This window comes from Callithrix jacchus, chromosome 2 (assembly GCF_049354715.1).
Source record: "Callithrix jacchus isolate 240 chromosome 2, calJac240_pri, whole genome shotgun sequence".
NCBI lineage: Eukaryota > Metazoa > Chordata > Mammalia > Primates > Cebidae > Callithrix > Callithrix jacchus.
In genome coordinates, this window is record NC_133503.1 from 162320823 (window position 1) to 162432777 (window position 111955).

The following is a 111955-nucleotide window of genomic DNA, read 5'->3' on the forward strand; positions in this document are numbered from 1 at the left end:
TCATGCCTGCACTTTTGAGGTCGAGGCAGGTGGATCATGAGGTCAGGAGTTCAAGGCCAGCCTGGCAAACATGGTGAAACCCCATCTCTACCAAGAATACAAAAAAATTAGCCGGGTATGGTGGCATGCACCTGTAGTTCCAGTTACTCAGGAGACTTGAGACAGAAGAATCGCCTGAACCCAGGAGGTTGCAGTGAGCCGAGATTGCACCATTGCACTCCAGCCTGGGCAACAGATACTCTGTCTCAAAATATAATAATAATAATAGTAATAATCCTTGTTTCATACCTTGGCTGAAGGGCCCAGTATGTGCTATTTTCAACATTCAAATTTCACTGGATACTAACTAGCAATTTACCTATTTGAGACCACTATCTGTTAGGGTTTTTTTTCTTAAACAACTCAAGAACATTGGAATCCTACGGCAAACTGAAAATTCACTGGGATATAATTTAATTCTATTATTGGTATTTCCCAACTTCAAATAAAAAATATACTGTAAGTTTTGCAGTAGACATAGATACCCAACTACCAAACAGTACAGACTTGGAAGTGTTCATACCCTTATTTTGATCTAAAAATACAGCCTCCTTAATACAATGATTGGTTTTATCTCCAGATTTGTATCTAAATCTGACTTCTCCAACGGTGGGAAGCCATTCTCTTCAGTATATTTTTGTAAATGTGATACCATCGAACATCTGAACTACCAAGGTAGGCTAATCGAATTGCTCTTTTATATGTGACACACTATTAAGTGGAGAATTCCTGCTATTGTGCCTACCATGTAAGAACTATTAATACAAAGAACATTAACTTCTTCCTTGCTTTTGAGCTGATTTTTGGGGGTTGGAGGTGTGATTGAAAATTTATGACAATTCATGAATCAGTCTAATGTTAATATATAGGTAAAGACACACAAGGAACTATCTCTGGCCAGATACAAACTTTCACACGGCAATTTTTTTAAAAAAGAGTCACGAACACATAATTTTAAAGTTTACTTAAAAAATGTAAAGAACTCCCAATATTTAACAGGTAAAGAAAATAGCATATTGGTTTATGTGTTTATTTTATTTTCCAAGTAATACTGATTAAAAATATTTACACACCTACTTTTTAAGTCCACAGTTTAGCACTCTTATTTGTATGGCTTTAAAAGTTATAGCACAAGATCTTTACATTAAGGATCGGGGGAAAAGATTCCATTCAAAACAAAGCCTGATAATTATATACATGTCTTTCTCTGTACTTTAAATACATTAATTTTTAAATGATGCACATCTTTTTTTCATCTGGTGGTAAAATACTAGTGCAACTTTTCATCAAAATAAAGTTTACCACAGATGTAAATAAATTTTCCCAATTGAAAATGGGCCTTCAGTGGCCATTAAATAAAATTTCTCAACTTAAATGAAAAAGAACTGGTGGTTGTTCTTATAAGCAAAAACATAAAGTATTACAGCATCATCTACATTGCTCCTTGCAACACAAACTTTGAAAGAACCAGAGATGCTTTGTAGAAGTTTAGTTGGTTTTGAGAAGGCACATGGGTGTGTGTGTGTTTTTTTTTTTTAACATTCTAGAAATTTTGCCACCACCACCACTCTTTCTGCTGCAGTGATGGCATCTGTGACTACTAGGGTAGACAAGAACGTTTGTTCAAACTAAAGAAAGCCAGAAGCCAAAATTTAACTGCACAGTAACAATGCACTTTTCATCATGCAGCCTTGTGTCTCCTATATATTCAATTTTCTAACATGCATTAGAATACATAAACTTGTATTCTAATGATTAAGTTTGATTTTACAATATGGAAAAAATTTGAGAAGAACATGACCTGGGAAAGAGAAAAGGAAGAACTTTTACCACAATGAAAATAGATACATTCGTACCCAACTATATGGTAAGAATATAATCCATTTAAGCTTCCAGAAATACACTTCTCAAAACTCCCCTTCAGTTACAGAAAAGATCCCTCCTCTGTGGCATTAAGTGGGGTGAGAGGAATCAAATTTGTTTCAACAGAAACAGTTCAGCACAACAGGAAAACAGCTTAACTTTGGTCCACTTGTCTGTTAGCTTAAGGACAGTCATACTGCCCATAATCAGTTCAAAACCCCAACAAGTAAATTTAAAAATATATTCATGTGTAGTTTCATTCTAAAACTGGCATAGCTGTTCTGTCCTCATTCTCTTCCTTTTCAGGTTCAGAATCCACTGTTGGCTTGGTCTCTAAATCCTCAGCATCTTCATGATCTTCCCTGGCAGCCTCAGCACCATCTGCTTGGCTAGGCTCTCTCTCCTCTTGGTTCATGATTTCTGGGGTCACATGGTCCAAGTCTGCTTCTAGAAGTTCAGTTTGTACTTCCACTGGCATCTGATTTACTCGTTCAACATGCAGCTCCTCTACATGTACTTCAGTACCTTCTTCAGTCTGAATTCGACCCACTTCTAGATAACTCACTTGGACCTGCTCTGGAAGCTCACTTATGTGTGAATCGTGCACTTGGTTGTCCTGGAGCAGATCTGGATGGACTTGTTCCACAGTTACTTGTGCTGAATCCACCTGGACCTGAAGCAATGGTAGCACATGCACCTTCCCAACTTGTTCTATAATAGTCATTGATGTTACAGGTTCAGTTTGCACACGTGTTTCTACTGAAAGAAATTCTTCTGTTACTAGACGCTCTGAAATATTGTGAGCATCACTGAGATGCCTCCTTAATTCATTTCCTTGCATAAACCACAAATCACATAAAGTACAATGGTTGGGTTTATCTCCAGTGTGTATTACCAAGTGATCTTTGAACTGGTCCCAGCTGTTAAACACACTGTTGCAGACCTGAAATAACCAAACATATGAAACAATACTTATATCCAAACTGAAGGAAATATGAATGCTTTTATTCTCTGTGAAGAAAAAGTTGAAGATTTATTCTGTAAATGTTATAAATATGTTACCTGCAACAGAATCTAGTCCAAGCTAGTTCATAATTCTTTGGTTCATCTGGTCTTTTAACTGACACAGCTAGTAACTTAAATACATTTTGAGAAACATTTCAATACTGCTTTTATTGTTTAAGTGTCATATAAATTCTAGAAACATAAAGTAACAATATTTTAATTTCTCCCGTAAGATTAACATTTAGAATTGTATTATTTGATATAAAAATACACTAACCATGGGAAAGAATCTACAGCTGGAATGCTTCCTCCAATCTCCCTCCCAAATTCCAATAATTGCTCCATGGTTAACTATAGTTTTAGACTACTTGTAATTTAGGATGTCATTTTTAAATTTTTTGTGAGATCAAGTCTCACTCTCATCCAGGCGGGAGTGCAGTGGCGCAATCTCGGCTCACTGCAACCTCTGCCTCCCAAGTTCAAGCAATTCTCTGCCTCGTCCCCCTGAGGAGCTTGGATTACAGGCACCCGCCAACATGCCCCGCTAATTTTTTGTATTTTTAGTAGAGATAGGGTTTCACCATTTTGGCCAGACTGCTCTTGTACTCCTGACTACCTGCCTCAGCCTCCCACAGTGCTGGGATGACAGGCATGAGCCATGGCACCTGGCTATAGGACATAATTTTATTGACATTGGTGTCATCTAGGGTTGGGTTAAAAAAAACTAATTTAGTCCCCAAGACAATAACATTCTTTACCCTCACTTCTTTCCAGATCGTCAGCCCCTGTACCTTTGCTTAGACTCTGTTACTCTTTGCTTTTAATGACTGCAAACACAAGACTCCTTCGTTAAGAACTGAATGTATCTGCACACACCTGGCATTCGTAGAGCTTCTTCCTTCCTTTTTTTGCCCCTACTCCAGTTTGGCATGCAGTGAGGTGACATTTGAGGGTGCTATTTCTAGCAAATCGTTCATGACAATTTGGACATTCAAAAGGTTTCTCACCTATTAGAGGAGAAAAAAGATACGTTGGCAAATTAAGAAAATCATAAGAGCAAGTCATTTTAAACATTTGCTTTTTTTTTTGGTTAATTTTTTTTCTTTTTTCTTTTTTTTTTTTTTGAGACAGAGTCTCACTCTATCACCCAAAATGGAGTGCAGTGGCATGATCCTGGCTCACTGTAACCTCTGCCTCCTGGGTTCAAGTGATTCTCCTGCTTCAGCCTCCCAAGTTAACTGGGATCACAGGTGCCTGGACCATGCCCAGCTAATTTTTTTGTGTTTTCAGCAGAGGTAGGGTTTGAACATATTGGCCAGGCTGGTCTTGAAATCCTGACCTCAAGTGATCCAGCCACCTTGGTCTCCCAAAGTGCTGGGATTAAAGGCATGAGCCACTGCACCCAGCCCTTCTGGTTAATTTTAATAGCAAATTCCTAAAAGGAGAAATCACAATTGAAATATTTTCACCATATTCCAAAGACTTTTCTAGAGATAGCAAAAATAATAAAATTTACTATTTATTATAATCATATCTCTGCTTTGACAAAGATAAACACAATTTGGATCTAAATTCTGTTCCGTGTTTCTGCATTTTAAAAAATTATTTATTTCCACTTAGATAAAAATCATGATCAATTTCTATCTTGGGACAATGCATCATTATCCTTTCTGCATTTTTTGCCCACTTACCATGTGCTAGACCATGTGCTAGGTGATGAAGAAGATAAATTGTGCTTCTTTGCAAAAAAACTTATTAAAGGCCAAAGTACAAAGAGGAAATACATGAAAACAAACAAACACAATGCACTGTAAAAGATCCGTTACAGAAAAGAGCAGTGGAATATGTACTGAAGCAGCACAGAGGAAGAGGCAATTTGGCCTAGAATGAAGAGAAGAAAGGAAAGAAGGAAGTTCATTCTGGGCAGACACACAGAGATTTTAATAAAACAGATTTTAATAAAACAGGGTGAGGAGTAAGGAGGGAGGAATCCATGATGACTCCCAGATCCCAGGTTTAGAATACAAATGAGAATAAAGAAACAGGACACAGGCAGGAGTCCAGGCAGGTTTGGAGGGGGGTATACTGGGAAAGATTATGAATTCAGTTTTTTGTCTGTTGAGTTCAAGGTACTCAGAACAGTGGAGATGTCCAGTAGATAGCTATGAAGATAATTCTGGGACCAAATAGTGGGTGGACTCATATATAAATTGGGGTTTTTCTTTTTCTTTTGAGACAGAGCCTTACTCTGTTGCCCATGCTGGAGTGCAGTGGTGCAACCTCGGCTCACTGCAACCTCCACTTCCTGGAGGTTCAAGCGATTCTCATGTCTCAGCCTCCCAAGTAGCTGGGACTACAGGTGCCCACCACCACACCTGGCTAATTTTTTTTGTATGTTTAGTAGGCACAGGGTTTCACCATGTTGGCCAGGCTGGTCTCAACCTCCTGACCTCAGGTGATCTTGCCTGCTTCGGCCTCCCAAAGTGCTGGGATTACAGGCGTAAGTCACCCTGCCGGCCAAATTAGGGGTTAAGTGATAAAAACCTTCAGGCTGGAAAACATTTCTGGGTATGCTGTATGATAACAAGAATCAAGGACAAGAACCCAGTGAAATACCAAGTTAAAACATCAGGTAGATGAGCTAGCAAAGTAAATGAAACAGTCAGAAGTAGAAGGAAAGAAAACAAGGAAATGACAGTAACCAGTGGTGTAATGGATCAGAAGGCCAACTGCTGTGGGGCAAGGAAGACTGAGAGAGAAGCACGTCAATGAACATCAATGAAAACTGTACCGAAATTCTTTTAAAAAGGCCCAGAAGGCCAAACATGGTGGCTTATGCCTATAATTCCAGCAGCACTTTGGGAGGTCAAGGCAGAAGGACTGCTTGATGAGAACAGCCTGGGCAACAGATTGAGACACCATTTCTATTTAAAAATAAGAAGGCCTACGAGAAGACAGATGACCTAGCTAGAGGGGAGCATGCCAATAATAGGATTTTTTTTTTTTTTTTTTTTTTTGAGACAAAGTCTTGCACTGTCACCCAGGCTGTAGTGCAGTGGCACGAACTCAGCTCACTGCAATCTCTGCCTCCTGGGTTCAAGCAATTCTCCTGCCTCAGCCTCCCAAGTAGCTGGGACTACAGGTGTGCACCACCACGCCCAGATAAGTTTTTGTATTTTTAGTAGAGATGGGTTTCACCATGTTGACCAGGATGGTCTCGATCTCCTGACCTCGTGATCCACCCACCTTGGCCTCCCAAAGTCCTGGCATTACAGGGGTGAGCCACCATGCCCGGCCTAATAGGACTCTTTAAGTCAGGAGAGACATCCATTATTTATTTGCTGATGGGCAAGAAGGCAATGGAGAAAGGAGTTGGAATGATAGATGGTACATAGTTTTAGAGGGATATCAAGGCTTAATAAAATCCAGAATTGGCTTTGAAGAAAAGGGAAATCTCTTTCTCTAGAATAAGAGGGGACAGGCCAGCATGGTGGCTCATGCCTGTAATCCCACCACTGGTGGATCATGTGAGGTCAGGAGTTCACAACCAGCCTGACCAATATGGTGAAACCTCATTTCTACTAAAAATACAGAAAAAAAAAAAAATTAGCTGGGCCCATGTGGTGGTGGGTGCTTGTAATCCCAGCTACTTGGGAGGCTGAGGCACAAGAATCGCTTGAAGCTGGAAGGCAGGGGTTGCAGTGACAAGAACCCACCATCGGACTCCAGCCTGGGCGACAGAGTGAAACTCTGTCTTTAAAAAAAAAAAAAGGCTGGGCACAGTGGCTCACACCTGTAATCCTAGCACTTTGGAAGGCCAAGGCAGGCAGATCACAAAGTCAAGAGATTGAGACTATCTTGGCCAACATGGTGAAACCCCATCTCTATTAAAAATACAAAAATCGGCTGGGTGTGGTGGTGCACACACCTGTAGTCCCAGCTACTCCGGAGGCTGAGGCAGGAAAATAGCTTGAACCCAGGAGGTGGAGGCAAAGGCTGCAGTGAGCCAGGATCACACCACCGCACTCCAGGTCCTGACAACAGAGAGAGACTTTGTCTTAAAAAAAAAAAAAAAGAAAAAAAAAAAGGAGGGGACAAAGATGAATGCTGCTACAAGTAAGCTGGGGGTTGGAAAACAAGAATGCTATCTGCTGTAAGTGGGGTGTGGGCAAAGGTCTTGAATATACAAGGAAGCTCTGAAACAGCAATTAGGAAAAGAGATAAATCAGACACGAAAGTACCTAATTTAAAGTTTGAGATAAGAATTTTTTCTAGCAGTTCTCAGCAACCAGCAGGTAGGAGTAATAGCTGAATACAGCAGGCAGGAGTAATGACTAAATAATTCCAGGATGGAAGATGGAGCCCCAGTGATGGGGAGGTCCTAGATGTAACCCTCACACTTAAATACAATGACAGTTAAGTAACTGAGCTATACATATTCTTTCTCTAACAAAACAATTATAGCTTTTATATGTATTCTTTCTGACAAAACAATTATAGCTTTCATCACAATTTTTATGTGATGAAAAGTTAATTTGAGAGAAAAGACCTAATTACCTGGAATTAGTGTAATACAGAAACTCTTCTCAACTCCCAAAATGATGGGCAATATCGCTAAATGAAATGGTTAAGTTTAGTGGTTTTATCAATGAATCATTTTTCATTATCAGTGAGACCTAGAAACAAATTAGCATAGCCTCTTCTTAAATGGCAATTTGATCATCTCTGAAAAGATATAAAATGTGCATATTCTTGGGAAGCCAAGGTGGTTGAATCACGAGGTCAGGAGTTCGAGATTAGCTTGGCCAACATAGTGAAACCCTGTCTCTATTAAAAACACAAAAAATTAGCTGTGCATGGTGATGGGCGCCTACAATCCCAGCTACTCGTGAGACTGAGGCAGGAGAATTGCTTGAACCCAGGAGGCAGAAGTTGCAGTGAGCCAATATTGTGTCACTGCACTCCAGCCCAGGTGATAGTGTGAGACTCCATCTCAAATAAATAAATAAATAAGTGGATATTCTTTGGCCTGGTAATTCTGCTCTTAAAAATTAAATCACCTAACATGTGAAAAGGCATCTGTACAAGTATGCGTACTGCAGCATAGTCTGTAATAGCAAAAGCCTAGCAACAACCTAAATGTTTATCAATAGTAGTTGATGATATACCCATAGACTGAAATACTGTGCTGTCACAGGAAGAAAATTTAAATATTAATGTTCCATACATTTTAAAAATGACTCAAAGATAAATTAAATGGCATAATGCTGTACTACCATATGCTCGTTTGTTTTCCTGAAAGCATGTGTGCCTGTTAAATGTCTATGGCTCCCTGAAAATGCAAAGAATGTATCTGGAAGAATAAATCACAAAGGATAGCAGTAGTTACTTCAAGAGATCTACTTGAGTAGAAATGAGAGTCAACCTTCATTGTGTGCCACCTGAGCTTTTTCTATTTAAAAAATTTAGTAAGCTCAGTAAAATATCAAAATAGCAAGATATTAATTCTTGTAGATGTGTGGACAGTACAGTTTTCAAAGTGCTTTCACCATTTTCTTATTTGTCACAACCTTGTAAAGTAGGTATCTTTATCCTTATTTACACAGACAAGAAAAGCCCAAGATACAGTGACCAGTCAACTTCATAATGGTGGCAAATGCTGAACTGGAGCTGGAAGTGATATTCTGATTGCTGGATACACATTCACTCTATGATTCCACGCTACCTTTCTTGGAAACTAGGGAGTAACTATTTGAAAACATAGCTAACCTAGAGAAACTAGAGGCTTTGACACTCTGTCCCACAGGTTTATCTGTCAACAAGTCTGGTATTTCCCTGCTCCCCCATCTGCTTACTCTTCTACATGTTTTTTTCTAAGTTAATTAGCCTTCAATCAAATAACCATTCAAATCAGAAAGCTGGGAGTCACCAGCTTTCTTTTACTCCTACACCTCACTGACCTAAAAATCCTACCGATCCAGATTACCTGATGTTACTCAAATCTCTTTTCCACTAACACTGCCTTTACCCAACCTCCCATTCTAGTTTAGATGACTCCAACAGATTCTTCACTGAGCTAGCAGGTTTCAACCCACTCCAATCTATCTTGCCAGTCATCTCTCTAGAATAGGAATCTGATGAGATCTCTTCCTGGCTTAAACTCCTTTAAAGTGACCCAGTTTTCCAAAATAATATTCAAACTCACTTATGGAACTTATGAAAATAACGTGATCTCAAACTCATCTCTCATTACTCTCCCTCTTTCTTACCCTTACACCACTGTAGATCCCCCCATATGATGCCCAAGTGCATGCCACATGGTCAACCCTTCCAATCCCTTTGGCCACATCTCCTGGTATTCCTCTACATGGACCCAACCCTCTGTCCATAATGCCCTACTAGCAATAATCCACACAATTTGTTTCCTCTCATTCCTCTATGACTGTATATGTTTCATTTCCTTTGCCTGGAATGCCTGTTTCCAGGCTAACTCCTTTTCCTTTCTGAGTCATCAAAGGGTAGCAACCCCAGGAATCCACCTGCTATAGCCTGTATGTCCCCTTCAAAACTCAGGTTGAAACTTAAACACCAATGTGGTAGTATTGAGAGGTTGGACCTTTAAAAGGTGACAGGATCATGAGGACTCTCCCCTAATGAAGAGATTAATCCATTCATGGATCAATGAATTAATGAGTTATCATGAGAATGGGATGGGTGGCTTTAAAAGAAGAGCAAGAGAAATCTGACCTAGCACACTCAGCTCCCTCACCAGGTGATACCCTGCGTGGCCTCAAGACTCTGCAGAGTCACCACTGGCAGGGCTCTCACCAGATGTGGCCTCTTAACAGTGAGCTTCTTAGCCTCCGGAACTGTAAGAAATAAATTATTTTTCTCTAAAATTGCCCTGTTTTGGGTATTGTTATAAGCAAGAGAACTAAGATATCACCTTTGTCTCTTCCATCACAAGCAACCAAAGTAGGCATTCCCACAGGATTCTGCTTACCTGTGGCAGCACTTAGCATGTTACACAGATTATACATGCTAAGCTACAGCACTTAGCATGTTACACAGATTATACATGCCACCCCCCAACATATACTGAGCTCCTTGAAGGCAGGGATTCTGTTTTATATTCATGACCTAGTGGTATGGCATTATCATCACTACTTTCCAAACAAAAAGAAATTTGGAGGAAAAATAAAAGCTAAAATTGGCCTGGCACGATGGCTCACACCTGTAATCCCAGCACTTTGGGAGGCCGAAGTGGGTGGATCATGAGATCAGGAGTTTGAGACCAGCCTGCCAACAAAGTAAAACCCCGTCTCTACAAAAAATACAAAAATTAGCTGGGCATAGTGGTGGGCACTGGTATTCTTAGCTACTCAGGAAGCTGAGGCAGGAGAATTGCTTGACCTGGGATGCAGAGGTTTCAGTGAGTCAAGCTTGTGTCACTGCATTCCAGCCTGGGCAACACAGTGAGACTCCATACAAAACAAACAAACAAGCCACAGATTACAGTGCATACTTCAGAGCATACAAGAAACCAAATAAAAATATGCAAAATGACACTAATGGGATATATGTTTTGATGACAGTAAACAGGAAGAGGATTATCTCCTGCCTTCACTGTTTGTTATAAGGGAAAAATCCATTTTTTATTAACTTAAACATAATTTAAAACTGCTTTCAAATACACCTCATTTTATTGTGCTTCACTTTACTGGACTCTTTGAAAAATTGAAGATGTGTGACAACTCCATGTCAAGCAAGTTTATTGGTGCCATTTTTCCCAATAGCATGTACTTGGCTTCATGTCTCTGTGTGACTATAATTCTTACAGTGTTTCAAATTAAAAACTATCTGTTATACTGATCTGATCTGTGATCAGTGATCTTTGATGTTACTACTGCAATTATTTTAGGGTGCCCTGAACCACACCCATAATAGACAGAGAACTTAAATTGATAAATATTGTATGCATTCTGACTATTCCACCAACCAGCTTTTACCTCATCTCTCCCTATTCCTTGAGAGGCAACAATATTGAAATTAGACCAATTAATAACCTCACAACAGCCTCTAAGTATTTAAGTGAAAGAGTCATGTCTCCCACTTCAAACCAAAAGGTAGAAGTGATAAAGTCTATGAAGGCAAGGCATATCAAAAGTTGAGACAAGCTGTAAAGCTAGGTCTCCTATGCCAGGTAGTTATGACTGAAAAGGAAAAGTTCTCTAAGGAAATTAAAAGTGCTATACTAATGAACATATGAATGGTAAGAAAGCAAAACCACCTTCTGCAGATACAGAGAAAGAATGAGTAAGTAATCTGGATAAAAGATTAAACCAAACAAAAATTCCCTTTAGCCAAAGCCTAACCCAGAACAAGGCCCTTTCTTCAATTCTATGAAGGCTGACAGAAATAAGAAGTTGCCCAAGAAAAGTTGGAAGCTAGAAGAGATTGGTTAATGATATTTAAGAAAAGAAGCCATCTCTAAAACATAAAAGTGCAATGTGAATGAAGCACCACATGCTGATGCAGAAACTGTAGCAAGTTATCCAGAATACCTAGTTAAGATCACTGGTGAAGGTGGCCACACTAAACAGATATTCAATGTAGACAAAACAGCTTTGTATTGGAAGATGCCATCTAGGGCTTTCATAGCTAGAAAGAAGTCAGTAACTAGCTTCAAAGCTTTAAAGGACAGGATGACTTTCTTGATGGGAGCTAATGCAGCTAGTGACTTTAAGTTAAAGCCAATCACTCATTTACCACTCAAATAATCGTAGGGTCCTTAACAATCTTATTACATGTACTCCAGCTGGGCTACAAAAATGGAAGAACAAAGTTTGGTTGACAGAATATCTGTTTACATCATGGTTAGTGACTATTTTAAGCCCAATGTTGAAACCTACTGCTCAGAAGACTCCTTTCAAAATATTACTACTCACTGACAATGCAGCTGGTCATCCAAGAATTCTGAGGGAGAAGTTCACAGAGATTAACATTGTTTTCAGTCTGCTAACACAACAGCCATTCTGCAGCCCACAGATCAAAGAATAATTCTGACTTTCTAGTCTTACTAAGAATTATTAAGAAATACAGGGCCACACCAGAGATGCATGCATATAGAGAATAAACCATAAAAGGACACAGAGAGAAGATATAGACACCTGCAAGCCAAAGAGAGAAGTCTAAAAAGAAACCAACAGAATGATCTTGAACTTCTAATCTCTAGAATGGTGAGAAAAGGAATTCCTGTAGAAATACAGGGGGCCGAGCATGGTGGTTCATGCCTATGTTCCAAGCCCAGGCAATGTGGTGAAACCTCATCACTAAAAAAAAACTAGAAAAAATTGGGCATGGTGGCACACATCTGTAGTCCAGCTACTCAGGAAGCCGAGGCAGAAGGATCACTTGAGCCCAGGAGGTCAAGACTGTGATTGTGCCACTGTACTCCAGCCTGGGCAACACAGAGTGAGACACTGTTTCAGGAAAAAGAAAAAAAAGAAAAGAAATACATTGTGTAAGGCTATAGGTGCCATATGTAGTGATTCCTCTAACAGATTTGAGCCAAGTAAATTAAATGCCTTCTGGAAAGTATTCACCTTTCTAGATCCTATTAAGAATGGCTGTGATTCACAGAAGACAGTCAAAATGTCAACATTAACAGGAGTTGGGAAGAAGTTGATTGCAACCCTCACGGATAAATTTGAGGGGTTCAAGACTTCTGTGTGGAAAATAACTGTAGATGTGGTAAAAAGAGCAAGATAACTAGAATTGTAAGTGGAGCCTCAAGATGTGACTGAACTGCTGCAATTTCATGATAAAACTTGAGCAGGTAAGGAGTGTTTCTTACAGATAAACGGAAGGTGGTTTCTTGAGATAGAATCCCATGAAGATGCTGTGAACATTGTTGAAATGACAACAAACAATTTATAATATTCCATAAACTTAGCATAAAGCAGGGGCAGAATCTGAGGGGGGCTGACTCAAATTTTCAAAGAGGTTCTATTGTGGGTAAAATGTAATCAAACAGCATGGCATGCTTCAGAAAAATCTTTCATCAAAGAGTCAGCAGGGTAAACTTCATTGTCTTATTTTAAGAAATTCCCCAGCTACCCCAACATTCAGCAACTACCACCCTGGTCAGTTAATAGCAATCAACACTAGAGCAACACTCTCCAACAGCAAAAAAAATTATGACTCACTGAAGGCTCAAAATTATTGTTTGCATTTTTTAGCAATAGAATATTTTAAAATTAGGTATATACCACGAGACTATAGAACAGTATAAATGTAACTTATGCACAAGGGAAAAAAATTGTGTGACTTGCTTTATTGTGATATTAACTTTATTACTTACTAAGATCTGGAAAAGAACCTGCAATATCACCAACGTATGCCTATACTTACACTCTTTCTAAATTCACTAAGTCATCAATCATATCTACAACTATCTTGGAACTAATTACCACTATAGAAATTAAAGTTAAAAAAGAGCACTTTGGGAGGCCAAGGCGGGTGGATCACGAGGTCAAGAGATCGAGACCATCCTGGTCAACATGGTGAAACCCCGTCTCTACTAAAAAATACAAAAAAGTAGCTGGTATGGTGGCACGTGCCTGTAATTCCAGCTACTCAGGAGGCTGAGACAGGAGAATTGCCTGAACCCAGGAGGCGGAAGTTACGGTGAGCCGAGATCGCGCCACTGTACTCCAGCCTGGGTAACGAAATAAGAGCAAAACTCCGTCTCAAAAAAAAAAAAAAAAAAAGTTAAAAAAGAATGAAAGTTCAGTTTGTCTTATGTGCTTAACTGTTCCTCCAATGGGTATATGGTTCTGTATTTTTTTTTCTTTTTTAGACAGAGTCTTGTTCTGTTGCCCAGGCTGGAGTGCTGTGGCACGGTCTCGGCTCACTACAACCTCCGTCTCTGAGGTTCAAGTGATTCTCCTGCCTCAGCCTCCCGAGTAGCTGGGGTTACAGGCGCCTGCCACCACGACTGGCTAATCTTTCATATTTTTAGTAGAGACAGGTTTTCACCATGTTGCCAGACTGGTCTCGAACTCCCTGACCTCATGATGTGCCCGCCTCAGCCTCTCAAAGCACTGGGATTACAGGCGTGAGCCACTGCGCCCGTTCAGTTCTGTAATTTGTAACAACTACTTAAATTACTTATCTGACATCATTTCTAAGGGAAAGACAAAGACGTACAACATAATACACTTTAACCCTATATTCTACTGTCGAACCCAAAATAAAAAATGTAAGACCTGAGAGGCACATTTAAAGATTTCCAAAGTGGTCCGTGTTGTCCTATTTTCTAACAGGTAAAAGTCAGTAGGTAATGTAGTGAGTAAAACAGGTAACTGTGGCTGGCTACTTTCACATTCATAGGCTATAAAAGTTACTGATTATCAGCTGGAGCATTGGAAACCACTAGCAAAGTTTGCAAGTTACTTACCAACATCTGCTTATTGTGCTTCTGGTATAACAATCGTTTTGCATAATTAATCCAATTACTACAAAAATGTTCACCAACAGACTATTAAATATTCATTTTCTAAGGACTAAAAAGTATAACTATGGGCAGTTTCCAAATATTATCTAAAACAGGTAGGTATCCCTTGGTATATGTGAGGGATTGGGTCCTATAGCAAAATTCACATTTACTGAAGTCCTGCAGCTGGCCCTGTGAAACCACACATACTAAAAGTTTATCTTCTACATACACGGGTTTTGCATCCTGGGAATACTGTAATTTTGAGCCATATGTAGCTGGAAAAAATCTGCATGTAAGTGGACCCAAGCAGTTCAAACCCGTGTTATTCAAGAGTCGACTCTATATACTATGTTTGAAATCAGAAAGCATTTTCCCAAAAGATGTCATAAATGCCTATTAGTTACCCAAACTAGTAACCTGAAGACTTCTAAATCCATTCTGAGCCTTAAAGTACAAAATCTCTTTGCTATTCCTGTATTTCTTCAGTCCTCAAATACTGACAGTAAGAGTTTGGACAGTGAGGGAAATAACATCTGAATCTATGTGGTTCCTCAATTTCAAGTGATGTATACCCAGTGACAATAAGAAACCCATTTTTAAAAATTTCTACCAGAAGCTCTCCAAACTCTAGCATCAAAGAGAAAGATTATGAATACTGTAGGATATCTATGTTGTATTTACTGTATTAACAGTCTAAACACCCTTAACCACCACATATAACAAAGACTTGGGAACGAATGTCCAGAAGCATGACACTTAGGATGGTGTATTAACTGCTCTCTCCACACTCCTGTAATAGTAGCTTTAGGGACTACTTAAGATTCAATTCGTTGGTGGTAGCTACTGTGGCTGGTGCAGAAGACCTAGCAAAGATTACTTGGGTAGTGGGAGCAAGCAAGGCACCTGAGCAAGGTCAGGGACTCCTGACAGGGAGAACACTGAAATAGCAGATGAAGAACTATGTGGGCCAGTTCACTGCAACCTGCTCTGCCTGGGTTCGATTCTCTTGCCTCCGCTTCCTGAGTAGCTGGGATTACTGCGCCCAGTAGTGAGCCACAGCGCCCAGCCTGAGGCACTACTTTTTAAAAAAGATAATTTAGATATTTAAACTTGAAGTGTATGTGGGGAGAAAAAAAAAACACAACAAACTATTAGTATTTGCTAATTACCTGTATGTTTTCGAAGATGTTCTTTAAAATGTCCAAAATGGTCAAACTGCTTCTCACAGTACTGACATACGTGAATTTTTTTCCCAGTTCTTTGCTTCTTACTGACTCCACCTTCCTCAAGGTGGTAACAATTTAGGTGCTGTTTCCATGCGCTCTCTCGAAGATACCTTTTATTGCATATTTCACACTTGAAACTCTCAGTGGAGTGTGATTTCATGTGTTCCTTAAAATGGTAAAACAATTTAAATGAACGGTTACATTTCTCACAATGGAACAAGTCCTTCACATGTGACAGCTGAAGTTCCACAATTTCAATACCTTCTACCTGTTTGCTTGTGGGGTCAGATGCACAGTCATCTTCTTTAATCTGCCCTTTTCTGTCACCTTGACGGTACTTGCTGGTAATATCTGCCAACAGTGCTAGAGCAGAATCATCAGAGGAACCTGTGCTCTGGATGTACTTTATGGACTGCTTGGCAGAAGCCACTTCCTCTAATGTTTCAACGCCTTCATCTTCCACTTCAATTGTGCCTTCAGCAATCTCTACCTCAATTTCAACAGGTTCTGATTCTGCAGATGGCAATGACTCAGTGATAACATTTGAAGTTTCTGCAATCTTCCTTTTTTTGGCCTCACTTTTTCCCGTGGTATTTTCCTCTAATGGAGCTGAGTTTTCTTTGTTCCTGAAATATATAATGTAGGGGTTTAAAAAAATCTGTAAGAAAATTCTAGCAGGCTTTTTAAAAAAACTGATAAAGTAGCAATAAAATTTATATATAATAGCTAGAAAACAAGACTGCAGAGCTTATCCTTCCTGATTTCAAGACTTACTATAAAGCTACAGTAACTAAGACAATAGTAGTGGTAAAAGCATAGATATGAAGATTAATGGAATAAAATCCACAGAAATAGACCCACACTTAGTCAACTGATTTTTGGGGGGAAAAAAGGTTCCGACTGGGTGCAGTGGCTCACACCTGTAATCCCAACACTTTGGGAGGCTAAGGTGGGTGGATCACTTGAGGTCGAGAGTTCAAGACCAGGCTCATCAACCTAGAGAAACCGCATCTCTACTAAACACACAAAATTAGTCGGGTGTGGTGGTGCATGCCTGTAATCCCAGCTGCTAGGGAGGCTGAGGCAGGAGAATCACTTGAACCCAGGAAGCAGAGGTTGCAGTGAGCCAAGATCACACCATTGCACTCCAGCCTGAGCAACAAGAATGAAACTCCATCTCAAAAAAAAACAACCCCAAAACAAAAGAACAAAAAACAAATTTATACTGCTTGCTATATAGAGAGTAAAAAAGTCCTTTATTTCTGACTCAGAAGTCTTGTATCTTCTTCCAGCATTCATGACACTGTGGCAGGAAAACATGCAGGCTTGCAAGTAGAGTAAAATCTCAGATCCCTCACAGCTCTTGCCAGCTGTTTGGGATTGAGGATAAGATGCTGAAAAAAAAAATGGCTTTCTGGAAAAGGAAGGATAAGACATCCCAGAGCAACTGATCGGATTTGAGGAAAAGTCTACCGGAACCAGCAGCAAACATGTTGACTACACTGTAGTCAAAAGAGCAATAAATAATCCTCTACTTTATTGCCTATTATTATGGGTTGAATTGTGTCCCTGCAAAAGATATACTGAAGTCTTGGCCCCTAATATCTGTGAATGGGACTGTATTTGGAAATAAGTCTGCAGATATAACTGAATTAAGCTGAGGTCTGTCCAGGTGCAGTGGCTCACGCCAGTAATCCCAGAACTTTTGGAGGTCGAGGCAGGAGGATCACCTGAGGTCGGGAGTTTGAGACTAGCCTGACCATCATGGAGAAACCCCATCTCTACTAAAAATACAAAAATTAGCTGGGTATGATAGGACATACATGTAATCCCAGCTACTTGGGAGACTGAGGCAGGAGAAAGGAAGAAGGGACAAGGAAGAAGAAACCCGGACACAGAAGCCATTATGAAGACAGAGAAGAAGGCAATGTGAAGATGAAGGCAGGCACTGGAGTTCTGCTACCATTAACCAAGAAATGCCTTTTAGCCAGAAGCTAGAAGCAAGAAGGATGCTCCACTTAGGGTCTCGGGAGGGATCATGGCACTAAGAATACCTTGATTTCTGAAATTTAGCCTTCAGAACTCAGGCTAAATTTCAGAGAAACAACACACTTCTGTTTAAAGCCACTCGGTTTATGGTACTTTGTTACAGTAGTAGCTTTAGGAAACAAAAGTACTTATTAATGATGAACAACTTGGAAGGTGGTTGCAGGAAAAGTATTAGGCAGCAAGTTCAAGAATAGCTCTTGAAATGCTGCCCTGGTTACTGCAAACTCTTCTGTGGGGGAAATGGAGACTCTTTCAACAATCTGGTACCATGTCTGCCCCATGGTGACAACCATACTAAGATCCATTAGAAATGGGTGGGTGGGCCAGGCGCAGTGGCTCACGCCTGTAATCCTAGCACTTTGGTAGGCTGAGGTGGGTGGATCGCCTGAGGTCAGGAGTTCAGGACCAGCCTGGCCATCAGGGTGAATCCCCATCTTATTTAAAAAAAAAAAAAAAAGAAATGGTGGGTTGGACAGAAGGTTCTGCTTCTTTTCAGAGAAGTTACAATAATATGCACCTACACTGAATATAAAAGAAGAAATGGCTATTGGCAGAAGCCAGGTGAATCACAACTTTGGATGGTTCACATGGGAGATGAGGGAAGAATATAATGCTTATTAAGGAAGAATAATAACACCTGGGACAGCTTTGGGTTCAGTCATTCCTACAGTTTATCATGCCCAGCTTTGATTCATTTGGTTTTTTTGCAGTCAGTCTTGGCTTCTATAAAGGCCCTCTTTGAAAGATGTCTTTTAGACAAACTCCTATGGGAAACCATAGATAAGATACTGACTAGACAGAGCCTTCCAGTCCAATTGGGTTTATAATGCTGATGAAGATTCTCACTGAGGAATGAGAAAAGGATGCAAAGTAGTATGAATTCTTATGGTCAGCACTGCTGAAAAGCTCCCTAACCTTTATGTTAAAATCAAGCAAAAGAATAACAGGGCAGCAATGTCCAGAATTAAGGTGTATTTTTTAGTTTTTTGGTGGGGAGGAGAGAGATGAGGTCTCACTATATTGCCCAGACTGGTCTCAAACTCCTGCCTGGGCCTCCCTATGTTCTAGAATCACAGGTGTGAGCCACCATGCCCAAACAAGGTGCACTCTTTAGTCACTACTGTCCAAGTCAAACCCGAGTCAAGTCAAAAGACATAAACCTCATAACCCCAAACAGAAAGTAATATGGAGGGGACTGATGAATCAAGGAATCCGCGAAGCTGAAATAGATGGGTGTCAGTAGGGATGACATTGCACTGACTGAGGTGGGCTAAAAACACCGGAAGTTTGTTTAGTCAAGCCACATGCCAGTTTCTGTGCTGCTTGAAATCGAAAGTAAATGTGCCTTACTGGCACAGAGTCACTTTTCTCCCTCCACATCTCCCTCCTCCTCTACCCTCTCCTTTCCCGTCTTCTTTTACTTCAGTGTCTTTAAGAGAAATATAATTAGGAGTGGAGCCAAATTCTCCCTAGTCCCAAGGGGGACTGAAAAGACTATACTCATCCAAGTATCCTGGGGAACACTCAGGAATGGGAGGACCCACACTTCCATGGCTATGTCAGGTTAAGGTGCCAAACTCACCTTACCACTTTTCCATGGGGAGAGGATGAACTTGCTTTTAACTGATGGGGATTGGGCATGGTTCACAGCAGGAAAGGGAAGCTATCCTGGCCTTGTGATAGGGCTGTTTCTATGTATACTGTTGTTGCTTCAACATATGAATGTAGCACAAAAGTGCATTTATACTTACCAGAGGGAATCACCCCAACTGGGAAGAAAAGCTAACAGAACAGTGGAGCAAATCTTCCTGACATTTGTCATTAGTGGTGAGGTCAAGATTTAGTGCAGTGTCTCTATTTTCTGATGTCTAGTTTAGGTTATAATGACAATATCCTATTGATTGGTAAGTCAGAAGTCTTAGTCTCAAAGGCCCTGACTGCAGGTGTTATCACGCCTCCATCAGCAGGGGTTGCTGATAAACCCTACCAAATTTCAGAGGCCTACTCATCAGGTAATGTTTATAAAGATAGATTCACAACACTAAATCACCAAGCAGTCAAAGAAAAATGGTTTCTTCTCCTACCCTCTCTCCTCCCAACAAAAATGAAGCCCAGCATCCTATTGGAATCTTTGGGTGCTAGACAGTATGTGCCTTACTTAGGCATTCTACTGTCTCCTTTGTATCAGCTAACCTGCAAGCAAATCAGCAACCTCTAAGTGGGGCTCCAATCAACAGGCTGCTCTGGAAGTTAACCATTGAACTGCAGTGTATTCTCTCTACCTTTAGGGCCCCACAACTCTAACAAACCCTTTGAGATACTAGTCTGAGCCTGATGCTTCTGCAGATTAGAGCTTCTGGCCAAGGGAGGCAGCCTCTACCCAAAGATTATTCTTTGGGTTTTGGACTTGCTGACCCCCTGACACAGTTCCCAAGGTACACCAAATCTGAGAAAAAAATACTAGCTTGCTTGGGCTCTTGTTGAAACTGATCGCTAACTACCCATGCAGGCCCTGAGGTTCTCCAGCCTGATATTCCCATTTGGGGGTGAGTCAACTCAGAATTCATGACTAACAAGGTCAGAAATGCCCACCGAGTGTACTTGTCAAATAGAAATGGTATACTTAAGAAAGCAGTCGGCCCCTTGGTCATCATGAAAAAGTAGCAGCTCCCCAACTGTTGCCCAAAGCCAAGTCACTAGATTAATGGAGCCCTTAATTCACTGATGGCTTGGCTAAGCTGAAATTTGATGGTGTTTACTGGGCTGCTGCAAGTGCTCAGACTCAGTACCAACAATAAAAACCCAAAGCATGGTCATTCTGCTCAGTGGGCAGAACTCAAGGCTGTCCTCATGACTCTGGTCAACATTCCCCCAAATTACTCTTGCTATATTTTTACTGGCATTTACGTTGTTGCCAGTGGTCTAGCTGTTTAGTCTACTACTTGGAAGACTTGGCAGATTAAAGACATTCATGCCTCTGGAGCCACAACTGTGGAAAAAACAGCAGATGCTGCTGGAACTGTCTGTGTCACTCATTTAGATGTGCATGATAACGGACTATTCCCTAATGAGACCAATTGGAATCAAGCTGCTAACCAAGCCTGCACTGCCCAGATTGCCACTAATGAAGCCTAGAGCCAACATTACTCTGGATATGGTAATACATCCACCACCATTAGAGACTGGGCACAAATTAGAGGACCCTATGATTCTTATGCAGAAGTTTGTTACAACAGACGTGTGACACCTGCTACAACTTGGTCTGCTTGTCTCATAGTGAAGGACCAGATAACACAGGGCATTGTTTCTGACTGTTCCCTGCAGACTGACTACACTGGAGCTGTGACCCCACTGCAGGGCTATCAGTGGTACTTCACCACTGCTGAGACTTCCTTAGGTTACACTGTTGCTGTTCCAGTCTCATCAGCTAGTTCTGGCCACACCACTTCATCTATGTCATATGTTCACCTTTCTAGACCATGTGCAGTCTGATAATGGCTTACCTTTGTCTCTCACACACACACATAACCACAAAAGCTAATCAGTAACTGGCTAACAGTCAAGATACTGATGGACCTTTCATGCTACCATCCATAGATACTGAGTATCTTGTTGAGTATGGCAACACCTTTCTCAATGACTCAAAATGATTTCTAACTCTACTTCCCTCACCTTCTTTGTCCAAAAATCTGAGTAAAGCAGTTTGATCACTGAATTTAGTTGTCCCTAGAAAGGGATCATCTCTTCTTGGCTGCTTCCTGGATGATGAAGACAAAAGGCGGAGGGGGTGGGGGGAGTTCTAACCTAATTTGAAAAAGTATGATTCTGCCCTGAACATTATATATATTTTTTGAGATGGAGTTTCACTCTTGCTGCCTAGGCTAAAGTGCGATGGCATGATCTCAGCTCACTGCAACTTCCGCCTTTCAGGTTCAACTGAGTCTCCTGCCTCAGCCTCCCAAGTAGCTGGGATTACAGGCATGTGCTACCATGCTCAGCTAATTTTTTTTTTTTTTTTTTTTTTTTTTTTTAGTAGAGACAGGGTTTCACCATGTTGGTCAGACTGGCCTCAAACTCCTGACCTCAGGTGATCTGCCCACCCTGGCCTCCCAAACTGCTGGCGTGAGCCACCGCACCTGGCCTGCCCTGAACATTCTTATACATTTTCTTTCCCCCAAAAATAATCCTGGGACAACTTGGTACCTCTTCCAGGTGACAGCCTGATCAAAATCAGGCTTAGGAAATTCACACTTCATTCTAGTTCAGCCATCTGGATTCTCTTAATGGAGTAACATCATCTTATGACCACGTGACTGAATTCACTGCTTGCCAAGTATACTTACTCACTTATTATGGCCCATGTGAGCCAAAGTGGGAAACATAATGGGTCTCAGTTTTAAATGTCCTTGTCCTTCTTGCACCTGACCATACCAGATGAAAGGTCAGGATAAGAGGAGGGGATGATTGGAAAAGAGGTGAAGAAGGAATGACAACCTTGCCATCTAGGGAGAGAAACATCTTAGACTCCAGAAGATATGGGACAGGGAGGGATAATAATCTTTGTCAAACTGGGCACGGTGGCTCACACCTGTAATTCCAGCACTTTGGGACAGTGAGGAAGGAGGATCACTTGAATCCAGGAGTTTAAGACCAGCATGGAACACAGAGTAAGATCCCATCTCTACAAAAAACTTTAAAAGATTAGCTGGGCATGGTGGTACATATGTCAGCCTATATACATATACAGCCTACTTTGGGAGGCTGAGGTGGGAAGATCATTTGAACCTGGGAGGTTGTAGCTGCAGTGAGCCATGACTGCACCACTGCATTCTAGGCCGGGTGACACAGTGAGATCCTGTCTCCAAAAACAAAACAGCTCTTTCAGAATTACCCCTAGAATCTTTCAAATCAAGAAAAATGCTCAGTTGCAGGTCACTCCAACTGCTACAAGCGTCTTTAAACTGACTGCTGTGTTTGCCATTCCCTGCCATGTGGTTTCCCTTATCTTTACCAACACATCTTTGAAAAACAGCTGGGGATGACTCCTGTGTGTCATGGCAAAACACCATGCTCCACTACCATTCTCATAGCTGAGATCAGTCCATGAGGTGAACAACTACTACTCTACTCGACTGGCATTCAGGAGCTTGTAATAAACAGGACTGACTTGGCTGGGCATGGTGGCTCACGCCTGTAATCCCAGCACTCTGGGAGGCTGAGGTGGTCAAATCACCTGAGGTCAGGAGTTCGAGACCAGTCTGGCCAACATGGTGAAACCCCATCTCTACTAAAAATAACAAAAACTAGCTGGGCCTGGTGGCACGTGCCTGTAGTGTAAGCTACTGGGGAGGGTGAGGCAGGAGAATTGCTTGAACCTGGGAGGCAGATGCAGTGAGCCAAGATCAGACCACTGCACTCCAGCCTGGGCAACCAAGATTCCATCTCGTATATATGATATATATATATATGTATATGTCAGATATATGTAACAGATATGTATCTGACATATATATCCTATTTATATATACATATATATCATATATATACACACATATATACATGATATACATACATACATATATATATCATATATGATATATATGTATATATAAATAGGACAGACTCAACTAGCTGTCCTCACAGTCCCTCTGAAAACCAGAACTAGACTCAGTCATTCTAACTGAACTGGGAAAGCAGACCACATTGTAGGCCATGTCAACCTGTGACTCTACACTAATGTAGGTCCTATTTTGGAGGCACAAACCATAGCAAATAGTACTTTCCTTCCAGGGTTTCTATGTGACCCCAGGACTACTACTTATATGGAAGCCAAGTACTAATTTCCTTGCCTCACAAAAATATAATGTGACTTGTCAAGCACAGTAGCTCACGCCTGTAATCCCAGCACTTTGGGACGCTGAGGCAGGTGTGTCACCTGGGGTCAGGAGTTCGAGTCCCATCTTGCCAACATGGCAAAACCCTGTTTCTACTAAAAATACAAAAACTAGCCAGGCATTGTGGTGGGCGCCTGTAATCCCAGCTACTTAGGGGGCTGAGACAGGAGTATCGCTTGAGCCCAGGAGGTGGAGATTGCAGTGATCCAAGATTATGCCATTGCACTCCAGCCTGGGTGACAGAGCAAGATTCTGAAGAGTCTGTCTCAAAAAAAAAAAAAAAAAAGGATGACTTACACCTAAGAGGTGGTTATAAGAGACCACTGAGTGTTTAAGGAATATCAAGCAGCCCTTGGATTACTGTTAGAGGTCTATAAAATAAGGCTACTCTTGGTTAGAAATTCTCAAAGGAAGCTTCCTAGAGTAATAACTGACTTACTTATGCACATCCTGTGGGCAGTTTTTTCTAAAAATAGGATTAATCTAACTTTAAAAAGTGATACAGAGCAGGGCACGATGGCTCACGCCTGTAATCCTAACACTTTGGGAGGACAAGGTGGGCGGATCACGAGGTCAGGAGTTCGAGACCAGCCTGACCAACATGGTGAAACCCCATCTCTGCTAAAAAATACCAAAATTAGCTGTGTGTGGTGGTGCATGCCTGTAATCCCAGTTACTTGGGAGGCAGAGGCAGGAGAATAGCTTCAACCTGGGAGGTGGAAGACGCGGTGAGCTGAGATCGTGCCACTGTACTCCAGCCAGGGCAACAAGAGTGAAACTCTGTCTCAAAAAAAAAAAAAAAAAGGGTGGTACAGGTTGGGCACGGTGGCTCAGGCCTGTAATCCCAGCACTTTGGGAGGCTGAGGAGGGCAGATCACCTGAGGTCTGGAGTTCAAGACCAGCCTGATCAACATGAATAAACCCCATCTCTACTAAAAATACAAAGTTAGCCAGGCATGGTGGAGCATGCCTATAATCCCAGCTACTCGCAGGGCTGAGGCAGGAGAATCGTTTGAACCTGGGAGGCAGAGGTTGCAGTGAGCTGAGATGGTGCCATTACACTCTAGCCTGGGCAACAAGAGGGAAACTCCATCTCAAGAAAAAAAAAGTGTTAACAACATTTATGCATGACTTACGCTGATGTGATCACTGATACTACTTGGGCTCTGGAAGACATCTATGTCAGCTTTAAGCCACTGGCCAGGTTTATTATGAATGACAAACTTGTCCTAGTAGACATCCTCCCTATGGGACAATGCGGAGCCTGTATACTTGCTAAAACATCTTGCTTACTTAGATTAAAGTCCAGGGCTAAGTGGAAAAGTCAATACAGCAACTGAAAGACACCTGTGTTTAGTCCAGGATGAACCTTATGGGGTGGGTATATGATTAAGGTCAACATGGCAGGGTGGCCAAATCCTGCTGCTTGAAGTTCTGCTGACTTCAATAAATACTTAAATAAACCCAGTATGAGAAAAACTGAATAGATTAGGTCCTGTTCCCTATTTTTGGGGGGATTTTCAGATGCAGTTTCACTCTTGTTGCCCAAGCCAGAATGCAATGATGTTATCTTGGCTCACTGCAATCTCCGAATTCTCCTGCCTCAACCTCCTGAGTAGCTGGGATTACAGGAGCGTGCCACCACACCAGTCTAATTTTTTTTTTGTATTTTTAGTAGAAACGGGTTTTCACCATGGTAGCCAGGCTGGTCTCAAACTCCTAACCTCAGATGATCCACCCGCTTTGGCCTCCCATCCCAAAGTGATGGGATTATAGGTGTGAGCCATCTCCCCAGGCCAGGCCCTGATCCCTATGGTCAGATCAATCAGAGTGGCTGAAGGAGTGCTGTACTTATGGGGAAAATTCACCACCAGCCAGAATACAGAAACCAGGATATGGAACAAGACAACTCTCCATGGATCCTCTTGTCTCTGCATGTCTTATAAACAAAGACATCGACAGCATTTTATTTTGGACTATCTTTTCAAAGTTGTCTGTACAGCAAAGAGCTTTGGAAGACAAGAGCCTGTCCTCTTCCAGAATGGAGGGTAGGTTTATTTCTTGTCCAGTGTAATGTTTCTTCTTGGGCAAAGGTTGAGAAGGTTTGCTTGTGGCTCATTATAAAAGATCTGAAAGCTCACAATTTCCGAAAGCTCACAATTTCCGAAAGCTCACAATTCCTCAACTGTGATGCAAACAACTGCGAGCACAGTACACACCTAGGCCCTGTGTCACCCCTGTGGGACTGGGGAATGGGGGCAAGATAAACTGATAGAAACATGGAACTCATGCTGCTTTCTTTGCTCTAAGTAATCAAGTCCTTTTCTCTCTGACTCAAGAGTCTCATGTCTTTTGCCAGCATCCATGAAACTGGTTGGCTAAGTTACTAGCTTGCAAATAGGATAAAATCTCAGACCCCCACAATGCTGCCCTGCTCAGTTCTTGACAATGACCCCATTTAAAAAAATAGGCAAAAGATTTGTTCAGGCACCGTGCCAAGGAAGACAAACAGATGGCAAAAGAGCACATTAAAAAATATTCAACACCATTAGTCATTAGAAAAACGCAAATTTAAACCACTATATAACCACCAGCCTGACTGAAATAAAAAAGCATGACCATATGAAGTACTAACAAGGCTATGAAGAAACTGGAGCATTGATAGACTGCAGAATGAAATGTAAAATGGCACAACTATTTTGAAAAAGAGTCTGGCAGTATCTTAAAATATTAAACATGTATTTACCATAAAAGCCGGCTATTCTACTAAGAGTTATCTACCAAGAAAAATGAAAGCATATTCCAAAAACTCATTACACAGATGTTCATAACCACTTTATTTGTAATAGCCCAAAATTTAAAACAACCTAAATGTCCATCAACAGGTGAATCCACAAATTGTGATATATCCATACAATGGAATAATACTTAGCAGGAAAAGGAATTACCTACTAATACGCAATAATATATATGACATGAATTTCTTTTCTCTTTTTGAGACAGTCTCACTCTGTTTCCCAGGCTGGAGTGCAGCGGTGCAACCTCGGCTCATTACAACCTCCACCCCCACTGGTTCAAGTGATTCTCCTGCCTCAGCCTCCTGAGTAGCTAGGATCACAGGTGCCTGCTGCTGCAATAGGCTACTTTTTATATTTTTAGTAGAGACGGGGTTTCACCATCTTGGCCAGGCTGGTCTTGAACTCGTGACCTCGTGATCCGCCTACCTCAGCCTCCCAAAGAGCTGGGATTTACAGGCATGAGCCATCACACCCTGCTTTTTTTTGAGATGGAGTCTCGCTCTGTCTCCCAGGCTGGAGTGCAATGGCACAATCTCAGGTCACTGCAGCTTCTGCCTCCTGGGTTCAAGTGATTCTCCCGGTTCAGCCTCCCAAGTAGCTGGGGAATCCACCATGATGCCTGGCTAATTTTTTGCAGAGACGGGGTTTCACCATGTTGGCCAGGCTGGTCTTCAACTCCTGACCTCAGGTGATTTGCCTGCCTCAGCCTCCCAAACTGGTGGGATTACAGGCGTGAGTGACCATGCCCAGCATAAATTTCAAAATAATTATGGTAAGTGAAAGAAATTAGACAAGCACTACCATACCATTACATGTACATGTACATAAAATTGTTGGGATTAAGACAGGAATAGGGAGAGAGAAGTAGATTACAAAATTACACAAGGAAACTGGAGAGTGATGGATGTGATTATCACTGTTTGTGCTAACGGCTTCACAGTAACGTACATGTATGCTAAAAGTCATCAAATTGTATACTTTAATATGTGCAGCTTATTGTATATTATACCTTATTAAAGATTTTAAAAATATTAAAACTACAATAATATGCCACTATATACCCAATTAGAATGCCTAAAGCAGGAGTCAGCGAACTCTGGCCTAATGGTAGCCGGTCTTATTAAAACATAGCCAAACCCAATCATTTACACGCTGTCTATAGCTGCCTTGCTACAACAGCAGATCAGAGTAACTGCAACAGAAACTATATGGCATCTAAGTCTGAATACTTATCTCCCTTTAATAAAATGTTTACCAACTTCTGACCTCAAGTTTAAAAAAAAACCTTGACAGTATCAAGGGTTGGTGAAGATAGGGCATAAGTGGTTGTGTTTCAGCAAAAATGTAATAATAAAACTACCATTTTTTTTTTTTTTGAGATGGAGTCTCGCTCTGTTGCACAGGCTGGAGTGCAGCGGCACATTCACTGAGGCCTCAACCTCCTGAGCTCAAGCAGTTCTCCTACCTCAGCTCCCCAAGTAGCTGGGACTATAGGCATGTGCCACCACACCCAGCTAGTTAAACATTTTATTTTTTTTTTGTAGAGATAGGGTCTCACCATGTTGCCCGGGCTGATCTTGAACTCCTGGGATCAAGGGATGCTCCTGCCTTAGCCTCCCAAAGTGCTAGGATTACAGCCATGAGCCACCATTGCCCAGCACATAAAACCACTTAAAAAAAAAAAAAAAAAAACTGACAAAACTGTTTTCCAAAGTTAAATGTACACCAAATAACTAAGTTCTATTCCACTTCTAGATGTTTACTCAGAGAAATGAAAACATATATCCACTCAAAGATCTGTATACAGCAGCATTATTCTAATAGACAAAAACTAAAAAAAATCCAAAGTCATCAGAAAAACAAACTGTAGTATACCCACACTTTGGAATACTACTCAGCAAAGAAAAGGAACAAAGTAACACCCACAACCACAGGGACAAATCTCAACAATACAATGCTAAGGTAAATAAAGTAAAACATGAACTTTGTACTGTACACTACAGGCAAACTACAGTGATAAAAATCAGATCAATGATTGCCTGGGGCTAGAGATCAGGATCAACTGCAAAAAATCACAAGACAAGCTTCTAGAATGATAAAAGTATTCTCCTGATCTTGACTGTGGTGGTGTCTATATCACTGTATAAAATTACCAAAATTCAAACTCTACATTTTATTACATGTAAATTACATCTCAACAGCCTGGGGAGGAAGAATCTACAAGGTTAACTGCAGCTTCCTAACAACAGAAACCTCATATACAGTTGTTGTTTTTTGGTTTTTTTGAGACAGAGTCTCGCTCTGTCATCCAGGCTGAAGTGCAATGGTGAGATCTCAGCTCACTGCAACCTTCACCGCTTGGGTTCAAGCAATTCTCCTGTCTCAGCCTCCTGAGTAGCTGGGACTAAAGGCACACACCACCAAGCCCAGCTAATTTTTGTATTTTTAGTAGAGATGGGGTTTCACCATATTGGTCAGGCTGGTCTCGAACTCCTGACCTCAGGTGATCTGCCTGCTTCAGACTCCCAAAGCGCTAGGATTACAGGCATGAGCCACCATTCCCAGGCTACACACAGTTTTAAGTAAACAATAGTGTAATTTCAGCAAAGCAAAATGAGGTCCTAATTTTTTTCAGTGTCATTCAAAATGTTTACACTATATTCCAAAAATAATTCCATAATGCATATGTGAGAAGATATGCACCTTTTGTATCTGCAAAAGAGTTATATGGTTGCCTTAAGCAGTCCAACTACATTAATTCTTATTCCTAAATTGTTTGGCCTGTTAAATCATATGTCTTCATTACTAAGGTCCCATAAAGTTCTTATTACTGTCACTCCTTTGATGACAAATATTTGCTCTTAATACCCCACTTTGGAATGCTCCAATACCAATTCTACCACAACTTTCTCCTTAAGGATCAACATACAGTATAATCAGTTGGAACACATTTTAAATAACAAACTCAACTTGTCTGGTATCAACCTCCACCTCCCAGGTTCAAGCAATTCTCCTGCCTCAGCTTCCCAAGTAGCTGGGACTACAGACATACACCATCATGCCTGGCTAATTTTTGTATTTTTAGTAGAGACAGGGTTTCACTATGTGAAATGTGGGAGCGCTAATATGATTACTGTTGTAATGGAAAATATAAAAGATAAAAATACAGAATAATAGAAGTAAGTACCTAAGTCAACCTGCTTCACTCAGTGAGGAAAACCTTGAGGTTGTTGGCTCTCACCTGAGCCCAGAAAGATGAGTAAGATTTCACTAAGATTTTGCCAATGAACAAGCAGACAGATGGCAATCCAAGAAATGAATAGAACATATGCACAATCATGTTATTATGTGGCAGGTACTGTTTTAAGAGCTTTATACATACTACTTCCTTAAAAGATAGATCTAAAACAGGATAAAATATTTAGAGATTTCATCTGACTCAGAGCTCACTTTTCAATAGCCCTAACCACAAGGCATTTGTAAAAAACAATCAGCCGGATGCGGTGGGGCTCACACCTGTAATCCCAGCACTTTGGGAGGCCATAGCAGGCTACCTGAGCTCGAGTTCCAGACCAGCCTGAATGACACGGTGAAACCCTGTCTCTACTAAAAATACAAAAATTAGCCTGGCATACAGCGGCGGGGGCCTGTAATCCCAGCTACTTAGGAGGCTGAGGCAAAAGAATCACTTGAACCCTGGAGGCGGAGGTTGCAGTGAGCTGAGATCGCACCACTGCACTCCTGTCTGGGCAACAGAGTGAGAATCTGTCTCAAAAAAACAAACCAAGAAAACAACAATCAAACGCAACTGTTTATCATTGGAGCTACTGTGGTGGCATTACAAGTTTGGGCTATCAAGAAGCTGAACAAAAACTGAAAGGGAAAACTGGAGAATGAGATGTTCATAGGGGGCTTTAAAAAGCTCTGACAGGCCGGGCACGGTGGCTCATGCCTGTCATCCCAGCACTTTGGGAGGCTAAGAAGGATGGATCACCTGAGGTCAGGAGTTAGAGACCAGCCTGGCCAACATACATGGTGAAATCCTGTCTCTACCAAAAATTAAAAAAAAATTAGCTGGGCATGGTGACGTCTGTAATCCCAGCTACCTGGGAGGCTGAGGAAGGAGAAATCGCTTGAACCCAGGAGGCAGAGGGTACAGCGAGCTGAGATGGTGCCATTGCACTCCAGCCTGGACAACTCAAAACCTTCTCAAAAAAAAGCTCTGACATGCCAGAGAACCTAGAAGGCCATGCACATGCACAGAGCTGTATAGATGTCCAGGAAAGACCTTAGTAAACTCTCATCTCTATCTGACCTTGAGGTTATGTTAACATAGGAAGTAAAAGCAAAAGCAGTTGTAACCTGCTTGATGGGACACTGATGTTGTGCCCTATAAAGAGAGCTCCCCAACATAAATGTGAAGACTTACTGATTTAGGACATTTAAGAATATTTCCATCCAATGATCACTTTGTTCAGTAAACTATCTAAGCAGAGACTTCAATGGCCACACACACAAAATATAGACTGTACAAAATTATAGGAAAGGACTTACAGAAGTCCAGGAAAGTCACTAAACCAGTAACAGTAAGAAACTATGTCTGGCTCATCTAAACTAGTTCCAGTAGGACAGGGAATTATACTTCAAATACAGCATGTAGTTGAAGATAAAGTTGGAACAGATATGCTGGAGAAGCAGATCACTGCTTTTGAGGACTATGTGCAGTCCACGGATGTGGCTCCTTTTAAGATTTAAAATCCATCCTGGATCACTGCACTTAAAGTTTCAAAGATCAAAAAAAAGAAACCATGTTTGGCCAGGTATGGTGGTCTATGCCTGTAATCCCAGCACTTTGGGAAGCCAAGGTGGGCACAGCTCTTGACCCTAGGAGCTCGAGACTAGCCTGGGCAACATGATGAAACTCCGTCTTTACAAAAAATACAGAAATTAGCCGGGCATGGTGGCATGCGTCTGTGGCCTGAGCTACTTGGGAGGCTAAGGTGGGAAAATCTCGAGCATGGAAGGTTGAGGCTACAGTGAGCCAAGATTGTGCCACTGCATTCCAGCCTGGGTGACAGAGTGAAACCCTGTCTCAAAAAACAAAACTGAACCAAACCCAAACGAACCATGTCTGAAAGAGAGAAAGGGGGTGGGAAGGTAAGGGGTGGGATTTAAATACAACTTATTAAAAAATATCCAATTTTTGGCCAGGCCCAGTGGCTCATGCCGGTAATCCCAGCACTTTGGGAGGCCAAGACGGATGGATCATAAGGTCAGGAGTTCAAGACTAGCCTGGCCAAGATGGTGAAACCGCCATCTCTACTAAAAATACAGAAAAATTAGCCAGGTATGGTGGTGGGCACCAGTAATCTCAGCTACTCGGGAGCTTGATGCAGAGAATTGCTTGAACCTGGGAGGCAGAGGTTGCAGTGAGCTGACATCACACCACTGCACTTCCAGCCTGGGTGACAGAGAGAAACTCCATCTCAAAAAAAAAAAAAAAAAAAAAATTACAATTTTCAAAAAAACACAAAAACCAAAAATCTACTTTTTTTTTGAGACGGAGTCTCGCTTCATCTCCCAATGACATAAACTCAATTGTTTCCCAAATCCAATTTAGGCCACTGTTACAGAATGTTTCACTGTTCTGCTCCCAAGAACCTCTCCAAATTGACGTACTGCTCACTACCACGAGCAGCAAAAGGGTCACACAGAACATTCTTTCATTCAAGATTTAACCATATTTCACTCAAGGCTTTCATTCAAGATTTAACCACATTTCACTCAAGCCTTTCATTCAAGATTTAACCACATTTCACTCAAGCCTTTCATTCAAGATTTAACCACAAATCTGACATCACCCCATCTATATATATTTCCTTTCATCTTTTTGAGAAGAGATGGCCTGATCAGGTATATATCCTCAGAACACACCTCTATTTTGACATCCATGCTCAGGTCTCTCTGCAATAGAGTACTGATCTGGTTTTAATTGGCATGCATGCATCTATCTGTCTGTCTATTCATAAGTGTTTCCTGTACACCTATTATGTGCCAGGTGATAAGAATCAAAGAATATATATAAGTATCAAGCTCTTGTCAGAAAAGTTTAATCTTGAACTGTCAAACTAAGAGATGATATTACAGATGAATGCAATTCAGTAAGTTATCTCTTAAAAAATGTTTTCTCCAGCCAGGTACGGTGGCTCACACCTGTAATCTGAGCACTTTGGAAGGCTGAGGTGGGCAGATCACTTACGATTGGGAGTTCGAGACCAGCCTGGGCAACATGGTGAAACCCATGTCTCTACTAAAAATACAAAAATTTGCTAGGGATGATGGCAGGCACCTGTAATCCCAGCTACTCAGGAGGCTGAGGCAGGAGAATTGCTTGAACCTGGGAGTCGGAGGTTGCAAGTGAGCCAAAGAGCGCACCATTGCACTCCAGTCTGGACGACAGGGCAAGACTCCATGTCAAAACAACCACAACAAAAAACAGGGTCTCACTCTGTTGCCCAGGCTGGTATGCAGTCAGTGGTGTGATCACAACTCACCGCAGCCACAACCTTGCCAGGTTCAGGTGATCCTCCCACCTCAGCCTCCTGAGTAGTGAGGATCACAGGCGTGCACCACCACACCCAGCTAATGTTTTTATTTTTTGTAGAGATGGGGTTTCACCATGTTGCCCAGGCTGGCTGCAAACTCCTGGGATCAAGCCATCCATGAACTTGAGCCTCCCAAAGCGCTGGGATTACAGGAGTGAGCCACTGGGCCTGGCCTAATGTTTTCTTAATACTAGGAATGGCTCCTCAGCAATTGATTTGTTCTCGTCTTCTAACAATGAATAATGTAACTGAAAACTTCTTTTAACTAAGTGCGCTTAGAGCTAGATTTAGCCCATCTACTATGTAGACTTACGGTATGCATTTTTGGCTATCATACTTCTAACGTGAAATGATTATCTCCTTATTCCCACTTGATCTATTTATTTCCACCAATTTCCCTATGTTTAAACAGTGTTATGTTAATCTTTGTAAGCCAAATCCTTTGTAAAATAAGCCTTGGTACAAACAACAACTTGAATCCAACAAAACATTTTATAGGGATCCAGATCCTTAAAAAGCTGTCTAAACTTATTTTATTAGATACTGAAGATGCTACTTTATTTAATCTTAGCAGTTTTAACACATGAATAGGATATCAAAGTCAAGTGAAAGAACAATCAGTATCCAGAAGATTTTTTATAGATCCTTAAATATTCTTAGTTCTTTACTAAAAGAATGAACATGACTGAATATGACTATCTGAACCCCATTAAAGAAATAAGTACCTGACTTCAAGGGCTTTGATAGCTTCTAGCATTTGTAGAAACTCTGCTGCTTTCCATACGTCATTGGCTTCTTCTTCTCCTTGTATCATTAATTTTGCTGTATATGTGAACTCAATTAAATGGCGAAAGGCCATTTTACTAACACCTGTAAAGAAGATGTACATTAGAGCATGTATTCATATTGACTCAAAATCTTGTAACTTTTAGTAAAGAAAGAAAAGCTAAGGGCTTGGAGCTTGATTTGTATTTTTTATTTTTGGAAACTGTTTTCTGGCAGAAATCTCATTAGCAATACAGTAATATCACAGTCAAATTCCAGCACTACCTAGCTGGAAAATCTTAAACTACTTTAAGATTTTTCCCAAAGATTTCTTGAGACTCTTGAAGAACAGTAAGATTCTATCACTCAAATATATGAATTGGCTATTATATGTCAGACATGCTACACTTCTTGCCAGGGAGATTACAGCTGTGCCAAGTCAGCTCCAAAATCTTCAATAGTTTTTTACAACTTAGCAAACAAAATTTAGTATCTCTCTGACTTTATTTCAAGGCCTTTCACATTATTTCCTATTTACCTTTCCAAATTTTCAACTGTTTCACATACACACTGTATACTATTTCTTAAACCCTGCACTTTCTAATAGCTGACTTGGCTTTATTAACACCCTCCTAGTTGAATGCTTAATCATTTTATCTCTGATTATACTCATCCTACCACCCCTTAAAGATCCAACTCTAATGGTACATGTTCAATAAAACCTTTTAACATTCAAGAACGTGAGATCTACCCTCTTAACACATTTTTAAGTGTACATTATTGTTGACTATAGGTACATTGTACAGATCGCTAGTTTACTCATCTTGCTCAGTTCAAACTTTATGCCCACACTGATTAGTAAATGTCCATTTCCTCCTCCCTCCCAGCCCCTAATAACCCCCTATTCCACTCTGACTTCCAATCTATTTTAGACAGCTCATATGAGTGGAAGTAATAATTTTAGATTCCTCATATAAATGGAAATATGCAGTGTATGTCTTTCTGTGACTGGCTTATTTCACATAACATAATGTCCTCAATGTTCATTCATGTTGCTGCATAGGCAACATATCCTTATTTTTAAAAGCTGAATCCCATTAGATACATATACTACATTTTATCCATTAATCTTTTGATGAATATTTAAGTTATTTCCTCTTGTGGCTACTGTAAATAGTGCTGCAATGAACATAGGAGTCCTAAAACTTCAAGATCCCGATTTCAGTTCTTTTGGATAAATGCCAGTAAGTAGGATTGCTGAATTGTATGGTGTTTTCTTTCAATTTTGTAGGGAACATTCATACTGTTTTTCATAATGGCTGCACCCATTCCCACCAACAATGTGCAAGGATTCCAATTTATTCATATCCTCACCAACACTAGTTGCCTTTTTTTTTTTTTCTTTTTTTGAGAGGAAGTCTCACTCTTGCCCAGGCTGGAGTGCAGTGCTGCAGTCTTGGCTTACTGCAACCTCAGTAGTAGCTGGGATTACAGGCGTGTGCCACAATACCCAGCTAATTTTTTTTTGATATTTTTAGTAGAGACAGGGTTTCACCATGTTGGTCAGGTTGGTCTTGAACTCATAACCTCATGATCCACCCACCTCAGCCTCCCAAAGCGCAAGGATTACAGGCGTGAGCGACTTTTTTTTTTTGACAGTCATCCTGAAAGGTGTGAAGTGATACCTCATAGGGTTCTGATTTGCATTTCGCTGATGACTAGTGACACTGAACATTTTTTTCAAAAATCTGTTGGCCATCTGTATGTTTTCTTTGGAGAAATGTCTATTCAAGTTCTTAGAACATTTTTAAAACATTTTTAATTTTTTCTACATCATTCGAACTGTAGAGTTGCCACTTTTTTTTTTTTTTTGACTTACCACATTTTTTAATTGGGTAGATTTTTTTTTTACTATCAGTTGTGGGAGTTTCTTACATATTTAGGGATTCATTCCTTATCAGTTATTTGGTTTTGCAAACATTTTCGCCTTAGATTTCCTTTCACTCAGTTTTTCCTTTGCTGTGTCTATGTTTTGTTGTTGGCTATGCTTTTGATGTCACATCCATGAAATCATTACTAAGAATGATGTCATGAAGCTTCCCCCTCATGTTTTCTTCCAGGAGATTTACATTTTTGGTCTTATGTCTAAGTCTCTAATTCATTTTGAGTTTCTTTGAATGGTAAAAGGGATCCAATTTCATCTTTTTGCATGTGCATATCTCATTCTTTCAACATCATTTGTTGCAGAGAATATTCCTTCCCTATTGTGCATTCTTGGCACCCTTGAAGATCAGTTGACCATATTATTTGCATGGCTTATTTGCAGGCTCTCCATTCTGCTCCATTGTTCTGGATGCCTGTCTTTATGCTAGTCCCATACTGTTTTGACTATTGTAGCTCTGTAAAATATTTTGGTATCAAGAAGTATGATGTTGCTGGATGCAGTGGCTCATGCCTATAATCCCAGCACCTTGGGAGGCCAAGACTGGTGGATCACCTGAGGTCAGGAATTCATGACCAGCCTGGTCGATATGGTGAAACTCAGTCTCTACTAAAAAGAAAAAAGAAAAAAAATTAGCTGGGGGTGGTGGTGTGCACCTGTAATCCCAGCTACTTGGGAGGCTGAAGCAAGAGAATCACATGAACCCAGGAAGCAGAGGCTACAGCAGACTACAATCACACCATTGCACTCCAGCCTGGGCAACAGAGCATGACTCCCTAAAAAGAAAAAAAAAGTATGGTGCCTCTAAACTTTGCTCTTTCTCAAGACTGATTTGTCTATTCCAGGACTATCTGTAGTTCCCTATGAATTTCTGAATTCCTTTTTCTGTTTTCATAAAAAATAAATAAATAAATAAAAATTCCATCAGGATTTTGAGGGACTGTATTGAATCTGTAGTCCACTTTCTGTAATACAGGTTGGATATCCCTCAGATGAAAAGCTTGAAATCACAACTGTTTTGGAGTTTAGAACATCTGCATTATACTTAACACTGTTTGAGCATTCCAAAGCTGAAAATCTTAAATCCAAAATGCTCTAACAAGCATTTCCTTTGAGTCAGGTTGATGCTCAGAAAGTTTCAAATTTTATAGCAGTTCAGGTTTTTTTCTTTTGAGATGAAGTCTCACTCTGTTGCCCAAGATGGAGAGTAGTGGTGCAATCTCAGCTCACTGCAACCTCCACCTCCCAGGTTCAAGCAATTCTCCTGCCTCAGCTTCCCAAGTAGCTGGGACTACAGGCACATGCCATCATCCCTGGCTTATTTTTTTGTATTTTTAGCAGAGAGAGGGTTTCACTACGTTGGCCGGGCTCGTCTTCAACTCCTAACCTTGTCATCTGCCCACCCTGGCCTCCCAAAGTGCTGGGATTACAGGCATGAGCCACCGTGCTTGGCCGGCAGTTCAGATTTTCAAATCCGAGATGCTCAATCTGTATAGACAATTTAACAATATTAAGTGTTCCAAATCCATGAAGATCTTTTGTGTCTTTAATTTTTTTTGAAATGGAGTCTTGCTGTTACCCAGGCTAGAGTGCAGTGGTGCATCTCTTCACTGCCACCTCACCCTCCTGGGTTCAAGCAATTCTCCTGCCTCAGCTTCCCAAGTAGTGGGGACTACAGGCACAGGCCACCATACCTGGCTAATTTTTAAATTTTGTTTAGTAAAGACAGGGTTTCACCATGTTGATCAGGCTGGTCTTGAACTCCTGACCTCAAGCAATCCCAAAGTATCCAGGCCCAATTTCTTTAATGTTTTATGATTATCATTACTGCATGTCTCTCACCTACGGTGAAAGGTTAAGCTTATTCCTAAGCATTTTATTCTTTTTGGTGTGGATATAAATGGGATTATTCTCCTAATTTCCTTTTCAGATAATTCATTATTAGTGTATAAAAATGCAACTGATGGCCAGGTGCTGTGGCTCACGCCTGCAACCACAACACTTTGGGAGGACGAGGTGAGTGGATCACCTGAGGTCAGAAGTTTGAGATCAGCCTGGCCAACATTTAGTAGAGACAGTGAAATCCTGTCTCTACTAAAAATACAAAAATTACCAAGGCATTGCGGTGGGTGCCTGTAATTCCAACTACTCTGGAGGCTGAGGCAGGAGACTCGCTTGAACCCAGGAGGCTGAGGTTGCACCACAGCTCTTAAAAAAAAAAAAGAGCAACTGACTTTTGTGTGCTGATTTTGAATACTCCATCTTTACTAAATTTATTCTAGTAATTTTTTTGTGGTGTCTTTAAAGTTTTCTATATATATGATGGTCATCTGCAAAAAAGAGACTGACTTCTTCCTTTCTGATTTGGATGACGTTTACTTTTCTTGTCTAATTGCTCTGTCAAGGATTTCCATCCAGTACTCTACTAAAGTGATGAGAGTAGGCATCCTTGTCTTGTTCCTTGATCTTAAGAGAAAGAAGTGTCACTTTTTCACTGCTGAGTATGTTAGCTATGGGCCTTTATTATGTTGAAATAATTTCCTTCTATTCCTAGTTTGTTCAGAGTTCTTACTGGGAAAGGGTATTAAATTTTGCCCAAGGCTTTTTCTTCATCTATTGAGATGCTCATAGCATTTTTCTCCGTTATTCGGTTAGTATGGTATATCACATGTATTAATTTTCATATGTTGAACTGTCCTTGCATCCTAAGGATGAATCTCCCTTAGTCACGGAATGTTATCCTTTTACCTTGCTGTTAGAATCAGTCTGCTAGTATTTCACTGAGGCTTTTTCATCTATATTCATCAAGGATTTTTTTTTTTTTTTTTTTGTGGCATCTGTCTTGCTTTGGTACTGGGGTAATGCTGGCCTACAAATGAATTTGGAAGTATTCCTTCCTCTGCAGTTTTTTGGAAGGCTATGATGATCGGCATTAATTTTTCTTTTAATATTTCATTGAATTAATCAATGAAGCCATTTAGTCCTACGCTTTGTTGGGAGGTTTCTGAAAACTGATACAAGTTCAATAGCAGTTGTAGGTCTGTCAACACCTTCTATTCCTTCATGAATTAACCCATCTATGCTTAGTGCTCCATTATTGGAGCCACATGCTAAGCATGTGGGAGTTATTTATACCCTACTGCTCAAAATCATCACCAAGGTCTGATTTTTCAAATTAAAAATATTACAACCTCAGGCACAAATGGGTTAACAATGAAACATTCTTTATACTTCTCCAAGCCTCAACTCTGTACCGGTTCTGATAATGATAGTTTATAGACATCTCCTGACTGTAAGCTACTTGAGGAAAACGATTTTTGATCTGTACACTCACATCACAGTACCTAACAGTGCTTCCTAAAATGCAGGAACACAAAGTAGTAATAAATGAACAAACACTAAAGTCACATTCTTTTTCGTTGTTGTTGTTAAGACGGAGTTTCGCTGTTACCCGGACTGGAGTGCAATGGCACGATCTCAGCTCACCGCAACCTCCGCCTCCTGGGTTCAAGCAATTCTCTTGCCTCAGCCTACTGAGTAGCTGGGACTACAGGCGCACGCCCCCCTAATTTTTGTATTTTTAGTAGAGACAGGGTTTCACCATGTTGACCAGGATGGTCTTGATCTCTTGACCTCATGATCCACCCGCCTTGGCCTCTCAAAGTGCTGGGATTATACGCTTGAGCCACCGCTCCTGGCCTTTTTTTTAAGACAGAGTCTCGCACTGTCACCAAGGCTCTGACCTTGGCTCACCACAACCTCTGCCTCCTGGGTTCAAGTGATTCTCTTATTCTCTTGTCTCAACCTCCCAAGTAGCTGGTATTACAGGTTCCCACCACCATGTCCAGTTAATTTTTTTCTATTTTTAGTAAAGATGGGGTTTCACTATGTTGGCCAGGCTGGTCTCAAACTCCTGACCTCATGATCCGTCTACCTCAGCTTCCCAAAGTGTTGGGATTACAGGCATGAGCTGTAGTGCCTGGCCTAAAGTCGCTTTCAAAATTATGCATTTATCATTGATACTTTTCTTTGCCAGTTTTGTGTTTAAAATTTAGTCCTAAAGTGATACGCTGTTTCAGAAAACAGTGAGAATACTGGTGGAATTTCATTTAAGTGTTCAAAAGCAGCATCCTCTATTTGTGTAAACAAAGGTTACTGGCCAGGCATAGTGGCTCATGCCTGTAATCCCAGCACTTTGAGTAGCAGGGGTGAGCAGATCACTTGAGGTCAGTTCAACACCAGCCTGGCCAATGCGGTAAAACATTGTCTCTATAAAAAAATATACAAAAAATTAGCCAGGTATGGTTGCATGTGCCTGTAATCCCAGCTACTAGAGAGGCTGAGGCAGGAGTCAGTTGAACCTGCGAGGTGGAGGTTGCAGTGAGCCAAGATCACGCCACTGCACTACAGCCTGGGCAACAAAAAGAGAGTCCATCACAAAAAAAAAAAAAAAAAAGGAAGGATGCCATTCAGGAAGTTAGAACTTTCATGTTTTACTCACAGCTCTTCCATGAACTCAGTGATTTGAAGCAATTCAGAACCTCTGAGCTTCAGCAAATTCATTTTCAAAACGTCTAAAAGTAATCTGAATATTGATAAACACCGTAAAATATAGTAAGACCAAGTTACACTCTATCAAATAAGCAAACAAAAGTAAATGGACTCGGCTGGGCATGGTGGCTCACACCTGTAATCCTGGCACTTTGGGGAGGTGGGCGGATCATGAGGCGGATCTCAGGAGATTGAGACTATCCTGGCCAACCTCATGAAACCCCGTCTCTACTAAAAATAGAAAAAAAATTTATCTGGGCGTGGTGGTGCAGACCTGTAGTCCCAGCTACTCAGGAGGCTGAGGCAGGAGAATTGCTTGGACCCAGGAGGCAGAGGTTGCAGCGAGCCAAGATCACGCCACTGTGCTATAGCCTGGGCGACAGTGTGAGACTCCATCACAAAAAGAAAAGTAACTGGATTCACTGAGGGCTAGTTTTGTTTGGTTCCCTTAGTAATTTTTTCCCCTTGTTGCTCTCATTTATCCTTTAGTATATGAGTAGCCCAAGGAAAACATAATTAGCTTTTGCTGCCTTTCCGAAGTTTTGGCTGCAAGTTTAAAAGCACAAGAAAAATTCTTTTTTTTTTTTGAGACAGCCTCACTTCATCTCCAGGCGCCAGGCTGGAGTACAGTGGTTCGATCTCGGCTCACTGCAACCTCCGCCTCCCAGGTTCAAGCAATTCTCTTGCCTCAGCCTCCCGAGTAGCTGGGACTACTGGTATATGCCACCATGCCCAGCTAATTTTTGTATTTTTAGTAGAGAAAGGGTTTCACCATGTCGGCCAAGATGGTCTCCATCTCTTGACCTCGTGATCCACCCGCCTCGGCCTCCCAAAGTTCTGGGATTACAGTCGTGAGCCACCACACCTGGCCAAGAAAAATCCTTTTTAAAACAATATGTAGGCCGGGAACGGTGGCTCACACCTGTAATCCCAGCACTTCAGGGGGCCGAGGTAGGCGGATCACAAGGTCAAGAGACTGAGATCATCCTGGTCAACATGGTGAAACCCTATCTCTACTAAAAATACAAAAATTAGCTGGGCATGGTGGCATACACCAGTAGTCCCAGCTACTCCGGAGGCTGAGGCAAGAGAATTGCTTGAACCTGGGAGGCGGAGGTTGCAGTGAGCCGAGATCGAACCACTGTACTCCAGCCTGGCGCCTGGAGATGAAGTGAGGCTGTCTCAAAAAAAAAAAAAAAAAAAAAAAGTAAATGTTTCCCAAAGTAGAATGAGATTTTGATTTTTAATCAAACACACATACATACCACTTACTACATATATAAAAGGCACAGCTCTAAATACTTTACAAGCATTAACTCACTTAATCCTCGTAACAACTCTATAAAGTGATAAAACCCAGATGGTTTGACTCCTAAGTCTATGACAAAGATTTTAAATAGCATACTAAAAGGATAAAAATTTTAAACTTTTCCTTTCATGCTCTCATTCACTATAGGTTCACGATCTCTTACTCATAATTCAAGTCCGTCCCAATTTTTTTTTTTTGAGATGGAGTCTTGCTCTGTTGCCCAGGCTTGAGTGAAATGGTGCAACGTCAGCTCACTGAAACCTCTGCCTCCCAGGTTCAAGCGATTCTCCTGCCTCACCCTCCTAAGTACCTAGGATTATAGGTGTATACCACCACACCCAACTAATTTTTGAATTTTTAGTAGAGATGTGATTTCACCATGTTGGTCAGCCTGGTTTCGAACTGCTGATCTCATCATAAGCCTGTCTCGGCCTCCTAAAGTGCTGGGATTACAGGCATGAGCCACTGTGCCCAGCCAATTTTTTTTTTTTTAACAGACACACATACACCTACCCCTCCATGTTATTCTCTGGTGGTAGGATGGGTGAATTACTGCTTATTCTTCCCATTTATATCTTGAGTTTTATTAATATTTTTACCAGAAAGGCTTTGCTGAACTCTGAGGGAACCATATGCTAAGAACGTAAACTAATTTATAGCTAGAAAAATCCTAACACCACCAAGATTTTCAAATATATTAGAACTGCATTATCATTCCTCTGATTTCCTACTCAAGTCCAAATACCTATTGACAATCTCGAGGGGAACCTTCCACTTGGAGAAAACTCCATATGCCATGTACTGTCAACACAGCATCACTGCATCCCAGCCTGGGCGATGGAGCGAGACTCCATCTCAAAAATAAAAGTAATAATAAAAAATAAAAATACAAAAACTAGCTGGGCTTTGTGGCATGTGCCTGTAGTCAGAAGGCTGAGGTCAGAGGACTACTTGAACTCAGGAGGACAAGATTGCAATGAGCCATGATGGTACCACTGCACTCCAGCCTGGGTGACAGAGCAAGACCCTGTCTCCAAAAAAAAAAAGTACTGATATCTGATCTTTGGAATCAAAACCAAGATAAATATCTAGGTTTTTCTTTTAATTATTATAAGCACCCTAGGTGTTTCTTATATGACCAGCCCAACACTGTCCTAGGAACAAAACAGTGACCTAATCAGCTAACATGAACCAAACTGGTAACACTTGCTCCAGGAAGTGAAGTGATGGTAGATTTAATTATAATCTATCAATACTAGTTCGGTAACAGAAATTTCATCAATCCCTTATTCCTTTCATAACAGAAGTGTGTAGAATACAATTTTTCTAAATTTATCTAAGGAAAATGTTAAAGTAAACAACTTAATCTGAGTCTTCTCCCTGACGGCAAAGAAGTAAAAGGGGGCAGCTTTCTGGCATTCCTCTATACTTAGGGAATCTCTGCAACTAGTCGAAAACTCATACTCAAAAAGATGTACAAACATGTACAAGGATGTTTTGTCCTTGATAGTAGGGACTAAAATTTCTAGACACCATGGTAGAATTGCTGTTACAGAGAAACTAAGTGCTATGGATCTGTGGTTTCAGGTGAAATAGAAAAAGAATGAATTTAGAAAACTGGAGGTTCAGGTTAGAAGGCTATGTGTTCTGAACAAGGGAATGAACATCTTTTGATGATTTTATGTTGTATGAATCCAAGCCACAAAGCTGAGCTGGGATGCATTAGCTTCAATAGCAATAAATCTGATTTGAAGTCAAAGTTGGTTCTAATCAAAGGTAACTTACTCTAACCAAGAACACAGAAAACAAGGAAGGTGAGCTCATCTTGCACCTAATGAGTTTATACTCATTGAGAATATTACAATCTAAATTTCTTTTATATACCTGTCACCTGCTTTTACACAATCCTCTAAGACAGTGGTCCTCAACACTGCACATAAGAATCATGCTAGGGCAGGGCTGCTCAAATTTTACTGTACATAGGCATCATCTGGGGATCTTGTTCCAATTCAGCAAGTCTGGAGTGGAACCTGAGTCTACATTTCTAACAAGTTTAAAAATGAACCCCATGTATAACTAGTCCTCATATAACAACCTGCACAACAAGAACCTATAGAACTTTCAGGAGTTGCCTGAATCCCACTCCTGAAAGACATAATTATCTGGAGATAAAACCTGGGCATTTATATTTATAAAAAGCTTCCCTGGTGTTTCTAATGCCCATTTAATGTGCCATGCTACAAGTCATTATTTATATTTTACAAGTGGGGGAGGGGGTCCCAGTTTTAGCTAAGATGGAAAAAGCACACTCCACCCTATCTTGTCTATTGATTACAACTAAAAATACATAAAGCAAATATTCAAGGACTTTGAAAAGCAAGTTGAAGCAAGCAGACAGGAGAGAGAAAGCAAAACTCAAACAGTAGTGAGTTTCTTGGTTTTTTTCTCCTACATGTGTCAGCTTAGACTTGAGGACAGCCTAAATCTCATTAACTGTGCAGTGAGTGGAGACAGAGAAAAGTTCCAAGAGAAACTCATTCTGGCTAAAGAACCAGAAAAGACAATGAATATGGGAGGGATAGTGGAGAGGGGTGAATATCTGGTAATTTTTCTTCTCTCTCAATTCTGCCAGAAGGCAAGCCCCAATTCTGAGGCTGCACACCTGTGGCTGTCTCCTAAACTCTAAAAGAAAGCTCTTTCAGCTGAGCATCGTGGCTCATGCCTGTATTCCCAGCACTTTGGGAGGCTAAGGCAGGCGGATCATGAGGTCAGGAGTTTTGAGACCACCTTGATCAACATGGTGAAACCCCATCTCTACTAAAAATACAAAATTTAGCCAGGTGCGGTGGGCATGGTGGTGCATGCCTATAATCCTAGCTACTTGGGAGGCTGAGGCAGAAGAATTGCTTGAACTCAGAACTCAGGAGGCAGAGGTTGCAGTGAGCTGATATCTCACCACTGCACTCCAGCCTCAGCAACAGAGCAAGGTTCCGCCAAAAAAAAAAAAAAAAGTCTTCTGACAACAGAACTAGGAAAAAGATAATTATCTGAAGAGTATGGAGGAGGAATTCATTTTATTTTTTTCCTTTCACTTTTCTCTCTCTCCACATTTTGTTTGGGAAACAAACCCCTCTGCAGAAAATGTATGAAAGCACAGAGAAGCTAAAATCCCAGTTTTCTCGCCAAAGAACCATGAAAAGAAACTCTGGGGACCATCTATACAAAGGAAATCATGGAGAGGAGAAAAGTCCTCTAAATTTGTGTATACAATCTCAAGTTCACCACCAAGATGCCCATGTGAGGAACTGACCCAAGGCAGCAGAGCAAATGCTTTGAGAACTGCACAACAACATGGATGGCACATCTAGAATATTAACAGCAATAGGAAGGTTTTGAAAACCAAGTTCAAATTGGACCCACAGCTCACAGAGGCAGTCTGAACCTAACCAGGTTGACTCCCCACTAAAACGAAACCAAAAAGATTTTGCAGGATTTTAACAGCACCCAGTCTTGTAACAAAATATTCAAATGTCCATGATATATTCCAAACTTACAAAGGTAATATGTAATTCCAAATTACATATTTTTACAAATGAAAAACAAAGAAGCTAAGACGTCTAACGTCACACAAGGGCTAAAACTGTTTCCTGCCGGGGGCGGTGGCTCAAGCCTGTAATCCCAGCACTTTGGGAGGCCAAGGCGGGTGGATCATGAGGTCAAGAGATCGAGACCATCCTGGTCAACATGGTGAAACCCCGTCTCTACTAAAAATACAAAAAGTCAGCTGGGCATGGTGGCGCGTGCCTGTAATCCCAGCTACTCAGGAGGCCGAGGCAGGAGAATTGCCTGAACCCAGGAGGCGGAGGTTGCCGTGAGCCGAGATCACGCCATTGCACTCCAGCCTGGGTAACAAGAGCGAAACTCCGTCTCACAAAAAACCAAAACAACAACAACAAAAAACTGTTTCCTAACTATATACCCAGGGCTTTCTCCACAGCCAGGTGATCTTGCTAGACAGCACAGTAATCCCAAAGTTAAGGGCTTAAGATACTGAGCCAAATTAATTATTTAAACCTGAATCTGACCAAATGACAGAAATAAAAAGAGTGTTTATCTGTTTTGCTTTCTGATCTATCTAGAGTTCAAATATGAAGACGTGTGTGTGCCACAGAACATAACAGGTCAGAGGTACAAGAGAAAATCTCAAGGTGATTAGTCTTCGGAAGATGAGACTGCTTCTCCAGGCAGTGTGCTCACTTTACCAGCAAAAAATATTCCAGCTTAGGGCACTTATTTTTTAAGACTTAAAGATTCTGCTCAAACTCAAACTCCTTTTTGAAATCTTTCCTCTCTAAGGAAGACCATGTTCCCTCCACAGTGATAGCATTTCATAGTAATAGTCTTTGTAATACTTTCTGCACTGCTTCTTTGCCTGTTGCTCACCTGCTATGAAATTTTCGAGTTGTTTAAGGGACATCTTATTCATTAATTCATCTCCTGGGTCTAGCATAGTACATAATAGGTACTCAGTATGATAAACTGTCCTTTTTTTTGAGACAGGGCCTTGCTCTGTCACCCAGGCTGGAGCGCAGTGGCACAATCATGGCTCACTGCAGCTTCGACCTCCTGGGCCAAAGCAATCCTCCCACTTCAGCCTCCCGAATAGCTGGGACCACAGGCATGTGCCACTACATTCAGCTAAATTTTTTACATTTTTGTAGAGAAGGGAACTCCCTAATGTTTCCTAGGCCGGGCCCCTGTTTATTAAGCTTTGACAATGCACCAAATACTATGTCAGGCATTCTGCATGTTATTGGAATTAGTCTTTATAAGCCTATGAATCTTCCTTTCAGATGAGAAAAGTATGCAATTGAGGTAAAGTAACCGGCCTGGGGTCACATATTAATAAGCCTCAGGCTTATTAAATGAATTCATGGAGGTTTGCTTTGCAGTAGAAACCAGTATCATCTGGGGAGTTTGATTCTCACTTTTGTAAGTTTTGTGGATTTCCATTATTCCACCTCTGTCCTAATCATAGATATCAAAAGATAATCTAGCTGTGGATATATCAGCTAAAATGCTAAACCAAAATTAAAGAATATTCTTAATTCTTTTGTTTTATTTACTCCCCTAGGCATCAAAGGGAAAAAAAACGTTTCTAGGCAACCCATTCAGGACAAAGAATATGTTCACAATGAAACAGATACAGGTTAATGCCCTTTTTGGCCTTAGCCCACCTGCATCCAGGTAAAAAAAAAAAAAAAAAAAAGAACAGATATAAAACCAAAACTGAAGAACCCTGAAAGAAGCTAAAATTCTGTAATTACGTAGGCAAATGGATTTATTTCCTACTGTTTCGGATTTTGATGGTGGTAGGGAAGGAGTTACTGCAGTAGCAGAAGACAAAAGCATGGTAATTAATAGCACAAACTTAATTCCTTGCTAGCTGGGCAACTCTGGGCAAGTAACCTTTTAGAGCCTGTTTTCCTGATGGGTAAATTATTAGAAATAATACCACTTCTTTTTTTGGTTTTTTTCTTTTCTTTTCTTTTTTTAAAGAAGAAGAAGAAACACAGTCTGTGTTGCCCCAGGCTGGCCTTGAACTCCTGGGCTCAAGCAATCCTCCTGCCTCAGCCTCCCAAGTAGCTGGGACAACAAGCACAAGCCATTGTGCCCAGCATCAAAGGATTGCTGTGAGCCTTAGATAAGACACAAACTACATATCACAATGCCAAGCAGTTGGCAGGTTGTTATTAGAAAAATGTCTAGCAAGTACAAAAATCACTTTGTTTCAAGGTAACAGGTATTGATCCATCCCATTCAATAACCAGTAGAATTTCCTCTGAACACTACTTCAGTTCATCTTTCCTAGCTTTCTCCCTATTTATTACAGCAGCCCACTTCACACTGTGCATGTCACCTGTACCTCTGCTAGTACAACACTACTGCTGTAAGAGCAGAGTAAAGCGTTCTACTAGTAACCTGCAGCATCTCCACCAGTCTAAAATATAAGCCCACTGAACAAAGATGGTAATTCACTTTTAATACGTGTTTTTAAAAGACAATGACCACCAGCTTCCACAATGGAAAAGACCAACGTCTACCATCTTAAGTTTTTCCTAGAAGATCATTCAACCAAGCACTTTACTGAAACAAAGAATTCTCAGGTATCCAAAGAACAATTTATCTACTTACCTATAGGAACTATTGATGCTTATTTCCTATGGTGTCTTGATAAACGGACTAAAACTGCTTCACCAACTGTTTGCTATACACAAGTATTTAAATTCCAGTATTGTATTTAAAACAAATATGTAAATAAAATGACTTGAGTTATTAAATAAATAAAAAATAAAAAAATAAAACAAGCATTTACCTTCTATCTCCACCAAAGGTTCTTGGGTAAACTCCTGAAAGAATTTGTAGAAAAACTTACTGCAAGCAGCCAAAACAGCCTTGTGAGCTTTAAAATGGTGTCCTAGATAAAAATTAAAAAAAAAAGAAAATCATACACAAGCACAAAAATTAAATGTATAACTATAAAAGAGATTTTAAAATCATAAAAAGCAAAATAGGCCTTTCTTGATAATTACATAACTATAAAATTATTGAACTAAATGCAGAATATTCTTGGCAGCTATCTTGGCAAATTTTAATCTCAAATATTAAGCTAAATCTTCACTTCAAACACCTTAAGTTAGTTTTATAAAGGCTAATTTACAACACTAAATAAGGAGCCTCTTACCACTTTGTTATTTCGAATTAGTGAGAAGCATATTCAATTCAGTTGAAACAGCTAAATAAAAGGACAACCCAAAAGGTCACATATCATTTGGAAAGAGAGAAAAAGCCATAAGCACAAAGCTGGATATGTCTGCTATGAAAAACATTTTAATATGCCTAATATTTGAAAGCTCAATCTATGGTAGACCGATAATTTTAAAAGCAGCTTATCTTAAGAAACCTATTTTCACTAAACAGAAAAGATATCCAAGCTAGATTTGCTTCTATTACAGTGGCAACTCCTAAGACTGTAAAGACCCATTTTATTTTGGAGATTCTCCAAGGGGGTATGAGTGCTGCAAAGGAATCTCTCACATTCTCCCTCCAAGACCATTTGGGAAACCAGAAAAGAATCAACTTCCCAAATGCCTCCTGTGAGGGACTTCTCAAAGCAGCTTACCAACAAGAGGCTATCAACCAAACATTTTGAGACGTCCTATCCCCAACGCCATCATATTGCACTCAAGTGCAAAGAGAAAACTTCAACAGGATGCAAGAAGTTAAAATGAGAGGAACACCAGACTACGTGGAAAGCGTGACTGGCCAACCAGCCTTCTGCAGCACGCTCTGTGTGAGTGGACACTGACAAGTGCAATCTGGTCCCAGTGTACACACTCTGAAGACTTTGGTAGGGAGACCATACAGGATGGGTTTAAAGAAAAAAAGGCGGGTGTCCGCAGGACAGAGAAAAACTAAAGCCAAAAATTCGTTCTTCTGCCCACTTCCCTACCCACCGTCGACAATCAGGGTGATGTCAGTAAACCGGTCCTGCTCTCGCTGTTCATTCAATCGGTCGAGGATCATTTTATGATGTTCAGGGAACTCCTGAAGGCATTCCATCGTCTCTTCAGCCTCCATGGCCGTCGGGTTGCTCTACAAAAGAAGAGCATGATAATGTACACCCATGAGCTCGGGTTGAGGAACAAAACCCCTAAAGCATAAAACAACAACAACAAAAAAACCCAGCAACGTGAAAAGAAGGGGGGAGGGTGAGGCAAGAGGAGAGGAAGGCGAGGGAAGAAAGAAAGGCGAGCCGAGAGGCGCCCAGCGTTGGGGGCCGGAGCCGCGGCCGCGGGACTCCGAGCCTGACCTAATTGGAGTCGGGAGACGCGAGCTGGAGCGGGGTGGGCACAGCGCCGGAGGCTCAGAGCGCCGGGGCGCGCAAGTCCGACAAGGGAGGGGACTCGACAGCCGCGAAGGCCCTCTAACGGCCCGCCCAGCGCTTCTGCCCAGCCCGGGCTCCCGCCGCCCCGGGACCCGGTCCGGCCCGCGGCCCACAACGACTCTCGGGTCGCCTCTCCCTCCCCCGCCCTCCCTCTTCTCCCCCGCCCCGACCGGGCCGGCACTCACTGAGAGAAGGAGGGGCGGCCCAGGCTTGCGCATCACTTACGTCGACGTACGGCGTCACCGCGTCGGGCTCCGGCTGACGCCAACGGCTTCCGGGCGCCGACCAGCGGGGGAACGGGCCACGCCCCTACCCACACCCCTCAGTGGATGGGCGGGCCCGAGCGCGGGGATTTGGCGCTCACTAAGGGCGAGGACTTGCGTTCAGAAAGGAAACCGGGCTGCGGGGTACTTGGGCTCGTTTGGGGACTGGCTGTGCCAGAAGCTGGGAACCTAAGTCGCCGCCATTCCACCTCTCACCGCCCCGCAGCTTGACTCCCGGTGCCGACACTTTCCGACTTGAACCTAGAATGAACTCGCCAAACGTCCTCCCAGCCCAGCTGCTGCGCGGCCCCTCCCGCCCCGTCGTTCCCCGCCCCCTTCCTTCCGAGACCTAGGTCCGTCCGCCTTACCTAGCTCGTGATCCGCCCTTTTTCCTCTCTGTGCCTCCGAGCTTCTGGTTCAGTGCTTTTCCCTCCCTGGGCATAATGCGCCCCACACTTTTCCCGACCCCTGACCCATGGCTCGCCCTCCATTTTCCCCGCAAGAGCCGCGACTCTCCCTCTGCTCGGGCCCAGCTGGCGCACGTGTACTAGGTTGGACAGCGGCACCGACAACGGTAGCGACGGGCGCGAGCACGTTCGGGTCGCCGGTGATCTTCCTCCGCGAAGCGCGCCCTCCCGGCTCCTGGCCGCAGCACGTGTTCGCTGGGCTTAGCACCTGGAGCTGCTCAGAATTATTTACACCGGGTGCCCCGACTGCAGGTCCCGACTCCTTTAAAGAGTCTAGTCAGGCCGCGGTGTCTCACGCCTGTAATCTCAGCACTTTGGGAGCCCGAGGCGGGCGGATCACTTGAGGTCAGCAGTTCGAAACCAGCCTGGCCATCATGGCGAAACACCGTCTCTACTAAAAATACAAAAATCCGCCGGGCGCGGTGGTGGGTACCTGTAATCCCAGCTACTAGGGAGGCTGAGGCAGGAGAATCGCTTGAATCCGGGAGGCGAACGTTGTAGTGAGCCGAGATCGCGCCCTTGCGCTCCAGCCTGGGCGACAGAGCCAGCCTCTGTCCCCCACCTTAAAAAAAAAAAAAAAAAAAAAGAGTCCAGAGTCCAGCACAGTCGGCTGCATGTAACTGTTTCCTTCATTCCTCCAAAGAAATATATGTATTAGTATTGATACATTTTGAGGATAATCCTATACTTGAGATTTACTTATTCTTTTCCCTCAAAGAATTTGAGAATTGGGATTAGGGAGGGACTCAAATAGCTATATGCAAGGGTGAATGTAATCATCATTTCAACAGACATGTATTGAGAGTCCTAGCACTGAGAAATCCAGCTACGAACAAGGTATATGTGGCTTCTGCCTTTCTGAATCTTAAGTCTAGTAGAGTCCATAGATATTTTGAACAGTAATTGCCTAAATGCTTACTGGTGAGTTTTGCAACACGTGAAGAACGAAGTAACTGGGTGTCAAGGAAAGCCAATGACCTATAAAAAGAGATGTGGGCCAGCGCGGTGGCTCACGCTTGTAATCCCAGCGCTTTGGGAGGCCGAGTTGGGGAGGAGGGGTTGAGCCCAGGAGTTGGATTTTTTTTTTTAAGTGATGTGACGTCTTAGTGGTCCCAGTCAAAAAGGTAGAGCACATGCGAAGGCGCCAAGATTATAGCATTCAGGAAACTGAAAGAATGTTGCTTGATAGACGCACAAGGGTGCCTTTTAAACTGTTCAAAATGTTAGATTTTCTTTTTGCAAGGGGAAGCCTTAACGCATGGTGATAGCCTAATATTTACTTTTTAAAGACATAATTTTAGCCCCAATATGGAGCACAGACAAGCTGCTAGGAGTAGGGACCAATTCAGAGACTGTTAGTAATGTAGATGAAACCATGGCGGAAAATGGAATTAGAGGTGAGGACAGAATCTAGACATAGGCCAAGTGCAGCGGCTCAGGCCTGTAATTCCAGCACTTTTGGGAGGCCCAGTGGGGGAGGATTGCTCCAGCCCAGGCGTTCAAGACCAGCTTGGGTGACATGGTGAAACCTCATCTCTACAAAATACAAAAAAATTAGTGATGTTGTGCACCTGTAGTCCCAGCTACTTGGAAGACTGGGATGGGAGGATAGCTTGAGCTCAGGAAGACTGAGGCTGCAGTGAGCTGAGATGGTGCCACAGCACTCCAGTCTGGACAACAGAGTGAGACCCTGTCTCAAAAAAAAAACCTAGAGATAGAACCAACATTGGCTGTAAAGCATGCCATAGATGCAAATATTGTTGGATATATTGGTAAAAAGGGAGAAGGAATAGTCAAAGATGGCTCCTGAATTTCTGGCTTGGGCCAGTAGATTATTGGCACCATCTACAAAAATAGGAAATAGAACTGGAGGAGCTGGATGGGGAGAGAGGATGGAATGAGAGGGATTATTATAAGGAGATGATGTCAGAGGCACTTGGATATATGGGCCTGTATATAGTTTAGGGAAGAAGATTAACTGTAGAGATAGAGATTTGCAAGTTTACAGCATAAAATGAATATTGAAGTGATGAGAATAGATGGGATTGTTTGAAGAGAATCTGCAGGGGTGATAGGCTGACAGCTTGTAGATTTAATTAGTGTTTTAAAATATTATCATCAACCAGGTGTGTGGTGGCTCACACTTGTAATCCCAACAATTTTGGAGGCTGAGGTAAGCGGATCACGTGGTCAGGAGTTCAAGACCAGCTTGACAGACATGGTGAAACCCTGTCTCTACTAAAAATACAAAAATTATCTGGGCATGGTGATGCGTGCCTGTAATCGCAGCTACTTGGGAGGCTGAGGCAGGAGAATTGCTTGAACCCACAAGGCGGAGGTTGCAGTGAGCCAAGATCACGCCACTGCACTCCAGCCTAGGTGACAGAGTGAGACTCTGTCTCAAAAAATAAAAAATAAAAAATATATATATAATCATTGTTATTCACACAGCTTTTTTTTTTTTTTTTTTTTTTTTTGAGACAGAGTCTTGCTTTGTTGCCCAGGCTGGAGTGCAGTGCCACAATTTTGGCTCACTACTGCAACTTCCACCTCCTAAGTTCAAGCAATTCTCCTGCCTCAGCCTCCTGAGTAGCTGGGATTACAGGTGCCCACCTCCACACCTAGCTAATTTTTTCTATTTTTAGTAGAGACAGGATTCCCCCATGTTGGCTAGGCTGGTTTTGAACTCCTAGCCTCAAATGATCCACCCGCCTCAGCCTCCTAAAGTGCTGGGATTACAGGCATGAGCCACCGAGCCCAGCCACAGTATTTTTTAATATGAAGAAATTGTACATAAAAATAGACTTTTTGGAAATTCCAGTATCAGGGCCATTTTTCTTGTACAGCAATTGAATTTGACCAAATGGAGAATGCATTTCTTTTTAATTTAATTTAATTTTTTCCTTTTCTTTTCCCCTGTGGTATTTCAGGATGGAGAACCCTTTTCTACATAAGATTTGAGCTGTCTGGTTTACTACAGTCGCCACCAGTTTCTAATGTTTTAGACTCAGCTATCATTCATTTTTGCTATTTGCTTAGTCGTAAGGCATTTCAGTTTGGTACTCCTAGTCTATAGGGTCAGAATGGAAGAGAGTGTATGTCTTTTTACTTAAAAAGTATCAACATTTGTGGATTGAGTAAGAAAGGAAGGACCTGAAAGGATTGAGTATTGCAACTGAAGAAAGATGGAAAACTGGAAGAGTATGACATCAGTAAGGCCTCAAGAGGAGAGTGTTTGAAAAGAGAGTGTGTGGGCTGGGCACAGCGGCTCATACGTGTAATGCCAGCACTTTGGGAGGCTGAGGCTGCAGATCACCTTAGGTCAGGAGTTCGAGACCAGCCTGACCAACATGGAGAAACCCCCATCTCTATTAAAAATACAAAATTAGCTGGGCGTGGTGGCAGGTGCCTGTAATCCCAGTTATTCTGGAGGCTGAGGCAGGGGAATCTCTTCAACCCGAGAGGTGGAGGTTGCAGTGAGCTGAGATGGCTCCATTGCACTTCAGCCTGGGACAAGAGCAGAACTCTGTCTCAAACAAAAAAAAGAGAGGGTGTGATTAGCAGTGCCAAATGCTGCCAAGCGGTCAAGCTAAAAAAAGATTGGAAATGGTCTGGTATATTTAGCATCATGTATGTCTTTGGCAGAAGACCTTAGCAAGAAAAGGTTTAATGGAGTTCTGAGGGGAAGAAAAGGGAGGTAAGAAGTCTATATTCAGGTAGGTTAAGGAATAGCTAGGAAAAGAAATTGGGACAACAATTTTAGAACTCTCATTTAAAAATGAGAGAAGAGATGAAGGGAGTACCTGTAGAGTCTAGCCAGTTTTACTATTTTTGTGTTTGGATGGGAGAGACTTAGGCTATTTAAATGATGAGGGGGAAGGATTCAGTGGAGGAAGAAGATAAAAGTACAAGAGGAAAAGGAGCTAATTGTACAAAACAGGGATTAATGGATTGATAGTTCTTGGGAGTGTAGATTTGCTTTCAAGAAGTTAAGGAAATTTCTCTCAAACTGAAGACCTCTGTTTTCTTCCTGAAAGAGGTGACAAGGTCAGCTACTAATAAGTCAAGAATAGGAGAGAAAAAGTGTATGTTTTGGGGATGGAGAAGTTTGAGATTGGAAGATGTATTCATTATTGAAGGCAGTATAACCATCAGAAATCCTACTGGCTTAAAACAGTATTATTATTTAATAGTTTTTGTGGGTCAGAAATCTAAGTATTACATAGCTGAGCTTTCTGGGTCACTCACTAGGCTCCAATCGAGTCATCAGCTAAGGTGGCTTTAATCTCAAGGCTCCACTGGGGAAGGATCTGCTTCCAAGGTCTCTCAAGTGGTTCTTGACAGAATTCAGTTCCTCCCCGGCTTTCAGACTGAAGACTTCAGTTCTCCACTGAAGTCTGTTCATGAAGTCTCCACAAGGCCTCTGTTCATGCCAGGTTCTCCATAGGACATGGCAGCTAGATTCCATCAGAGTGAGAGGGCAAAAACGGGTGAGCAAGACAGAAACCAAAGTCTTCTTGTATTCCAATCTCAGAAGTGACATTCCATCACTTTTGCTGTATTCTGTATTTTAAAAGCAAGCCACCAGGGCCATCCTACACTCAAAGGAGAGTAATGACACAAAGGCACAAATAGCAGAAGGCAAGATCATTGGGAACAGTCATAGATGCTGCCTACCACAGTACAGAATGGAAGGGATTTGAAATGGACCCTGGACACAGTAATATCACAGTTGCATCAACAGGAAGCACGGTAAGAACAGCATGCTGGGCCGGGCATAGTGGCTCACGCCTGTAATCCAAGTACTTTGGAGGCCAAGTCAGGCGGATCACCTGAGGTCAAGAGTTCAAGACCAGCCTGACCAACATGGTGAAACCCCGTCTTAAAAAAAAACAGCATGCAGTAGGAGTTGGTGGCCAGGAATTTATATGATAGCAGTTTGCCAGACATGATTTCCACTAGTAGCATTTGCAGTCAGGTACATATGGTAAGTGACTTAGAATGAGTTAGTGTTAAAACATAGTTCCCTTTGGTGCAGATGTTGTGCCAGTTAATAATAAGCTTTATAGATTTTCTGTGGAATCAAAATAGATTATTCAAACTTAGTAAGAACTGATAGATAGTTCTGGCTACCCTAGTGGTATCCCTTTATATGTTTCAAGGCAACATTAGGAAGGAAATAATAGAGTGGCTAAAGGTTGGTTTGACAGCCTGAGTTGAAATCTTGTTTCAGCTTAATAGCTGGGTGATTTCAGGCAAGTAGTTTAACTTCATTAAGCTTCCATTTCCTCACCTTTGAAACAGTGTTGTGGGAAGCAAATGAGGTAACATACGGGAAGCACTTGGGTTAGTAGCTGGTATAAATTAGCTTTCAGCAGTCATCTTATATTCCAGCATAACATTTACATTCTACCTGTTGAACTGGGGGGGGAAAAAAAGGTAGCCATTCGCGGTAGCTCACGCCTGTAATCTCAGCACTTTAGGAGGCTGAGGCAGGTGAATCACTAGGTCAGGAGTTGGAGACCATCATGACCAGGTGAACCCCATCTCTACTAAAAAATACAAAAATTAGCCAGGCACGGTGGCATGCGCCTGTAATGCCAGCTACTCAGGAGGCTGAGGTGGAGGCTGCAGTAAGCTGAGATCCCGCCATTGCACTCCAGCCTGGGTGACAGAGCGAGATTCTGTCTCAAAGTTAAAAAAAGCATTTATGGAATAAATGAGCTTCTCTTTGTGTTTGCCCAAAGGAACTAAAAATTCAGTGCATCCCCAATGAGCCCTCAGATCAGCACGATGAAAAAAGGATCAGGACAGGTCCAAACTTTTTTGAAGAGCACATGATATTTTTACATATGCCACAAATAAGAAACTGACAAAATTGTCAGGGCTATTTCCTTTTCTTTTTCAGGCAACCTGCTGGACTCAGGAAGGTAGCATGCACTTAAGGAAAGTTACTTTGTTGTTTACCAGCTGGTGAATATTAGCCTTTACTTATGTAATAGTTAAACTCTGATACTGGCTTGGAAACTCTTAATTTGGAGGGTATTACATCATTACTATGGTGCTGGGAAAGAAGGCAGGACAGGGGCCAGACAGCAAAAATCACAGAAGTTACTGTGTAGAGTATGGAATTGCACACCAGGCCAGAAGTTTTCTTTTCAGCAATGTTGTCTGCGATGGCAGCTAAATCCTTGTCCATCTTTGGCTCTTGTCCCATCATGGCATAATAATATGAAATGCAATAACAACCAGGTGTGGAAATGGTTTCTACTCTCCTAAATTGGAGACCTCCAGGCTGTTACTGTCAAAGGGTCCACTAAAATCCAAGTGCTGCTGCCCTTATTTTATTTTTATTGCAAACATGGAACTCATTGGATCCTGCTCCTTGGTCTTTTTGTGAATCAGCTTCTTTTCCTCTACCACTTAGCACTGGAGTGCCCCAGTTCATCCCTTTTTTTTTTCTGAGATGGTGTCTTGCTCTGTCACCCAGGCTGGAGTACAGCCTATCTCAGCTCACTGCAACCTCCGCCTCCAGGGTTCAAGGATTCACCTGTCTCAGCCTCCTGAATAGCTGGGATTACAGGTGCCCACCACCACACCCAGCTAATTTTTTTTTCATATTTTTAGTAGAGACGGGGTTTTACCATCTTGGCCAGGCTGGTCTTAAACTCCTGACCTCGTGATCCACCCACCTCAGCCTCCCAAAGTGCTGGGATTACAGACATGAGCCACCTTGCCTGGCCAGTTCATCACTTGTAATGCCATTCTATTTGGAATTAAATCTGTTATGTTAACATTTGTTTTCTATTTGTCTTACTGTTCTGTTACTTTTCTCTCCTTTCTTGCCTTCTTTTGGATTTTTTAAAATTTTTTATTTTTTAAAAAACGGGGTTTCACCATGTTGGTCAGGCTGGTCTTGAACTCCCGACCTCAGGCGATTCGCCCGCCTTGGCTTCCAAACTTCTTTTGGATTTTTAAAAATCATTCCAGTTTCACCGGGTGTGGTGGCTCACGCCTGTAATCCCAGCACTTTGGGAGGCTAAGGCAGGTGGATCACGAGGTCAAGAGATCGAGACCATCCTGGTCAACATGGTGAAACCCCATCTCTACTAAAAATACAAAAAATTAGCTGGGCATGGTGGCGCGTACCTGTAGTTCCAGCTACTCAGGAGGCTGATGGAGGAGAATTGTCTGAACCCAGGAGGTGGAGGTTGCGGTGAGCCGAGATCGCACCATTGCACTCCAGCCTGGGTAACAAGAGCGAAACTCCGTCTCAAAAAAAAAAAAAAAAATCATTCCAGTTTCTCTTTCTATTAACTTGAGAGTTATACATTCTTTTAGCGGTTAACCTAGAGATTATTACAGCATGAATTCTAGATTTAAAACATCTAAATCACGATTATCATTTTCCCAACCAACGACACTTTAATTTCCTTCATTCTCCCTCTACCCAGGTCTTTTGCTTTTTAAATCCATTTATTTTAAATCCCGTAAGACATTGTTTTGATTGTTTCATGTGGTTAACTTCCATTCAGATTTGCACATAAGGGTAATTCCTCTATGTTAGTCATCATTTAATCTCTACTTCCAAACTTCAAACTATTTTTACTTTCTGGTGGTGACAAATTCTCATAGATTTTGTCTGAAACCATCTTTGTTTTACTTGCTGGATAGGCAGCCTTTAAGATAATTTCCAAAGAGGGCCAGGATTAGAGTGAGGAGGGTGAGGCATTTGTCTGGGGTGCCAAAAACTCAGAAATCAAGGTAAGTAATAGTTTAACACAACATTTTTAAAAAGCATAATGAACATAAGACTTCCATTTTGGGGCAGATGGAAAAAATTAGTTATATTTTTTCTTATTTCTGCCATTAAGTACAATTTAAAACCCTGGATAAGATCTAGAAAACAAACATAAGAAAATTGGCCAGGCACGGTGGCCGACGTTTGTAATCCCATCATTTTAGGAGGCCAAGGTGGACGGATCACTTGAGGTCAGGAGTTTGAGACTAGCCTGGCCAACATGGTGAAACCCCATCTCTACAAAAAATTAGCTGGGTATGGTGGTGGGCACCTGTAATCCCAGCTATTAGGGAGGCTGAGGCAGGAGAATGGCTTAAACCTAAGAGGCAGAGGTTACAGTGAACTGAGATCACACCACTGTACCTGAGAGACAAAGCGACACTTCATCTCAAAAACAAAAAAAAATTGAGAGAAAAAAGCAAACTGACTATGGGCATCTCAAAACCTGAAGAACAACACAATGGCAAACTCCCTGAATTTTCTTTTCACATATCCCAGACTTTAGGTTAAAGAAGATAGGCAAGCCAGGAATGCCAATGAGCATAAGCAAAAACAAACAAAACTCTTAATGAAAACCTGCTCTTTAGCCAAAAGATCAGGAAAGGGGCTGTCTAGCAAAACAGAAAACTTTTGTGGTATATTGAGGCCAAATACCACAGAAAGAAATGTGGCCCCACCTGCATCCACGTGAGGAGGGCTCCAGTGGCCAGCACGGCAGCTTCTGCCTGTAATCCCAGCCCTTTGGGAGTTCTAGGCCGGCAGGTCACCTGTGCTTAAGAGTTCAAGACCAGCCTGGCCCACATAGTGAAACCCTGTCTCTTCTAAAAATATAAAAATTAGCTGGGTGTGGTGGCGTGACTGTAGTCACAGTTACTCAGGAGGCTGAAGTGGGAAAATCACCTGATCTTGGGGAGGTTGAGTCTGCAGTGAGTAGCTGCACTCCAGCCTGGGTGACAGAGTGAGACACTGGTGTGGAGCCTAAGCATCTGCCCTCTTTAGGCTATAATGAAGCACCTCAACCCCCACCTTTTCTATGGGGTGGTGTCCAAGGCCAAGTAGGAGCCCAGACTTTCAGCCACACCCTGCAGTTACAAGGTTCTCTTCCCTCTTCCTATAAGGTAATGTTAGAGGAGCCATGATGGAGAGTCAGCACTTTCACCATTATCCCTCAGGAATAGGGCCATCTCCACTGCAGTGTTGGTGCAGACCATGCAGAGAGCCAGAACTCATGCTCCTCCCCGGTAATAACCAGGTGCAACCTCCTTGGGTGTCAACGGAGGTCAGGTGGGAAACTTGGACTTCTATCTCAATCTAGCAGTAATGAGCTAACTCTCCACCTCCTTCATCTATAGGAACAGTGTCATAAAAAAGCCCGGTAAGGGGAGGACTCAAGATGGCGCTGTGAGAACAACCCAGGATTGGAGCTCTTCTCGTTGAATCCGCAAACGGGACATGGATGAATCTGGAGAACATCATCCTCAGCAAACTGACACAAGAACAGAAAATGAAACACTGCATATTCTCACTCATAGGTGGGTGATGAAAAATGAGAACACATGGACACAGAAAGGGGAGTACTAAACACTGGGGTCTATTGGGGGGAAAAGGGGAGGGCCAGTGGGAGGGGGAGGTGGGGAGGGATAGCCTGGGAGAAATGCCAAATGTGGGTGAAGGGGAGAAGAAAAGCAAAGCACACTGCCATGTGTGTACCTACGCAACTGTCTTGCATGCTCTGCCCATGTACCCCAAAACCTATAATCCAATAAAAAATTAAAAAGAAAAAAAAAAAAAAGCCCGGTAAAACGGTAAAACAGATGGTTCAAATAAAACTCAGAGTCTCATAACTTCTGAAAATATACAGATTTCAATTTTTAAAATCACTCATGCTTCAAAGCAAAAATCAGGAAACTCTCAAACTAAATATAAAAGACAACAAATAGATGCCAACACTGAGATAAAGAGATATTGTAATTAAAAAAAATTTAAAAGTGGCCAAAAACCATGATAAAGCCATGATAAAAATACTTCAAGGAGCAATTATGAACATGCTTGAAACAAATTTTTTAAACCTCAGTAAAGTAATGGACGATATAAAGAAGAAGCAAATGGAAACTTCAGAAACTGAAATTAAAAATTAAGTGGATGAGCCTAACAGAATGCTAGAAAATACAGAGAATCAGTGAACTGGAAAACAAAAGAATCAACCGAATTTAAAGAGCAGAGCAAAAATAAACTGGAAAAGAAAAAGAAAACAAAAAATAAATAGAACATCAGGAATCTATGTGGCTGCAACAGAAAATTTAACATTTATCTTCTCAGAAACCCTGAAGGAGAAGAAAAAAGAGGTAGGTTGAGAAAGTACTTGAAGAAAGAATGGCTGAAAACATCCCAAATTTGGTATGATTTGGTACAGGTTCAAGATGCTGAGCAAACCCTAGAAAGTATAAACCAAAATAAATCAACACCATGAAACACTGTAATTAAGCTTATAAAAATTAAAGGGGGGAAACAAAAACTATTGAAAGTAGTCAGAAAAAGAAACAAAACCCAAAACCTTGCCTACAGGGAAAAACAATTCAAATGACAGCAAATCTCCAATCGGAAACCATAGAGGCCAGAAGGAAGTGGCACAATATTTTTCATGTTGCTGCTGCTCCATTCTCAACCTACTGAGATTCCAAATACTTGTATATTAGACTTTCTTGTTGTATTCTCTATGTCTTTTCCCATCTGTTCCATATTTCCCATCTTTTGTCTTTTCTCCTTGTTTCCTCATGGACATTTTCTTCTATTTCACTAATTCTCTTCATTTGTGCTAACCTTCTGTTAAACTGATTGACTTATTGATTTGACTGCTATATGTTTTATTTATAATTTTTTTGAGACAGAGTCTCACTCTATCGCTCATGCTGGAGTGAAGTGGCACAATCTCAGCTCACTGCAGCCTCTGCCTCCCAGGTTCAATAAATTCTCCTACCTCAGCCTCCCAAGTAGCTGGGATTACAGATGCCCACAACCACACCCAGCTAATTTTTGTATTTTTAGTAGAGACAGGGTTTCACCATGTTGGCCAGGCTGCCTCAAACTCCTGACCTCGAGTGATTCACCTGCCTCAGCCTCCCAAAGTGGTGGAATTACAGGCGTGAGCCACTGAGCACAGCCATGGCTGCTTTATGTTTTAGTTATTTTTGCTTCTTTTTTATCATCTCTAATTTTCTATGAGTTTCCCAATCTTGTCTTTTATTTTCTTATTCCTATTGAATGGCATTTCACAGTCTCTGTCTCAGTATCTAGAGACTGTTTCTTTGTTACTTCTCCTGGTGGTTCTTCATGTTGTTTTATTGTCTTACTTACCTAATCATTTTTTAAAATTGGGTGCTGGATACTGTATGTGAAATTTTTTAGAAATAATTTGAGGCCTGCAGTAATTTTATCTTTCTCTCTAGAATATTTTTGCTTTTGGCTGGCAGCTAGGGGTATTGGCGATTGGGATAACCTTAATTCAATTTTAGAAACTGATATAATTCAAAGATTAACTTACTTCCTTTTAAGGACTAGTTTATTACCAGTTATCCTTTATTCCTAGAGTGAGGCACCATAGGTTTTTAACACACATCCGAGGTCTCCTCTTTATTAAGATTATTTGGATTTATTCTCTTTGGTCATTTCTGAGATGTTAGCACTAAAGACTCCTTTAAATATTCAATTTTTGTGTAAGTTGGCAATCAGTTTTGTCCTTAATTGAGCCGGACAGAGTTAAAAGGCAAGTAACGCCCATCCTCATGGCTAGCTTGATAGTGATAGTGGTCACTAAGTTTCAGAAGGCTAGGAGAAAACCAGGGAGAGATAGTGAAGAACAATGAGTTTAGTCAGGCTCCCTCCCTCATCACCTCTTGTATGTAAACTTTAGAGTCCAAAGCATTAATTTTAGTAATGAAGGTAGCACTTTTTTGGAGGGGCTGGGGGTGACACGAAGTCTCGCTCTGTCGCCCAGGCTGGAGTGCAGTGGCACTACCTCAGCTCACTGCAACCTCTGCCTCCCAGGTTCAAGTGATTCTCCTGACTCAGCCTCCTGAGTAGCTGGGATTACAGATGTGAGACACCACACCCGGCTACTTTTTGTATTTTTAGTAGAGATGAGTCTCACCATGTTGGTCAGGCTAGTCTCAAACTCCTGATCTCATGATCTGGCCTCTTGGCCTCTCGAAATGCTGGGATTACAAGCATGAGCCATCACACCTGGCCTTGAAGGTAGCACGTTCTTGTAAGTTCCTTGGGTTCTTCTGAATCTTTTAAGCTCCCTTTTTTTTCTCTGAGGACCACGCAAACAGAATCCTGGCTAAAAAATAACATTATAGTGGTGAAGATAGAGACATTGAGAATTATGTTGATAACTTGTAATAGGGAGAAGATCTGGATGGTTTTACTGCAGACTCTTATTTGAATATACTTCTAATCAAATAACTTGTGTTTTCCTGAAATAGAGACTACTAATAATATCACTTAATAAGACAACATTAGTTATATAAAAACATACAAGGTGGGCCGGGCGCGGTGGCTCAAGCCTGTAATCCCAGCACTTTGGGAGGCTGAGGTGGGTGGATCACGAGGTCAAGAGATCGAGACCACCCTGGTCAACAAGGTGAAACCCTGTCTCTACTAAAAATATAAGAAATTAGCTGGGCACGGTGGTGCGTGCCTGTAATCCCAGCTACTCAGGAGGCTGAGACAGGAGAATTGCCTGAACCCAGGAGGCGGAGGTTGCGGTGAGCTGAGATCGCACCATTGCACTCCAGCCTGGGTAACAAGAGCGAAACTCCATCTCAAAAACAAAAAAACAAATAAAAAACAAAAACATACAAGGTAACCGTATCAACACATTTTGAATCTTTATTGAAAAAAGGAGGCCAGGCATGGTCACGCCTGTAATCCAAGCACTTTAGAGGCCAAGGCGGGTGGATCACCTGAGGTCGGGAGTTAAAGACCAGCCTGACCAACATGGTGAAACCCTGTCTAAAAAAAAAAAAAAAAAAAAAAAGAAAGAAAGAAAAAAAGAAAAAAGGAGACAAGAATAACAGAATAGGGGCCGGGCATCGTGACTCACTCCTGTCATCCCAGCACTTTGGGAGGCCGAGGCAGGCAGAGGTCAGGAGATCAAGACCATCTTGGCCAACATGGTGAAACCCCATCTCTACTGAAAATACAAAAATTAGCTGGATGTGGTGGTGTACACCTGTAATTTCAGCTACTCAGGAGGCTGAGGTAGGAGAATTGCTTGAACACAGGAGGTGGAGATTGCAGTGAGCCAAGACTGTGTTACTGCACTCCAGCCTGGTGACAGAGCGAGACTCCGTCTAAAAAAAAAACTAAAACAAACAAAAATAACAGAATAGGACATGGAATTAATTGAAAAATAAAGAAAAAATAGGATGATAAAATTCAGCATTCTCATGGCTCTGACTCAAAAAATATTTTTAAACAAAAGCCAAAATAGAGAAATGGGACCTAATCAAACTCCACAGCTTCTGCACGGCAAAAGAAACAGTCACTAGAGTGAATCGGCAACCAACAGAATGGGAAAAAATGTTTGCAGTTTACCCATCTGACAAAGGGCTGATATCCAGAATTTACAAAGAACTCAAACAGATTTACAGGAAAAAAACAAACAAGCCCATTTGAAAGTGGGCAAAGGATATGAACAGACACTTTACGAAAGAAGACATATATGAGGCCAACAATCATATGAAAAAATGCTCATCGTCACTGGTCATCAGAGAGACGCAAATCAAAACCACATTGAGATACCAACTCACGCCAGTTAGAATGGCGATCATTAAAAAATCTGGAGACAACAGATGCTGGAGAGGATGTGGAGAAAAAGGAACACTTTAACACTGTTGGTGGGAGTGTAAATTAGTCCAACCATTGTGGAAGACAGTGTGGCGATTCCTCAAGGCCCTAGAAATAGAAATTCCATTTGACCCAGCAATCCCATTACTGGGTATATATCCAAAGGACTATAAATCATTCTACTATAAGGACACATGCACACGAATGTTCACTGCAGCACTGTTTACAATAGCAAAGACCTGGAATCAACCCAAATGCCCATTGATGATAGACTGGATTGGAAAAATGTGGCACATATACACCATGGAATATTATGCAGCAATCAGAAATGATGACTTCGTGTCGTTTGTAGGGACATGGATGAATCCGGAGAACATCATTCTCAGCAAACTGACACAAGAACAGAAAATGAAACGCCACATATTCTCACTCATAGGCGGGTGATGAAAAATGAGAACACATGGACACAGAGAGGGGAGTACTAAACACTGGGGTCTATTGGGGGGAAAAGGGGAGGGCCAGTGGGAGGGGGAGGTGGGGAGGGATAGCCTGGGGAGAAATGCCAAATGTGGGTGAAGGGGTGAAAGCAAACAAAACACACTGCCATGTGTGTACCTATGCAACTGTATTGCATGCTCTGCACATGTACCCCAAAACCTAAAATGCAATAAAAAAATAAGAATTAAAAAAAAAATTTTTTTTTAGTTCAGCATGCTGGCCGGGCACGGTGGCTCATGCCTGTAATCCCAGCACTTTGGGAGGCCAAGGCAGGCAGATCACCTGAGGTCAGGAGTTCTATCAAAATGGAGAAACCCCGTCTCTACTAAAAATACAAAAATTAGCTGGGTGTGGTGGTGCCTGCCTGTAATCCCAGCTACACGGGAGGCTGAGGCAGGAGAATCACTTGAACCCAGAGGTGTAGATTGCAGTGAGCCAAGATTACACTATTACTCCAGTCTGGACAACAAGAGCGAAACTCCATCTCAAAAAAAAAAAAAAAAAAAAAGAAAGAAAGAAAATTCAGCATGTTTTCTCTCAGCACTGAGCACTGCAGTTTAGAATGTGTTTTTGGTAAATTGTTATTATTGGTTTGTCTTGAAGAATTCATGCATAGGGCTTAAGAAGGCTGCATCTTACACAGTACTAAAGTGGCCTGTTAATGTGTTTCTCTTTCCTAGATTGGGAACTTATTTAGGAAACTGAGACTATATTTTCTCTGTGGTCTCCTAGAGGTCATCAGGGCCACTTTCATTTTGGAGGTTCCTGGTATATTAAAAAAATCAAGAAATCCCAAGTTTCCAAATATCGTAGCCTATTTTAAATATTTACATTTGATAAATTTCTACTTTCTCGTAATAAAAATATAATACAATATAATCATGTTTTTCAAAAGCTTAGTTTTGGGATTCTAATAAAGAACATTGTTAATAATTCATCATGCCCTAGGGGGACAAAAGTTTAAAGTTGAAGAATTAACATCGTTCAGTGCTGTCACTGTAGCTTGTCTTTGAGGCCTTCCATGTATAAGAAGTGTGGAGTCGTATGTGCCTGCTCTCTCCTTCAGCCTAAATTCTTGTCTTGGCCCTGGTCTTATTCATCTTTGTACCATGAGCCAATACAATGGTTGCTTGATGGCAGACACTCAACAAATGTTTGTTGACATTTGTTTTGAGCAAATGTTGTAAGAATGATTCCCTTGACTTCTGAAAGTCAAGATGCCAGAAAATGAGTTTGCTATTCAGTTGCTAGGACTCCTAAAGCACTATTTTATACATAATTTTCAGGCTTTCCCAAACTGTTACTAAACTTCCAGTGGATGATTGCCTTTTCTGCTTTCCCAACAAGATTCAAATTTCTGGTATGGAAAAATATAAGCATAAATGATGAATGTGTGGAGGGGGAGGGAAGGCAGTAAATACGGTAAATCTATACCTCAACTCCTGACCCCATGAACCCATTTTATTAGGGATAAAACCAAGGGTTAGCTCATTGAGGGACTTTCTAGAGTCATCTCAGATGTATGCTAGAGTACATGAAAGTTATCGAAACATCCCAGTCTGTGGAAAGCAGCACCACCTCCTCGTGACTGAATTTAGAAAGACAGCATCAATCAATTCCTTAGCCCTCTGTGAGCCCGGGTCGATGCTGAACTACAGTCTTACGGAGTTCGGTGTGTTGCTGCCCTCTAGTGGTTCTTCGGCCTGTGCAGGGCCCACCGTTTTTCTCTCACTGTAAGGAAGCTGCAAAACTTCCAGGTTATCAAACGCTGAAATCTGCGGGGCTGCTGAAACCAGCCATGTCCACAGTACTCCCCTCAAGGCGCCCGAGATCATCAAGTAGTGCAGGAGTCATTAGGTCCAACACTGGGAGGGCTGAGATTTGGTCCTTCAACTGAGATGCAGGATCGCACCGCTCCTCTTCAGTGCCATCCCCTGCTTTCAAGGATGCAAAACCAAGGGGATGAGGACTGAGGACAGAATGGATCTGCAAGCAGGAACCCAAAGCCAAACTGTGTCCACCCCTCCACCCCCACCCCAGTAAATGAATTTAGGTTACTGTTGGGAGGGAGGGCGTGTGGTGGTAGTGTCTCTAGTGGACAAAAGGTGACATGTCCATTGTCATTTGAATCACTCTTCAATTCTCCTGGTTTTTTATTTATATTTCCCAACCAAGGCTTCCTGTCCTCTCAGTTTTCTTTCTTTCACACTATTTTTCTCCCTAGATTCACCTGCTCGGATGGCTCTTAGCTCCTGTGCCCTCACCATCTTTTCCAAAGCCATCATCAGGATTCATGTAGCTTTTAAGGGGTGTGGCATAAATGTAGATGATATTTAAAAGGAAACAGACCTGGCCAGGCATGATGGCTCAGGCTTGTAATCCCAGCATTTTGGGAGGCTGAGGTGGGCGGATCACCTGAGGTCAAAAGTTTGAGACCCCGTCTCTACTAAAAAGACAAAAACTAGCCGGGAGTGGTGGCACGAACCTGTAATCCCAGCTACCTGGGAGGCTGAGGCAGGCAGGAGAATCCCTTGAACCCAGGAGGCAGAGGTTGCAGTGAGCAGAGATTGTGCCATTGCACACCAGCCTGGGTGACAGAGTGAGATTCAGTCTCAAAAAAAAAAAAAAAATATTCAATTCTTTGTAATTCTGCTCCTCATTGCTCCTCATTGGCTCTCTCACTCTCAAAGATACACTTGAATCCATTGTTATGCAAGAGATTAGATTCAACGATTAAATGCCTTATCAGGCAAAGACGACAAGCCAATGGAACACAATATTGACCCTAAAAACAACTCTGCACAATTTAGAAGCTACAGTATTTCACAGAATATTAACAACACCGTTTGTAAGACATATCCTGATTCTAAGTAAGAAAAACAAATCTTAGAACTTCTCTCTATATAACTAATTGCCAGTATTCTATGATACTCCTGGTACCTCCTAATCACCCTGGGCTCTGACACTCTATTGCTGGCCCACCTCCTTAGATATAGATGTTCTCTTCACATTTTCTGGCCTCAGAACCTTGCCCACTGTGGTAGGTAATGATGAGTGTCAGGACATGATACCCCAAAATATGGCACCTTGACATTTGAGAGAACAGCAGAAGCAGGAAGGTCTCTGTTCCGTGCTCCACCTTTCTCCACTGAGGCTGGCCATAAAAGCATTCTCTGACCTTCCCTGAAGCAGGTGCCCTTCCTATCCCTGGAGGAAAGGAGCCCAAGATACAGAAATGCCAAGAAGAATCTGAACAAACAGGCCTTGCTAAATTTCCCTGGTTTATTACTGCTAGGTCGTCTGCTTTGTCCTCCATACTTCTGCATGACTCTCCATGAAAACACGCAGTTTAACCTGTTTCTTTGGGGCTTCATTTCTGAAGCCTCTTGTGTCACATAAAACTTATATTTAATAAATTTGTATGCTTTTCTCTTGTTAATCTGTCAGTCGTTATAGGAGTCTCAGCCATGAATCAGCAATGAAAGAGAAAAGTCACTACTTTTCATCTAACAGTAGCCTTTAAGATGGCTCCCAAGGATCCCCACCTCCTGTAGTATTTGTGTCTCTCTTGTAATCTCCTTCTCTTGATAGTGGGCTGGACCTAGTTATTTGCTTCCAAACACAGAACAATAAAGAAGGCTGTCTTGATATTCTGCCTTCTTACTGAGCAGAGAGCTGGAATTCTTCTTTCCAAGGACTGCAACTGAGGGGTTTGAAGTTCCAGGTGGTTCTTTTATGTGAGGTGCCTGCAAAAGCCCTTAGGCAGAAAGAAGGAGTGTTTGTGAATGTGTGGGAGGAGAGGAGGAGAAGAGGAGCATTCGGCTTGAGACTTTGGGAAAAATTCCATGTTCTGGGAGGAGGGACTCAAGATGGTACAGTGAGAACAACCCAGGATTGAAGCTCTCGGTGAATTTGCGGAGAGGGTGAGTCAGGGCCGCATTTCCAGACGGATCTTTCTTGCCCACAGAATGAAGAAATTCCCAGGTATAAAAGAGACGTGGGATGCCAGGCAGAGGTTTTGGCTGGTGCAGCTGGCAGCCGGTGCAGCCGGCGGCCGGCGCTATAGCGCAGCGGCACTACACAGCGCTTCGCAAAAGCGCAGTGGTCCGGGTGCCCTGTTGAACCGGCAATCTGAGACTTGAGAGGGCTGAATTTGAGACTGAATGGGACTTAGACAGTGAGCCAGGCCAGGAAATTCCAGGGAAACAGGGTTTGGGGTAGCGCAGTGGGACAAACAAAATGGCGATTCCAAACGCTCTGAGTGGAGAGGTTCCCGGCAGGCACAGCTGAACCCAGGATGGTGCAGCTCCGTGGGGGAGGGGTGTCCGCCATTACCGAGGCAATCTGCCCCTACTGAGGTACACGCCCATTGCTGACGCAGTCTGCCGTTGCCGAGGCAACCTGCTACAACAGGGAGACTCTGCCGCAGGGCGTAGCCCGTGGCAGCAGGGCAGAGACCGCAGCAGCAGGGCAGAGCCTGCAGCAAGGCAAACCTCACACCAGCAGGGCGGAGCCTTGGCAGGCAAATAAGGACTAGACTGCCTCCTAGCTGGGCAGGACAGCACAATGGACACTCACAAAGTAAGCCCCAACCCCTCCCCCCTCCGCCGAGACAGAGCATCTGAGAAAAAAAGGGTTTTGTTATGAGTTCTGCTGCAGCAGAATTAAACGTAGCAGCCTAACAGCCCTGAATGAACAACAGAGCTCACAGTTCACACTTGAGCTCCTATAAAGTACAGACTGTCTCCTCAAGCAGCTCCCTGACCCCTCTATAACCAGAAAACTGACATTTGGCAGGCATCATTCTGGGACAAAGATACCAGAAAAAGAAACTGGTAGCATCCCTCACTGTTCCGCAGCTGCTATAGGTGCACCCCAGACAAGCAGGGCCTGGAGTGGACCTCAGCAGTCGTACAGTGGAGGGGCTAGACTGGTAGAAGGAAAACCAAGTAACAGAAATACTTCATCATCAACAATCTGGGTGTCCACTCAGAGACTCAATCGAAAAGTCAGCAACTACACAGACAACAGGTGGATAAATCCACAAAGATGGGAAGAAAAGGAGGAAAACACCCGAAACCAGAACACCTCGCCTCCTAGAAAGGACCAAAACTCTTCACCAGCAAGGGAACAAAGCTAGACGGAGAATGACTGTGACAAAATGACGAAATTAGACTTCAGAAGGTGGATAATGAGAAACTTTTGTGAGCTAAAAGAACATGTTTTAAATCAATGCAAAGAAACTAGGAACCTTGAAAAAAGATTTGAAAAAAGATTCAAGGAAATGATAACAAGAATGGATAACTTAGAGAGGAATATGAATGAATTAAAGGAGATGAAAAACACAATACGAGAACTTTGTGAAGCATGCACAAGTTTCAACAGCCGAATTGACCAAGCAGAAGAAAGAATATCAGAAGTCAAAGATCAACTGAATGAAATAAAACGAGAAACCAAGATCAGAGAAAAAAGTGCAAAAAGGAATGAACAAAGTCTCCAAGAAATGTAGGACTATGTGAAGAGACCTAACCTACGTTTGATAGGTGTACCAGAATGTGACAAAGAGAATGAACCCAAGCTGGAAAATGCTCTTCAGGACATTATCCAGGAAAATTTCCCCCACCTAGCAAGACAGGCCAACACTCAAATGCAGGAAATACAGAGAACACCACAAAGATATTCCGCAAGAAGAGCAACCCCAAGGCACATAATTGTCAGATTCAACAAGGTTGAAATAAAGGAGAAAATACTAAGGGCAGCCAGAGAGAAAGGTCGGGTCACCCACAAAGGGAAGCCCATCAGACTCACAGCAGATCTCTTGGCAGAAATCCTACAAGCCAGAAGAGAGTGGGGGCCAATATTCAACATCCTTAAAGAAAAAAACTTTCAACCCAGAATTTCATATCCAGCCAAACTGAGCTTCAGAAGTGAAGGAAAAATAAAATCCTTTGTGAACAAGCAAGTACTCAGAGATTTTGTCACCACCAGGCCTGCTTTACAAGAGCTCATGAAAGAGGCACTACACATACAAAGGAACAACCAGTACCAGCCATTCCAAAATCACACTAAATGCTAAAGAGCATCAACATAATGAAGAATCTACAACAACTAACAGGCAAAACAGCCAGCTAGCATCAAAATGGCAGTATCAAATTCACACATAACAATATTAACCCTAAATGTAAATGGACTAAATGCACCAATCAAAAGACACAGACTGGCAAATTGGATAAAAATCCAAAACCCATCAGTATCCAGGAAGCCCATCTCACATGCAAGGATACACAAAGGCTCAAAATAAAGGGATGGAGGAAGATCTACCGATCAAATGGAGAGCAAAAATAAGCAGGAGTTGCAATTCTCATCTCTGATAAAATAGACTTTAAAGCAACAAAGATCAAAAGAGACAAAGAAGGTCATTACATAATGGGAAAAGGATCGATACAACAAGAAGAGCTAACGATCCTAAACATATATGGACCCAATGCAGGAGCACCCAGATACATAAGGCAAGTTCGTAACGACTTAAAAAGAGACTTAGACTGCCACACAATAATAGTGGGAGACTTTAACACTCCACTGTCAATATTAGACAGATCAACCAGACAGAAAATCAACAAGGATATCCAGGGCTTGAACTCAGACCTGGAGCAAGCAAACCTGATAGACATTTACAGAACTCTCCACCACAAATCCACAGAATATACATTCTTCTCAGCACCACATCACACCTACTCTAAAATTGACCACATAATTGGAAGTAAAGCACTGCTCAGCAAATGCAAAACAACTGAAATCATAACAAACAGTCTCTCAGACCATAGTGCAATCAAGTTAGAACTCAGAACTCAGAAACCAACCCAGAACCGCACAGCTTCATGGAAACTGAACAACTGGCTCTTGAATGTTGACTGGATAAACAATGAAATGAAGGCAGAAATAAAGAAGTTCTTCGAAACCAATGAGAATGAAGACACAACATGCCAGAATCTCTGGGACACATTTAAAGCAGTCTCTAGAGGAAAATATATAGCAGTAAGTGCCCATATGAGGAGAATGGAGAGATCCAAAATTGACACCCTATCGTCAAAATTGAAAGAGCTAGAGGAGCAAGATCAAAAAAACTCAAAACCCAGAAGAAGACAAGAAATAACTAAGATCAGAGCTGAGCTGAAGGAGATAGAGACACGAAAAACCCTTCAAAAAATCAATAAATCCAAGAGCTGGTTTTTTGAAAAGATCAACAAAATAGACCACTAGCCAGATTGATTAAAAAGAAAAGAGAGAACAACCAAATAGATGCAACAAAAAATGATAAAGGAGAAATCCCTACAGATTCCACAGAAATTCAAACCATCATCAGAGAATATTATAAACAACTCTATGCACATAAACTAGTAAACCTGGAAGAAATGGATAAATTCCTGAACTCCTGTGTCCTCCCAAGCCTAAACCAGGAGGAAACTATGAATAGACCAATAACAAGGTCAGAAGTCGAGGCAGCAATTAAGAGCCTACCACACACAAAAAAGCCCAGGTCCAGATGGGTTCACAGCCGAATTCTACCAGACACACAGAGAGGAGCTGGTACCATTCCTTCTGAAACTATTCCAAATAATCCAAAAAGAGGGAATCCTTCCCAAATCATTTTATGAGACCAATATCATCCTGATACCAAACCCCGGCAGAGACCCAACAAGAAAAGAAAACTTCAGGCCAATATCCATGATGAACATAGATGCAAAAATCTTCAATAAAATATTGGCAAGCTGATTGCAACAGCAAATCAAAAAAACTTATCCATCATGATCAAGTAGGATTTATCCCAGGGATGCAAGGCTGGTTCAACATACGCAAGTCTATAAACGTAATTCACCACATAAACAGAACCAAAAACAAAAACCACATGATTATCTCAATTGACACAGAGAAGGCATTCGACAAAATTCAACAGCCCTTTATGCTAAAAACCCTCAATAAACTCGGTATCAATGGAACGTATCTCAAAGTAATAAAAGCTATTTAAGACAAACCAACAGCCAATATCATACTGAATGGGCAAAAACTGGAAGCATTTCCTTTGAAATCCAGCACTAGACAAGGATGCCCTTTTTCACCACTCCTATTCAATATATTACTGGAAGTTCTAGCCAGAGCAATCAGGCAGGAAAAAGAAATAAAGGGTATTCAAATAGGAAAGGTGGAAGCCAAATTGTCTCTATTTGCAGACGACATGATAGTATACCTAGAAGACCCCATCGCCTCTGCCCAAAAACTCCTGAAACTGATAAGCAGCTTCAGCAAAGTCTCAGGATATAAAATCAATGTGCAAAAATCACAAGCATTCCTCTACACCAATAACAGACTTAAAGAAAGCCAAATCAAGAACGAACTGCCATTCACAATTGCTATAAAAAGAATAAAATACCTTGTAATACAACTCACAAGGAACGTAAGGGACCTCTTCAAGGAAAACTACAAACCACTGCTCAACAAAATAAGAGAGGACACAAACAGATGGAGAAACATTCCATGTTCATGGTTAGGAAGAATTAACATCGTGAAAATGGCTATACTGCCCAAAGTAATTTACAGAATCAACGCTATCCCCATCAAGCTACCATTGACTTTCTTCACAGAACTGGAAAAAACCACCATGAACTTCATATGGAACCAAAAGAGAGCCCGCATAGCCAAGTCAATTCTAAGCAAAAAGAACACAGCGGGGGGCATCACACTACCAAATTTCAAACTATACTACAAGGCTACAGTAATCAAAACAGCATGGTACTGGTACCAAAACAGAGATATAGACCAATGGAACAGAACAGAGGCATCGAAGGCAACACAACATATCTACAACCATACAATCTTTGATAAACCTGACAAAAACAAGCAATGGGGAAAGGATTCCCTGTTTAACAAATGGTGTTGGGAAAACTGGCTAGCCATGTGCAGAAAGCAGAGACTGGACCCCTTCCTGACTCCTTACACTAAAATTAACGCCAGATGGATTAAAGACTTAAACATAAGACCTGGCACCATAAAATCCCTAGAAAAAAATCTAGGCAAAACCATCCAGGACATAGGAGTAGACAAGGACTTCATGAACAAACCACCAAAAGCATTGGCAACAAAAGCCAAAATAGACAAATGGGACCTAATCAAACTCCACAGCTTCTGCACGGCAAAAGAAACAGTCACTAGAGTGAATCGGCAACCAACAGAATGGGAAAAAAATGTTTGCAGTTTACCCATCTGACAAAGGGCTGATATCCAGAATTGACAAAGAACTCAAACAGATTTACAGGAAAAAAACAAACAAGCCCATTCAAAATTGAGCAAAGGATATGAACGGACACTTTAAGAAAGAAGACATATATGAGGCCAACAATCATATGAAAAAATGCTCATCACTGGTCATCAGAGAGATGCAAATCAAAACCACATTGAGATACCATCTCACGCCAGTTAGAATGGCGATCATTAAAAAATCTGGAGACAACAGATGCTGGAGAGGATGTGGAGAAAAAGGAACACTACTGTTGGTGGGAGTGTAAATTAGTTCAACCATTGTGGAAGACAGTGTGGCGATTCCTCAAGGCCCTAGAAATAGAAATTCCATTTGACCCAGCAATCCCATTAGTGGGTATATATCCAAAGGACTATAAATCATTCTACTATAAGGACACATGCACACCAATGTTCATTGCAGCACTGTTTACAAAAGCAAAGACCTGGAATCAACCCAAATGCCCATTGATGATAGACTGGATTGGGAAAATGTGGCACATATACACCATGGAATATTATGCAGCAATCAGAAATGATGAGTTCGTGTCGTTTGTAGGGACATGGATGAATCTGGAGAACATCATTCTCAGCAAACTGACACAACAGAAAATGAAACACCGCATATTCTCACTCATAGGCGGGTGATGAAAAATGAGAACACATGGACACAGAGAGGGGAGTACTAAACACTGGGGTCTAATGGGGGGAAAAGGGGAAGGCCAGCAGGTGGGGGGAGCTGGGGTGGGATAGCCTGGGGAGAAATCCCAAATGTGGGTGAAGGGGAGAAAGGAAGCAAAACACACTGCCATGTGTGTACCTATGCAACTGTCTTGCATGTTCTGCACATGTACCCCAAAACCTAAAATGCAATAAAAAATTTTAAAAAAAATCCATGTTCTGAAGTGTCTGCAGTTTTCTGGGAGCTGGGCAGTAATTTTGACTTTTCTTTCTCTATCTCCTCTTCCCTTTTTTGTTTGGCTCTTCATTTTACAGGAGCTCTCCTGTCCTCCATGCCCCTTGATTCCTGCTTTAGAAGTCCTAACTTCAGATATAAAACGAGTTGGATTTTTTAAAAGCTTAATGAGACATAGTTGATATATAATAAAATACACATATTTAAAGTGTATGATTGACAACATGTAAATCAAAGTATACATTTTGTGAAATTATCACCAGTCAAGTTTTTTTGGAACTCCCTCCACATTGTTCCTCCCTGCCTCTCCTCACCCACACGTAACATTTTTGTCTATAAAGATTAGTTTGAACTTTCTGGATTTTTATAAAAATGATGTTTTTAAAAACACTCATAGGTTGGAAAGTGAGAAGTTTTTTTTTTTTTTTGAGATGGAGTCTCACTCTCTTGCCCAGGCTGGAGTACCGTGGTACCATCTAGGCTCCCTGCAGCCTCCAACTCCCCCATTCAAGGGATTCTCCTGCCTCAGCCTCCTGAGTAGCTGGGCTTATAGGCGTGTGCTACCATACCTGGCTAATTTTTGTATTTTCAGTAGAGACAGAGTTTCACCACTTTGATCAGGCTAGTCTCTAACTCCTGACCTCGTGATCCGCCTGCCTCGGCCTCCCAAAGTGCTGAGATTACAAGTGTGAGCCACTACACCTAGCAGAATTGTATAAATTATTAAGGTGTTTTTCTTACAACCTTAAACCCATTATTTTGTACTGTTTTGTGATATTGGAGCAAAAATCCTGCAAACCACACTTCTTCATATTTGTGGTTGTAGAAGCTGTGTATTTGGCAGTCAAAAATGCTCTTGAGCTCTTGGGCAGCCATGATGCCCAAGCACCTGCTCTTAGGAGCAGGCTCTTAAGATATGCCAAGTACCCATACCTGCCAAGTACACTGCTTCTGGCTTCTAATGTTTCTCCCTTGGCAAATATTAGAAGGACATTTCCAGGAGAGGAGGTGGTAAGGACTTGCTCCTTCCTGGCTGGTTCCTGTGTTTCCTGTTGGTGTTCTCTGAAGCAGCATTTTTTACCTTTGGAGGGATAGTTTGTCTTTTTGTAGCAGCAGCTAAACCCAGTTTGCTGTTTTTCCCTAATACAAGTAGAACTAGCTTCATGTCATTGCCCCAGAAACACCAGCATCAGCCAGCAGGTACCCTCTCCTCAAAGATATGGGTCCCCGAACCAAAGTCCCTCCACTGAGCTGGGAGGAACCAGCACCAGCCCAGCACTATTCTACCTCCCTAATCTGGATTGGCTCTGCAACTACTCTTCTGTAAATGTCATAGTTTAATAAATCTAGCTTCTTCCCTGCTTCCTGGCTCCTTCCTACAGTTGCTATCTCTGTGATAGCCTAGACTTCTCTTTTTACCCTTTCAGTTATCTATTTGATAACTTTCTACCTAATTACCAATTCTACATTTTAAAGTCTATCTCTTCAGTTAACTGGTATAGTTTCTGTTACCTGACTGGATTCTATTATAGGAATAAACAAATATGCTGGTCATACTTCTTCATTTAAATTTTATTGCATGAGATTGTTTCTTGTTTTATTTAATTAATTTATTTATTTTTGAGACACAGAGTCTCAACATGAATGTGTTGGGGCTATCGTGAGTTAAAATTCTGTCTGAATTTGAGAGCCTTAGATAATCCAAAGGGAGATTCTGACAATATTTACATCCAAGCACAAGAGCCCTCTGTTTCTTTGTTCTTGCCCCACTATTTTTATCATGTATTTTGCCATTGCATCTTGCTGGTGGTGGATGCTCATCACCTGCAGAGAGGCCTATTGCTGCTTTTTACTATATTGACTTCTTTATGATGCACTGATATCACAAACTAGATGTGCCTCACCTTTCCTTTGGAGCAAACCAATGTCACTGAGTTCAGATAAGTTTGAGTCAGCTGAACTCTTGTAACTACCTAGGCAGAATTATTCTGAGTATCTTTGTCCTAATCTTCAACCCATCTATGAGCGCCCCAAGTGGCTCCCATAAACCTTTCAATTAGCTAGAGCTTTTAACCATCTGCCATCTATTCTGTGCATTCTGTTGTTTAAATTTTTTTTGTTATTTCTCATTTATTTCTTCTTACGGTAGTCTTTCCCCTCCACAGTTTAGTAAAGCAAAAATCTGGTTTTGGAGGGTATCACCACATTCAGTAACATTTATTTTTTATTGTCAAATCAGCTCTCACCATAACGGAATTGGCTGTATTGTGATGGCCTTTTGATTGTGTTTCTGCTCTCTCCCTGTAAAGTCTGTGAAAGCTGCAGACAGGTTTTCACTTTTGTGTGCTTGGCTTCTGTCACAACACCTGGCTATAAACATGTGCTTCCTAAATGTTAGAATCAGACTTTTAACAAATAGAATCCAGGAAATTAATATTGCATTCATTTATGCTTTTGTCAACTGTTTAAACAAAGAAAAAAGTATACATTACCATGAAATTTCACCACTGATATAACACGTCAAGGGAAAAAATAATCTAGTTGGAGAAAAACCCCACCCAACAACAACAAAAAAAACTAACTTTTTTTTTTTAAAGACTCCTCTGGCTCTGTAGCCCAGGCTGGATCACAGTAGGCTGACCGCAGTTCACTGTTACCTCAAACTCTTGGGCTCAATCGACCCACCCACTTCAACCTTCCAAGGTACCGGTTCCCACACCGCCAAGCACCTGGCATCAGGGCGCAGAGCCCTCATCCCAGGGGGCAACATCGAGGCGTCCACAGGAAAGGCAGAGCCCGCCGAGGCCGACCAGATGCGCGACCCACGCCGACGCCCCCAGCCTCTGTTCCGGGCGGGGAACGTCCCGCTCCGGGGACAGACGACTGGAGCCCGAGACCTCTGATAGCGGAGACCCTCAGGAGCGTTGCCGTCGCCCTGCCCTCAGCAGCCACCACTAGACCTCTCAAGACCTGCTGTTGGCGGATAGGACCTGCAGTGGCCAAGCTGACCCGGCGCTGCCTCCCCCGGCGCAGCCTTTCCCCGCCCGGAAGCCCTGAGAGGGCTTTTGCGCATGCGCTTCTCGGGTCGCTCGTCTGTGAAACACCGCTGGACAGAGTCACCTGCGCGTCTGCTCAAACCCAAAAGTAGAGGTTGTCCTCTCCGAACTCTGTGTTCTATTTTGTAGTAACTTCCATTTAATGGTTCATCATTATGAAATTATTATTTTTTGGCTGGGCGGGGTGGCTCATGCCTGTAATCCCAGCACTTTGGGAGGCCGGGGCAGGTGGATCACCTGATGTCATGGGGCCAGGCCCCATGAGGGCAGCCTGGTCAACATGGTGAAACCCCGTTCCTACAAAAAATACAAAAATTAGCCGGGAGTGGTTTCATGTATATATATATATATATATATATATATATATATATATATATATATATAATGTATTTCACTTGTGTTCCTGGCTGGTCGTTGAAGAAAGAGGAGCTGGCGGGGCTGGTGGTGGTGGGGAGGCTCATTGGGGAACTTGCCCTTGGTCCTGGGTAGCTTGGCTTTGTTAGCCAAGGGTGTGTGGTGGAGTGGTCTGTGCTGGGGCTGTAGTCGGGGTTTGAGGGCTTCTGGGAAGGGGAAGCCAGCCAAGGGTAAAGAGCTGCCAATAGTCAAAATTTTGGACATGGGCTGGGCTGCTGAAAGTTTCACTAGGCAGACAACAGCCCCCACAACTGTGCTTAACCCTAAAATGCTTCTTCTGTGTCCTTCTATCATTTTGTTTGAGTGTGCTAGGGCGCCTTTCTGAAGTCTTCCTGTTGCTCTCCCTGTTATCTCTACTGTTCTCCTGCTTCTTTATGCTTTGGATCAAATAACTAGGCTGGAGAAGAGCAAGTGGTAGGGGACAGACCCCTGATTCTGGCCTATTCTACAATCATCCTAGCATGGGTTTAGAGAATGACATTTTTCTGTTTGCAGGCAGGGTAGGCCTATAGACTAGGGCTTGTGTGCGGGCGACTCCAGCGTGGTCAGTGGCAATAGAGCTGCAATTATTGGTCTGAAATTCAACCATACAACCTTGGGGTGTGTGCAACTGGTTTTTAGGGTAGGTCTGGAATCTGGTTAAGTGGGAAACCTTTCCTTGGACAATTTTCGTCTATCTAAGAAGTGGCATTTTCATCTTCATGTTTCACTTCTAGTTTCATGGTTCTCTCTGCACCCCACCCAACCACAGGCACTCCCATGTCCTAAGCGCATCACACTCCTGATATCCCCATGTCTGGACTTCTTCAGTGCTCAGCAGGGATTGGAGGAGCTCCTGGTCCTGTCCTGAACACTGCGTTAATGGAATTTGGCAGGGCTGGGGGCTCATGCCTGCAATCCCAGGGCTTTGGGAGGCTGAAGCAGGAGGACCGTTTGAGGCCAGGACTTCAAGACTAGCCTGGGCAACACAGAGAGAACCCCTGCCACACACACACACACACACACACACACACACACACAGAGTAAAATGAAATTTAAAAAAAGATAGCAGTAAACATGTACAAAAGAGATCAAAATGTCTATTTAAATATTTTACTCACTTCTTTGTGGGAGAGCATTAAGTAAAAATATTTATAAACTTTCAAGATGAAATGTTGGGAAAAGTTTTTCTTCTTTTATGTTTTTCTTATCTAAAAGTTGTGATCATAAAAATAAACATTCTCAAAATATCCTAAATACAAAGTATATCTTGAATATTTACATGTTTTATTAAGGAATCTAGATTCCTTTCTTTAAAAATATTATTTTTTAAAGGATGTAATAAGGTTATAGACATAAAATTGAATGTGATATCACTCATATTTTATTTTCTGGTTTTTAGAAAAAGAAACAGCACACTCATATAGTTTAAGCATATAGAGATTTGTTAGGGGTTAAAGATAACTTAAAATTTGATTGAAAGGTGAAGGCAGATTTTCAACTGAACTTCAGGAATGGCTCTCAGAACCAAAGTGCAAACTGGGTCCCTAAGAGTGAAACTGTCGGAAATTTGAAAACACTGAATCAGGTTAAGTATCACCCAGCTGTCCTTTTTGAACTCCAGTGCATGTTGGCTGTTGTATTGGGTATACACAGGGCAAGGAGACATTCCCAGAGTTGAGAGAAGTCAAAACAAGAATCAATGACTGAATTTGCCAAGATGGTACAGTTCCTTCAAGAAGACACAGATGCTGCAGCCCAGTGGGGCTTAAATTAACTAACAGCCAGCAATTGGGTAGACAGACATGTCCGGAGTGACTTGGAGCACACAAGCCACCCCTGAACCTGTGAAGAAAGGCTAACATGGTGAAACCAGGAAAGGAAGGGAACCCCAGACTTGCTCCTGGTTCACAGTACTGCCCCCTTCCCCCATGCAGAGACACCCCAGTGAGGGCCCTCATATTGACCTTGTGGACTTCACCGGGACTGAACCCTTCAGACCTAAGAGCTTCTAGGGCTCAGCTATTGGGAACATTTTCAATTTTATTCTTCTTCTGAATGGCTTAAAGATTTTTCAATTAGAAGAACTCTCTTCATGTCATTACTAATGTACCAAAGAACTTTGCTTCTAGATCTACTTAGAATTATTATGCTTCTTGTACTACTGAAATGACTGAAAGCCTTTTTTTTTTATCCTCCACCTGTGGAAGTGGATAGAGTCAAGGTTGGTAGTGGCATAGCTGGGCCTGGGACAGAGAGGGGACAGAGACTCATGTCAGAGCTATTTAAATCAAAGAAATGCAAATTAAATATTATGATATATTTGTCTTACATAATGGCATATATTAAACTTTTTCAGTATATCCAAGATTGGTAAATATTTAGAAAGTAGTAACTCTTAAACACCACTGGCAGGAATGAATTGATCATATAATGTGTGGGCAGACAATATAGCAAGAGACATAACACATTCCAATGGAAATACTCTTTTGACCCTGAAGTTTTGTTTCTTCTACAAGCAAGATTTGTTCAAACAAATAAATGTGCTTTTCTTAGGCTGGGCGTGGTGGCTCACACCTGTAATCCCAGCACTTTGGGAGGCTGAGGTGGGTGGATCACCTGAGGTCAGGAGTTTGAGACCAGTATGGCCAACATGGTGAAACCCCGTCTCTGCTAAAAATACAAAAATTAGCTGGGTGTGGTGGTGTACACCTGTAATCCCAGCTACTCAGAAGGCTGAGGCAGGAGAATTGCTTGAACCCAGGAGGTGGAGGTTGCAATGAGCTGAGATCGTGCCACTGCATTCACTCCAGTCTGGGTGACAGAGTGAGACTCTGTCTCAAAAAAAAAAAAAAAAAAATGTGCTTTTGTTTTCTTTTTCTTTTTTTTTGAGATGGAGTCTCACTCTGTCACCAGGCTGGAGTGCAGTGGGGTGATCTTGGCTTACTGCAACCTCTGCCTTTTGAGTTCAAGCGATTCTCCTGCCTCAGCCTCCCATGTAGCTGGGATTACAGGCACACACCACAATGCCCGGCTAATTTTTGTATTTTTAGTAGAGACAGGGTTTCGCCATGTTGACCTGGCTGGTCCTGAACTCCTGGCCTCAGGTGATCTGACTGTCTTGGCCTCCCAAAGTGCTGGGATTATAGACGTGAGCCACCATGCCTGGCCACAAATGTGCTTTTCAATAAAGGATTGGGAAAAAATAAGGTGCAACTGCAAATTCCAAAATGATTAAACTCTTGGAAATAAAATGGGATACACAATTTGAAAGATATCCCAGAGGTGGCATATGCAGTAAGAAGAACCCAGCTATTGGAAGGCTGGTGGCTATAGCACCAGTACCAAGAGGGCAGGATGTTAAGTAGGAAAGAAAAGCCCTTAGAGAAGGGCAGAGTTCCAGGATCCCTGTCCACATGGACAATATGACCCTAGTCTCTCATGTCTGCCAGCTCTTGTGTCTTCTGGCTTTTCTTAGAATCACTCAGCCACATGGTTTGCAGCACTCTTGAAGGCACTTGAAACTGGGATATCTGTCCCCAGGCAGGCCTGTCTGGACAGCCTTCCAAACTGCTCATGGAGTCTCTGAGTCTCGTCATTTCCCTGCACACACAGCAGTTCCCATCTTAGCAAAACTGGGTGTTCTCTGAGATATCAGCACACGAAGGTTGTTCAGGCTTCTGTCCTGTGCAGGCAGGCAGGAACCTGGGATCTCCACTCTTGCATGCAGATAAACATAGAAGTCCTTCAAACCTTCAAGCTCCTAGATGGTGAAACAATACATCTGTGCTGAGAGTGAGGAGAAGGATGCAACAAGAATTCCAGTCTTGTACTTTTACACCTCTGGGTCATCAGAAACCAAAGTTCTGCCTTGGTTTTGCAAAGTGTTGGGATTACAGGCATGATCCACGATGCCCAGCCTCAATTATTTTTAATAGTTTTATATCAATATTTCCATAATATTTAACAATTCCTTATTATTCTAGCAATCTTCTCCTCATCATTTTGTCTTAGTTCTACATAATTCTTATACTGAGGATTAAACTGAAGCATGTTTCTAACACTGAAATTTCTCTAATAATTTTTAATCTCAATGATATTGTTTGAGTATTTGTCCCCTCCAAATCTCATGTTGAAATTTGGTCCTGGCCAGAACAGTGGCTCACACCTATAATCCCAGCACTTTAGGAAGCCAAGGCGGGAGGATAGCGCGTGGCCAGGAGTTCAAGACCAGCCTGGGCAACACAGAGACTCCTGTCTTGATAAAAATAAAAATAAAGATAAAAAAGAATTTGATAATGTTGGAAGTGGGACCTAAAGGGAAGTGTTTGAGTCATGGGGGTTGATCTATCATGAATGGCTTGTTGCAGTCCCCAAGTAATGAGTGAGTTCTAACTCTATTAGTACACATAATAAAAAGAGAACCATGTCAAAAGCTACCTGAGATACACCAAGCTCAAACTTGAAGACATGTTTTTAATATGTAAATGTGTATGAATAGATACATCCAAGAGGTGTTTAAAAAAATCTGTTTGAGCTGCCACTGTCAGATTCAATGTATATCTAGCATCAATGTGCTGGGGTTAGTGGGCATCAAGAAATTCAGAGCCTTATGTAGTCCAAAGGAAGATTCTGTGAACATTTATACCCAAGCTTGAGAGCCCTGATGCCTCTTTGGACCTGATTTGGAAGTATGATTATCTACTGTAGCAAATATACCTTGTTGCTGATTGATGTCATCATCCACAAAATGGACCCATTGCTGATTTTCACCCTAGTGACTCTTTTTCCATTGCATCCATAACATGGGCTAGCTGCTCTACACGAGTGGACTTCAAGTGCTGAGCTCAAATACATCTTGTCTGTCCCATCCTTCTAACCAGAGAGGCAGACCTCTTCTGTCTTGAGTGTCTCATAAACCTTTCAACTAGGTAAACTTCTAGTGTTATGCTTCCTCTGCCCATTCCGTTATTCTGTTTTTCTGTGCAGTGACTTCTCATTAAGTGTTCTACTGTTGTTGTTGTGTTGTTTTGTTTGAGACAGAGTTTCACTCTTGTCGCCCAGGTTGGAGTGCAATGGCACATTCTTGGCTCACTGCAACCTCTGCCTCTTGAATTCAAGGGATTGTCCTGCCTCAGCCTCCCAAATAGCTGGGATTACAGGCACCTGCCACCACACCCAGCTAATTTTTTTTTTTTTTTTTTTTTTGTATTTTTAGTAGAGATAGGGTTTCACCAGGTTGGCCAGGCTGGTCCTGAACTCCTGACCTCAGGTGATCCACCCTGGCCTCCCAAAGTGCTGGAATTACAGGAATGAGCCACCATACCTGGCCCCACTGTTATTTATTTATTTATTTTTAGGAAGGGAGTAAGGCAGGAAGGGAGGGAAGGAGGAAGGGAGGGAGGAAGGAAGGGATGAAGGAAGGAAGGAAGGGAGGAAGGGGGGAGGGAGAGAGGGAGGGAGGGAAGGAATTCAAGCAATGAGAGAGACATTGCCGACCTGGATCTAGAGGTTTTCAAGTTGATTTCTTTTTTTGAGAGAAGGAAAGAAAAAAAAAATGAGTAAAGGAGAGAAAGAAAGAGGAAGAGAGAGAGGGAGGGTGAATGGAAATATTGCTTTATTCTGAAAAAAAAATGGGTATTAATAATGGCCAATCAATGTTTCATTTAAACCTATGAGTAGGTGTGATGTGGTATTGACAAGAATGTATATTTTATGTATTTCAAGTGGAGAGCTCTATAAATATTTATTAAGTTTACTTGCTCCGGATCTGAGTTTGAGTCCTTGATATCCTTATTAATTTTCTGTCTTGTTGAATCTAAGTCTCTATGTATTTGGGTGTTAGGATTGTTAGCTCCTGTTGTTGCATTGATCCTTTTACCACTATATCTTTGTTGCTTTAAAATCTATTTTATCAGATATGAGAATTGCAACTCCTGCTTTTTATTTATTTATTTATTTATTTTTGCTCTCTGGTTGGTTGGTAAATCTTTCTCCATTCCTTTGTTTTGAGTCTTTGTGTATCCTTGCATGTGAAACAGGTCTGGATGTAACATGCCGTTGGGTTTTGGCTGTGTCTTTTGATTGGGGTATTTAGTCGATTTGAATTTAGGGTTACTGCCATTTGTGTTAACTGGCTGTTTGATCCATTCGTTGATGTAAATTCTTCTTTATGTTGTTGCTCTTTACTTTTTGGTATATTTTTAGAAAGGCTGATACTGGTTGTTTCTTTCTGTGTGTAATGCCTCTTGCAGAAGCTCTTGTAAAGCAGGCCTGGTGGTAATAAAATCTCTGAGTTCTTGCTTGTTCATAAAAGATTTTATTTTTCCTTCAGTTGTAAAGCTTAGTTTGGCTGGATATGAAATTCTGGGCTGAAGGTTCTGTTCTTTGAGGATGTTGAATATTGGCCCCACTCTCTTCTGGCTTGTAGAGTTTCTGCTGAGAGATCTGCTGTAAGTCTAATAGGCTTGCCTTTGTGGGTAACCTGACCTTTCTCTCTGGCTGCCCTTAGTATTTTCTCCTTCATTTCAACCCTGGTGAATCTAACGATTATGTGCCTTGGGGTTGCTCTTCTTGAGGAATATCTTTGCGGTGTTCTCTGTATTACCTGGGGTTGAATATTGACCTGCTTTGCTAGTTTAGGAAAATTTTCCTGAATAATATCTTGAAGGGTATTTTCCAGCTTGGATTCATTCTCTCCGTCGCATTCAGGTACACCTATCAAACGTAAATTTGGTCTTTTCACATAGTCCCACATTTCTTGGAGACTTTGCTCATTCCTTTTTATCCTTTTATCTCTAATCTTGTCTTCTTGTTTTCTTTCATTAAGTTGGACTTTGACTTCTGATATCCTTTCTTCTGCTTGAACAATTCTAGTGTTTAAACCTGTGCATACTTCTCGGAGTTCCTGTATTGTATTCTTCAGTTCCATTCATTCACTTATATTCCTCTCTAAGTTGTCTATTCTCAATAGGAATTCGTCAAACCTTTTTTCAAAGTTCCTAGTTTCTTTACGTTGGGCTACAACATGTTCTTTTAACTCACAGAAGTTTCTTCTTATCCATTCCCTGAAGAGTGATTCTGTCATTGGGATGCGCTTGTTCTCCATCAAGCCTTGTTCCATTGTTGATGTGGAACTGTGATCATCTTTAGAGGGAGAGGCGTTCTGATTTTGAGTATTCTCAGCCTTTTTGCACCGGTTTCTTCCCATCATTGTAAATTTATCCTCCTGTCGTCTTTGAAATTACCAACTTTCAGATTAGGTCTCTTGAGTGGATGTCCAAGTTGTTAGTTCCTGGGGCCAGAACGGCGGCGTTAAGACTGATGGTGGTTTTCTGCCCAGGATTCTCCTGTCTGGCTTCCTTCTTGTGTCTGTAATGGGCGACTCTGCCTTCCTGGGGCTCCAAACCTCGGTCAGAAGGGGAACCAGTCTCGTTTACTCTGCGCCTAGAGCTGCCGCGCTGAGATGCCGTCTCAGCCGCTGCACCGGCCTCAGGAGTCGTGCTGGAGACCCGTGTGGGTCCTCCAAACCTCGGTCAGAAGGGGAGCCGGCCCTGTTTACTTTGCTCCGAGAGCTGCCACGTGGAGGTGCCGGCAAAGCCGCTGTGCTGGCCACAAAAGTTGCGCTGGCGACCCGTGTGGTTCCTCCACTGGGGATCTTCTGCTCCGTGAGCGACCAGAATTTGTCTGAAAGCATGGCGTCCTCTAGTTCTCTGTGCTTTGACTGAGAGCTGCAGTCCCGACCTGTTAGCGATCGGCCATCTTGGATCGTTCTCCCCTACTGTTATTTTTTTAAGCCCTAAATTTAAGGAAAAATGTCTGGCTTTGAAGAGAGTCATCATGTTCAGTAACATTTCTGGTCTTCAAATGAACTCTCTCAGTGGTCTTGGAGTTTGGCTGTATTCTCTGAATGGTCTCTTGACTGTGTCTTTGCTCTCTCACTAGGTTATAAGTTCTGTGAAAGCTGTAGCCAGTCCTTCATCTTTGTGTATGTGGCTCCCATCACAGCAATTGGCATATAGAAGGATATCAACACATGATTGTGAAATGTTGAAACTAATCAGACTTTTACAGAAAGAATGATATGTGACCAAGAAATATCTACATTTGTATCTGTCAACTTAAAAAAAATCACACAATTATAAATTTAGAAATATTTTCTTTTCTTTCCTTTTTTTCTTTTGTTTGAAACAGGGTCTCACTCTATCACCCAATCTGGAGTGCAGTGGCACAATCATGGCTCATTGTAGCTTCAACCTCCCCGGGCTCAGGTGATCCTCACTTCCTTAGTAGCTGGGACTACAGGGCATGTGCCATCATGCCTGACTAATTTTGGTACTTTTTGTAGAGATGGGGTTTCTGTATGTTACCCAGGCTGGTCTCAAACCCCTGGGCTCAGGTGACTCTTCTGCCTTAGTCTCCCAAAATGCTGGGATTACAGGTGTGAGTCACTGTGCCCAGCCAACTTTATTTCTTTTACTGTGTGGTACAGATGTGGTTTTGCCATGTAGGCCAGGCTGGTTTTGAACTCCAAGCTGGTTTTGGCCCCAAGTGATCTGCCTGCCTTGGCCTCCCAAGGTGCTGGTATTATAGGCGTGAACCACCACGCCCGGACTTAATTTTATTTCTTACAAAGTGTTACAGCCTGTAGGGTGGTTATTCTGACAGGCTGAAAAGTATAGCCCCCAGCCAAAGACAAAAGTAGGCATTTTGAGGAAGTGGATGGTGGAACAGGAATTTATGTTGAATGGGTTGGCCAAGTATACATATTCAACAGATTACAGGAGGCATATGAATATTCATGAAGGTGTTCCTAATGTATATATACAGAATAAATATGCCTGTTACATATAGCCTATGTTCATTCTGGGGTGGAGACAACATTCAAATGTATTAAAATTAGGCCATTGTAAAGGTGAAGCAGGGACACGAAGGCACTCAAGTGCACTGCCTCTGTGAACAGTCCATGCTGGTAGTCTTCCTATTAGGAGAAAGTTACTGAAATCAGTCTGTTGTCCAATCAAAGCTGCAGTTATAGCTTGTGGAACAAGGGCCTCAGTTAGTTACTGTCTGGCGATGGATGAACTGTAATTGTTTTAATAGTGCTTGCCTCAAGGCCAGTGAGTGGTTGGATGGATGAACTGTAATTGTTTTAATAGTGCTTGCCTCAAGGCCAGTGAGTGCTTGATTAGCTGCTAGAGAAAAAGAAAAACCTTGTGGTAGTTAGAACATAATTTGTTATTTAAGTGTAGAGATGTGTGATTTAACCCTTGCCTGGTATAGCCTTAGGTCTCATTTACATTTAGTGTCTTAATGCCACAAGGAGTCTGTTCTTTCAGTCTCATGATCCCTATTATAATAATAATACCGGTCAGTCATGTCTAAACCGCAAAAGGGAGTAGGTGTAACGAGCTGTCTGACTTCCTGTCTTGTCATAGCTAAGAACTCAAGTTTCTCTGAAGTTCCCTTGGCCAATAGAGGGTCCATTCAATTGATTTTTCGTTCTACTCCTTGATGTTTCTGCCAACAGAAGCTTTGACTCAGATGAAAATGTATTACAATACAATTTCATTATGGCTATGATATGAAAAGGAAACACAATCCACTTTCAAACAGAATACTCCAAGAAATGTACCATTTTACATTTGTTCTCATTGTTATTTTTCAATCTATGATAAAATCAATCATAATGATATTAGTATTAATAGCAATTGAGCAAATTATTTTCTTCCATGCACTGTTGAATATTCACTTTTACATGGAATGTCTTCATGAAAGCCACCTTGTAAAATGAGAGCCAATTTTGCTTCCACTTGAGAGATGATAAGATAAGATCCAGGTAAATTAAATAACTTGCTGAGGACCACCATCTGGAAAGGAACACCACTGCTGGCTAACCGAGTCAGCCAACCAGAGAACTTGGCTTTCTGCTATTACGCATGTACATACACATTCTGAAGTCCTTCTAACTTAGCAATTCACCAGTAAAAGCCAAAACTGGGCTTGTGAAAGTCCAAGTTAAGAATGGATAACTATCTCTGCCCTAACTCTAATCCAAAACCCAAATCTTTCTTTAGGCATCTCCCCAATAATTCCTCTGCTAAGGGATCTGGGTTTCAGATCTACCTATATGATGTGGGGGCAATAATCAACTTTCTACAAGCTAGTGTCCCCCAAAGGAGCTTCCTTCTAGGAAGATAGTACTTTTTAATTTCTAACCCAGTCTATCACCAAAAGGATTTTATTCTATAAAATTTCACCAACGGTGATTGGCTTTTATGTTAATAACACCAGGCCATTCTTCTGGTATGATCCGCTCTGGGCTTCCTGTCACAACCCATCTTGCCCCTATCTGCTTGGGGCTGCCTACTCAGCCAGAAGACCATAAGAAACGGGCACTCATTCTTTGTCACTTGGAACAGGACTGTTATGAAGCACTTTCAACAACTTGTGCTTGAGGACTGGGATTCCATAGAGCATGCTCCAGTGTATCAGAGGATTCAAGTCCCTGGCAGCCCCCTTTCTATCCTAAGCTGGGCCAACTCTCTTGGGACCACCAGGACATTGAACTGCTTTCCCATTCCTGTGGACTTCTGAAATGGGTCCACCTGAGACAAGAACCCAGAGTGTGTAGCATCTTTAGGCTAGGCAGAGCCTCCCACCTAGGAACTGATATGACTGCAACCCAAAAGGCAACACAGATGCCCCTAGGAGAGACAGATGTCACAGCCTCCCTTGAGCCCTGCCTACTCACTCCCTGACTGCCTCATTTGTCTGGATCACCCTGCTCCAGGAACAGACAACTGGAGCCTGAGAGATCTGATGATGGAGACCTCCACCTGCCTTCAGAAGCCACCAACCAATGTTCCAAGTCTTGTTGGCAGTGGAGCCCAGGAGCAGTAGCTGAGTTGATGCAGAGTTGCCTCTGACACCTTCCTTTGGCCTCCTTGAGATTTTTTTCACTGAGGCTCTTCAATGGGTGGTCCTGTGCCAAAAGATATTATTACCATGAAACCTCCAGGTTTGCTCAAACACAATGGTAGAGATTGTGCCTGCAGAGAAATTTGTATGTATATTTTTGCCCATGAGATAAAACTACAAAAATGCAAAATTCTTACCCATGTGTGTTTCTGGTTTGGTTGTTGAGGAAGGACAGGTAACAGAGGAGCTGGTGGCCAGGGCTGGGCCAGGACAGGTGCATGGCCCTTGGTTCAATAGGGAAGAATCCAGTGTGAATGCAACTTTGATTTGTACAGAGGTGACTGGGTGTCTTAAAGTGAGACTGAGGGACTAGGGAGGGGTGTGAGTGAAGAGGATCTGAGTAGAAACAGGAAAGTGAAAAATTACAGAAAGTGGAAAGGGAGAATTGGTCTATATGAACTGAGTCTCCTAACTGGGGCTAAACAAAACTAGGCTCCTGCCCTCCCACAGAGGCTGGGAGACAGGAGCTCTATCTTCAGGTCTCGGCTGGAACACACAGTATATTATTTTTGCAGCCTTGACCTTTCTCAGCCAGGCATCTAAAGGAGGGCTAGGGTCATCCCAGAGTCGTGGCCCTGAGCTGTTAGAAACTATGTTAGTGTTTTTCAAGTCTTTATAGGCCAAGGTTGAAGCTTAGTAAAGAGTACTCCCAGAAACCTGTCTAGAGATTGATCAAGGAGATAATCTTTGTCAACTAAAGAAAAATATCAAGCTTTTAAAGATTTAAATTTAGTTTTATTTAGAAGTCTTTCTGAGGACTACAGACTGAGGATTATAGCCCTGGAGGACTCTTTTAGAGAAGTTTTCAGACTGCTTGGAAACAGCATCTCTGCTCATAACTTTTAGACAGGTCATAGAGGTTTCAGTATGCCTTCAGAACTTACATCAAACTTGCTCAGAAGTTACATTAAAGCAGAATCACATCAAGGCTTGGGCACAAGAGTACATCTGGTGATAGATTACAGAACATAATCACCAACCCTGTCACATATTATTTGTAGGAAAAGGCAAGGACTAAGTTCATTTATCTTTTAAGGAACATAGTGACTCAGACAGGAGACGTGGGAGCCAATGTGCTGTACTGTTTTGTCTTTAAAGCATTCTCCCAGAAAGGTGGACATCATCACAGAATGAGGGGCTTTGTGAAATTATGCTGGCAACAGAAATGAGCAAACTGGATTTTTACATTGCAACTTTGTCTCAAGTAAGTTACTGGGGATGTGAGGCCAAGGGGAGGCACTTTCCTGCACCATAAAGCTGGGAATGGGAAGAGAAGGCAGGAGTGCAGGACGGAGATACCAGAGTACTCTGGGGGTGGTTTGCAGAGCTAGGACCTCAATTTTGGGTGGGGACCAAGATGCCAAACAAATCTCCAAATTTGCCAAATTGACTTCTGTCTAGGTTCCTGGATGCTGTTCCAGGTGTTGAAGAAAGGATCAACCTAGGACCAGTGTGGTGGCTTATGCTGAACTGGGAAGACACACGAGGAAGAAGCAGGGAGAACCAAGCAGTCACCTAGCAAGGCCAATTCTGGAAGAGCACGTTTGGGGAAAATGGGATTAAGTAGAACCAGGAAAGTTCTAGTGGGAAGACAAGATTGGTCAAAATGAATTTAGTTTCCTAACTGGTGAGGCCAATTCTGGATGAGCACATTTGGGAGAAATGGGCAAAGCATCCCCTCTTCCAGGATATGTGAGTTTCCTTCATCACAGTTGCCACCACATGAATTTCTAGGATGAAGTGGTCAAAATCTCCTGGGAACCTTGAGCTTAAATTGTGTTTGTGTAACACCTTCCCTAAGGTTCCAATAAAAGAACTAGGGGGATTTACAGAGTGAAGTAGAAGGGACTGACAAAGACCCTCTTGACCAAACCCTAGACAGTCTCCTCACCTATGCTTGGAAGTTAGACATAGCCTCAAGAGCCCAATTTTAGCCAGAATCCCCTGTCTTCAACATCTCATTCACCTGGGAGTTCAACAGCAAGTTTCCAAGATGCCACCCAAAGGAAAAAGTGGTTCTGGAAAAGCAGGGAAGCGGGGAGCAGCCTCTGGGAGTGACAGTGCTGACAAGAAGGCTCAAGGTCCCAAAGGTGGTGGCAGTGCAGTAAAGGTCAGACACATTGTATGTGAAAAACATGGCAAAATCATGGAAGCCATGGAAACATTAAAGTCTGGGATGAGATTCAATGAAGTGGCCACACAGTATAGTGAAGTAAAGCCAGGCAAGGGGGTGACTAGGGTTGGATGACCAGAGGGTCCATGGTGGGACCATTTCAAGAGGCAGGATTTGCCTTGCCTCTAAGTGGGATGGATAAATCTGTGTTTATAGACCCACCAGTTATGACAAAATTTGGATATCATACTATTATGGTTGAAGGAAGAAAATAAAATCATATGAAAGACTGAAAAAAAATCTGATTTACCGTTGGTATCTGACCACATTCCTTACTCTCCAATTAATATCTGATCACCGTGGTGTGCCTATAGCAAGAATACTGTTAGGTCACTTTAGAAAAAATTAACCTATTCTTTTAGTAATTTTTCATTCACTTTCCATCCCTACCCCTCAGTCCTTGGCCGTAAATCCCAATCTCTACCCTCTAGTGCAAAGCACACCTATGGCAATAATTCTCATAAAGTCTGCCTTAGCATCTTAACAACTGCGTAACCATTTTTTTCTTTGACAAAAATAAATTATCTTTGAGCTCTTGAAGAGGTAGGAAGCTTTCTGTCACATAAGTCCCATATCCAGTCCTGAAGCCTTTTCTTGCCTGAGAATTGTTAGGGCTGGCTTCCTGAGGAAATAAAAATATTTTACTCCAAAATCTATTTCTTTAGACTCGGTGGCTCATACCTGTAATCCCAGCACTTTGGGAGGCAGAGGTGGGTGGATCATGAGATCACGAGGTCAGGAGTTTAGTAGAGATGGTGAAACCCCATCTCTACTAAAAAAAAAAAAAAAAAAAAAAAAAAATAGCTGGATGTGGTGGCTCATTTCAGCTACTCTGGAGGCTGAGGCAGGACAATCATTGGAACCCAGGAGGCAGAGGTTGCAATGAACTGAGATCGCGCCATTGCATTCCAGCCTGAGCAACAGGGCAAGACTCCGTCTCAAAAAAAAAAAAAAAATCTATTTCTTTGACATACTTTGTGATGGTGGTTCAGAGAGAGGGCCTGCAAACAGAAGTAGTCCTAAAAGCTCTGTTCTGTGAGGGAGACTCATCTGTAGAGAAAACCTGTATTGATGTAGGCTTTTTCTGAAATTCTCTCTTGTATACAGGAAAGATTAACCGAGAATCTGATCCTTTTAAAAGTCTGTAAGAAATGTTTGCCATTTATTTTCTCTGAGGGCTATTACCTGTGAGGTTTTAGTGCTACAAGATCACCTTTGCTAGCCAGGCCTCCTCTTCTCTCTCTCTCTCATAACCTGCCCTTGCCATTATAACCTCATTTACCACGATAACTTGTTTTAGGCCATGCTCCAAGCCCCCATTCTTTCTGGCATCCTTAAGTTGGTATATAAACATTCGTACCCCATTGCAGAGTTAGGGTGACTTTCTCCCAATGCATGCTAGTAAATTTCTATGCCATCTCTCCTAGTAATTGGCCTTTGTCAGTCGATTTTTCTTTGAAGCTTCAGAGGATGAAGGAAAAATTTCCCTTGGCTTTTACAGTTTTGGTGCTGTCAGCAGGATCCCAAAGTCTCTTTGCTGTTCTGCAAACTGCAGCAAAGGGAACCTATGACCTGACCAGATGGCAGAAAGGTAAGATTTTCTTACCAGGCAGACTCTCAGTCTCTCTGTGGAATCCAGTCCAGTGGATGGCAAAAATCACTGTATGTCTCCTTTTCCTCTGCAAAATTTTGATTAATAGGAGAAAAATATTTGTGTGGCTAGTACTGAGTCTAACAACTCTGATGATTATTCATATTGTCTGGTCTCTCTCCTCCCAGAAATAGTCTTCTTTGTCTTTCTGTGTTGTTCTGTGATAAAGGACACCATAGTGTGGAACATGGGCCTAAACCTCCTATAAGCCCGTTTTTCAAGCCAGCCCTGAAACTGGTCAGATTTGTGATTGTGATCAGAGCAGCATATAAACTTTGCTGTGGGTCTCCAAAATAAAAATTGAATGAGGTTCCCCTCTTGTCTTGCTTTATGTCCTTGAATGCTTGACCTGTGACCAAGTGGGAGCACTCTCTCTTTGTCTCTGTCATTTGGGTGGCATGATTTTCAGGTCATGTCTGGTGGCCAGTCTGAAAATGGCTGGGGACCAGAGACACATAAAATTTGAAGCAACACACTTTTTGTTCCAAATGCGTCAAGCTCTTGAGGTAGTTTGTCTTTAAAAGTCCCATCTCAGAGCTGGTTGTGGTGGCTCATGCCTGTAATCTCAGCACTTGGGGAGGCCAAGGCAGGCGGATCACCTGAGGTCAGGTGTTCAAGACCAGCCTGACCAACATGCTGAAACCCTGTCTCTACTTAAAATACAAAAATCAGCCAGGCGTGGTGGTGCATACCTGTAGTCCCAGCTACTCGAGAAGTTGAGGCAGGAGAATCAGTTGAACCTGGGAGGCAGAGGTTGCAGTGAGCCGAGATCACACCATTGCACTCCAGCCTGGGTGACAGAGTGAGACTCTGTCTCAAAAAAAAAAAGTCCCATCTCTACAGGGCTTTTGTTGCCTCATCCCTTATTGCTGGGTTAGTGTTGGAAAAGTCCTATTCTACCTACAAGAGCTTACTTGGTGTCACAGATTAAGAGGTCTGTGACTGGTGGCCCCCACAAATTTGTAAGTCACCAGAGGCAATGTATGCACAAATAGAATCCTTAACCACGTGTGGCAACAAGAATCTTTCCATCTCAGCTGATTTCTGGGAGTAAATTTTTGAGGGAGAGGATCTTTGAGATTGCCACTTCTATGTCTCTTCAAAAACATCTTTTTCTCTTTTTTTTTCTTGAGACATATTCTCACTCTGTTGTCCAGGCTGGAGTGCAGTGGTGCTCACTGCAACCTCCACTTCCCAGGTTCAAGTGATTCTCCTGCCTCAGACTCCTGAGTAGCTGGGACTACAGGCGCATGCCACCATACCCAGCTAATTTTTGTATTTTTAGTAGAGACAGGATTTCAGCATGTTGGCCAGGACGGTCTCCATCTCTTGACCTCATGATCCGCCTGCCTCAGCCTCCCAAAGTTCTGGGATTACAGGCATGAGCCACTGTGCCCAGCCAAAACATCATTTTCTTAAATAATAAAAACTTAGATTAAACCTAGAAATTTATATATTGGGTTTTCCAATGAAGAGGCTATTGGATTAGGTCACATTGAATTAGGTATACCAGTGGAAATTCTAATTTTCAATGTCCAGACAATGGCTCCTTTAAATTAGAAAGACTCCTGAACTCAAAAAAAAAATTTTAAAGATCTCTCACTCTCAACAATTGCCTTATTTGTATGTATAGGAAGATTACATTAAAAGAAAGACATATAATGGTGTCATGGCTAGCCTTAGAAATTATCTTGACAAAATTAAAGAGCAAACCCCTAACTAAAAATAAAGTTAAAACGTTTTATGAACTCAAACGCCTTACTTTGGATCTCCTTCAAGATTCACTAAGTAGTCTGGTCCACCTTGTAGTCTAACTAAAATTCTGTGCTTTCACCAGAGTGGCCTGGGTTTGACTTCTAGGCAGGGAATCAGCCCCTTTTCGTTTGATAATTGTGTGACTTTTTACTTTTGGGGGTACCCATTTGTTTTTCATCTTTTTCCTTTCCATGGACAGCTTTTAATTGTCTTCTAGCTGTGAGGGCACATGGGCTTTTTGGGCCTTTATTTGTGATGGCCAGCTGAGAATCTGAAACCCTAGAGAATATAATCAGACAGATGTAAATTATACTCCATTTGTCATTAGCAAAACTCTTACTTCACTGAGCTATCTTTGAAGTTAGTTCTGGATCTTGTGAGGACTTCTTTGTACCTCTCTGGAGACACCTCATGCATTCTTGGTTAAGTAGGGTGCCTTTGGTTACAAAGATCAAAAGCCAGCAATGTCAGCTGTTTGTCCCAGCTAAAATCTGAAACAAAATTTTAAAATATTTTTTTAATTTAAAAAAAGCTACATGGTCAGAAGTCAGCTTAATTAAAAGCTGATATTCAAATCATACACACACACACACACACACACACACACACACACACGAGGCCTATACCAGTGGCATAGACCAGTGGCCATTTGAGGACCGGGGACATGACCTGTACCTCATTTTCCCTAGTCCAGCTGTGCCTCCTGGCCATGCTGAGAGAAATTAGATCCTACAGAGATTGTCTTGAGAGCTCTTTCCTTTGTCTTGGGTTCTACATCTGGTACATAACAGTTAAAATTGCTTATTTACTTGATTTTTCACTAAAAATCAGAGTTACTAAGCATTTTTATTATTATTATTATTAGTTAGACCTAGTCTTGCTTTGTCGCCCAGGCTGGAGTGCAGTGGTGCAATCTCTGTTCACTGTAGCCTCTGGCACCCCCACCCTGCCCCTGGTTCCAGCAATTCTCCTGCCTCAGCCTTCTGGATAGCTGAGATTACAAATGCATGCCACCACACCAGCTAAGTTTTGTATTTTTAGTAGAGACAGGGTTTCCCCATATTGGCCAGGCTAGTCTCGAACTCCTGACCTCAGGTGATCCCTCTGCCTGGGCTTCCCAAAGTGCTGGGATTATAAGACATGAGCCACTGTGCCCAGCGTAAGTATTAATATTATAATTATTATAGATCATTAAAACTTCTACTTTAGGCTGGGCATGGTGGCTCATGCTTACAGTCCCAGCACTGCAGAAAGCTAAAGCTGGTGGATTGCTTGAGCCTGGGAGTTCAAGATGAGTCTGGGCAATATGGTAAAACCTTGTCTCTACAGAAAAAAAACCCACAAAATTAGCCAAGCATGGTGGTACATGCCTGTAACCCCAGCTACTCAGGAGACTGAAGTAGGAGGATTGCTTGAACCCAGGAGGTCTAGGCCTCAGTGAACCATGATCATGCCACTGCACTCCAGCCTGGGCAACAGAGTAAGATCCTCTCTGTCTCTCTCAAAAAAAAAAAAAAAAGGCTTTTAGATATAAAAAAATGCTTCTATATACAAAAAATATACAGCATATACAAAAACATTTCTATATTTAATGTATACAAAAAGGATGTTTTAAATAAAGAAGGTTGGCAGGGCGAAGTGGCTCATGCCTGTAATCTCAGCACTTTGGGAGGCTGAGGTGGGCGAATTACCTAAGGTCAGGGGTTTGAGACCAGTCTGGCCAACATGCCGAAACCCTGTCTCTACTAAAAATACAAAAATTAGCTGGGCATGGTGGCGCACTTCTGTAATCCCAGCTACTTGGGAGGCAGGAGAATTGTTTGAATCCAGGTGGTGAAGGTTGCAGTGAGCCAGGATCTCACTATTACACTCCAGCCTGGGAGACACAGCAAGACTTCATCTCTCAAAAAAAAAAAAAAAAAAGTTTATGACTTAAAAATACAGTTGTTGGTAAGAAAAATTTGTCCAGTTTGAGAGTTTTGTTTGTTTTGAGATGGGGTATCAATCTGTCGCCCAGGCTGGAGTACAGGGGTGTTAACCGCTCATTATAACCTCAAACTTCTGTGCTCAAGGGTTCCTCCTGCCTCAGCTTCCCAAGTAGCTTGGACTATAGGTGCACACAATGATAATTTAAATTTTTTTGTATTGTAGAGTGGAATCCTGGTTTATTACCCAAGCTGCTCTTGAACTCCTGGACTCAAAGGATCCCGATGCCTCAGCCTCCCAAAGTGCTGGGATTATAGTTTACAGGTTTAGTTTACAGGTTTCTTTTAAGGTTTTAAATTTTTAATAGTTAATAATAGATAAAACAATTTAAAAAATTATAAAAGGTTTATAAAAATCTTATCTTCTGTGGTCAAAACTAATTGAGATTAGATAGATCTGTTCATAAGGTTTTGCTAAAATTAGCTTTAGCATTAATAATATACCGATATAGAGATAAATTTTTAAACAAAATTTCCATATAATATTAATAAGAGATAATAATACAAGATTTTTTTGTTCACCTTTTAAATACATTGCAAAAGAAAAAAAAAGCATTCGACTCAGGCTGTCTTTGTCTTTTTTATTGTTTAGAGAACTGAGTCTCCTCTCTATCAGAGTAAAGGTTTTTCCTTTCTGAAATCTTTGCATTATCACTTTGGCTAAATGAGTAACTTGGCCAGGCCAATGAGTGGCTCATGCCTGTAATCCCAGCACTTTGGGAGGTGGGTGGATCATACAGTCAGGCGTTCGAGACCAGCCTGGCCAATATGGTGAAACCCCATCTCTACTAAAAATACAAAAAGTTGCTGGGTGTGGTGGTGGGTGCCTGTAGTCCCAGCTCCTCCTCTGGAAGCTGAGGCAGGAGAATCGCTTGAACCCAGGAGGCAGAGGTTGCAGTGAGCCGAGATCATGCCATTGCACTCCAGCCTGGGCAACAGAGGGAGACTCTGTCTCAAAAAAAAAAAAAAAAAAAAGGCCTGGCGCAGTGGCTCATACCTGCAATCGGCCACTTTGGGAGGCCGAGGTGGGTGGAGCATGAGGTCAGGAGTTTGAGACCAGCCTGGCCAACTTGGTGAAATCCCATCTCTACTAAAAATACAAAAATTAGCCAGGCGTGGTGGCAGGCACCTGTAATCCTAGCTACTCAGGAGGCTGAGGCAGGAGAATCACTTGAACCTGGGAGGTGGAGGTTGCAGTTAGCCAAGACTATGCCATTGCACTCCAGCCTGCCAGCCTGGGCAACAGAGTGAGACTCCATCTCAAAAGAAAAAAAATAGAGTAACTTACTTTACACTTACATGTAATCCTATTTTGATCCAGTGTTTGAAAACTTTCTTATTTTTCTATCAAAAGTGTTTTAAGCCTTTGATAGTTGACAAATGTCTCAAAATCTAATTTTATATTCTAAAATTAAGTATTTTTAACCTCAAACTAACTTTTGATTTTGGTATATAATAATCATATGGAAAACACTGCCAAATAGAAGTGGTATTTAACTCTGAGTTACATTTGCAGAAACGTGTTATTAATATGTGCTTCAAAATTATATGAGATTCCTAAAATTATGTCTTGTCCTGTGTTAAGTCGTGATATGATTATTGTGTTAAATTGTTGTATGCCACAGAAATAACCAAATTTTCTTGTCAATTCTGTCTTTAACTATGGCTATTCTAAGTCTTTTGCCATTCATAGACATTTATTCAAGCATAAAGCTTCTTGAAAAAGTTTAAAATCAGCTATAGTCCAAAATTTGATTCTTCTTCAAGGAAATTCATAATAAGGATCCTGAAAGCACTCTTGAATATAGGTTTTTGATAACTTTGGAGGTCATGACATTGAATAAGGTGAAAATTTTCAAGACTCTAGTAAAAAAAGTTAATGAGTTCATGAAAGTTGATAACTTCAAGCAGCACAAGAATGAATTACATGGAACTAAACTGGTAAAAGACTAAAATAATTTTTATAACTTTTTGTTTAAAATATTGCTGATTCTTTTTGTTTTGCTTTTGAGTCAAAAAAATTTAACTATTAATATTTATAGCTTACAACAATTGGGTAAAGTATACTTCTGTGAATAAAATGGAAACATTTCCCTTTCTATACCTGATTTATCCAAAATTTGGATGCTATTTGTAAGTATTCTTAATTTATGGTAATACAGTTATTTGCATACGTTCAATAATAATCTGCTTTCTTTTGTAACAGGTCACAATTAGATATACTGATTATTTTACCAAGGCTTTAACTGAATGATATATTTTTGGATATGACCAAACTGCTTTGAGCAATTTAGGTTGTCTTCATAGAGCAAATAAAAGGCCTCTTGGGAAGACTGGCTTGGTGCCTCATCTACACAGTTCCCTTACAAGGTTCCTGATCTTATGGTAAGTAAATAATATCACCTTATGACACATCCAGAAATCTCCAAATATTCTGGGAACCTCAAAAAGAGAGGAATTTGTGGAGCGGGGAGGGATGTTGGTCAGTGTGAGATCTGCTGCTGCTAGGGAGAGGATCATCAACATCAGCACCATGGTAGCTCAGCAGAAGAAACTTGAAGGCTATGTGGGATCTGCCAATCTCCCAAATCAAGTATACAGAAAGTCAGTGAAGAGAGGTTTTGAATTCACGTTTATGATAGTGGGTGAATCTGGACTGGGAAAGCTGGCATTAATCAATTCATTATTCCTCAGAGATTTGTATTCTCTAGAGTATCCAGGTCCTTCTGATATAATTAAAAAGACTGTACAGGTAGAACAATCCAAAGTTTTAATTAAAGAAGGTGGTGTTCAGTTACTGCTCACAATAGTTGATACCCCAGGATTTGGAGATGCAGTGGATAACAGACCAATTGCTGGCAGCCTGTTATCGACTATGTTGATAGAAAATTTGAGGACTACCTATATGCAGAATCACGATTGAACAGACATCAAATGCCGGGACTCTGGAATGTTTTCATTGAGGATAAATTGCTATAATATGATGCAAACTATGCTTCTTTATGATCAATTATAATAGAAAGGTTCCATTCAGTGCAGCATATACAATAATGTAATTTAGTCTAACAGTTGACCTTACTTTTTGACTTCCATTGTTTGAAAATACACATGGAAATGTCTTACCAAGAAGTGCAGAGTAGTACTAAAAAAAAAAAGAAGAAAAAAATGCACATAGGAAAAAAAAACCCTATGTGCTTACAGTGCACCTAGGGCTTTTTTATAACCTCTTTTTGTTTGTTTGTTTGTTTTGGATTCTTTAAATATATATATATTTTTTCATTTAGTGCGCTCTTTAGCTAGAATCTCATTACTTCTTCATTTTTTGTAAAAAAGATTTAATTTAGACATTTTCCATATATTGGTCCTGCTAAAATAGCACATAGCATCTCTCATGTGGTAGGAACCAACAAGGAAACTTTCCTTTAACTCCCCTTTTACACTTTATGGTAAGTAGCAGGGGAAAAAAATGCATTTATAGATCATTTCTAGGCCAAATTGTGACGGTAATGACCAACGTGTTCCTACATATATGCAATCTGTTGATTTCACTAGAAATGAGAATCACGGCCTCTTAAAGAGAAAAAAGTCACCATTCTGCATTTAGCTGTATTCATATATTACATTTCTGGTTTTTTTGTTTGTATTGTAAAAAATTCACATAATAAACTATGTGTGATATAAAAAAGAGAAGAATTCACTGGTTTTATATACACATATTTTATATACTGTTTTATATACTGGTTTTATAAGCACAGTCTGATGGCAAATCTTTGGCTTGGCTTCTTAACTTTAAGTAGCTTTAAAAAGCCTAATCTGAGATACCTTATGACAAAGTTCTAGCAACACCAGCTTAAAAAATGCCTATATTGCCAGGGGGGCTCATGCCTATAATCCCAGCACTTTGGGAGGCTGAGGCAGGCAGATCACAAGGTCAAGAGATCGAGACCATCCTGGACAACATGGTGAAACCCTGTCTCTACTAAAAATACAAAAATTAGTTGGGCATGGTGGTGTGTGCCTTTAGTCCCAGCTACTAAAGAGGGTGAGGCAGGAGAATTCACTTGAACCTGGGAGGTGGAGGTTGCAGTGAGCTGAAATCACGCCACTGCACTCCAGCCTGGCAACAGAGTGAGACTCTGTCTCAAAAAAAAAAACGTATATCACTAATCACTATTCTTGCTACACTTTATGCAAATAATCAGGCCAAATATAATAACACTGAAAACATTTTACAAATAAATTCATCCTACTATGCTTTGTCTTTGGCATAAATGAGAGACTAAAGAAAGAAAATTTGCGCCACAGGGGTTGATCATCTGGCGTGTATGTGCAGGCCACAGAGGTTACTGTGCCATTCATGCATGGTCAGTCAGCCTAAAAGACCTTACAGTAAGATCTTTCTAGTATCTTCAAACAAAAAAGGACTCACCTACTCAGACAGAAAGTCTGTTTTTTTAAAGGAAGCTTAGAGAGATTTGTGGGGTTCAAGGTTATTATATTTATTAAGATATACCCAAATTTACCCATTTGATTTTACAGAGTCCCGTTATTTGTTAATCAATCCCATTGCTTGTACATAAAAGATACGGTAAAGGTGAATTTACCCAATACATATATAATTTAGAGCCTCACTATATTCTCCAAGCTGGCTTTGAACTCACCTCAAGCAATCCTCCCCTGGCCTCAGCCTTTCAAGTAGGTGGGACAACAGGCAATACCAGTTTGGCTCGCTCTTTGCTTTATATTTTCATTCTGGTTTTTTTTTTTTTTTTTTTTTTTTTTATGAGACAGAGTCTCACTGTCACCCAGGCTGTAGTGCAGTGGCGTGATCTCAGCTCACTGCAACCTCCGCCTCCTGGGTTCAAGCAATTCTCCTGCCTCAGCCTCCCAAGTAGCTGGGACTACAGGCACACCCTGTCACACCCAGCTAATTTTTTTATTTTAGTAGAGATGGGGTTTCACCATGTTGCCCAGGCTGGTCTCAAACTCCTGAGCTCAGGCAATCTGCCCACCTCGGCCTCCCAAAGAACTGGGATTACAGGCATAAGACACTGCACCCAGCCATTTTTATTCTCTTGCTTAGAGGATCAAATCCTGGGCTGACTTTTGCCTCTAACATGGCTGGATCTACAAAAAAATAGCTTCTTTAAGGAATATCTTTGAAATTCTTTATCATATCTTAATAAAAAATGTAAAGCCATGAAGCTATCATTTTGTTTCTATAAATCCTGCAATTCAGTTAGAAGCAGCTATCACCCTCTGTAGTTGTTGTAGTTCTCAATCCCAGCATCATGGTCTATAAAAAAACATACTCAGACACATTTGTATGCAGTAGAGTCTTCATTTCCAGACAATAAAAAGTTATAGACTGTGATCCATGTCTCAGTAGCACTGAAGTAATCACCATGTTCAAGTTTACCAAATTAATCAGGCCTCATCAACTAGAGTTATGTTTATTTCCAGGCCTGAAAACCAATCCCACTACCCATTTTAAAAATTGTTTTCTGGGCCGGGCGTGGTGGCTCACGCCTGTAATCCCAGCACTTTGGAGGCCGAAGCAGGTGGATCACCGGAGGCTGGGATTCACGAGGCCTCTTAGTGGTTCAAATTAACACCACAACATTCATGGATTCAGGATACACTGTGTAATTTGAGCTCTGCTGTTGCAAGCCCAGGTTCATACTGTCTCCACACACCACTGCTTTCCTCCCACAAGAAAGGAATGCATGTTGTTTTTAGCCACGATTGCGTCAGAAGCCAAGATTGGGTGAGCTCTTGGAGCCACTGTCTGAATCCTAGGTTACTAGAAGCAAATGTATCAGAAACAAAACAAAACAAGGAACCAGGGATAAGAAAGTATCCAGAGTTGTACTGAGAAAGCTGTCCCAGAGCTACTCTGCATGGCACTGGAAGGAACTCGTGGATCCTGGGGTTTACAACCTATCAAACATTTGTGAAGAGTATCTGAAAGGGAACTCCTTTGAGCTGCAGGCAAGGATACAAAACTAAGATTAAACAGGAAGTCAGTAGACTGCATTTTTAATCCAGGAGGTTTAAAAGCAAATGCTTCATTTTTTGCAGGTGAACCTGTTGACTTGGTAGAGTTCTCGGTTGCTACAAAAAAACAACAGGCAATATTCTTTACTTTCTCATTTACAGTTACCTACCCTGTGGTATTTTCTCTTTTATTTTTTCACTATTCTTCATGATTTTTGTTTTCACCTGGTCTAACAGGTTGTAACTGTTGCCATCATTTCTCAGTCTCAAATCAAGAGTCAGTAATCTGACGAAGGAGCAGAAGATTGTTAAAACTGGGAGTTTCTCTGACTAAAAGGATTGGTGAAGGGGATCAGAATATGTCACCCCAAAATATACTGTTTTGGCATAAGAATTATTTTAAGCTGAAGGCATTTGAGTCCTGAAATTCTTTTTATGGCTAAAAAGAGTGCCTCCTGAAAAGACTCAATTGTCATTCATCCTCACCCCACAGCAAGTCTAATCTCTAAGAGAAGTCCTCAGGAAACTGCCTATGCAAAAATTATGACAGTGAGAGAAATCTGACAGCCGACTCCATCTTGCTTCTAACCTCACAAGCTGACTCTTGGCTCTTTCGTGGGCATAGGTCAAGCTAACTATGGGAGAAGTTTAGTTTACAGTTTAATCTTAAGACAAGGAACATAATAGCCCCTTCCCTAAACTCTCCTGTGTAGTTCAGGAACCGAAGAAACCATCTTTGTAAAACTAATGAAAGGGCACAATATTAGAATTTTGGGAAGTGCCTGAATTCTGCTAACACTTATGCACAGTTAAATGATAAGTCATTGTTTACTACTCAGGAGTCACATAAGGGTAGTCACAAGATTTGTAACTTCCCTAATTGCTACTATAAATAACATTGCCATTGTAAAACCTAAGACCAGTATTTGAGATATTTTTCAGACTTTGCATTTCTGGTAGAACAACTGATACCCAGACCAGTGACCTCCTACCCAGGAACTGTCTTAGTGCACAAAGACAGCTTCAACCCTCTAATAGTTTCATCCCCAACCCAACCAATCAGCAGTCGCCATCCCCTAGCACCCTGCTCACCAAACTGTCCTTTAAAAATGCTGTCCTAAGAATTCTCAGGGAGATGGATTTCAGAATGAACTCCTGTCCTTCTACTTGGCCAGCCCTGCAATAATTAAACTCTTTCTCTGCTGCAAAAAAGCTGCTATTCTCAGTGCATTGGCTTTTGTGGACAATGGGCAAAATGAAATCGTTGGGGGATTACAATGACCCTACCCAAACAGGCATTCTCTAAAAGCTGTCATATCTATTATTTATTCTTCTAAAGGACCATTTATCTTCTAAAAAAGTCATTTGTATTTCCATAAGTGCCCCTCTGCCCCTCCCCATCTCCTAATGACACAGGATTTTTCTCAGCCACTTTGCCAGCCAGAGACCTCTGGCTAACAATGCCCTTGCCCCTGCCCAGGCGTTGCTGGGGCCCAGGCTCACCACAGGAGGTGGCTTTTCTACTCAGCTTACTGGGCTGTTCCTGGCTTGCCCTCTGGTACAGATCCCGTGGCCCCTGTGACTGTGCACTCAGCCCCTGGCAGGAGGCAGTGAGTGTGCTCCTGTGCTGGCACTGGGTGCTCCAAGTGCCAGCACAAGAGCAGTTTCCATGTGGGACTTGAGGTTGGACCAGGCATGTTGCAAGTGACTCCTATGTTGGACTCTGGTGTCCAGATGAGGAGAATATGGTGGCACCCAAACAGGTGTACCTGCAACCCCGAAGCCCCAGAGGGGGTGTTACAACATGCTATTAGCTCTTTTAGTCCCACTCTCTGCAGCCTCACAGATGTTAGTATGTTAACAGCTCTATCAGTCCCATGGTCCCACTCTGGCCTAAAGCTCTGGGGCTGACTCGGTCCAACAGCTGCTTTCCATTTTACAGCCTTCTTTGTGCCTGCATTTGGTGGGTCCTGAGTTCTTGTCCTGCATCCAAGAAGAATGAGGTTACACTGACAACGAAAAAGTTAGGAGGGCAGAGAAGAGTTTTACTGAAACACAAAACAGCTCTCAGTGGAGAGGGGATTCGAGGGTGGTCCTCCACCAGAAGTTGAGTGGTCTCTCTCCCAATGTGGCTGGGTCTGGGGCTTTTATGGGATCAGAATGGGGGCATGTATGCTGATTTGTTTGTGCATATGCAAAAAAAGGCTAAAACAAAGGCACCACTCAAAGGTAGGCACAACTGTGTAAAAAACCAATTAGGGAAGGGTAGGTATATGTAAAATAGGTGAAGTATGGGGACCAATCAGAGGAAAATGCACTAGGGGAAGTGTGGGGATCAATTAGAGGAAAATGTGCTAAATGAGAAGAGAGATTCTTGATCCAGTCAGTGGATTTATCGGAGACTTGCAGCTTGGCTTTCAGACTTTAAACTGTCTTTGGATTGAAGATGGGGTTTCACCAGGACCCACCCTTGTTTCCCTAGGATTTGTCTGCCTCCTGCCATTATCATTAAGATGATATATAAAGTCTCAAATTTCACCACTTTTTTAGATATTCAGTTCTATCTATGATGCCTCCATGCATATTAGATTAAAAATTAATAAACATATATGCGTTTTCTCCTGTTAACCTGTCTGTTGTCAGATGAATTCACAGCACTCCCTGCTCAGCCATTGAATCTAAGAAGGTTGAGAAAAAGTATCTCCTCATCTGTTCTGGAAAGCATGAATGTAGATTCTTGCCTTTCTAATCTATGACTTGCATAGCTTCTGTGCAATTTCCTGACTTCCCAGACAATTCACCTGTGCATACCTCTTCTGTGTAAAGACTACCCTTGATTTTGTTTTTTTTTTTTTGAATGTTTAAAAATGTTTCCATTTTGTGTCACCTTCCTTTAGTCAATAATAACTCAAGTTTTGTTAGTATATATTATATATTAGTATATAGTATATATTAGTTTAGCTAGGTTTATCTTGTTAAAATTTTACAAAAATATGATTTTTTTTTCAAAAATACACTTTTTAACTGGGTATTGTGACTCATGCCTGTAATTTCAGGACTTTGAGAGGCCAAAGCAGGCAGATCACTTGAGGTCAGGATTTTGAGACAAGTCTGGCCAACATGGTCTAACACTATCTCTACTAAAAATACAAAAATTAACTGGGTGTGATGGTGTGCACCTGTAATCCCAGATGCTCAGGAGCTGAGGCAGGAGAATAACTTGAACCCAGGAGGCAGAGGTTGCAGTGAGCCAATATCATGCCACTGCACTCTAGCCTGCGCAGCAGAGCAAGACTCCACCTAAAAAAAAAAAAAAAAAAAAAAAAAAAAAAAAGCTTTTCTTCGTTTTTTTTATATGACAAACAATGAAGGAAAGTATTAAAGGCTGGACATCATTTGTGGTTTGTGTCCCACAATTTTCATTCTAGATTTGATCTGGTGCCTGGAACCTGCATATACCTGACATTGCCATCCAGCACCCAGCTCCACCACATCTGTATTAGTCTGTTCTCAAGCTGCTATGAAGAAATATCCAAGACTGGGTAATTTATTTATTCATTTATTTATTCTTACCAAAATCAGGTGGAATAAACTGGGTAATTTATAAAGAAAGAGGATTTAATTGACTCACAGCTCTGCAAGGCTGGGGAGGTCTCAGGAAACTTACAATCATGGTGGAAGTCACCTCTTCACAGGGCTGAGAGGAGAGAGTGTGCCAGCAGGGAAAATGCCAGATGGTTATAAAACTATCAGATCTCTTGAGACTCACTCATTATCATGAGAACAGCATGAGGAAAACCACTCCCGTGATTCAATTATCTCCACCTGGTCCCACCCTTGACACATGGGGATTATTATAATTCAAGGTGAGATTTGGGTGGGGACACGGAGCCAATGCATATCAGCACCTCTTCTCATTTTCCAAATGCAAATATCTTATAGTCTCTTCCTCAGGAATATGCAGTTTCTGACTTGCCCTGTCTCTGACCACCCCACACAAACACCATATTGGAATTAGACAGAAACTGAATGCTGGAACTACAATGCCCCCTCCTTTAGGGGAGTGAGCTCCATAGCTCCTCTCCACACTCCTAACCTGGAAGGGTGACCCCTTCCCTCCAGAGGTGCTGATTCCAGCATTTTTGCTAAAATAGGATGCTAGCGTGGAAATGGAGAGAGGGGAATGGTGGGCAAGATATTTTGTTTTTTTCAAAGGCTCTGCACAGTATCTTCAATTAGATAAAGTGGCTGTAACTTTTCTTCTATTGACACTGACCTCTTTCCTTTATTCTACTGCCTGCAAAAGGAAGCAATTGAAGATGCCTTTGGGAGCTGAAGAAAAGGTGGGGTATAGAGAGGAGGACTGGAGGTAACCACCTTTGGAGTGAGTGAAAAGTGAGAGCACAAAATGAGTCTAACTATGCAAACCAGAAAATCATTAGAACTGAAGAAAAAGGTAAAACATAGGGAAGAAGGAGGCAAGTCTGAATTTGAGCAACTTAGGTTATTTCTCCAAAATGAGCAAGAGACTGTTCTTGGGCAATTACAAGATGAAGAGATGGCTATTTAACACAAGTAAACAAAATTTTTAGATTATATCTCCTCATTAAAATATCTACTAAAGGAGATAGCATATATGTGAAGTCAGGACTGGAATTACTGGCAAATGTTAAGGATATCTATCACAGATACAAAAATTTTAAATTCCCTCAACCTTTTTCATTCAGATTAAAAGAATATGGTTACTGTCTGCCTCCACAATATTCTGGCCTAAACAAAATTATCAAGCGATTTCAAGTAGATGTCATTCTAGATCCTGAAACAGCACATTTTAAACTACAGTCTCAGCAGACAGAAAAACTGTGATACGGAAATACAATGCAAAACTTACCTCCAAACCCAAGAAGACTTTATTGCCTGGGTTCTAAAGGCTATAGCTGTGGCCAGCAGTACTGGGAAGTAGAAGTGAAAGAGAAGCCTGAATGGATCCTTGGTGTCTGTAATGACTCTCTTCCCAGAAGGAGTCCACCAACTTTAGTACAGGATGGATTATGGGGAATTTGGCGATCTGGTCGGGATAATTATATTGTATTATTGTATTGGGTCATAAGGGAATTAATCTGCTGCCAAAAGTAACACCTGTAAGACTGGCATTTTTTTAGACTATGAAAAGAATGAAGTTTCCTTTTATAATTTGAACGATAGATCTCTACTCTATACTTTTAATGATGATTTTACAGGAGCACTTTGGCCTTATATTTATACTGGAATGGACTCAAAACCTCTTAAAATTTCTACAGTTACAGATTCTCAATAAATATTAGAAGACTGTCATTTTCTTACACCTAGCAGACATAATAGAGTCAGTGAATCTAGTTTTGATAATTCTGTATTTTGTCCAATTTTTCCCACAAAAAAAAAACCCTTAATCGTTTATATCTCAGCTTCAGCATGAAAAAAATGTGATTATCGGACCTACTTTATAACAAATTATAGGATCAATGGCAAACTACTTTATAAATTCTAAAATAAAATACTAAAATATATATATTACTAAAAAAAAAAAATGGGTCTTCTTACCTGTCTAGTGCATTCTGTGCTCTCCTCTGGTCTGACATCCACCCATGTTCACCCAGAAAAAGGTGGAAATGATTTGAACAGGATAAGCTAGGGTGAGGCTTAGACATGATGAATACAGCTGGAGACATTCATGGTAGAGTCTGGAGGTCTCTCTGGGGGATCACTTCCAAAAGTGTAGATTTTTAAAGAAACCAGAAAGGTTCCGGAAAGTGATGTTTTCCTTTTGCTTAATGGCAGTTTCATGCTTCCTCTATAAGAAAGGAGTTTGTAGTGTCAGTATATTTGACAAATGGGGGAGAGGGAAGATTCAAGAGCTTGAAATTGCATTGCACTTCCCAAAGATGGAGAAGACATCAGGGATTAATTTCAAAGGTCAAAGGTGATAGAAATGGGAACTGCCCTTTGAAGATTTCAAGGGGAGACAGAGCAGAGGCCTCACCATCAATCTACACATCCTCTGCTAAAGTCTTACAGTTCTTATTTCCCCTACCATCTTCCAACGATTATTCCCATATTTCAAGGCCATCTGACAGAGTCAACCATCAGAATAAAATAGCAGTCCCCACAGAGTTCCATCCCCTGAAGAGGTACCTGGTTGCCAGGGCAGGCCTAAAGCCTGGGTTGGGCAGCACTGTGTCTGGCGGCACTGTGTCTTTCACTCTCCACGGAGGTCTTGGACTGAGAGCTTCAAGTTCCAAAGAGATGAGATGTCAGCTTCGTCCTTAGGAGCCTTGAGGGCTCTGACCAGGAAAAGGGTCGAGCCCAGCCACTGGAAGGTCTGTTCTTTGCAGTGGGAAACGGTTGGGGACTCGAATGGCTTTTACTTTGTTCCCATCCCTGTCTAATCCGCCTGGGTCTCAGTCCCTACACTCCCTCCTTTTCCCATGCACATCGCAAGGGGTCGGTTGCTGGGACGCTGGGTAATCAGGGATCCCGAATTCGCTATGAAAAATAAAGGCCTTCTTTTTTTTTCTTTCTATTTTCGAGGCTGAGTCTCACTCTGTCGCCCAGGATGGAGTGCAGTGGCACCATCTCGGCTCACTGCAACCTCAGCCCCGCCCCCCCAGCCCCGCCCCCGAATTCAAGCGATTCTCCTGCCCCAGCCTCCCGAGTAGCTGGGATTACAGGCACCTGCCACCGCGCCCTGCTAATTTTTGTATTTTTAGTAGAGACGGGGTTTCGCCATCTTGGCTAGGCTGGTCTTGAACTCCTGACCTCGTGATCCAGCCGCCTCGGCCTCCCAAAGTGCTGGAATTATAGGCGTGAGCCCAGACACCCGGCCTTGAAAAATAAAGCTCTCCTTAAGCGGGAGGGGATTCATCTGAGGACGGAGGATGGGAGTATTGCCCGCAGTACTTTAACGTAGTGGCACTGGGTGGGCAGTTGATCGGTTGCAGCCCGCTCGTTTCTCAGTGCCCATGGTTTCTAACTGACACTGCAGCTCGTTTCTTAGAGCCAGCGGATGTTCATGGACAGCACCATCGAGCCAGAAGCAATATTTGTGCTGGTAAGCCATTTCCCACTTGTCGAAGTGTACTAGGTCCCAGTCCTCTGGTTTGTCGAATCTGCGGGTCCCGCGCGAAGCACCCATAGGTAAACTCATCCGGCAATTTCTCGTTAGCACTTTCGCTATTTGAACACAGTAGGAGATTACGTGGTGGCTCCTGACAGTCCCTTTCACCATCCGAGGACCGTGTCCTAAAGTCAGTATCACAGTCGCAGCACCCGGCGTTTCATTCGCTTTTTCGCCAGCAGCGCCAGCGGTGGGGTTTTCTGTCACAGCACTTGTTGCACCGAATTTCTCGGTCCCAGAACCTCTTTTCCGAGGGTCGACATTTTCTCCGCGACAGCACCGTTAGTAGCGCCAAAACGGATATTGTCCTTGGCAACCCCTCCGGCTGGCGTCACTCGCAGGCTCCGGGCACTGCTATTTCGCCGAGTCGAGTTCTTTGGTCGCGGCAGTTTGTTGCCTCCATTTTCTCGGTGGTGGCAGCTCTCAGGTCGCCGATCTGAGGGATTTGGAGTCGCTGCCAGTTGCGCGGAGGCTGGCAAACCCGCTAATCCTTGGAGTCGTTGGCGGGGAGGTGCCTGGGCGTCGTCTCTTCCCAGAGCCACCAGCGCCGCCTCACGGGCTCCGGCTCGGCCTCCAGAACCCAGTTCTGTGGCCACACCGCTCGCGCCTCTGTCGCAGGCCCCTGCAGTTTCTCGCGTCGTTGGCTTCTTGGTCCTAGCAAGTTTCGATTACTCAGTGCCTGTGATTTCTACCTCTTGTCCAAGTCAATAGCCAAAATGTGATTTTCTCAGCCCAGGCAAGTCCCGATTTAGGACAAACCCCGGTCTAGTCTTGGCTGCGATTTCTTAGCCCTAGGAAGTCACTATTTAGCTGTGTAGCAAGGGAGACTTAACTGTGCGATGGTGATTTCTCTTCTTTGGTTCTCTTTCTTTTCTGTCTCTTTCTGTCTTGATAAGGGTCCGGCTCTGTCGCCCAGGCTGGAGTGCAGTGCCGCGACCTCTACCTCCTGGGCTGAAGCGATCCTCCCACCCCAGCCTCTGGAGTAGCTGGGACCACAGGCACGCACCACCACGCACGGCTAATTTTTTTGTATTTTTTTGTGGAGATGGGGTTTCGCCATGTTGCCTGGGCTGGTCTCAAATTCCTGATTTCTTAGTCCCACCAAGTCAGAGTTTAGTTATTTCTTACCGTAGCAAGTTGAGATTTATTCCAGTTTGCGATTTCTAGTCGTAACAATTCTGGCTTTAACCGTGCCTACATAACTTTTTAGTAGCAAGTTCCTGTTTCATAATAGGAACCCCCTTTATAGCCATGCGTGCGTTTTATAACTCCTGTATTAATCTGGGTACTGCAAAATGCAATTAAACAATTTAGTAGTGTCTGGAATCTTTTAGTCATATCAAATTAGATTTCACAGTAGTCTCGCTCTGGCTATGGTGGTGATTTTTCACTCATATAGAAGTTTGGGTATGTAAGCTACAGGAAATTTTGGTGTCGCAAATGCCGGTTTCCCTATAGCTGTTTCTCCTAAATCCAAGGAAACTTTGGATAGGCGCACAAGAGAGGCACGGGTTTAGTGCTAACAAATAGAATGGTAGTATGGCACCGTTCGACACTGTTTGCAATTGCTCTGTGTGTGTATGTGTGTGTGTGTGTGTGTGTATCTTGTTCTGGGAGCAAGGTTATTGGTGTATTTTATTTCATTTCTATTTGCTTTTAAAATTTTCAGGCCAGGCACGGTGGCTCACACCTGAAATCCCGCACTTTGGGAGGCCCAGGCGGGCGGATCACAAGATCAGGAAATCAGACCATCCTGGCTAACATAGTGAAACCCTGTCTCTACTAAGGAGACAAAAAAAATCAGCCAGGCGTGGTGGCACCCACCTATAATCCCAGTTACTCAGCAGGCTGAGACAGGAGAATCGCATGAACCCAGGAGGCGGAGTTTGCAGTAAGTCAAGATCGTGCCACTGCACTCCAGCCTGGGCAACAGAGCGATACTACGTCTCAAAAAAAAAAAAAAAAAAAATTCATTACTTAATTTAAATGTTACGGTATTTTTTTTTTTTTTCCTTACCCACTGTCTTTCCTGGTAAAGTAAATATTGCGTTTATTTTCTACTGATTTCCAGTATCACGTCTCAGGTTCCTGCTAACTTGCCTTCTCCCATGAGCACCAGGGGCGAGCTGGTGCTCGACCATTAGGGTGCTCTTCCACGGCTCTGCTCCTATGCCGAACTGGCGGTTTCGCATCGCACTTTCGCTAGTAGCGGCGACTCCTTGTTTTCTCGAT

The 111955-nt window shown here is 42.0% G+C and overlaps 2 protein-coding genes and 2 pseudogenes across 22 annotated transcripts; 3 read left to right on the top strand and 1 right to left on the bottom strand.

Moving 5' to 3' along the window:
* Positions 1–987: 987 nt before the first annotated feature.
* Positions 988–110347, bottom strand: ZNF131 (zinc finger protein 131). Of its 19 annotated transcripts, none has more exons than XM_054252265.2 (9): positions 108742–110347; positions 108151–108400; positions 50658–50786; positions 49064–49202; positions 47923–48024; positions 33705–33849; positions 15577–16259; positions 3784–3914; positions 988–2845 (listed from the first exon to the last, which is right to left on the bottom strand). In XM_054252265.2, exons 4-9 carry the CDS (start codon positions 49185–49187, stop codon positions 2159–2161), a joined length of 1872 nt encoding a protein of 623 aa, XP_054108240.1. In that variant the 5' UTR covers positions 49188–49202; positions 50658–50786; positions 108151–108400; positions 108742–110347; the 3' UTR covers positions 988–2158. The 19 variants fall into 19 exon arrangements, with proteins under 19 accessions (XP_054108240.1, XP_078221653.1, XP_078221652.1 ...); XM_078365527.1 differs by having other exon boundaries at positions 15577–15799; positions 15902–16259; positions 108151–110347; XM_078365526.1 differs by lacking the exon at positions 50658–50786 and having other exon boundaries at positions 15577–15799; positions 15902–16259; positions 108151–110347.
* On the top strand, positions 77281–92637 carry LOC118151562 (peptidyl-prolyl cis-trans isomerase NIMA-interacting 4 pseudogene; annotated as a pseudogene). The gene is made up of 3 exons (XR_013532319.1): positions 77281–77730; positions 90108–90213; positions 90411–92637. The product of XR_013532319.1 is annotated as a peptidyl-prolyl cis-trans isomerase NIMA-interacting 4 pseudogene (transcript).
* LOC100401202 (septin-7) lies at positions 98586–99589 on the top strand. The gene is given in 2 exon segments (XM_017969934.4): positions 98586–99418; positions 99421–99589. Coding segments are annotated over 2 exon segments (501 nt in total). The 5' UTR covers positions 98586–99049; the 3' UTR covers positions 99553–99589.
* Positions 105922–108068, top strand: LOC100401578 (tripartite motif-containing protein 60-like; annotated as a pseudogene). The gene has a single exon (XR_013532317.1). The product of XR_013532317.1 is annotated as a tripartite motif-containing protein 60-like (transcript).
* Positions 110348–111955: the final 1608 nt, after the last annotated feature.

Excerpts from the sequence above, each read along its gene's own strand:
- ZNF131 (XM_008992104.5), bottom strand. The coding sequence starts at position 49,712 with ATGCGCAAGCCTGGGCCGCCCCTCCTTCTCTCA. Across the intron at positions 48,025-49,063 it reads CATCACCCTGATTGTCGACG|GACACCATTTTAAAGCTCAC; the intron begins GTGGGTAGGGAA and ends ATTTTTATCTAG. Across the intron at positions 33,850-47,922 it reads ACCTTTGGTGGAGATAGAAG|GTGTTAGTAAAATGGCCTTT; the intron begins GTAAATGCTTGT and ends TCTTCTTTACAG.